Genomic DNA, 110008 nt, shown 5'->3' with positions numbered 1-110008 from the left:
ACGCCGACGACGCGTACTATACAACGCGCGTCGCAGTCGTGGGTACGTACTCCTCCTCGTCGTCGTCCATGGCGGGCCATCAGGCACGAGGGGGCGCACCGTCTGCACGCAGTTGCATGCGGACCCTTGCCGGCTGCGCGCGGCTCCCGTCCATCAATGTGTGCGTACGTCCGAATTGATCCCCGTCACAGGCTTTGGCGCTGCGGCCGGCCGGGTCGATGGGCACGGCGTTATAGGCCTGTGACCCTGTCGGGGTAGAGATCTCGAGACCTCGCGGCCTTCACCCGGCCGGCCGCGCGCATCGGCGCATTGCCCGCAGGACCACCACCCCGGCCGGGCGCCCGGCCGCGACCAGACCGGGCCGGGCATGCATGCAGCCATGCGCGCGGCAGGCTAGCTAGCTGACTAGCGTGTCCGTCCGGCCCGGCCGGGCGGCGGACTGTTCAATTAACCCAACCGCGCGCGTACGTACGTGTACGTGCACGGTGGCAGTACGGGATCGGCGGGGATCGACGCACCTGCATGCGTGCCGGAATGCGTGTACCGCACTGGTAGTCCTGCATGGGACCGGCGGTGTGCAGAGTGGGTCCCGCAAGACAGTGCGTACTACGTACGTACGCGCGCAGGGATGTGTACGCGTGTCACTGTATCTGCGTCTTTTGCAGGCGTTGTTGGTCGGTCGAAGATCAGATCTCGGTCTCTAGTAGCTAGGCTGTAGACGGTACGTATAGATCGAGGTACCGCACAGTTTGTGTGCTCGGTCGTCGCGCCCAACAGTGTGCCTGGGTTTCACAAATTAACATTTAACACACGCGTGCCGACGTGCCGTGACCATTGTATTCTAGGCCTCAGCCTATGTGCGTAGTACGTGCTGTTAGTTACAGGGCTTACAGGTTACAGCTACATGCTTCTACAGTTAGCTGTGGATACGTACGCACGCACACCAGGCAAGTACGTCACGTACTCACGCACGCAGTACGCACGCAGCAGCTGAGCTCCAGCTCCATGCCTCCAAGTTCGAGCCACAGGGGCCGGGGGCCGGCCGCGAGCTAACGGAGAACTCTATAAAAAAAAGTTAAACTAAACACGGCTGTAAAGTCAAGCTGCCGTACGTGCACATGCTCGCTTGCATGGAGCAGGCCGCCGCCCAGGCCACACCCCCAAATCTGTGCTCCGTGTAACACATCGACACGACAGGTTTACACGTTGCCCGGCCTGAGCGGCCTCCCTTTTTCTCGATGGAACACTGGCGTCTAACCGAGCTTGTCGGCCGGGGGGTAGGAATGATGGGTGCCACGACACGGAACGGGAGCCGATCGATCGCCGGTAATAATTCAGGTAGCTGCCTTTTTTTCCTTCTTCTCTCTCTATCGGAGGAATAATTCGGCTAGCTGCTTGGAGAGAGCAAGCCGCCGGCAGCGCCAGCACACATGCATGTACGTACGGCCCCTCCAGGTGCGGGCTCTGGCTCGCCCGATAGATGAGCGAGGTACGTGACCAAGCTGACGCGACGCGGTCGATGTGCGCGCCCTGGCCCAGAAGGCCGGCCCGGCCGGCGAGCTAGCTGGATCTCCCAGCGCCGCCGTACGGCCGGTCTGCTGACTTCTGCTGCCAACGGTGGTGGCGTGGTGCCTGGTGCCGACCAATCCCGATGCGCCCGGTCGGCGGCCAGCCATCGCGCGCGCGCGCGCGCTAGATCCAGTACGCTGGCGGGTCATGTAGCTCTGCCACCGCTCTGCCTCTGCGCTGCGCGCGCCTCGTCGTACGTTGCCGCTGGATCCGAGGCTTGCAGTATTGATCAGCACAGCTCCTCGATCGCGTGCGCGCCGGGGGGTTCAATTCGGGCACGGGTACTGGGGGCGGGCCAGGGCCTAGCTAGCTTGCGCGCGCGACCGCCCCGCCCGGCCGCGCGCGAGCTCCGATCCGGCCGCACCAGCGGCTGCCGATTGGCCGGAGAGGAGAGCGGCGGACGGAGGCGGAGGGTCCGTCGCTGCTGGGCAGAAATTCCGTGGGCCATGGGAGCTCATGCCCATGTCCGGGAGCCGATCGAGCTAGCTAGAGAGAGAACGGACGGCGTCCGCTGACGTACGCGGGGTGATAAGGCGCGGCCGGCGTGGCCGTCGCGCCATTGGCGCGCCTCCAGCCGCGCGCGCGGGGAACAGTTCCGGTTAACGTTTTGCTGTCGCGCGCGCGCGACTGTAGTGGGGGTGCAGCGCCGTCAGAGGCGCCATTGATTGTGCCATTCCTTCGGCAAACGTGATTGATGAGTCGGCGCCCCGGCCCTACGGTGCCGCTTTCGCGCCACTGTTGACCAACAGCGCCCCAAATCATCCCTCGTTCGCGTCCGCGCGGAAGAGACTGTAGGTGGGTGTGTGTGGGGGGGGGGGGGGGGGGGGGTACTGGTGTACTCGCTAGCGTTGCCTTTTCCGTGCACGAGTTTAAGGTAGGTAATCCGTCCCCGCGAAAAATCTTAGCGCTACAGTGATGCGGCTACTCCCATCCATCCATGTGCCGCCGGCCGGCCTCCAAACTCGCCGGCGACGAGCATATTCGTTATTACAACTGAATTTTGACGTCAGCTTTTTAATAGCGTGTGCTGTTGCTGAAAATAGAGTGATGACCGCGTAAGAGTAGCGAATCCACTGGTGCTATTTCTTGTAAAACTTAAGTTTCGCCAGACTAGTTATTAGATAGTCAAAAAGCGACAGAATTTGAATCAAGAGTAAATAAATGTGTGCCACTGGAAAGAAGCTTACGGAGTAACCACTCTTGGCTCCGCTGTGGCTTATATGCAAGTCTAAACATGTATGAAGATGGACAAGCTATTTGGCGGTGTGTTCCCCATCCTTGCTATTTTGAACGTTTTTCAGCGTGGTGAATTGTTATGCTGGAAACAAAAAAAAATGGAAGGAAATCTAGGCGTGGATCAAAAGTCAATAGAGGCCGAAACGAAACAACCGATTCTCCCGGCCCAACAATCCAACAGCCCCGCCGGAGAGGCCCAACAATCTGGCGGGCTGATTTCCTCCAGAGTTCGAACTCGAGCTCGTGGACGGGCGGGAGTGGAAGGACGCCAAGCTAGCTGCTGGCGCGGCTGCAATTTCCCCCAAAATGACCCAAAACCCCAGCAAAAAGCCCTGCCGTTTCCTCACGCCCGCCCGGCCGAATCCCTCGCCGGCCGCCGCCGCCGCCGCCGCCTCCTATGCCCTTCCGCCCCACGCGCCCGCGACGCTGCCCCCACGAACGCAAACTCACCTCCTTCCTAGCTGCCGTCGCCTCCCTCTCCGACCCCCTCAAACCGTCGCCATCGCTGCCCGCCGGCGCAGTGCCTGCAGCTCCCACCCCCACCGCTTACAACGCCCTCATGTCCGCCTACTCCCGCGCCGGCCGCCCCGACGAGGTCCTCCGCCTCTTCCGCTCCCTCCCCTTCCAGCCCACCGCCCCGCTCTTCACTACCCTCATCTCCTCCCTCGCGGACTCCGGCCGCCACCGCGCCGCGCGCGCCGCCTTTTCCTCCCTTCTCGTCTCCGGCCTCCCGCCCACGACCTCCGTCCTCACCGCGCTGCTCAAGGCCCACCGAACCGCCTCAGTTGAATCTGTGTACCACGTCTTCTCGGACTTCTTGGCCGCTATGGCCGCCGCGGGCTGCACCGCCGACGCCGCTGTGTACAACTGCCTCATTTCGGCGCTCTGTGACTTCCGGCGGGTCGATGAGGCCTCGGGCGTCCTTGACCTCATGCTAGACAACCACATCTGGCCCACTATTCGCTCCTACACCACGATCTTGCGCGGGTACTGTGAGCAAGGCAGGATTCTCGAGGCAGAGAGGTTAGTTGACACCATGATCGAAGTAGGGTGTCCGCCGGATGTCATCACATACAGCGTGCTCATAGAGGGGCTTTGTAGTGTAGGGGAATTCGGCAAGGTGGAAAGGGTTTTAGGAGAGAGTGAGGAGATGGGGTGGACGCCAAATTCTGTCACCTATACTATATACATGTCTGCCCTGTGCAGAATGGGATTCTCAGATGAGGCATTCCGTCAAGTAGATATTATGTGGAGCAGAGGAGTGTCCATGACAGTTGAGACAGTTAATATTCTCTTTGATTGCTTGTGCCGAGACTCGAGGTTTTCTGAAGCAGTGTGCTTGCTGGAATACAGCGGAGAGCTGGGCTGGGAGGTTGATGTGTTCTGCTATAACACACTGATGAGTAGGCTCTGCGAGGTTGGTGATTTTGCTAGGGTCTTGAAGCTATTGGTTGATCTTATAAAGAAGGGCATTGGGCCAGATATGTTCAGTTTTACTATTGCAATCCGGAGCCTCTGTGGGGCTGGGAAGTTTCAGGTGGCAAAGTACCTACTGGATAATGAGGCAATGGCATATGATGTTGTGGCATTCAATACTTTGATGCATGGATTATGCATGGTTGGGGATTTACATGGAGTGATAGAAATTTATGTGGACATGACCAGTAGGAATGTTATTCCAAATAACTTTACCATTGCTATGGTAATCGACAGTTTATGCAAACAGAAGAAGTTTCTTACAGCAATCAATTTTCTTCTTGAACCATCGATAGAATATTTGGTTCCTTGTCATGAATCTTTGGGCAAATGTTTGGTTCTTGATCTTGAATCTTCAAGAAAATGTTTGGTTCCAGATCATTTCGTTCGCCTGACTAATTGGTTGGTAAAAGCAAAAGGATTGGGATATGTACTGATCCTTCTCCGTAAGATACATTCTAAAGGTCTTGCATTAGATGTCTTCTTATTTAATTCACTGGTTAGGATATTTTGCTGGGAAGGTTACTGTAAGCATGAGAACTTTTATGAAGTTTCTTTTATACTTGACAGTATGCTGGAATGCCTCTCCAACCAGCAAACAACATAAGTCAGCCAGTGATGCAAGTAATGCAAAATCTAGTTTGCTGTCTCATCCTCCCTAAGCTATGCAACTAGCTGTCCATTGATAGATTGAACTACAAGGTCAGTTGGCACTGGTAATGACAAAGTTTCCTGTTGCTATGCTCTATTGGATCCTGTACATGATGCCAATTTGTTTAACTTTTCAGTCAAGGATCTGAGTTGTGGGTAGCAAACCACTTTATGGGACACGCAGGTTCAAGTAGTCGGAACAAGATTATTAAGATGGACATAGAGGTATACTCTTTTGCTTCTTATGGACAAAACAATTGCTGAATACATCATAATATTGTCATACTCTTTTGCTTTTGGTTGAAGAGATTTTTAATCATGTTGGTGTTATATGCTGTTGGAGATTAGTTTTCTCATGGTCACATTTGTACTGTACAGCATAGAGATTTTGGTATGCTCCCACTGCTCCTCTAACCTCTAACTGGCATTATGCTGTAAATTAGTTTCAATGTCAACTAAAAGGGTTCAGCGAGCCTCTTTGTTGTATTGATAATAATTAGAAGAGCTTGCGCTTGTGGCTACTCAACTATTTATTACTCTTCAGTCAGCAGTCAAGCATATTGCTTACCTGATCAATATATCTCATAATCCTTACCAAAAGACAAGAATATCTCAATTGGCTATGGTTGTGCTACTTTATTCTTCATCCAATTAATACTCCTAAGGAAACTGAAGATGCGATGTTCGTTACTGTAGAGTCATGATTCATGTTATGCTTATGATCCGTCTTCTACATGCTGTATTGCATATACTATGAAAAGTTTTGATGAATTTCATCATTCACCCTAGATCAAACTGAAGAGACAAACATAAAAAGAGTTGCACTGCCCTCAACGTGGGTACATTTTGTCGAATATTAATGTGGAGTATTGGATGAATGTAATGTCACCTCAACTTGCATTGGATGGAATTGAAGAACACATTTTCACCGATGGCATAATTTGTGCTGGACTGCTGGTTGATACGATGGTCAAATTGTCGAATACTGTTGGTACAAAATACAACCACATTGAAATGATTTTTTGAGTCTATATTTAATGCATGGAGTCAGCTTTTGCCGCAATACAATGGTGATAATGAGGCATGTGACAGGTCTATGGATACTTATGGAACATGGGAGTGATGGATCCAGTATTGTCAGAGATTTTCAAGGATCTTTACTGTACGAGTTATCAATGCCTCTTTGAAGATTAACTTCTGATTTCAGAGAAAAACAAGTTTGACACTTATTAAAAATTTTCACATGAATATGTTTTGGAGCATTGGGATACGGTCTAGCTGGATAGATGTGCTGCATCATCTTCTGTATGTGCTTCTTAACTTTTTCCATTTTTCTCATCACCATAATTTGTTAGGCTTATCGTTCTTTTTGTTTTGGGTCCAGCTGTTACATTAGAGGAAGAAATTAGTGGTCGCAAGGAGCAAGGTTATTGACTACCAGCTTGTTGAGAAGAAACTTTCATTAGTGGTAGGTGATTGATCAGTGGGTGCGTATATAGAAATCTACCATCTTTGTAGTTCTCTTACACTCGGAATTTATGGCTGCAAAATCTTATTGTCACCATTTAGGTTTCTAGTCACTGGTTGTGCAACTGTGTATATTCTTGAAAACTTTCCAATAGTTAATACTTCAGAAATAGGTTCTGGACGACTATTACAACGAATGTGTCATGATCTTGGAGTAATTACTAATTCTTGACCCTGTTTCAATTTTTAGGACCTGGGAAATCACCTCGTTTAGATGGTGCTGCATTCATTCTTTCAGAATTCAGAGGTGATGTGTGACCAAATAGTTTTCATGTATATACTAGCGACTTGTTTACTACTTGGATCAGGCTTGTCGTATCGACCGTTTGGTAGGTTTGATGGACTGAGTCAGCAAGGATAAATCATTAAACTGCTGGAATATGAAGCTCACGAGTCACGAGATTGACACTGTAACTTATACTGATGGATGCTTGAGTAAGTTGTAACAAGTACTGATGGATGCTGTATATTTGGAGTTATACACGAATAAAAAAAAATAGCATAACTACAGCAACGCATAGGACACAGGTTGATCTGCTTGTCTGGGTCTGCCTTACTGTAACCATCACCCCAAGCTAGGAAAGGATAATAAAGTTTGGGGTCATCATTCAATCTTTCATCATCGAAGGTAATTTGTCTATGAAACATATCGATCTGGAATTGTCTATGAAACTTCGCATATGTTTTTTTATCTAGCTTCATCGAAAGTAAATTGTGTTTGTGATGGTCATCCGAACATTTGTGCTATACTTAATAACTCCAAGTACATGCAACATCCTTCTCTATCCTTTTTGCAATCATCCTCTCCCTGACAGCACATGCATCCTCCCATCTCCCTGCATCAGCCAGCGACTTGGACATGAGCGTGTACATGCCCCCGCCGGCGTCCACTTCTCCGCCGAGAAACCGCTCCCAGAGCTGCTCACCTCCGACGCCGGCAACGCCTCTGGCTCGCCACTCACTTGCAGAGGCGTAATACACTCCAAGCACCTGCTGGTCGTATTCCACCGGCATCTGGCTTACAATTTCCTCGAACTTGTCAAGCCGCCCGGCTCGGCGGCACGCGTCGAGCGCGCACGTGTAGTGCTCTTTCCCCGGCGCGATCCCGTACACTCTTGTCATGGCGTCCAGGAACAGCAGCGCCTGGTCTGCCAGCCCGGCGTGGCAGCAAGCAGAGAGCAGCGCCAGGAACACCGCGCCGTCCGGCCGTACCCCGCGGCGCAGCATCAGCGAGAGCAGCAGCAGCGCCTCGCTGCACCGGCCGTTCATGGCCATGGCCATGGTGACGGTACCCCAGGATACCAGGTCTTTCTCCGGGAGCTCGCCGAACGCCCTGAACGCCATCCGGGCGTCCCCGCACTTGGCGTAGGCGTTGATCAACGCGTTGCCGACGACCTGCTCGCCGGCGAGGCCTCGCTTGAGCGCGTACGAGTGCAGCGCCTCGCCGCAGGCCAGCGAGCCCGTGCGCGCCACGGCGTGCAGGACGCTGACGACGGTGGCCTCGTTCGGCGCGGCCCCGCCGCCGCCGCCGTCCGAGAGCATCGCCCGGAACATCCCCACGGCGTCGTGGGGGCTGCCGCCCCTCGCGAGCCCCCACACCATCGCGGTCCAGGAGCGCACGTCCCGCTCCGGCATTCCGTCGAACAGGCGGCGCGCGCTGCCCAGCGCCCCGCACTTGGCGTACACGTCCAGCACGGCGTTGTCCACGATGAGGTTCGCGCCGGGCGCGCCCCCGCGGCGGAGCCAGAACCCGTGGACGGCCCGCCCCGCGCCGAGGCTCCGCAGGGCCGCGCACGCCGGGAGCACGCTCGCGAGCGTCAGCGCGTTCGGCGCCGCGTCCATCCGGGAGAACGCCGCGACCGCCTCCGCCGCGCGGCCGCTCCGCGCCAGCGCCGAGACGCGCTTCGTCCATGACACCACGTCCCCGCCGCGCGAGCGGATCATTCATCCCACCATCAAAATCGCTCGGACGCTCACCATACTGGGCTTCCCCTTACTTCTTTTTAGCGGAAAAAATATACTCCTCGGAGAACGGAGATATGAGTCCAATATTGATTGGCTCTGTGGTGTGCAAGGTTCTAGCCGTGGCCTGAGATCATATTGTTCAGAACTGAATTGTTCATTGAAAAAAGGAACACCACTATGTGCCCCGTGATCATGCATCTTACGGCACGTCTAGAAATTCTGTTTGCTTCTTAATGGACAAACATCGAGAGACGTGTTCTCTCTCCCAAGGTCTTGGACAAGCATAGCGGAACGGAACGATAGTACACACACAGTGCACAAGGAACCAATCAAAAAAGGGAAGTGGCACGCCACTATGCACTGTCGCTTCGGTGAAACACCACTGTGCACGCACGCCACATCACAGTTGTTCATGGTCACACACTGCAACGCATCACAAAAATCATGGTTACACACCCACGGACATGCCTCTTACGGTACGTACGTCTAGGAATTCCGGTTGCTCCTGTACGCGATCCTGGTAGGAAATCAGGCGAAATACGTGAAAGGGCAAAGCAGAAGAGAGACAGCGGCAGCTATGTACCAGGCAAAGCGCGCGCTAGCTTGCGGCGGAGCAGGTGGCCCTGCCGGCGGCGGCGACGATGCCGTTGCTCCTGTTGGGCCTCCTCCTGAGGAGCACGACGCACTGGGAGTCGTGGCGGTACGTGAGCCTGACCAGGCTCCCCACCACTCGGTACCGGGACCGCGCCCTGACCGTGATGGTGAGCGGCAGGCCGCGGCTGGACTCGAGCAGGTCCTGCATGCCGCGCCCCGCAGCGTACATGGGCTTCTCCTGCGCCGCCACGAAGAGCCTCACCGTCGAGGTGCCGCGCGGCCCGACGTCGTGCGACGACCCGCCGTCTCGCTGCAGCAGCTAATAAATCAGCCGGCTCTGTCACTGCGTGCGCGTGCACGTGCTCGATCAGCTATTCAGCTAGCTGATCGATGGAGACGAGGGGTGTGCGAGTGCGAGGCGTGCCTGCGAGGTTGCGAAGACGAAGCGGCCGAAGGACATCTCGAGCAGCGGCGGGCGGACGCGCAGGGTGAAGACCTTGGAGTGGTTCTCGACCACCATGTCGACGGAGGAGTTGCAGTTGAGGAAGCTGGTCTCGACGCCCGAGGCGTCCAGGCCTTCGCCCAGCGCAAACCGCTGGACCCTGCCGACCCTGAAGGACACCCCGGGGTGCCGCGGCCTAGTGGCCAGGACGAAGACGAGCAGCGCCAGCGCCGCGCTCGCCGCCACCCGCCACGCCACCTGGAACGCGATGCAGCAGCAGGGGGCCTCCGGGTCCAGCTTCACGTACCGCCACGCCCCGCTCCGCTGGGCCTCGCCGTCCGCGTCGTCGTCGCCGCGGACGCCGCCCGATGAGCGCCCCGACAGCACCCTCAGCACCTGCCGCCGTCGGCCGGGCTTCTTGTCGCCGGCGGGGAAGGAGCTGTTGGAGCCGCGGGAGGAGGAGTAGCGGGACAGGGTGAGTCGCGAGGCCTCCTCGTGGTCGTGGTCGTGGTCGCGGCCGTCGCGGGAGGGGCGGGCGTCGTCGGCGTCGTGGTGGAGGTTGGGGAACGGGGAGAGGATGAGCGCCATGGACTCGGACGCTGGGTGGCTGAGCGTGTGCGACGCCGCGGAGGGGCTCTGCACGTAGTAGTGCGCGCACGGAGGGGACGGGTGGAAGATCGGCAGCTCATGGTCGTCCGCGCCATTGGCCGCAGCTGCCATGGCGACACAGTTTTTTGTGTGTTGTCCGAGCTCCGCGTGCGGCTCCACTTGCTGCCAAGGCGCCTATTGGTTGTGGCGCTTGCCTTGCCATGCCAAACAAACTGCGATCGCTTATGTAGGAGCCAAAAGGGCCGTTTGGAACTCGTTGGCAATGATTCTATGCAGAACTACCCTTTCCTCTTTCATTTTCTTAATGAACGCTTGAACTTCGAACAGCACAATCGCACAAGTAAGGCGACGATGCTTAATTGAACGGTGGAGCTCCCTTCTTTTTCTCTAACAGTTAAAACAAGAAATGTGCAATGATTTCCAAAAGTCGTAGGCATAGTATAAACTTGTTGCAGCAGGGATAATTACAATGCTTTCAGAAAAACAGTTAAGATTACTTTCCACGGCTGACAGGCAGGATTTCATCGAGTAGCCCGGTTGGCATGGTGGCAAATGCCCATGATGCAACGCACTTGGCAGTGAAACGGGCCGGGCTAGGTGATGAGTACCCATACCGCGATTCATGGACCTCGCTCACCTTCTGCCCGGGGCTTTGCCCTCTGAATGCACGCTCGCCCTAATTATGATCGCCAAACCTCTTGCCTTCCACTTCGAGCAGGAATCATTAACGAGGAACGTGCCGGCGAGGCAGCCCCGAACAGTGGGTAACCAAGCATGTCAACCGATTTGCATGGATAATTTAACTGAAAAGGCATCAGATTAGCCTTCTTGGAATTAAACGCACATCTCCATTTGAATACTGCTCTACTCCACTCTGTCCGGCAAATCGATGGGGTTTGGTGGGTTCTCCGCTGCTATCTGCTCCGGAGATCTTTGCGCTTCTGGCAAGCCTGACGATTAGCAACGCGGATGACAAGCATGCCCCGGGCCGGCCGGCGCCACGCCATCATGCGTCATCATGGACGGCAACCGTGGTGCGTGTGCCCGGCGACGAGTGACTTAGATGGCAAGGCAGCAGGTGCAAGTGTGCGTGCAGAACAGATGATAGCTGAAGAGAGCAAGGCCTTTCACTTGCCTGTTGCCTCGTGAAGTCATGAGCCATCATCATCATCTTACATGATGATGAGTGATGAGGCGTCACAGCTGACACGAACCGGGCCTTCGCAATCACGGCGAAACGAGAATGGTTTAGCCCAAGCTCGAATTGGCCCATGAAACATCTTCGAATTTAGCCCAAGATGACACGAACCGGGCCTTCGCAACCACGGGCTAAAAACTCCTCAGCCCAGCCCAGCCTGCTCTCGCGCGTGGCTGACCCGACCCCTCCTTCCAGGACTCCGGCAACAACGAGGCGCCATCAGGGCAGTCTACTGCTGTCGCCAGTCCCAGATCCACCCATCCGCCCCCCGGCACCGCCGCGCGCACCATGGATCCGCCGCCGCGGCGGCTAGCCGCCCCGCTCCTCCTGCTCCTCCTGCTCATCGCCGCGTCCTCCCCCGCCGCGCGCGCGTGGAAGAAGGACGAGTTCCGCAACTGCAACCAGACGCCCTTCTGCAAGCGCGCGCGGACCCGCGCCCCGCACTCGCTCGACGCGCCGCTCTCCCTCGCCGCCGGCTCCCTCGCCGTCTCCCCCGACGGCTCCATCTCCGCCGAGCTCTCCCACCCGTCCCGCCCGCGGCCCCTCGTGCTCCGCCTCTCCGCGCTGCCCCCGCACGCGCTGCGGCTCCAGATCGACGAGGACTACTCCACCGCCACGCCGCCGAACCGCCGGTTCCACGTCCCCGACGTCCTCCTCCCGGACATCGAGGCCCGCACGCTCCACCTCCCCGAGCCCAAGACCGCCGGAGGCGTCTCCACCGTCGCGCTCTCCTCCGACCTCGACGTCGTCGTCAAGCACGATCCGTTCGAGCTGACCGTCCGCCGAGCTCGGTCGGGCGATCCCGTGCTCTCCTTCAACTCCCACGGCCTCTTCGACTTCGAGCCTCTGCGGGAGTCGAAGCCGGAGGACGAGACCTGGGAGGAGCACTTCCGGAGCCACACGGACAAGCGTCCCCGCGGCCCGCAGTCGATCACCTTCGACGTCTCCTTCTATGGCGCCGACTTCGTCTACGGTCTCCCGGAGCACGGCTCCACCTCGCTCGCCCTCCGTCCCACTCGCGGCCCGGGGGTCGAGGAGTCCGAGCCGTACCGCCTCTTCAACCTCGACGTGTTCGAGTACCTCCACGAATCGCCCTTCGGACTGTATGGCTCGATCCCCTTCATGATTGGGCACGGTGCTCGGGCGTCGTCAGGTTTCTTCTGGCTCAACGCTGCGGAGATGCAGATCGACGTGCTTGCCCAAGGTTGGGATGGGGCCGCAACCCTGGAGAATGGGCGGATCGACACTCTCTGGATGGCTGAGGCTGGTGTCATTGATGCTTTCTTCTTTGTTGGTTCTGAGCCGAAGGATGTGGTGAAGCAGTATGTAAGTGTGACAGGCACACCCTCGATGCCACAGCAGTTTGCTACAGCGTATCACCAATGCCGGTGGAACTACCGAGATGAGGCAGATGTTGATGGAGTGGATGCTGGTTTTGATGAGCATGATATTCCATATGATGTGCTCTGGCTCGACATTGAGCATACTGATGGGAAGCGCTATTTTACATGGGACCATTCAGCCTTCCCCAACCCGGAGGAGATGCAGCGGAAGATAGCAGATAAGGGAAGGAAGATGGTGACCATCGTGGATCCCCATATCAAGCGGGACAGCTCGTTCCATCTCCACCAGGAGGCAACGGAGAAGGGGTACTATGTGAAAGATGCTAATGGGAATGACTATGACGGGTGGTGCTGGCCTGGATCATCATCGTATCCTGACATGCTGAACCCTGAGATACGTGAGTGGTGGGCTGACAAGTTCTCCTATGAAAGCTACAAGGGATCAACTCCAACACTGTACATTTGGAATGATATGAATGAGCCATCCGTCTTCAATGGCCCTGAGGTATGTCATTGATATGTGATGCCCTTGCATTCTCTTGTGAGCTGTATTGCTTTAGTATGTAGAAAAACATGGAACTGGTGCATGGATCAATCTTGGTAAAATGTTTTTTCCCCCCTCAAATAGGTCACCATGCCTAGGGATGCGCTGCACTATGGAGATGTTGAACACCGAGAATTGCACAATGCATATGGGTACTACTTCCATATGGCTACTGCAGATGGGCTTCTCAAGCGAGGCGAGGGGAAAGACAGACCGTTCGTTTTGTCAAGGGCTTTCTTTGCTGGAACTCAACGATATGGTGCAGTTTGGACAGGCGACAACTCCGCGGACTGGGATCACCTCAAATCTTCTATTCCGATGGTTTTAACTCTTGGTCTTACTGGCTTGCCTTTCTCTGGTGGGTCAAGCTACCTTAAATCTTCATTTCAGCAATCCTGATGCTAGAAGCCTTACTAACATTTGAAGCTTCAACAGGTGCGGATGTTGGTGGATTCTTTGGAAATCCAGAACCTGACCTATTGGTGCGTTGGTACCAAGTAGGAGCCTTTTATCCTTTCTTTAGGGGTCACGCTCATCATGACACCAAGAGACGTGAGCCATGGTTATTCGGGTAATTCTTCAGATGCTGAAATTTGAAAAGTTGTTATCTTTGAAGTTCTGTAACTTATCTTCGACATGCCTGATATTAGAGGGGAAGAAATCACAGGATTTGACTTCACTCCTGCGATTTAGACTTTTTTAGATGTTAGGTTGTGAAACATAAAATTTCATTCTATGTGCTGTTGCAATACTAACACAATCTTCTTACTTAATTTAGAGAGCGAAGAACTGCCATCATAAGGGAGGCAATTCATGTGCGATATTCATTGTTGCCCTACTTCTACACGCTGTTCAGAGAGGCTAGTGTAACTGGAATTCCTGTCATGCGTCCTTTATGGTTAGAATTCCCTGATGACAAAGAAACATATAACAATGGTGAGGCGTTTATGGTGGGGCCAAGCCTTTTAGCTCAAGGAATATATGAAGAGGTAAGTAAAGGTACTATGTTTTTCATGGTTAATGTATAATTTGCTGGATAATAAAATAATTTATCTGGTATATGCTGACCTTCATGCAGGGACAGAAATCAGTGTCCGTCTACCTTCCTGGGAAGGAGTCATGGTATGACTTAAGGAATGGATCTCCATACAAGGGAAGCGTGTCACACAAGCTACAAGTTCTAGAAGATAGCATTCCCAGCTTCCAAAGGGGTGGCACAATTGTGCCAAGAAAGGATAGATTCAGGCGCAGTTCCACTCAGATGGTGAACGATCCATACACCCTGGTATGCTGTACATGTTTTCCTATGTTAAAAAGCACTTAATCAATTCAACACACATATTTTATTTTATTTAGTATAATCAGGTTTCTGTTGACTTGTTTATTTTACTGATGCGCAAATAGTTGCTAAATATAGACCCTGTGGCTGATATTTCTTGATAGTACTGTTTGTACTAGAGGCAAGTTGCATGTAAACCTTAGCAGATAGCTACCTTCCTGCAAGTTGTTCTGATGCTCAACTAATACATCAATTTCCAATGTTTAAAGTGCCAGATTCATTTGTCTGTTAGACAAGGGCACACGTGAATTCTTGCTTTGAAGTAGAACACTGATATATACATAAGTTCCTCAAATTGTATACCAGCTACGTATTTGACACTGTATGCCTGTTTGATTGAAGTAGCCACGCTACTGGTACAATCTAGTCTCAAGTATATCCAAAGAAACTAATTAACTTGTATTACATTGCATTGACCAGGTGATAGCCCTCAATAGCTCAAATGCTGCTGAAGGCGAACTTTATGTGGATGATGGGAAAAGTTATGATTACCAGCAAGGGGCATTCATCCATCGCCGCTTTGTATTTGCAGACAATAAGCTAACTTCATTGAATATTGCACCTGATAATTTGGGCAAGAAGAAATTTACAAGCGACTGTGTGGTTGAAAGAATTATAATCCTCGGCTTACGATCGGGAGCAAAGAAGGCTATTATTGAGCCTGGAAACCGAGAAGTGGAAATTGAATCAGGTCCGATTAGTTTAAGGAGTGGTTCTAGCCTGGTTGTGCCAACAATCCGGAGGCCCAATGTTCGCATTGTGGACGATTGGACGATAAGGATAGCTTAAGAGGTAGGCCATCTGGAGCCTGATGTCTCTCTTGGTCACTGTCAGGTTGCAAAATTAGGCGAAACCTATAGAAGTTTAGTTGTGGCCCAAGCAATGCCTGTGATACTGCAAATCAATACGCTTTTGTGGCCTCAAAATTGCTGCATGTAACTGGTACTCAAGCTGTTCCAACTGCCAATTTTGACATAAATCGAGACAGAAATTGCTGATGTATATTTGTAGCTTTGAGCCTTTGATACATTGCTATTTGAGTTTTTGATCTTGCAAAAGAGAGATACAATTCCCTGAGAACATTACAGTCGGATTGTTTTATCGTCAATGTTTCTTATCTGATACTATAATGTGACTGGCTACGCTGTTATATCATATTATTCATATAATTTTTGCAACATGTAAACAACTAGAACGATTTCATGTTGTTTCCACCTTTTCTATATTCTCAGATGTTGTTTGGAAGCAAATATACATGGACAGATCTTTCTGGACCTAGTAAAAATGACTATGATTGGGCAATACAGTGTATCTGTAGATTGGCCCTAAGTTCGCCAGATTCATTAGGCAGTAGGATTTGGAATTCCAGAACTTGGCGTGTTTGTGGTAGCAGTAGGATTTGGAATTTGAATTGTCTGGTTAACGCTTTCACCTGTACTGGAACTGAGAAGGAGCTCCACCTCTCTCTCGTCTCTCGCTGTTGTATTGCTCCTTTCACGTAACAAGAGAGTTACGTTGTTGCATGATCTCAAATAAGGATAACAGAAAACATATATCTTGCAATAAAAAAAGAGTGAAATTGCTAGAAAGACCAATGTACTCATGTAGTGTGATATATATAAAACTGTCATCACCGGCGTACTACAACATCATGAATCACAGGGGCAACGTAAACTCTCCCCACACGTCAACGATCAGGAAGCACCGGCTCCATCTACCTTCTATATCCGAAGCTCGAACACCAACACGACACATACTATACTGTGCTGATTTTACATGAGACGCGCATGCGCAGCCTATCTATCAGCAGCGTGCTGCGGATCATCTTTGAAGCCAACACATCATCAGCTCATCACTTCCGGAGAAATTTCCATGGTCCCCTCGCTGCCCCCATCCTGCAGATAAAAGCAGCAACATAGATGAGCCTGCATCCTAACGGCCAGAGCTAGCAGCTACTGAAGAAATGGAGGATAAGGCGGTAGTATCATACCTCCAGGTGCTAGCTATGGTCCTCAGGCTCATGTAGATCGTCAATGCGATCCATATACCAATGAATCCGTTATGCGCGGAAAGGTACACCAGGCACGGGATCGACACAGACGCAACGGCAACCTGAAGATTCTCATTGGGTTCAGAAGTTCCATTGATGAGAAGAGTTTCAGAGCTGAAACACGGCGTGGTGTTTTATCAGATGTGAAGAGAGTTTACCATGGAGTAAGCAGAGTATGTGTAGTCTGACGCTCCAAAGTTGATGCCATCGAACACGAAGGCCAGGGCATTGATCGTCTGCGTGCCGGCGACAAACTGAACCAAAAATAGCACTTTCTTTCAGTGTCTGAATCTTAAGAAATGCTCGCGGACGGAGCTCTGTTTTAACAGCCAGGCTTGGTTCTTACCGGGATGCCTTTGTGGATGACTTCGATCACGGGCAGGTCCTTGGTGAAAATGCCAGCTCCAAACCTCATTGCAAGTCCCAGCACAACAGTGAGAGCCATGCCCAGAACGATGCTCAGCTGCAAGGTGAAAAGGACCATTAGCATGAACCCAATTTGCAGTATACAAGGAAAAGGAATTGACAAGAATCTGGTAAACCCTACTACTCCCATAAATTTCGAATTACCTGAAGCACACGAGATGTTGCGGCTGCTACTTTCTTCTTATCATTTTTGGCAAACGCACTTGCAAGCACAGCCTGCAATCAGTCATTGACAAAACAGTTCAGTTCAGTTCAGTTGGTAATGGATTTCCTGTTCTGCAATTTCTCCGTGAGCCAGTCTAAACGATAACGAAACGGTGATCTGACCTGTCCTGCGACGGCCAATCCATCGGCAAGAAGAGACGTGGCGAGCCAGAGCTGGCAGCAGATTTGGAAACCAGCCATGATGGTTGGTCCATGGCGGGCAGCCAGCGACGCCGCCAGGGTGACACAGAACGTCACGGCCACAACCCTTGCAAGCAATAGGAATCCTGAAACAGAAAGAAAATTCAGAGTCCTGTTTCGAGGATCCGTTAGAGTTGTTATCTTCTTTCAAGATTCCAACGGTATCTCACCACATCCAAGAAATCGCCCAAATTTCAGGGATTTAATGCTAGGAGGGATAACGTCAACTTGCTGGACGAGCCGGCACAGCAGTATCAATGTTATCAGGTACCTGCAATAAGGAGAAAGAGGTCAGGGTAAGCTTATCATCGAAATACAGAAGCAGTTGCTTTTCTCTGGGGAAAAACAAGAAGTTGTCCGAAACGTACTGAGAAGCAACATGAGCAACAGCTGCGCCGGTGACACCCATATGGCAAACAAACATCAAAATCGGGTCTAGTATGATGTTCGCCGCATCCCCAACCACTGAAAAGAAAAGGTTACTAGGTTAGCTACGATATATTTGAAGCAGGCAGTGGCTCTACACTGTAGAGCTCAACTTCGAAAAGAAAAATTGCATTTTAAGCTTGCTACTGTGAATTTTGTCGGATGAATGAACAATTCCTCAGTTTCATTGGTACTGCAGGTGAGGGACACTGTTCTTTCTTCTTACCAGTAGCATATAACGGTGTCTTTGTGTCCTTGAAACCCCGGAAAACCCCTTGCATGGCCAGGGACAGTAGAACAGCAGGTGCACCAAGTGATCTTATTGTTAGGTAGCGAACTGCAGGCCCTTGCATTGGCGAACCCTGAATAGCACACCAGAAACAAAACAAAAGTATTATGATGCATGAAACTACACTGCCAAATTGAGGTTGAGCAGAAAAAGGTAACATAATAGCACTCACAGATTTCACACCCATGATGCTTAGTACAAATTTCGCTGAAAAAACCAGGAATATGGCCTGAAGCAGCCCAAGAATTGAACCAACTATTAGCGCTGACGTGACTGAAGGTATGTACTTCTTCTTGCTCCCATGGTTAGAGAGATCTGTACACTCTGTGGGGATACATGAGTTGACACATGCTGCCATATCAGGACCTGGAAACATAGCTTGACATTAGACCTATGCAAAGGCGGAATAAGTTACGACTCAAAACCATAAAAAGTATTATTTGCCAAGAACTAGCAGGTACCAGCTACAGGCAAATTGTTGGTTTCTGAATCCACATGGGAAGCTTTCTCCAGGTCCTGGCTGCTGTTTTCTTCGATAACTTTACTAATGATAGCATCTTCCTCCGCGACAAATGATGTTGTTACGCTAACAAGAGGGTAGATGCAGACTTTTGAGACTTGGTTAAATATGGCAATTGAGACACCAACAGCAGCAATCTCCACCGAACCTGATCATCAATCGATTGTACACGGGTTAATTTGAAATTATCGGCTATAGAATTTCTGAAAAAGGTTAATTTTGTGCTTCCACTTATGTTTGCAGGCTAACTTAAATTTTCGGTGGCAAACCAAGGTTGCCGATCTGACAAACTAAAAGAGTATAAAAGTGCAAAAGTGGAAAAAATGGTGAAATAAGTTACTTGGTGCAATTTTGACAAAAAAGGAAACGATAACCTTCTTATATCAAGGAAAGAACAAAACAGAAATGATTCTGTTGGCGTGCACATGACCTGGTCCTATCTGAGGTAACCAATCGTAATGAGGAAATGGCAGCACACGTGGAGGAAGATTCAGAAAGGACGCTATTGTGATATATAGGTACAACGACATATGCTTGCCGACGGAGTTCTAAATGCGAAAAGAAAAGGACAGTTACCTGAAGGCTCCTGATGAAAGAATGTGTACAGTTGCCTATCTAGATGAAGCTTAAGGAAGAAAGGACAGAAGTGGAATGCTGTGGAATCAATAATAGGTCTAGGTGAGGACCTTCCAGTCAGAGATCTCACCAACAATGACGAAAACAGAAAATGACCCGGTGAGCGTCATTAGTAAACATGAGACGTTCGAGAGCACACACACGTCTTGGAAGCTTTTAGGATGTACTCATTCAATTAGCCGGCTACATACAGCACTGAAAGGGACATTGCAGCATGAATGCTGAAGTTTGTTACTTTGCCAAAATGACAAAGATGGAAAGAAGTGGCGAATATTCACAGGAACTGCAAGGCTGACATCGAAAAATGAAGTGAGCTAAGCTAACGAACGTCGATCCGTTCACAGGAACTGCAGGACTGACATGTGAACAGGAAGGAAACGAGTAGGCAATGAGCCTGATTGTGGAACGCGGTGATCATCAAGCGCAGCCATAGCAATGCGCAGATGAATGATGAATCTTCGTAGATGGGAAGGTGTTGAGTTGGAAGGTTAGTTACCTAAACGGCCGATGAACGCCGTGTCGACCAGGGAGGCGAGCGGATCGGCCGCCAGAGCCAGCGACGCGGGCACCGCAATGCGGAGCACCTCGGATCCGAGCTCGTCGAGCTTGAAGACGCTCCTGCGGCAAATAGGTTCCAACCGAATCAGGCCTTCAGGCATCAGCTCAAGGATGATCGATCGATCAGCGCACGAGTCCCCGAAGAAACGCACCTGATGTTCATGATGAACAGATGGAGCCCCGTCTTCCTGGGCCCGCACGGCAATGCCGGCTCCGGCGGCAGGTCCTCCGCCTCCTTGTCCTCCTCGGCGCCGCCGTTCGTCGTCACCGCCGCCGCGGCGGGGATCGCCACGTGCTTCTCGGCAGGCACGCTCGTCGCAGAAGCGGCGGCAGCGGCAGCGGCAGCAGCGGCGCCGTTGTCCTCCATGCTCCGACCGGCCAGTATGGTGGCTCGACGCTCCTTGCTCGAGTCCGATCGAGCAGTTAGCGGAAGCGAGCGAGGGAGAGACGTCGCAGCAGGGTAGCGGAGGACGCTCCCGTACTTATACACCTCGCGCCGCGCGTGCCGTGCCGTGCCGCGCTTGCTTTCACTTATCAGGAGGCGATCACCCGATCAGCTGCCACAGGGAAAAAGGCGAGGCGGATGTCAGGCGCGTTCTCGTCTCTGACAGCACAGCACAGTAGCATCGGTTACAGCACCCCGTCCAGCGAGCGCCGCCGAAACAGAAAGGGCGAACGTGACGTGCGCCACGCAGCGTGCAGTGGATGAAGGCACGGTGGTCACCTGGGGTGGGGGGTCACGCTGTCGAGCCGAGGCCTCGAGCGTGCCGGTAGCTAGCTACGCTAGGCGAGAACGGACGCGACCCGAGGCGGGGCTGCGCGGCAGGGGAGGCGCCTGGCGCCGGCGGGCGGGGCTGGCCGGCACCGGCATGTGCGGGGGTGTGGGCTGCGGGATGCTGTGGGAATCGACGGCCGCTATTAGGTTGCGTGCCTGCCTGCGGTGCAATTGGCGCTTGACGGTTGGCCGCGGCGGCGTCGCTGCTGCTGCACCCTGCGCTTCAGCATCCGCACTTGCCACTCCTACACACGCCGCCGTTAGAACTGCCCGCTCTCGAGGCCTCGCCTTGTGTTGTGTCATGATCATGATACGTACCGGCGAGGGCAGCGGCGGGTGCGCCGGTCTCGATGGCCTCTGCTGGACTCCGGTGCCCAGCCCAAGTGGCAAACGCCTGCTAACAAAACAAGCCCTTCTCTGTCCTCAACCCTGTTTTCTCGTACGGGGAGCGGGAAGCGCCTGCCCAGCCTGAATCGCATGCAGGGAGCGTGGAAGGTGGAACTGCGGGCTACCACTCCGAGGCCATCTGCAGGCGCCGGCCGGCGGCGCCTGATGGTGATCAGGCAGCCGCCGCCTGCGCAGCCACAAATCCGGCGGCGGCTCTTCGGCGACCGGATAGAGATTCGGATCAACGGCACGGCAGCCGGACATGGGCAACAGTAGGCGCTAGGCAGGCAAGGATTTGCGGCGACACTTTTGACCAGGTGGCAGGGCGTAGGATGGCTGGGTGGATTGGATTGGTGGTGGCTTAGGCCTTGTGCCCCTGTCGCCTGGATAAAAGCTCGTTCTGAAGATTCCTGCAGAGGGGGCCTCCGGATGTTTGGGCGCAAACTGAACGTTTCAGATCTGTTTCATGCCGTGTTTACAGTATACTACACAAGTAATTTTGCAGGGAAGAAACTGTATTGATTATATGTCAAAAAGTTATTAGCAATCTACAACGAAGATTTTCTTTTTCAAAATCCTTTCGTGGTCGCCTCGCCGGTTTGGTCTGTTACGGGACGGTTTTTTTGGCGGACTGTCCGCCAAAAAGATTCTGCGCTGAACAGAGTAGGGTGCGGAGGTTTTCGAGGTGCTTGCTATTTCCTTGAAAGTTCTAGTGGCGCTCGATCGGGTTCCCCTTTTTTTTTCGCTCCTTTTGGGAGCGACGAAAAGAGGCAAATCCTCTTGGTTTGCCCACTTGAAGTGGAGCTCTTCAATCGCTCACTCGTCCCGAGGAGAAAGATGAAAAGAGGACCATCGTTTCCTCAGTGCTGTTTAGTTTTTTTCCCCCTCCCCCAACTGACGAAACATAGTAGCACAAGCCACAAAGTAGCCAATGATCCCATGATAGATTGCTAGTCTATTCTCTGTCTGTGTAGTGTTACAGTACTAGTGTTTCTGTTAACTTTGCTAAGCAAACTAATAAAAAAAACCCAAAAAAGTCGCACGTAAACTATGTAATCCCCTCGCAAAGGAAAAGAAAAAAAAACAGCATCTAACTCCACTAACTATCATATTAGTGCCGGCATGATGTTAATCCACTAGCAATGTTTGGAGTAAGCACGGATGTAAATTATTGCAATGATAAGAAGGTTAGTGGTTAGCCCTTTCCCAATGTGACTGGCAGTGTTGTACTTTGCTAATATAGGCGGACATCAAAGTGGGATCATTTTTATATACGTGCCAGGCCAAAACAACAACAAAAAAAAAGATCATGAGTACGTTCCTAACATGCATGGTAAAACGTGGTTTTGGATATCTCCGTACAAGCAAGAGCAACACAGAAGGTATCGTAAAGAAGGTATCTAGATAAGCGTGCGTTGCGAGTATCTAAATTGCACTGTGTAATCTTAAAAAAAAAAGTAGAAAGTATCGTGCAATAATTCCACCCGAAGGGATAGTTTCCACTTGATGTATATATACTCCATTAAGCCTATATCAAAAGTGCAAGCATTGAGCACGCTTTAGTTTTTGTTCATGGGCGAGGATGTCTCGTCAAATAAGTTATGGCATCTAGGTCCCAAAAAATGAAGACATCCTAGAGCGAGGTTTGAGTGATTGGACAATATATAGATAAGTTTCGAGGAAATCCTTGAGCACGTCTACAACTAACTCTAGCTGTCCCGATCTCAATTATTTTGCACCTTGGTCTACGGAACATCGCGTATGATCTTTGGATAACTCTGGTCCGCCAAAAAACTGAGAAGAAAAAGGAGGCACTTGGTTCCTCTTCTTCTTTTCTTTTTTACTAGGGGCACACGCGTTAGTTAAAATGTTCATGGTTTTCCTAAAAAAATAAAAAAAAGATACACGCAAATAACGTTCAATAACAGTTAAAGAAGTCCTATAGACCTGCACCATATCTAAATTATTATATTTTTGTTCGAATGGATGTCCTCAGTTCCATAAATAACCAAAGATGCAAGGGCCCCATTTTGGAACAAATTAGTAGAACTGTGAGGTGCGATGGATATATTTTCGGATCACCAGTTTGGCATTTCGTACCTTTCCTCTGGCTTCACAAAGTGTGCTTCACGTTCAGTAGTGTGGTACTGTATAGAATAGGTTGATGCTATCAGGTTCATAGTCTGTATTTTCTCCCAAGCCACGTTCAACATTATTAGTAGCGAGACAAGGAAAGTACAGGAACCACCAAACCAGAATGAAAACTGTTTGGGTTTCAACATAGTGATCACATGTTATTCCCTCATGCCCTTCTTCTCCCAACGATCGAGCATGTCCCCAAAGATTCGATCACCAAAAGAAAGAAGCAAAATCTTGTTATGGAAATCCTTTTTTTGTAAGGTCAGATCAGGGGTGGCAACAATCTTTTGACTGTTTAGCCACTCTATCTGGAAGCAAAAGGAGAGGGAAAAAAAGAATGGCGATCACGGTTCCTATACCCAAGAAAAGCTCGCTAAAATAAACGTGCGCGCCGCGTCATAGCCAAGTTAAGCACCTTTAGGGAACTAATACCCTCTATCTATCTATCTAGACGCTTCGTGTCCGCCAGCTAGCTTTTCGATTGTGCGATCGAAACGAGCGCGAGCAAAAGGGGGCGAATGGCTTTCGCATAAAACAGAGAGCGAGCTATACTCGGTGACGTGCGCGTGTGCGGCGCGCCTAGCTAGCGCCCTACAGCCTGACCGCTGTTCTCTTCGACAAAGACAAGGCGTGCTTTAGGTTCGCGCCAGCCGTGCGTCTCCTGAAACTGAAATGCGGGCCACTTGCATGCTGATTCGTTGCCTCAGGCTAGTCGGCGTCGAGGCCCAGCAACATGGACAGGTCGAATGGAACCGAGATGAACATAGTGAAATGAAGCTCTTTTTTATAAAAATTTAGAGAGAAACCTATCTACCCCCCAACAGACAACGGCATGCATGCACCGAGCGGCGCAAGAGAGCCTGTTAACTCACGCCATCAACGTGCATGACTCCAGGATCAGGAGATCGATCAGTCAGTGAGCCGTAGTCGCAAGGAAACTTGCTTGGCGATGACCACATTTTTCCAGCGCCACGGACGAAAATGACGTCACCGCCAAAGCCGGCCTGGTCGCTAGCTAGCGTTCACATAACTGAAGAAACGGTACCGCACGACGCACGTGTAACGCCGCGCGACAGCGCGTGTGATCATGCCCTGTACGCGTGTGTACCTCGGGGCCCCGTACGCGCGCACGATCGGCCAAGGATCTCTTGCCGATTCCGGAGCGAAAACAGTAACGAACACGGCGGATCGATGCTCGGAGAGCCGCACGAGTCAGAAGCGGGAACGGGAGCCGAGATCGCGGTGGTGCGCACGTACCTCTGGCCTGGGGATCGGATTGGCTAGCAACCACGCGTTGCCCGGCCGGCGTGTGCCCACCGGACCCTCTGCTCGATCAGCTTCGTCCTCGCACTCGCACTCTTGACGTCGAGCTTCTGCTGCTGCTGCTGCTGGCTTGCTTTGCCGGGGCTGCCTGGTGGGCGGTATAAATAGGCGGCATGCAAGGGAAAAATCCAAGGCAAAGCGCCAAGGCGGAGGCGTGTGCGCGGGCCGGGCGGGTGCGCGTGTACTTGCCCGCGCGGTCGCGCGACGGCTCGAGGGCCCGGCGGATTCTCGGGCAGGCAGGCTCCCTCCCTCCCTGCCGCCGCAGTTGTTTGGCCACAGAATCGGATGGAGTCCAGGCCGGAGTCGCAATAGCGAGGGGGAGGGGCACGGGGAAAGAATGGCTTGTTTACTCGCGCGCCGCGTGGTCTCCACGAGCCCGGCGCTTGTCGCCGCCCGCACGCCGGATCCCGTGCCCCGGGCGGAGCAGCTAGCACCGTCCCGTCCCCGACGTGTCACCGCCGCATTGGGGGATCGCTGGCGGCGTGCCAATCGGAGCGCGGCAATGTGCATGTTCCGGTGTAGAAATGGAGGATAATATATCTCTCTCGAGCTAGTAGGGATTAGGGAAAGGCCTGCAATGGAAAGCCTGGCCCACTTATCTCAGCCCACGTCGCTCTCGGCCCCGCCCGCCGGTTTCGTCGCCTCCGGCGGGGCCTGGTGATTGGGCCTGCTAGTGGAGGGGAGGAGGAGCAGCACTAGAGGAACCACCCCGTGGGAATGTTAGGTCTCTCTACTACGGCCGGCCTTTTACGCGGGAGAGAGACGGCAGTGGCAGCGAGCCAGTGTGGTGCACGCGCCGGGGGTATTCTTTAATCCCCGGCGAGCCCGAGTTGGAGCACTGCGCCGCTTTGATAAGCTGATCTGGTGATTACCTTTTCGGCCTGAATGGCTCCGTGTGTTCCTGACTTCCTGTCACTTTAGGCGGGGGCGGCACCATTCGTGCTGCCGGCCCAGTTGAACGGCAGGCAGCTCCCTCCCAACCTCACACACTAGCTAGCCATGCAAATATACAATTACAGCTAGAGAAAGTTCTGTGTGCAATTGTGCATGGCCAAACTCCTAGCATTTTCGATCCAACTCCTGCATAAAACCTCTCTACTCTACACAAAGAAAATGCAAGTGCTCATATCAACTCTGCCCTTTTTGAAAGGGGTTGCAGACATGCCTTGCTTTATTGGCTAAGTGGGGGAATTCTCTTTCCAAGTTTCAGAGTGCTTCGATGCAGCGTTCCTGTTTGCAGTGAGATGGTTCAGTTTCTCGAGCTGGGCTTGTTTGCTGTTCCAATCACGCTGCGGACTGCCGGCCGGCAACGTACTCGATTGCTCTTTACACTTGCTAGTTCTTGGAACCCTAAAAAAGAGCGCGATGGGAGGTGACATCTAGCGCATGATCGGAGAAGGGGCGCCAGCAAGAGTTGGAAAAAGGACAGTGGTACGTGCACCTTTAGAGGTGATGAAAAAGCAATTCCATTGTCGTGTTATGTTGTTCAGGAATCGCTGTCACCTCTGCCAGTACGTACAGTAACCTCCTTTGCATCCCAGTCAAAAAAGTGATGGCCTCTTTTACGGAGGTGGATACTTTCATAGATGGCTGCGATTTTGCCGAAAGAAAGCATGCGAAAGGGCCCGGTGATAAGGGCGGCGGTGGATAGACAAAATCGTGCCCCTCCAGTGATGATTTCTCCTGTTTGTCTCGTGCACTTGCTGCCCCATTGAGCTTGAGCCCGAGGAAGCCTTTTATGGCGACGCGTGTGTTCGTGGAAGGGCCAAAGAGGAAGCTGCTGAGCCTTTGGCCAATGGAGTTTACCGTGGACGACGACGTCACGACGATCGGCGTTAACTGTCGCCGCACGTATGCCGCGGTGCCGCCCCGCCATGGCTTGCTTCTAGTACAGCAGATGCAAGCGTCGAATGAATCTGTGCATCTACCTGCTCCTCCGCAAGCGATCCTGTTTATGTGGGCCATTCTGAAAAGGAGATGTGAGATATTACAGCCTGAATATTAGTGCAAATGGGCCAGCAGTTTTCCTTGATGGGTTACACATGGGCCGCCAAGACAGGAAAATTCTTTTTTTAGGGCAATTGATTATATTCCAAAATTCCTCCCAAAAAATATAGCAATTCCTAATATACGGCTGAAACATCATATATTTCAAAACAGATGGAGTAATCGCAAATCAGAGAAGAGCGTAATTGATTATATTCCAAAATTTCTCCCAAAAAATTTAGCAATTCCTAACATACAGCTGAAACAAAAACAACAACTGCACATCCAAACTGAGATTTTAGGGAAAGGTGGGACCCAGCAGACAAGCTCTTGGAGCCCACATGTCACTGGAACCAAAGTGTAACGAGGCCACTTCGGCTCTAGCGGCATCACAATTGCGCCACCCGGCACCCGCCTGTCAGTTGCAGAGCTCGCTAGCAACGCAAGAGTCATGCTCGGCAAGTTCGTTCCCTCCAAAGAACTGGGATGCTAATGCTCGTCCCTTCCTCCCCTCCATAATCGCTGGATTAATCTCTTCGCCTGAGTGCTCCTCCTTCACATGGGTCTAAAGAGGCTTCTTCTAGCCTCCATCGTTGCCATGTCGATCTCTCCTTGCATCCTGCTGCCGCTTGCCAGTTCGGAGGAAATCTTCCCAGAGGCTGAGGGCCCGACGGCGGAAAGTTCAGACGAGCTGTGGCTCAGGTCCGGGCCGCCGCCGAGGGTCGTCGACGTCGAAGACTACGGGGCGAGAGACAACGGCTGCGACGACACCGAGGTGATACCGACAGCTGCCCTCCTCTTGAATTGCTCGTCGCTGTGTGCGATCTTCTTGCGGCGCCAGGAGATTTGTTGTTCCGGCTGTTCTGATCGGTGCTGCAAGCGTTTCAGGCGTTTCTTGCGGCGTGGAGGGAGGCCTGCAACTCCTCCGATTACCGGTCCATGTTCCTCGTGCCCGAGGGGAAGAGATACCTCCTGATGCCCGTGAGCTTCCGTGGCCCCTGCAGAGCTATCTCGATCACTGCAATGGTGAGCTTGCTGCCTACTATATCAGTGCACAAATTGTTCAGCATTATCTGTGTTGTGAAATTGTGATGTCCATTGCTTCATTGCGGATGATTAGATAAAGGGGACGCTGGAGGCTCCGTCCAACCGATCGGTCTGGCTGGATCGCAACCTGCAGGAGTGGATCACGTTCGAGGGCATCGATCGCCTCCATGTCCTCGGCGGCGGGACGCTCAATGGGAACGGACAGCAGTGGTGGACCAACTCGTGCAAGCTCAACAGATCCATGGTAACCTTTTTTTTTCCAGAAAAAGAAGTCCTTCAACTTTCCATGTCTTCTCACTCAGTAATCTTTTTTATTTTGGGCATATATTTTATTTCCATCCATCAGCGATGCGTCACTGGCCCGACGGTACCTCCCTGCCCCTGCATTTTGCTCCTGAAGTAGTGTGCATCCGCGATGATCTGAGTTTTTCAGTTGGCGACCTGCCGCAGGCGATCTACTTCAGAAGATGCACGCACCTGGTCGTGGAGGACCTGGAGGTGAGGGACAGCATGCAGATGCACGTCGCGATCGCCTACTCCTGGGACGTGCTCGTGTCGAAGCTGTTCATCGCTGCGCCGGGATGGAGCCCCAACACTGACGGCATCCATGTATCCAACAGCAAGGAAGTGTCCATAAGCGACTGCACCATCAGCACAGGTACTATCCCATTCTGACGTCTAGTCGTCACAACATTATCCTTGCATATGTTCAAGAAACTGGTTACAGTAGAGATCATGGATTCTTCCTCTTAATAAAATATGCATATGTTCAAAAAGCTGGTTACAGTAGAGATCATGGATTCTTCCTTTTAATAAAATATATGCTCAGGAATGTTCGTGAAAAAATGTAGAGATCATGGATTCCTGTCATCCTGTGCAAAGGACAATGCAATAGGAAAACCTGGCTAACACTTCAGTACTTTGTGATCAGATTAAATATTGGTTAATTTTCTTGTTTTGCTTGTTGCTTCTGAGTTAGTGCAGGTGACGACTGTGTATCCATTGTGACTGGCTCAATGTTTGTACGGGTGACCGGCATATTTTGCGGACCGGGCCATGGAATAAGGTACACCCGTACATGACTCAAATAATATACTAGGATGGATGATCCTCATAGAAAAGCAAAAAGATTTAGATGATCACAATCCACTGAAATTTGAAATTTGCATGTGTTTCTGACGAATGCCACATCCAGTGCTAACAGTAGGCATTCCATGCTTCAAATTTGGCATTTGTAAGGACATTGAGACAAGCTGTGTGAAGGGTTCTGACTTCTGAATTTCTGGTGCTTTTCTTGGCGTTGTTTGCTGCTGCAGCATTGGTAGCCTAGGAGCAAACAACTCGTGGGCCCATGTCTCTGACGTGCTGGTGGAGAAGGCCACGCTGCTGGGCACAACCAACGGTGTGCGGATCAAAACTTGGCAGGTAATGCATGGCCTTCTCGCTGAGTGGCATGGAAACTTGGACGGTTCCAGCCTTTTTTTGAATTTTGAGGAAAAAGGACGCTCTCAAAAGGAGCAGTACAGCTCTACAACCTTCTGTTCCTCTGTTTTCACAATCCCCTGTTCCTTTGTTTCCCACTACAAGCCCTGTAGACTGTAGCCTGTCCAGTAGAACAGGGACTACGTATTATGTGTATTGGTACAATACAACAGCTTTCTCTGAGGATCACATAGTAAAGGTTCAAATCATCAATGTCATCGGAAAAAGAAGGTAGAAACAATGTAAGGGAAAAACAGAGAACGTTTGTGACGTCTAAGTAACTTGTCTTTTATATTTTTTTTTCATAGCACAAAACAATATGCATGCAGTCCTTCTTTGGATAATGGTATGCGTATTTCGATGAAAAATGTTATATTATGGTACTGGAGGGCAACGTATTTGTATAGAATAATGAATGAAGTCCTCCTGAAAGCAAGATATATAATTCTGCAAGCATACATTTGTTTTGTTGCGGTACATATTTTTATTTGGCGATGCTTCTCATGGTTTCATCATCAGGGTGGGCATGGCTATGCCGAAAGGATAACTTTTCAAGATATATCAATGCATAATGTTACCAACCCGGTAATTATTGACCAGAATTACTGCGACTCCAACAAACCCTGTCATGAACAGGTACTGACCCCCGCGATGGATCCAAATTTCTTTGCTACTTTAGATCTTCAGAAAACCAGCATTTATCTGACATCTGGCTGCTTTTTATACCATGCAGGGATCAGCTATTGCTGTGCGTAATATACATTACAGAAACATACATGGAACCAGTGCTTCAAAAGTTGCCATCAATTTTATTTGCAGCGAAGCTGTCCGTTGCGATGGAATACAGATGCAGGATATCTACTTGGTCGGAGAAGGAAGATACGCGACATGTTCTTATAGGAACGCCACAGTTGCGCAACTAGGGTACAACTTCCCTTTTTGCAGCGCGGAAATGTAAGTACCATAGGAGTAAGCACATGTTGTACATGTTTATTCATCTGGAGCATTTTAAGAAAACAGTAGGGGGGGGGGGGATGCATGATACGAATGTCATGCACGACGAAGGAAGAACTACTAGGATCCATTACAATCTTGCTCCCGAGGCCATGTAGAATCCAGAAGTCAGAAGGCACGCATCGCAACTCGGAGTACTCTGCAGCGGTGGATGACGAAGCTAGGATCTATCGTCCGATCCTACCCGCTCTCCGGGCTTGTCGTGGCAGGCGGCGTACGTACAACTTCAAATAAGGGCTTGAACGATCCCCTGCCTGGCTGCCTGGCTGGGCTGGCCGTATGCCCTGTCGCTGGCGTACAATTAACGGACCCCCTGCCTCGCTGCCCTGCGCGTGCAGGGCTGCTGCTGCAGCAGCCTTGCTGTTGCTGTCATATCCTCCCCATGGCCGGGTGGGCTGGCCGTGGCCGCCAATTCAAAACCGGCCGCGGCCTGCCTGCTGGCCGCCGCTGCTGCGCCACATGCGTCCAACTCCCAGACTTTGAGTGACTCCGACCAACCAACGAACCGGCCCCGTTCAGAGCCAGCCCCAGGCTAGGCGCCCCACATGTGTCACTGGGCGCGCGCACGCGGGTGGCGCAGGCGCAGCAACCCGAGGGAGACCGGAGGGAGGCCAGGGCCGTCCGCAGCCGCAGCCCCCGCGGTTTGAAACCGGCAAGTGTTGCGTTGGGCTCGCCGCGCGCCGAGACGACACGGCCCCGCATGTCACTCGCGGCGCAGGAAGCGGGGCCGGCGGAGCCCGAGGCCGAACGGGGTGACGTGCCTGCGCGGTTAGCAAAACAGGACGGGCGAACGGCCACGGTTAACCCGGCTCGAGCAAGCTAACCAACCGTGAGGGTTCTCGGGTTTAAAATTTGCGCGGGGTCCCACCCCCCCACGCCCGTGTAACCGCAGGCAAAGCCAGGCGCTGAGGCGCTGGCGCTGCCTTGCCAGGGGCTCTGGCGCTCTGCTCCTCCGTCCTCCTGCCGTGCCGCTGCATGGCGCGCAGGCGTCCTGCCGCGGGCCATGGGTCACGAGGCCCTGACCGCCGGCGCCACGTAGAGCGGTGCGGGGGAAGTTACTGCCGGCGGCGGCCGACCCGCGTGGCCGCGTGACATGGCGCGGCCCCGGCGCGGGGAGGCTCGTCGAGGACCGGCGGCCCGCGGCGTCGCCGTGCACGGTGCACGGACGGTAGCCGGGGTAGCCTTTCTGTTGTAGGCGTCGGGTCGTCGTCATCGCTTCCGTCACCGACGACCAGACCTCAGACTACGATGGGATTGCCGAATTGGGATGACTGGATGAGACGATGAGTGACGGGGCGCTGTACGGTGTACCGGCAGGCCTACCAGGGGGGTCTACTCATCTGCCGATCCACAGCTAGCTAGGTTCGCTGGGACTGGGAGGACGTTCCATCTCGGCCGGGGCACGGACAATGGTGAATGAATGCACAGTAGTAGTGGAGTGCGACGAAGCTACATGCTTTTGCATGGCGTGTGAGCTAGCTGCATATGTGATGCTGGCTTACACGAGACCGGAGGAGTAAATAAATGTCATTCTTGTTTGTACTCTGTTTATATTACTATCTCCGTTCTAAAATATAGTAACTTTTAGACTTGTTGAAATCAAACATTTTCATATTTGACCAACAATATCTTTAAAAGTAATTATTTGTAAATAGAAAAAGATTACATATTATGATAGTTGGTTTTATTATAAATATACTAATATTATTTTTATGTTGTTTATATTATTTTACTATCCATGCTCAAAGTTTAAAACGTTTGATTTTGAAAAAAACTCTAAAAGTAGTTATATTTTGGGACGGATGGAGTAGTAAATTATTGTTCTGCGCTGCATCTGTCTGCTAGCAAGAAACTTGAGCCTATTAAGGTGTGCTAGCAAGAAAGTTGAGGCCATCTGAGCACTAATAGAATTTAACTTTTACGCTGGTGCTTAATGGTGGAGCAATCTCCTCCCTTGAAGCACTCGTACATAAGCACATTGTAGATGCTCAATAGTACTATACAAGCTCTTGCCTTTCCTTTCCTGACTAAATTCTATAGCAAACAAGGGAATCGTTGCTAGTGTGGGTGACCCAATCTGACCGCAGAGTAACAGGATGCAAATTAAACTTCTTGCCCACTAAACAATGGTTTATGGAGAATCTTATATTAACAATTTAACATGCCCAAGTTGGTCGTACTTGTTTTCTGCTAAAAAAAACTACTGTCCATTCTCTTTGGAATACGGTGCCATCAACTCATCATAGGAAGCCGGCGTGCGTTGGTTCTCAATCGTCGAATCAAACAACACAACCTGGTGCAACACAAGATGCCCCCATGAACAGTACGGCAGAAAAAATTGCAAGAACGCGAGAACGCTTGGCTCGAAGATTTTAAATGGGCACGCAAAAAAAAAGGAAGATTTTAAATGGGACCGACTTCCAACTGTTCCCATGACGCACCGTCAGCGTCGCCACGAAACTGATGCGACGCTGGAACAGAGAAAGCAATACTTTCTGAGCACAGACCGGAGACGTGTTTCAAAATGGTAAAGATGCTGCACTGCACGGTTGGCTGGCTGCTTTCCTCGTAGCATGGGCCTCCTCTCGCAGTCGCCGTCGCGCCTGCGCCGCAACGCCCCCAGTCTATCACTGCATCCGCTTGTCCGCGCTCGATGCCCATCCCATCACCCGGCAGTCATTGCGCAATCGTTTGGTTTGCCTGCGTTGCTGCCGAATCGGAGGGCGTGGGGCAATCCGGTCATTTTCGCCGCGAAGATCCTTTCAAATCGTGGCTTTTCACGGAAAACGAGGAGCACCGCCACCCTTGGGCGCTTGTCGTGCACGCGGCCTTTTATCCCCCGACGCCTTCCCCCTCCGACCAACACCTTCCACGGACCCGCGGCACCAAAAGCACCCGACCGTTGCCGCCTCACCCCGAGGAAAAAGAGACGCGAACCCACCACACCACCGTCGGCATCCATCCGCGCACGCTTCGCCGGCGGCCACACTCTCTCTCTGTCCCCCCCGTTCGGTTCGGTTCGAAGGGCCGGGGGCCATCCCGATCCGTCCTGCCCGGAGCGGCATCCATGTCCGCGCGGCGGGCGGCCAAGGGCCAGCACGCGGCGGCGACGCCGAGGATCATCAACCTCAACCTGGCGAGGAGGTCGGGCGGCGGCGGGAGGCCCGGCCGGGGCGCGGGGCGCGCGCAGCACCGCCCGGCGCCGGCGCCTCCGGTCAACCTCGGCGCGCTGTTCGAGATGGAGCGGCGCGTGCGCGGGCTGGAGTCCGCGCCGGCGTCGCCGCCGCAGTGCTCCCGGGCGCCGGCACGGTCGCAGGAGGACGACGGGGAGCAGGAGGAGAAGTGGCGGTTCCAGGCGGAGATCCTCCGCGCCGAGTGCAACTTCCTCCGGATGGAGCGGGAGGTCGCGCTCCGCAAGCTCGACCGCCACCGCGGCCAGATGGAGGCCACGCTCAAGTCCGCCGTCGAGACGCTCGTTTCGGTAATGCAAAACAGGCATCTTTCAACAAACTAATCATCGACCTCAAAGTCACTGCATTTGTACGTTGCACTCGCACCGGTCTGATGATGCTCGTGTGGGCGGGCGCAACGACAGGGGAGGAAGAAGATCGACGGGAAGGGCGACGTCGGCGTGGCGGCGGCGCTGGACGAGGGGATCGAGGACCTGGAGGAGATGATGGAGGAGCTGCGGGTGGAGAAGGAGAGCGGGAGGAGGGCGATGAGCGGGACACGGGAGCTGCAGCGGAGCCACGGCCGGAACTTCGATCGGCAGGCGTCCTCGCTCCGCCGCCGCCTCGAGAAGATGCCGCCGGCCGACCCCGAGCCCTGCGTCAAGGACATCCGCGAGATCGCCCTGCCCGTCGCCGCGCCGCCGGCGGCGGCGGCGGCGGCGGGGCACAGCGACGACGATGACCGCGTCCACAGCGCCAACACCTCCGATGTAATGCATCGATCCGGATATTAATCCTTAAATTAAACCGTGCTGCTGCTGCATCGCCGTTTCAATCTCTCTCTCTCTATCGATTGCTAAACATGCATTGTGTGCTCTGCATATATACTGAAGGTGGAAATGCTGAGGATGAAGATGGAGGGGATGTCGAAGGGCATGCGCGAGCGGATGGCGGAGTACAGCCGGCGCCTGGAAGCCGTGGCCTCCGGCGACACCGCCGGCTGCCAGTCCAGGAAATGCGGCAGCCGGCACAGCCGAAAGGCGAGCGCGGGCAGCCAGAGGAGCTGGAGCGGGGGCAGCACCGCGAGCAACGGCAACGCGCCGTCGGTCCTCGACGCCGCCCCGCACGGCCGCGGCCGCCACGCCGTGGCGGCGGAGAATCGTCATCAGCAGCGGCAGCACAAGGTAGTACAATTCAAACCTCGCCCCCCCCCTCCAATCACTGTTCATAACCCCGCAGCTCAGTTCGCGGGTTACTCAAACCACGTTCGTTCGCTCGTCCATTACTCCGGCTTCGATATTCCTCGCTTCCTCGGTAAGCATGATTAGCAGCGAGCGATTCGCGGTTAGCCTTGGGCGCCCGGATGTCGTTGACCTGGGAGCACTGCTGGTCAGCGACGCCCACTCCACTTGACGCCATTACCGATCCAACCACGATTAGGCCGGGGTTTTGTCTCATCCGAGGGTGAGCGTGGATTGAGCAACACGAGTTTTGAAATCGCCTACAGGCTACAGCACCGGATGGCAGGTCGTCGCTGTGGCGTGGGGATCACTCGCACAGGGCTCTGCAACTGGGTGTGTAGGGATATGAGTAATTGGCCGATGATCCTCTGGGGCCACACGGATCTATGGATTGGCACGATGCTATCGGCACCTATCTTGGGTTGATACTAATCCTACTATGCTGCTGGTGAGAATCGCTGTTCTCCTTTCGCTGCGGGTGGGACCATCTGCGAGAACCTTTGGCACGTTTAGGCTTTTCATTATCTTTGCTTCACCTCGCTACTGCTCGTAGTGGAGTATATAGAGTTCAAAAGATAGCTTTAGCATGTGTTCCCCTGATTTGAACCGTCAATGATTGCGGGCTGGCCCAGCCCGTCAGCGACGCTGCTGCCTCCTCGGCGCAGGTGGTCCCGTGGTCCTGGGCCAAAGGGCTGGAGCTTTTCGTTAGTTCTGTTTGTTGTTACTGTTCATGCGAGAGGTGGGTCCGCTAGAGAGGCTTTGGTTGCACATCTTCAGATTGTTTTGTAATCGTGGCTGCTAATTTCTAGACCCGCATCTGAACTTGGCCACTGCATGTACGTGTCTTGTCTGCGTGGCATGGCTGCATCTCGTCCAACAAATGTGGTCACTTGGGTCTCAATGCCGTGCTCCGATTGTTCCGGGGATGAATGATTTGGCGCCGACGGGGACGTTTGAAGGCATGCGAAGGTTCATCTTGGCTGTCTCCAGCGATATCCTCCAAATCCCATCCTCTACATCCTTCATTTACAGAATTCTCTACAAGATTCTCTCCTCTATATCTCATTTCTCTCCAACAACGTTCTCTAAATCTCGTTCTCTATACATTAAACCCTATATTAGAAACGTATTTTGTTCCAAATTTTTGTACGTACGTATTTATCATACCTCAAACGCTATGGACATATTTTATTTTTATTTAATTCAGTGTTTGAAACGTAAAGAAAAAATAGAGAAGAGGAGAGAGAATCTCTATATATAGAGGAAACCTGTAGCGTTCTCTATTTTAGAGGACCATTTAGAGAACGCTGCTGGAGCAATAGAGAACGGAATCTTCCTCTAAATATAGAGTACAGGACGCTTTACAGGCGTCCGCTGGAGATAGCCTAGGGCTTCTATCCGGTTCCGGCTCCAGCAGGGCTTCTATCCGGTTCCGGCTCCAGCTTTTAACATTTTGTACGAGAAGCCGTACATTGTGTACAAGGAACAGTTTTTATGAAGTTGGAGTCGTTTTGGAATTGTGGTTCCTCCAAAATATCAGAGCAGCCCCCTCGGGAGGAGCCCAGCTAAACATGCTCTCATTATGCAAATTTGAAACTGCAAAGCAGGTGAACTCCATCCAAGACAAAACCAAGCACGTGCCGGAGCAGGAACGCAAGTACTACCCGCTTTGGTAAAGGCGTACACGTAGCTTTGAACCCACAAACCGGCACCCGACATATCGGGCCCAAGCATGACCTTAGCATAGGATATGCTACCCCCACAACGAGAAAAGCAAAGCCTTCCTTTTCCCGGCAAGCGCAATGGGTCTCGGCCAGGCTTAGGGACCAGGGCATGTGCTCGTCGAGTTGCTTTCGCATCGACTAGCTAGTTCGTGTATCAATTGGACCATGCCTGATCATCAGCTGATGCGCATATGCTTGCTCTGGGTGTGTAGACTGAAGCTGGTTGGGGTTCCAATTCTGAATGGCGATCCGGTACTGTGCATTCACAGGAAAGCCAGTTGAAGAGGCAACGCATTCAAATCTGAAGCAACTGGTACTAGGAGTAAGCTGTGTTATTGTAAGCTTCAGCTTGAAGGAATAGCAATGGTTTCAAATTTTGTCGACACATACTGGGTAAACTTTTATGGCGTTCTCCCATCTCTGCAACCTGCCTCTATGCGCAGCACAGAGATGTTTCTTGCATAGATTTGGTGTGCACTAAATCATTTGTCGCGTTCAGGCTAAATTCAAAGCATTGCGTATCTATTCAATGTGGCTCGCTGAAAGTTTAAGTAGTAACTGTTTCTTTTTCCCAACAGAGTATGGCTGAAGAGTGCAAACTGGTGAGCTCGGGTAGCTTCTGCGACTGCAGGGAGATTGTGTGGAAGATAATGGAGCAAGTAAAGGCAGAATCAGAGCAATGGACAGAGATGCAAGATATGTTGGAGCAGGTTAGGTTGGAGATGCAAGAGCTCCAGTCTTCCAGGGATACATGGCAGCATCGTGCCATGGCTTCTGACATAAGTCTGCGCTCCTTGAATTCTCAAGTAAGTGGATGTCCTAGCTTTGCTTATGCAGTAACAATTGAAGATTTGAAGTGATTCATGTCTAATGTCAATGCCGTGAAGTACTGTTTGTAGTTCTAAGTAACATAATTTTGAGTATTTTTCTGTGTTCTATCTGCATCATGTCAAAGCAGAGGCAGATGCTGCGTAGTGGAGGTTATGCTGAATGATGAAAGCACTTGGCACTTGTTCATTCCATTTTATATAGACATGCGTTTTTTTTCCTTCAGACTTTGAACATGAAGTGGGGTACCCCATACTACTGTACATTAGGTCGCTTTATGAAAATCTATTTTTGGCACTGAAATTTTACTGCATTTGGTATCGTAGTTCTTACTCCTGAGTTATTGTTGAACTACTCTATTTGCTCTCCTTTTCCATTTAGCGTTATTAACAATTTACGGAATGCGAAATATGAATCTGGCCACCTACTTGTATACATTATTAACAGAAACTAATACAGTTGCAATTATTGAATCTACTTAAATGACTAATCTAGTGAACAAAACTGACATAATAGTACTCGTTTGTGTATTTCTATTACTGACAACAATATGTTGACCTGCACTGAAGACTGCTTAATTCTCTATTTTATAATAAGTTAACAACTGCATTTCTGTTAGTTTGTGACTGAAGTACTGAACACTGAATATTTCCAACACTGAGTACTTCAATATGCGTCTTAGTACTGCTTCATGCTTTTGTCAAGATCAGTCAGTGAGTGAGTCAATCTAATCGAAAATTTAAACATGTGTCAGATACTGGAGTGGAAAAATCGGGCACAAGTGTCAGAACAGCGCGTGGAAGAGCTGCAGATGAAGATTTCGGAGCTCCAGAGCAAGCTACACACGTTCAAAGCCCACTTCCCAACCCCAGCTGCTATTCCTAGCCAAGATCAATGGTCTGAAGCGTGCAAGATAGAGAACCCAAGAGCAAAGCCTCCGCACCAGCGGTCGCAGGAATGCGGCAAGGAGGAGAAGAAGCACGTCCTCATCTGCCGCGTGAAGCACTCCCCCAGCAGCGTGATCCCGAAGCGCTCCCCGTTCCAGGAGATCGGCAACATCACCTTGCCGCGGCAGCGGTGAGGACCGAGGAGGATGGGTGGTTTGGTGTCTGCTGAGACCTGAGTGGGTGATGGGCTGCTGCAGTGAAGCCGTGAAGGATTCGGGCGTGAGCGGAAGAGAAAACTCTTTCAGTTTGGCCTCCCCAGTAGCATCGATCAGCATCTAATAAATAATAATTCGTGACCCACTGATGAGTAACCAGGCCTGACTTCTCGTCAGGTCGGTAGTAATTAAGTAGCCAGTAGGTGAGCTGAGAGAGAGACGGAGTACAGTGCTGAGGAATAGGTCAGATATGTATTTAACGCTAATGCTTATTTTTTTGCTAGTACTACGTATATGCAATTTTGTTCCTGCTTCTGCCAACTTCCCAAGATCTGCTCATTGTGTTTTATGCCTGCAAGTTCATCGTGTTCATGGTACTATCAGCTACGAATGGTAAAATAGACATATGGACTGTCCAGTGGAATGACACAGGCAACAGTAACAGCTGGAGCTTTATTAGAGCTAAATATAGATTAAAATGCACCAGAGGTCCACGAACTTGTAAAGTGTGTCATTTAGATCTACGAACTCCGAAAGTGCATTTTTAGATCCATCAACTTGTAATTTGTGTCATTTACGTCCATAAACTTTGCAAACATAGGTCTATAAACTCTGAAAGTGCATTTTTAGATCCATAAATTTATAATTTATGTCATTTAGATCCATAAATTCCGAAAGTGCATTTTTAGGTCCATGAACTTCATCCATGAGCAGTCACGTGGCTATAAATGCGCCCACAAAGGTTGACCCGATATCGTTATCCATGAATATTCAACCTCCTCACCGAGAACCACTCTGGGTTGACCAAAATCTAACATGTCACGAGATTTTTCACCACACACCTGGCGCAACCATATCCGGCCATCCGCGCCACAGAGGACATAATATTCTCTACCAGGATACACATGTTGTTGAGTCTCTCTTTGATCTCCTCCACCTTTTTCAAGCCATCACCCCCTCCTCTACCCATATATAAGGTCATATGTGGATCTAAGTTTCATAATTTACCAATGGCATTCCGTAAGCATGGGTGAGGACCGAGGAGGATGGGTGGTTTGGTGGCTGCTGAGACCTGAGTGGGTGATGGGCCTGCTGCCGTGAAGCTGTGAAGAATTCAGGCGTGAGCGGAAGAGAGAACTCTTTCAGTTTGGCCTCCCGAGTAGCATCGATCAACATCTAATAAATACTAATAATCCATGACCCACTGATGAGTAACGAGGCCTGGACTTCTCGTCAGATCGGTAGTAATTAAGTAGCCAGTAGGTGACCTGAGATAGACGGAGTTAATTTGCCCTGAGGCCGCAGTACAGTGCCGAGGAATAGGTCTGATATGTATTTAACGCTAATGCTTCTTTTTTGCTAGTACTACGAATATGCAATTTTGTTCCTGTTTCTGCCAACTTCCCAAGATCTGCTCATTGTGTTCTATGGCTGCACGTTCATCTGTTCATGGTGCTATCAGCCTTGAAGGATAAAAAACCTGAAGTAGAAAAGTCCAGCTTCATTTCCGTGAAGTTTTTAGCAGGAAATGGGATTTTCTTTAATTTAATCCAGTAGAATCACGCAAGCAACAGTAACAGGTGCAGCTTTATTGGAGCAAAATATATTACAGCCTCCATATGCGTCTAAAAAAACAATCATAGGTACCGGTATAGACAACTATATACAGCATCAAGTTAGCGATTGATCATGGAGAGCCACGCGCAGTACGTGCAGACGAGCTTCTGGGAGATGTACACGTACACGGCGAAGGAGAAGCTCATCAGCGTGACGTCCTTCCAGTCGCCCTTCCGCTTGGGGCTCAGGCTCTCCCGCGCCGCCATGCCCGCCTTCACCACGTCGCCGCGCAGCCTCTCGGCCGTGGCAGCCCACCACGGGCCCTTCTTCCCTCCTCCTCCTCCCCCGCCTCCGCCGCGGGCCGGCGGCTGGCTTTGGCAGAGGAAGTAGGATCTCGGCCTGGGCACGGCGACGTCAGGTCGTGGCCCGCCGCCCCGCGAGGCATGTGGAGTGGAGTTGATGGTAAGCATGCCCAGGGAAGCCATGCATGGGCGATCGACCAGATCTAGCTTGTGGATTGGAGATGGCGTCTGTTGATCTTTCCAGGAAGAGTGGATAAGTAGCTGCAGACTATGAGAGGAGGAGAAGAAATGACAGTGACATGCGGGCATGTATAGTTGCAGGCTTGCAGCAGCAGAGCTGGCGGTTGGCCCAAGCAAGCAAATTTGAAACTTGGTCAGACATACGCAACATTGCGTCGTTAAGTTCTGTTTTTTTGTTCAGACGTCCTTGTTGTTTTCTGAAAGGTAAATCCAAAGCAAATAACTGGAAAACGATGGCACAAAAATATCAACACTTGTTTGGTGAACCGAGAATATCGATGTCAACAATCGCAAGAGTTTCGCAAAAAAAAAAAGAAACATCTGCAGGAGTGGTGGCCAGGTTGGAAGTTTTACCAACCTTATTGAGCGTGAACATGATTGGGCCGTCATTTCAAAACGGTAACCCAATGACTTTTCTCTGGCCCGTCAAGCAATGTTTGGGAGCCCATCCGAGACTTGGGGCGCCAGCAGAGCCCGACCCAACTACGGAACGAAACTACCTACACCGAGAGGAAGAAGATGAGTGCGGATGACGACATGACGGGCCCGCATGCGTGGAGGTCAAAAAGGTCCGAGCGAAACGCTGATCTGATTCCTCTTCTCTCCGACCTAGGGCAGCAGCGGTCAAAAAGCTGACCCACCCCTCCCCACCCTCCGACTCCTCCCACCCACGAGCCATCAACTCTCCTCCCAGCCGCATCCCACCACCACTCACCGGTCATCCACCACCAAACCCCCATCCGCACCTCGACCGCACCCACACCACCGCCTCCGCCTATCCCGCGCGGCCACGCTCCCGTCCTCCCGCCACGCGCCGCGCGGCCGCGGCCCCGAACCCGCGCCGCCTGTTCGGCCAGCCCGCGCCGGATCCCCCGCCCCGGCCCTGCGCTTTGCCAGTCCGCACCGGCTCTCACGTGGGGTGGACGGAGACTGCACATCTCCGCGACTCCACGTCTCCACCCCCACCTCATCTTCTCCCTACCGGGCCCCACGCTCGCTCGATGACGGCGGGCCCCGGCGAGCCGCACGCCCGAAGGTCAGTGGCACGCCGAGCGCTTGGCGCTGGGAAGGAGGAGCCGCGTGTCCCCGACCCTACCCACCGTCGGCGGTAGAAATCCCGGGGCATTTTTTTTTTGTTACCGCGGTGGGGCGGGTGGAAATCTCCGACCCGGGTCCAAATCCAGGCGACGGCCGTTGACTGCGAGGCAGTGGCCGGGAGCGAGCGAGAGGAGGAGTGACCCGGAAGCAAGCGGAGGCGGCTAGAGTCCTAGAGACGACGAGAGGGACGGCTGCGGATGCGGATGCGGGCGGGAGGGGTAGCCATCTCCCGCACGCCTTCCTCCGTGCGCGCTGCTCCTGGCTCTCCTTATCTCCCCTGAGCACCACACCCGCGGCCTGCACGGTGAATCCGAGGGCGGGGGTTCCGGCGGCGGCATGAAGCGGCAGAGGTCGTACGGCGACGACCTCGACGACGACCGGCGGAGGTTCTACGACCGCGGCCCCCCGCCGCCGCCACCGCCGCGGCGACCGCCGCGGGAGTACGACGGCGACAGCAGGTTCGATCGCCGGAAGGGGTTCGGCAGCGGCGGCTTCCACGACGGCCGGTACCGGGAGTACCCCTCGCCGCGGGAGTATGGAGGGGACCGGGCGATGCACCGGTCCGAGAGCTTCTCCGGGTTCCGTCGGGAGTTCCCCAAGGGTTTCCGGTCGGAGCGTGACCGATCGCGGCGGGACGGTGACGGCAGCTCGGCGTGGCGTCGCCCGGGAAGCGGTTGGAGGGACGCAGAGTGTTTTGACCAGTACAGGGCACCCGCCAGGCTGGGAGTGGCATCGCTGACTGCGCAGCCGCAGCGATCGCGGTCGCGGTCACGGTCGCCTAGTGTGCCGAGAAGGAGGTTTGAGGTCGAAAAGGCAGAAAAAATGAAGAAGCAGACGGCCGGCGTTAGTGAGATGGAGGAAGGGGAGGTCGCTCCAGATGCTGAGCCTAAGGTCCGACCTGCTGCTGTGGAGCATCGGAAGCAGGTTGAACCAAGCCGTGATAAGGAGAAGGCACTGGAGCGAGGGAAGGCGAAGAAGCTGGATCCTGAGGCCCCAGCGGATTTGGGAACTCAAGGTAAGGGAGCGGCTGGTGCAGCTGATCCTGACAATGCAGGGAAGGAGGAGGGCAGGAGAATCGGTGGTATGATGGCAAAAGCAGGAAAACCAATTGACAATGAGAAGTCTTCGGTGAAGGTTGAAAAGGAAGTCAGTGGAAGACATGAAGCGCAAGCGCAAGATGTGGCTACTAGTGACACAAGTAAATTTGGGCTAAGCACTTCAGACATTCAGCAGGAAGTGCTGCAGGAGGAAGTGAAGCAACAAGAAGAGACTAGTAATGCTGTTCATGTGGTTGAGCAGAGCACCTCCTATAGTAACTTGAAGGAGGCCATTCAGGAAGAAGCAACAACACGAGAAGAAAGTTTCAATGATTATGATGTCAGAAAGAGTGCTCCATCCAGTTTTAGTCAAGGGGCGCTTCAGGAGGAAGTGACGGTGTTATGCCAGACTGGCAGTGCTGCTGATGATGTTGGGAAGAGCACTTCACCCGTCAAGCGGCAAGAAGTGCTGCAGGAGGAGGCGCTGGCGTTAGACTGTACTGCCTGTGCTGTTCATGAGGTTGGGAATAGTGCTTCATCTGGTATGCCACAGAAGGTTATTCAGGAAGAAGTTATGCGGCATGATGGAACTGCCAGTGCTGTCGATAGAAACGAAACTGGCACTTCTTCTGATCTGCTGCGGGAGGCCAATGCAACGCAGGAAAGAATGGAAATACTGGATGAAACTGCCCATAATACCGATGCTTCGGAACCGGTCGGTTATTCTGTTATGCTGAAGGAAGCTATTCATGAAGGAGAGTCGACGGTGGTTGCAACTGACAATACCACTGGTGTAGCAGGACAAAGTAATTCATCTGATGTGGCGGAGGATGTGATGCACAAGAAAGCAGCTGCGCAAGAAGGAACCACGAATGCTGTTATTTCAATTGGTGAGAGCAAAACGTTCTCTGGGCTGCAGAGAGAGGAGATAGCTTCTCTACAGCTACAGGCTCCTGGAAGTAAGGAATTTGAAAAATTAACTGTGATTGGAGAGATGGATAAGCCAACAGAATATGTCGCATTTCAACCTGCAGAAGAGCAACTTGTGATGGATCAATGCGAAAAAAGAGGTGCGTCAAAGGAAACCATGATAGGAGAAAATGAGGTGGCTGTTCTGGATGAAAATGCCAGGAAACAAGGATTTGATATGGAGGCCAATGCTGATGGTGCTCATATGTTCCATAGATCTATGAAAGAACATGCTGGGGAGAGTAAGGAAGATGTTGCTGGTTCAAATCTGATGACAAGGGAGTCGATGGCTGAAGATAAAGGAAATGGCATAGCATTTGATGTCCTTAGTAAGAAGGTTAAAGTAGATTGTTCAAGTTCAGTGGGAAGAGGTCTCGACTCAGCATTGCTACTTGGCGTAGCACCAACAGAAACATTAAAATCTGCTTCAACTAGTTCTGTAAAGCAGGAAAAGGACACAATGAAGCTAGGGAAACTTGATCTTTCGTTGAGCTTGTCAGGTTGTTTACAGAATTCTGAATTTAAGTGTTCAATGCCCCAAACTGCTTCTCTAGTCCATCCAGCATGCTCTCAGCTGTTACCGTCATCATCTTTCCGCACAAATTCAGATGGTTTCACAGCTTCCATATCATTGACCAGTTCTCAAACACTTGGCCACAATCCTAGTTGTTCACTCACCCAACAGTCATTAGACAATTATGAGCATTCAGTAGGTAGCAAACCTTTCTTTATGGGAGTTGATCAGACGAGCAATTGCACAGGAAGGCAAGCTCAGCTGTCTAGTGAATCTACAGAGAAGGGGAGTGCTACCCCACTCCTTCAGAGAGTACTCCAAAATGACCATATGCCAGATACTAACACTTTGGCTGGGATAAAAGGACATAACAATGACCTCGTAAGGCATGCAAACATCCAAGGAGTTCTGTCGCCAACATATAGTCGTGTTTCTCACGATTCTGGATTGGAACATAATAGACATAGAAGGCAGCTTACAAGAGAGAGAAGTAGCAGAAGCCTTACAAGGGGTGAACGCCAGGAGGGAGAACAGCTTGTCATTAATGGTGCTGGTGTCATTGAGAGGATTATTTCCAAGGTTGTTTCAGAACCTTTGCATCTTACAGGAAGGATGCTTCAAGAGATGACAGAAAATTCTATAACATATTTGAGGGAGGCCATTTCTGATATCATAGTTGATCCAGGTAAAAGAGGACAAATAATTGCTTTGCAGGAGGCACTTAAGAAAAGATCTGACTTGAATAGTGATACGCTGCGAACGTGTCCACGGGTATTGATGGAGATACTTGTTGCTATAAGGACTGGGCTTCCATATTTTATAAAGAAAAGTAGCAGCATTGCTACATCTAATTTGGTTGACATTTTTCTCAACTTGAAATGTCGCAATCTCTCATGCCAAAGCATTCTGCCAGTGGATGACTGTGACTGTAAAGTTTGTCAAAGGAAGACTGGTTTCTGTAGTTCTTGCATGTGCATTGTCTGTTCAAAGTTTGACTCAGCATCTAATACTTGTAGTTGGGTTGGTTGTGATGTATGCCTTCATTGGTGCCACACGGATTGTGGCCTACGCCACTCTCTTATTCGAAAGGGGCAAAGTGCTTCAAGGGCATATGGCTCTACTGAGATGCAGTTTCACTGTGCTGCCTGTGGACATCCATCAGAGATGTTTGGTTTTGTGAAGGAAGTATTTCGAACATGTGCGCGGCATTGGAGGATGGAGACACTGATTAGAGAGCTACAGTATGTGAAAAGAATTTTTTCTGCAAGCGATGATGTAAGGGGTAAGAGGGTCAGGGACTTTGCAAAGCAAATGCTAGTTAAGTTGGAAAACAAGGGTTATCATCCCGAAGTTGTCAAATGTGTCATTGCGTTCTTCTCGGGTAAGCTACTTATCATAGTTATTATTGAAAAATAATAGCATCATATCCATGCTCGTTTAAGTTTCTTTCTTTGTTCAGTTATTATTGTGTCCCGTGCAATGATTTCTTCCCTGGGAGAAATTAGAGTAGTAATTGGGATACTTCATTTGTTGCTTGATCTACAATTCTACATAGCAAGAGTAACAGACCAGCTTGCAGGTTTCTATTTTATGTTATGTGAACCACTGAAAGGGGCATTATCCAGTTCATACTTCATAACACCTCTAGCAAGGGCTATAAAAGCTATTTGATGAGAGCCTTGGGCCAAAAGCTCCTGTTATCCATGCTCTAAGGACAATGATGTTGAAATATAAATAGACATGCTCTCATTTGTCAGCAAACAAAGTTATACTAACTCTTTCACTTTCCAATTTCAGATGATGATACTAACTTGGGCATCAATCCATCAGTACCTCTGAAAGGCATACCATGCAGCATTGCTGAAGCTATAGATGGGATTCCTAGTTCAAGTCGGAAGGCAGCATGGACACCGTTTACCTTAGAGGGACTTCCAGTTTTAGACAAAACAGCTGTTCTTTCTACCACAGGGAGCCCATCTCTGCATAGAAAATCTGGTGAAGCTGAGTTTGCGACAATTGATAATAAGGTTGTCATTGATGAGCTGGATAGCCTGATTAGGTTAAAGCAGGCTGAAGCTAATATGTACCAGGAACGTGCAAATGATGCACGTAACGAGGCTGACAATCTGAGACGTATTGTTATGGTAAAAAATGCACGAATCGAGGAAGATTATGCCACCCAAATTGCTGATCTTGACATAGACGGGTTACAAGAACGGCGCAAGCAAAAGATTGAAGAACTCCAAGTCATTGAAAGAACCCATCATGAATTTCTCAGCATGAAAACTAGGATGGTAGCTAGCATTAGGGAATTATTGTCAAAAATGGAGGCACTGAAACAAAATCGAAGCATATGAACTGAGGTTACTACTTATGGTTCGTTGCAGGAATCAAAGTTTGATCAGATTATGTAAGGAAGTCTGCACACATTGTTGTAGGTTTTTTCTTTTGTGTTTATTTCCGCTTGTTCTAGGACTAGCTTCTGTAAGATTATTCTTTTCCTGTACTACTGTGATAGATCCTTCACTTTTCGATCATTTCAGTCACATAGGGGAAATGATGAGCTGTAAACTCTAGATCTTCCTGTATATAATCTCAATAATTTTGCACATGTATTGTTTTCCCGTATGGTGTTCTTGTTTTCTGTGACCTGAGCTGCACAGGGGCATTACAATATTTTCTGCGACCTTAAGTACAGATGTGTTCTAGATTTTTAAACTTTGCTCGCAAAACTAATAGACCCTACCTATGGAGAGAGGAGACATGTACTTATTTAGAGCAGCAACGCTTGCTACTGTCTTTTTAATCCAGATTTGCTGCCATTTTGCACTTCAAAATGGTAGGCCCAAGTTGATTTGGAGGGTGATTATATTGGTATCAGATGGGATTACTTTGTATGAAGCTGCTGGTTTTCTCGCATCTGAGTTTGGGACTGCATGACTACATCACAGTGTTGATTGAAATGTGTGGGGATACTGATGTTTCTGGGTTTCTGCTGTTTCTAGGGCTTTCTTGCATGAGCACTGTTGTTTGCATATCTGCTCGATGGCATTCTTGCCGTCTTCCTTGAGAAACACATTATGATCCTGCCCTTCACTTGCGAATAATTTTTCGTTTCAAGACAAGAATCACTACGATGACAGGTCACCAATACGCTCACCATTACCTGCCTAGTCAATCTAGCTTCCAGAGTCCAGACATCCAGCGATGGATGAAATATGACGTACTGCAGAGGAAGGCACAGATTGCAGTGTTTGAAAATGCAAGTGACGTATGTCATGAAGATGTACACATCTGTGAATCCGGGTAGATTCGACGTTGATTTTTCTGTACGATTGGTTTATTGGTGTAGGCGTGTCTGATTAGCCTTTTTATCGTCCCTTCTGATGATTATTCGATTGTCAGGCTTCATGGAATAATTGATGCTTACTAGTACAAGAAGTAGCACAGGTCTACCGGACGAAGATTCACCTGTGAAATGGCACTGGAAAACAGAACATATATGCTTGCATGTGCAGGTCACAACTATGATAAATCTCACATCAGCAGCTACGCTAAAACAAAGGCCCTGACGAACTTGGCTTTGCTAACACGAAACGATATAGAAAATCAAAGATATCAACTCCGGCCGAAACACCCGCCCCATCGCATATAATAATCTTATAACCGAACCGTGCTCTCCCCCCTTTAAGTACATTGCCGGCAGTTGGATACACACTAGTCAAGTCTGAGCGAACTCTCTGAAGCATCGGCAGATGCATTGGAGTTAAACGGAGGCGCCATTGTTGGCGGTGATCTTGCCGTTGACGATGTGGTGGTCGTCGCCGTCCATGTAGCGCTTCCAGAACCAGTGCTGCTTCCAGACCCGCTCGGTCATCTCCTCGATGGGCACGTTCTTGGTCTCCGGCAGGAAGAAGAGCACGAAGAGCGACATGACGAGGACCCAGGCGGAGAAGAAGATGAAGATGGCGTACTTGAGGTGGCAGAGCATGGAGAGGAAGGCCTGCGCGATGACGAAGGTGAAGAGCAGGTTGACGCACACGGTGACGCTCTGCCCCGCCGACCGCGTCTCCAGCGGGAAGGTCTCGCTGGGGATGAGCCACCCGAGGGGGCCCCAGGACCAGGCGAAGGAGGAGACGAAGGTGCAGACCATGACCACCACCATGATGGCCCACCCGTGGCCCAGGTTGTCGGAGTGGTCGGTGACCTTGATGCCCAGCACCACGGCGATGGCCACCTGCGACAGGAACATCTGCACGCCGGCCTCCAGCAGCAGCATCCGCCGGCCCACGCGGTCCACCGAGTAGACGGACACCAGCGTGGACAGCACGTTGACGGCGCCCGTGATCACCGCCGAGTAGAGCGACGCGTCGTTCTTGAATCCCAGCGTGTTGAACAGCACCGGCGCGTAGAACATGATGGCGTTGATCCCCGTGAACTGCTGGAAGATCTGGAGGAGGACGGCGATGACGAGCTGGGGGCGGTTGCGGCGCTGGAGGAGGTTGCGGAAGGGGTGCTTGACCTCCTGCGCGATGCGGCTGGCCTCCACGATCTCGTTGAACTCGGGCTCCACATTGTCGGTGCCGCGGATCCTCTTGAGCACGGCCTTGCCCTCCTCCAGGCGGCCGCGCTCGATGAGGCTGTTGGGGGTGTCCGTCACGAAGAGCGCGCCCAGGGTGAGCAGCAAGGCCGGGATGCCGGCGAGCGACAGCGAGAGCCTCCATCCCCACGGGTGGATCCTGCACAGACAGAGACGCACGCGGTTCAGTGCCGGCACAGCGCAGGCATGGTGGCATGGTGCTGGGACGACGTACTTGGCGGTGCCGTAGTTGACGAGGTTGGCGAAGAGGATGCCGATGGTGACGTTGAGCTGGAACAGGATGTTGAGCCCACCGCGGATCCTCGTCGGCGCGATCTCAGACAGGAACAGGGGAACGGCCTGCACGGTAGGAACGGATCGATGATGCTCAGTTTGGGATGCAGAATACCACGAGTATTTTGACAGATGCAACTAATTTCTAGACAGCTTCTGAAAAGTAACATTATTATTCGCCAAATGCAGATATTGGGAGAGCTGGCTGAATGACAGACAGTGGCACACCAAAAATGCAAAGCAGAGACGACCTCATCGATAACATTGGGCCGAGATTTTAGGAAAATGCCTAGTGGGCCTAGTTTTTTTTAAAAAGAATACCCATACCCATTGGGTCGAGTTTTCTCAAAGGAAGTCGTCCATTGGGCTGATGTTCTCAATAAATGCTCATTGGGCCCTACGAAACTAAGTCGCTAATAGAGAAAAAAAACTATATTATCCACTTGGGATCAGCGAAGCCATCCAATGGAGACACACCAGCTATTCAATATTCAGTTGAGCCTAAAGTCCAATTTCTTTTAAAAAAACAAAATAAAAACTAGTCTAAAGTCTCAGAGTACTAAGACCAGCGACCATCCCATGTGAACATCTACTGACGGCGGAAAAGATTGTCAGAGCGGTTGGTGCACCCGTGCGTACATTCTGCATACACGTCCGACCGTAGCAGTTGAAGCGTTTGAACCTAAGCACGCATGCACTAATCTTTAACAACCTAAGCCTGCCTGCTTGCTGATCGTAGGCCTCCATCAAGCTCATTTGTTTTCCCTAAAAGCTGCTGAATAAACTGATCGCATGGACACTGCCCTAGTCTCGCCTGCCCTCACATAATTGCGCCGTGCGTGTCCTACATGCTGGCTTGGACCGGGAACACGCATGATTTGCAGTCCAGCCGCCGGCGATAGGCATCTCGCCGCTGCACTAATTTGCCAATGTTTAGTCCATGCGCGAATGCTCACCCGGCCCCGGTTCCGTTCTGAAGCTGCGGAGGACCTCAGGAATCTAGTGGTTGCGACTGCAGAGGTGGCCAAACCACATCTTCAGTTTAGAATCTTTGACTGACAGGAGCGGGAGCAGAAGAGTCCAGGCAGACTGTACTGGTTCAGGTCAAGTTTCCTAGCAAACAGCCAGTCAGGAAGATAGCAGGTAATTTCCTGCAGGTTACCCTGTGCATCGTGGTTCGTGGCCCGTGTGGTCTACAAGTAGAGTCAGCATGGCTATCGAGCTCAAAGTTGCAGATTCCTCCGTCGTTTCCGTTGATCGCAACTGGGACAGCCAAAGAGCAGAGCAGGCAGGTAGCAGCCACAAGAATTGCGCAAGGATTATGTAGTGGTAAAAGCAAAGCAAAAATTCTCCCACCGCAAGTGTTAATTTTTTTCAAGAAAAAACGAAGTAAAACCTATTTACAGCGACAGTCATGAGGCACACCTATCACCTTCTCATTGGTCCAAGTAGTTGCTTCAGCAATTGTGAACTGCAAGCAGCTGGGGACTCTTGAAAATTGAAAAGGTTATCACCCCGTTGCTGTCAACGGGAGGCGCCAAATGACCGTAACACACAGCAAGTCCTGCACTACGAGACCCGGCACCGTCACCGATGCCCAGGTGTCCGCCTGCTGGGGTATAGTAACGCTACTATACAAAGCGTGTACACAGTTTCTACGCGCTTGACCCCATAAAATACGGGCGGGCCCATGTTATAAAATACGGAGGCATCGAGCGTGTGTATTAAAAAAACACTTCGGGGAGCTCTGAACTGGCTAGGCCTTGACGTGGGCAAATTTATCGGGATGTGATCGACCAAGGACGGTGACTAAACTACGCGCACGTCCTCGTCATGGATGCAGAAAAAAAACGCCCCGCGCGTGCTAACAAATCCTGGACGAACCGGCCACCGGTTTGACCTGAAATGATGTATTCCTGCCGATACTTTTTGACTAGAGAATTATGCGTCTTCCATCGCACATCGCACATCGCACGTGACAGCGAAATTAAATTAAGGACGAAAAAAAAAAGAAACACCCGAGCAATAACGCAAACATGCAATGCAAATGCTAGCTGCTAGTGATTGCTGCATTCTTATTATCGTAGTACCTGGTTGGCGAAGCCGACGCCGCAGCCGAGCAGGATCCTGCCGACGATGAGCATGGCGAGGTTCTGGGCGGCGCCGTTGAAGACGACCCCGACGAGGAAGAAGACGCCGGCGATGAGCATGGTGAGGCGGCGCCCCAGGCGGCGGGTGGTGTAGGAGGCGAAGAAGGTGGCCGTCAGCCCCGCGAGGTAGAGCGACGACGTGAAGAGCTGCAGGCCCTGGTTGTCGTACTTGCAGTAGTTGCTGTCCTTGTCCTCGTGCTTCTTCCGCAGCACCGCCGGGAAGAACTTGCCCAGGAAGTCGTCCATCGACGTCACGCCGCCTATAACATTGATGTTTATATCCATGAAATTTTATGTCATTTCTCACAAAATACTATGTAACACGAGAGCGATCGATTATCATCGATCCTTTTTCCAAGTTCGTCGTCCTGGTGATGCAATTTTTTCAAAGACGCTAGCTTGTTGGTCATGGCTGCTCCTGCTGCTACTTGCTTGCCATGAACACGCTAGTTCAAGGTGTTTGACTAAAACAGCGACCAAAAAATCTACGATAAAAAAAATGCATGCTTGTGGCCTACTTATACTCTTGAAAAGGAGGCGACAGTACCTTTTGTGTTTTGTTTCACTGATGAGGTGGATGCTTTGCATCATACAATCTAGTACCACCGTTTGACCTTTGCAATACACTATTACTTTCATAATCATGAAAGATAATATATATAATTCTCTCTTTTGTTCTTGTGTGCATGTGCATACGACTTGGGGCATGTGCTACTGTGTATCTACTGTATGTACAGACGTCGGTTACACCAAATAATATCATCGGGTTTGTGCATTTAGTGACAATAAAAAAGACTTCGGATTTTCAACAGAAACCTAGGGAGTCCCAACATATATATGTCTTTCTTTGCTCAAGGTTTTCTTTGCGGTATCTGGAAAAAAAAAGAATTGTAGACCTAATAAGCAGCTCACGGTTTTCAGACACGAGTGGTTGATTATTATTTTTGGATAATTATCTTCCCTTTTAGCAACGATTTCTCGACCAGGAAAGAAAAAAGACCACAGAATTTTTTGGAAGGAAAGCTAGCTGTGTCTCATCAGGCTCCATCCATGGCTTACACATGCGTTGACTAGCCAGCCTGTCAAAGCAGATGGCTAGCTCACAGCACGATATTTTTTTTTCCATAGAAAAAATAGTGATGGGGATCCTCGCGGATTCTTATGTACTTGTTGTTTTGAGAGCAAGCTTGAAAGGGAAAAGGATTCAAAAATGGAGGCAACGCAAAGTTGGAATATTTTCGATTCTGCTGTTAATGGGACGCCTTAATGGATAGAGTAAACACTGTATTAACTCTCCTTGATGTTTGTTCTTACCCGTTTGTGTTCACAGGAATACAAACGAGCCTGCAAAACTCCATGGATTGCCATATCCAATTATCCATTGGAAGGAAACCCTTCTCCGGAGAGCAGATGCAACGAAGAGGGCATACCGATCGTCTAATACGAATTTCGCGTGATTCTCTAGAGCCAGCACGGGGGACACATGCGCGAGGAGATGGATGAGGTCGAGGAGCTCGCCGGGCGTACCTGAGATGCCGACGTCGTAGCCGAACATGAGACCGCCGGTGGCCGCCATGATGCAGGATATGATCACGATCGGCGTGATCTTGGCCTCGAACTCGACGCCGGACGGCGCCGACACCGAGAACCCTCCGGCCATCTTGGCTCCCCGAGGTGACCTCTGATGCTCCCCTCGAATGGAAGTATACTTGCAGGCGAAGTGTTCGTATCCACACAACCACTCGCTGATGAGGCCGGAGCGGAGGGAGATGACCACAAGGCTCCCAGACTCCCCGGTTTATATAGAGGGGGGAGCCCGGCTCCTCGGAGAAATTTCAAACGCATCCGACCGGCCGGATGCCGCCACGTCACCGCTGCGGGGAATCGTCCTGTGGGACCCACCGGAGTCCGGCTCACGGGCCCCCGGCTAGGCTAGTCAGCGACGGCTCCACGGCCCACGGGCCTGACTGCCGAGATTCTCAATCCAAAAGCGGCGGCCCCGTTGCTGCTGCGGCAGTGTGAGCATTAAGCACGGTGACTTTTCAAGGGAAAAAATGGCTTATCCATTCCAAACTCTCTTGATCTCGCAGCTCCCTTTTGGAAAACAGGAGAACGGTAGAAGTGGCAGTTTGGAAAAAATGGATAGGGCGCCGACCTTTTTGACAATTCTCCATGGGCCCACCCGTCGGCACCTAATTCCTGGTCTCTGAAACTGGGGGGGTGGCTCCAGCAGATTGCAACTGTCCTCGGCAGTGCTGCTCGATGGATTCATGTCATCATGTGAATGGAGGACCTTGACTTGAAGAGTGAACAAGGAAAATTATACCTCACGTGGGGATGGGTTCACATGAAAATTATACTCGCGGCGCAAGAGATGGGCTCCTGGTCGGCTGAGTTACCTTACTAGCGCTTTCCATCTTCTAGTAGAGTAGACATGTCACAGTCATGCATGGACGCCAGCGTTTTGGCAGAACTGAATACCTGTTTTCTGCTGTGGAAAATAGCCACATTTTCTTGCCCAGCCTTGTCATTTGTCAAGTGGTGCTAGTTATGGTTTTTGTTTTGTATTTGTTTTCAGATTATACATAGCTCGTGATTCTGTCAGGATTTTTCTTTAGACAATGGAACGAAGTAATTATCTTGAGCTCATCATCTGAAAATGCACACGTAGCCGTGTTCTCGCAGCTGGCACTTGATTAGAAAAAATAAGTATGTATCGGACACGCTTAATCCATGAGAAAGGAACACAAACAGCCGTGCAGACATGTGTGCCGACGACCGGTCACACCCTTCACGATACAAAGTTCAAATTGCCACGTTCTTTCATCCAGCCTCCCCGAAATATTTCTTTTCGCACGTTTCCTCAGAGTCAGCAGATCACATCGCTAGCCTGAACATTCAGAAACCAAATCCATGCCGTCCCCGTGATGCCTGATGCGGCCGCACGTCGCGAGAACTGTTTTTTTAAAAAAAAAAAAAAGTAGCGAGAACTGATTTGGCAACGTTGCGCACGCCAAAGATTTTATTATTATTCCCAGCGTTTGGGGGATGATGGTGCGAGCCCGCGGGCTTCGTTGGCTGATGGAATCCTCGCCGCCTCGCCGGTTGGATTGCCGGACGACGAGATCGATGCGCCGTTGCACGCAAGGGTGACCGTCGCCGCCGTGCCGGAGCACTGTCCAGCCCGCCGTCTGAACCCACACCCCTGAATAGACAACTACGTAACTGTCTGCGCGAACAAGGTATTCTGCGGAAATGCAGTCGCTGACGAGTGACACGGACACCTGGGCGCGCTAGCATCTCGCCACCTCGTGCCGGGAAAAGTCTCAGAATCCTACGCTGAATCTTGCAGGGTCAGCAGTTCCTTGCTGGGTGAAAAAAAAAAAACACCAGTGTCAGTATCACGTTCGAGTACGTCTGAGCAACGACGGCTTTCCGTGTTGGAATTTCCCAACGATTTTGTTCTGCGTTTCCCAACGACGGCTTTCCGGTCAGGTTGGGATTTGACTTGCCTGTTAACTGATGATAACAGAAACGCGCTATTATTCCTCACTCCCGACACGTCCATCTCGTCGACGGAGACCCCAGTAAACCTATTACCCACCGCGCGCACAGGTGCAAGCGCGGTGATGCTACGTCGTTTAATTTCTAAGCACAGCATGCGGGGGGATCGATTCACCAGCGCCGCAGCCAAAGTCCAGGTCGAATTGTGCTCGATGAGCAGCTAGCTAGCACGAGATTGCAGGGGGCGTTGAATTTCTGGGGCTTCTTGCAACCGCTACGGGCCGAGAGAACGAAGCAGGTGGCTCATCACGACACGACTCCTCCCGTGCCGTTTGTCAACGACGACGGTACGCAATGGGAGGCTGCAGAGTGGCGCGCGCGCGTCTAGAATGATTCGCTCTCGATTAGGACTTGGGAGCGGTCGCTCAGGGTGTTCAGCGGTCGATGATGCGTAAGCCCATGATCCTTACGCGCACCGATAGATGCCGCCGCGGCGTTCGTGTAGCTAGCCCGTGCGTGACAAGGCTGCCCATTGGCCGGCATGCGTGACCTGCGACGGAGAGGAATAATGGTAATGGGACGTGCATGCCGGCCACAACACTTAGCCTATCTCCAGCGGTGTACGGTAAAATCATCTGTTCTCTAAAACACGGGATTCTGTAGCACCCGTAACGCTCCAGCGCGACCCGCTATCGCGTGCGGTAAAATAGAGGAGGAGCGCTGCGTCCCGTACAGAGGAAGGCAGGAGCGGCGTCCTCCATCCCGGTCGCCCTCCAGCGCATCTCCACCAGCTCCTTCCGCACGCGCGCGGGAGGAAACTGCCGGCGCGGGAGGGGCGGCGGGCCGTGGGAGGTGTGGCGGGGCTGCGGGGCGCGGCAGGCGGCGCTGCGGGGCGGCGGGGCGCGGCAGGTGGCGCTGCGGGGAAACAGAGGTTCGAAGAAAGGATAGAAAAGTAAGATTGTGGAGTATAAAAGATGGAAATAGAGGATGTTGTTGGAGTTAAGTTTGGTATAGAGAATGAAGTTGATATGGAGGAATAAGGAAAGGGATGGAATTTGGAGGATATTGCTGGAGATAGTATTAGAGCAAACGATAGAGAAGACCCGGTACATGCGTGCTCGCCGTGGTGGAGTCACGGTCAGTGGCATCCCAACATCCCTGATCTAGCGGGGGGCACACATGTGTGGACGAGGACGGCACGTGCGGACCGACCTGAGGACCTCAAGCTGCTGGGCCCCGGGGATGAGGGACGGGGGAGCCGCGAAAAGAAAGAGAGCAAGATGGCCACTACGGGTAAGCTGCAGATTTGCTTAGGGCCTGTTCGGATCCAATGGAAAGAGAAAGAGAAAGTGCAAAACTTTTACTCTTTTGCACTTTTTTTGCACTTTTGAATCCAAACACCCTAAAGTGCAAAAGAGCAAATGCTACCGTAATTTTGCTAATTATGGATTAATTAGGCTTAATAGATTCGTCTCGTCATTTAGTCCTCATCTATGTAATTAGTTTTTTAATTAAACTATATTTAATACTTCTAATTAGCGTCCAAATATCTGATGTGACAGGAGCAAAAATTTTGCCATTTGCTCTTTTGCCATTTGCCCTTGGATCCGAACAGCACCTTAGTTGCTTTCGTCCATAGATTATTTTTTTAGTGGTTTTTTTAGTGGGTACTTTCGTCCATAGATGGGTTCGACTAAGTCCCTGTTGGTTTGTTCCAGAGGGCTAGAGTCCGTTGGATTTCAGATAGCTTGTCACATAAAAAAAATCTTACTATTTAGAAGCATTAAATAAAAATTATTTATATTTTTTTTATAGATAGGTGCTAATTCACGAGATGAATTTAATGAGCCTAATTAATCTATATTTTGCTACAATAACTATTTATGGATTAATATAACTCGTTAGATTTGTCTTGCGAATTAGACTAGGGGTTCTGCAACTAGTTTCGTGATTAGATTTTATTTAATATTTCTAAATAATAAATTTATTTTATATAATAGTTTAAAATTTAGCCCTGATACCAAACACGTCTTAAGTCGAATGAGGTGGGATCTCAGATGGGCCACCAGGCAGACCTCAGCTGGGCCTTCGGTAAGAAGAGATTGATTGGGCTGAACGGGAAAAAGAAATGGACCATAAAACAGGCTACAATTTTAGTGGACCGAGCTCGATAATAGCCCATGTTCGGGAAAAAAAAGTTTGAGCTTGTAGCGAGCGACTAGCGAGGCACCGAGCCCGAAGGCACGCGGAGCGGCCGAACGCGTTGTTGTTTACTCCCAGTCAATGCAATGCAAAGCATGAAAGCAATCCCTGCGCGCAGTGGATTCGCTATTTACTAGCCACATCAGCAAAAGGGATAGGGCAGCAAAGCAGAGCCGTCGGATGGGGGCGGAGGCTGGACCGTTGGACCGGTTCAACCAGCCTCCCGGAGCCATGGTGGCTGGCGGGCACCTTTGGTTCGGCACACGGTGGTAATCTCGAGTGCACGGTCCTTGGCAACGGGATGTGGCACGACTGACCTGTGCCAAGCACCGCACCGGCGCGTGCCATCCAGCGCACGATCCGAGCCGGCGGACCGATGTGACCGCAGCGCGGCGGAAGGGTACGTGGCGATCAAGAAAAAGCAGCGCAAATGCCAAGTGCGCAACTGCCTCCACGAAAACTCGAAACAAGCTGCAGCTCAGGCCTGCTGCGTTGCTCCATTCCATCCAGGATTCCAGGCCTCCAGCGCTTCGCTAGGCTGCAGCTGCTACCCACGCCAAACCCCAACCGCGACCACACCTCGCCGGCTCGCCCAACCACCGGTCTGCCCGCGTGCCTCCGACGCGACGAGATGACGTCGCCCCCCTCCTCGCCGCCGTCGTGGGTCATCCTGGGCAGCGTCGCGCGCGTCTGCGCCGCGGACGCCGACCTGCCGCCGGGCGCCGACCTCTCCCTCGCGCTGGCCCCGCCCCCGCGCGTCTCGCACCTCACCATCCCGCCGCGCTTCTTCCCGGACGCCCCCACCGCCCGCGACTTCCCCGTCGTCCTCGCCGCCGACCCCTCCGGCCTCCTCCTCCTCCACGCCAACCAGGGCCGCGCCACGGGGCCCCTGGTCATCGACCGCCCCGGCCTCCGCCAGTTCGGCTTGCACGAGTTCGTCGGCGGCTACTTCGTCCTCGACGCCGCCTCCGCCTCCGCGTTCGCCATCCCCGAGCCCGAGCTCATCTCAGAGCGGGCCTTCCTGGGCCTCCTCCTCCACCCCGGCGGCGGCCGCCGCTACGCGGTCGCCGAGCTCCAGCCTATCGTCGGCCGCGACCACGCCTACCTCTTCTGCTTCTCCTCCGACGTCGGCGAGTGGGTTCAGAAGGTGATCCCGAGGACGCTCCCGCACCGGCTGTGGGTCCCCGCCGCCGTGCTCGCGCACCACGGAAGGCTCTGGTGGGCCGACCTCTCCTTCGGGTTCATCACCTGCGATCCCTTCGCCGACGCGCCGGTCCTGGCGTTCGTCCCGCTCCCTCCGGGCAAGGCGCTCCGCCACAGGGAGGCTGCGGGAGTGCTCGACAGGTACCGTGTCGTGGGGCTTAGCGCCGGCAAGCTGCGCTTCGTCGACATGTACAGGAACCGTGATCGCCGCGGCGCTCTCCAGGTCAGCGTGTGGACGCTGCCTGATCCCGAGGCCACGGAATGGGCGCTCGAGCACGAGGCCAGCTTCCCCGACATCTGGGCCGATCGGAGCTACAAGGCCGCGGGTCTGCCTATGAAGATCCCCGTGCTCGCGCTCATCCACCCCAAGGACCCCGCCATCGTCTACTTCTTCCTCGAGGAGCACCTCTTCGGCGTCGACTTGCACGCCCGCAGCGTCGTCGAGTGCGAGGTGTACGAGATGGTCGCGCCTGACAGGGACCTCGTGGCCACCCGCTTCGTTCACGCCTGGGAGCTGCCGCGCGCTCTCTCCTCTTGCTCTGGTAAGGCAAAACCGTACCCTTGCATTTTTTTTACCCCACTATCTGACGTCTGTTGTTGAGCATGGTCATTGTGTTTGCTTGTAGTATGACTGTATGATCGTTGAACGATTCATTACAAGTTACTGTTGATTGCAATCACGTTACTAGTAAACTTGTGCATATTGCTTTCTGTGAATAAACTATACAGATCAATTGAGCTTAACACTGCGTGTATTGCTACTTGGTAGTTGCTAGTAGAGCAGTCCATGTGCACTTTTTTCGATGAACTAAATGCCTTTTGTATGTTCTTTTCAGACCGCCTATTTTACCTGGCTTGACCACCTAATGGTATGCTCTGGTTTCATGGTTTGTTCTGCTTTGGAAGTGGCAGAAACATATGGATGTTTCTTTTATTTTGGCCTGGGACATGTTTTTCTTGTTTGAGTTACTAAAAGATAAAATGATCAAGTTCTGAATCAATGGGGCCTGACAAGGTATATAGTATATGCTAATGTGCATCAATATGTGCAGTAGATAGCAAGAGAGACGCTTAAAGTTCGTCATAGGAAGATAAGTGCCACTGCTAATATTGTGCCTACTGTTTATAATTTCAATGCATATCATAAACATTTACTTGTTCTTCATCGTCATAAACTTCAGTGATGTGACTACTAGTGATTTATTACTACTTGATTACTAATTTCTTTCTCTCACATGCTCCGTACACTATACAGATCGCTATTTCTTTCTTTTCTCTTTTCCAAGTATATATTTGTTCCAGGCTGGGTCAATTTTTTGTCCTCAGTGCTTCTCCAAGTTTGTGCTTGTGTATCATGGATGTCAAAAAGTTTTACTGCAATACTGCTTGGACATCATTTTGCTTGAATTATGACGTGACATGTAGTTAGCAATTTGTACTGATGGTTACTTGATGCTAAATGGCATATCTTTGTTGGCAAATTACTCCTAAGATTCAGTTAGGATGTAGTTTGCATCGTGACATATCTACTTATTGTAAGCCTGGAAATTGGATCTACCGCTTCTTTTGCCACTCGTGTGTTCAGACTTCAGACTTGTTTACCGGCAAACAAGGTTCCTAGGGCTTGAAGTGCATTGTTCCTAGTGTTGTTGATATCTTATCTGCATGCTTGATGTAATTCTGTGTGGTTATAGACCACTTGCAGCTGTGCAAATTGCTTGATAATCAGTTTTTTATGGCTAGACAGAATAACTTCATAATGAAACTGCTTAACCAGTTGTACATAACCAGTTGTACTTATTTGGCTCAATTGAGAATTCATCTTGTGTGGCGTGCTTATACTGTCACAATATTCAGAAGGACTTGCATTTTTCTTTGCATTTAGTGTATGTTCGAATTATTGTTCTTGAAGTGTAATTTGGTACTATTTGTTTGTTTTACTCTGAACTTGAATCCCCTCATCCTTTGTTTATGCTATTGGCATAAAAGGGGGATGATATATATATACTCGAATCAGGACTCTTCTCTAATTATAGTTTTTTCAACAGAACCTAAGGACCAGGACGAAGAGAAGCTTTCACCAACATCACCACCACCCGATATGAAGACCAAGGAGTAGGAAGTAGGAACCATGTCTATCTTTTACCCAGGTGAGCTGAAATTTCTTACTTGGCTGGTTGCTAGAACTTTTGTCTCGCCCAACTCTGAAGATCCTATGTGACTTCGTATTTATTCAGGCAACGAAGAGGACTGTTACATATGGCACGTACAGGATGTGACGTTGACGGCCAGTTTGCAATGACGGGGGTCATTGTTAGATCAAAATTTTCGGCTCTTTTTTTTTGCCTTTTTCTCGCAGATGAAATTTGACAGTTTATCCTTTTTTTCCCCTCTTTGACTCTACTTGCTAGTACGTACATGAGCGCTTCATGTCATGATACTGTGGTAAAGCTATTTTTCAGGCGCCTTCATGCAAGAGCTCTCTTCAGAATTTGGCGATAGCTGTTTGTCTTGGTTCCTTGAGAATTTGGCAACAGATCGTCAGTGGTTGTCTGGCTTGGCCATCGTTATTTGCCTTCGCTGCTCGTTCAACGTTCATGTTTTGCCAGAAAATATTGCGTGGTATGCCTGCACGCTGACATTGTGTGGCCGGGTGATTCTATCAACGAGTGAGCGATCTCACCACCAGATCTGCTTGGGGGGAAGAAAGGCTGTGTATATCATTTGGGGAAAGGCTGTGTATATCAAGTGCTAATGTGCTTGCTATGCGACGACGAAGCCAATTTCAGCAGCATTTCATCGGCGATCTCCCCTTGCGCGGCGCGGAGTAGCTCGGCGGGGTAAAAGGCTGCCGCGAACCTGCTGCTGCCGCAGCTCTGCACGGAGACTGGCATCTCTGGCTCCGCCGCGCCTGCTCTGCTCCATAATCACCGGACCGGCAAAGCAAGCGCAAAAGCTAGTAACCACTACGCCTCGTCTCTGTGGGCTGTGGCGCCGTGGCGGTGCGGGTGTGGCCTCCACTCCACCATGGCCACGAGGCACGAGCAGTCTACTACTCCGGCGGTCAGGTCTGCACCTCGCGACAAAAGAGTAAAACCCACAGGTTCAAACTCCACCGATCGTACGAATGAGGCGAGCGATCAAATCCTCTCGCCTCGTTCGTCTCCTCTCGGAGGCTTGCAAACCAAACCCCCGATTAAACCCTAACACGGCCGATCTCACTTCACCACAAAGGCAGCCAAGTGATCGAGCCGCCCACCCTTTCCTGCTTGGCGAGTCCGGTCGGATGGCATCCCCGTCGCCGCTGCCGTGGGTCATCCTTGGCATGGCCCCGCGCGTATCCGCCGAGCTCCACCCCGTCCCCGACGTCTCCCTCGCGCTCGCCGCGCGCCACCCGGCTCACCGTCGCCCCCACCGTCTTCGCCGCCGACCCGGACCCGCAAGCCCGCATCGCCGACCCCTGCGTCCTCGCCGCGGACCCCTCCGGCCTCTTCCTCGTCCTCGCTCCGCCGTCCGTGTCCGAGCGCCCCCCCACGGAGGCGCGCGTCCACCGCGGCCCCGACGGCGTCGAGCGCACCATCCACGTCGGGCGCATCCCCACGCCGGCCTGCTTCGTCCTCGACGTGCCCTCCGCCGCCGCCTCCCGCGTCCCCGACCCGGACTTCCTCAACGCCTCCTGCGTCGGCGTCATCGCCGCGCCCGGCGGCCGCTGGTACATGGTCGTCGAGTTCCAGAACATCGTCGGCTGCGACGAGGCCACGCTGATCGGCTTCTCGTCCGAGACCGGCGAGTGGTTCGAGGTGGACGTCGCCAACCACCTGCCCGGCTGGATCTGGAGCTTCGACGACGTCATCTCCCACGACGGCAAGCTCTGGTGGGTCGACCTCGCCATGGGCCTCCTCGCCTGCGACCCCTTCGCTGACCAGCCAGACGTGGCCTACGTGCCGCTCCCGAAAGCAGGCGAACACGGCGGGGGCCGTCACGCTTGCAGCTACTGCTCCCAGAGAAAGCGCGCCTCCCGCCGCAGCGTGCAGGTCAGTAATGGCAAGTTCCGTTGTCTCGAGACAAGCTGTCCGCTCCAGCGCCAGGGCGGCGCACCAAAGTTCATCATGCACACGCTCGCTGATCCGGAGACAGCTCAGTTGACGCCCGAGTATTGTGTAAGCTTTGCCGAGATCTGGGCCGGCGAGAGCTACAAGGCGGCGGGGCTGCCGAAGAAGACGCCCATGGTCGCCTTCATCCACCCCAAGAACCCCGACGTCGTCTACTTCTTCGTGGAGGAGTACCTCTTCGCCGTCAACATGCACACCAAGAAGGTGGTGGAGGGCGAAGCCCACATGGTCGGCGCCTCCTCTTCGTCCCGTGTTCTCGCGTGGGAGCTGCCGCCCGCGCTAACTGCAGGTCTATAATGCAGCTTGACTTCTCCCCTGCCTGAACTGCTTCAATTTCAGGCTGATGATCGACTATTTGTATCCGTTATCTTAAAATCAAGGTGTCATTATTACAAGCTTACAGCACATGCGTGCTCCAATGCTTAATTTCATAGTTGGTAGGTCTGTGCTTGTCTGCTCGCTCAACATAGTTGCATAGAGCATTTATATGTCCAAACTCCCTCACTTTGCTAGTTTGGGAATTTTCAAGTTTCACATTTGAAGCTTCATTCATCTTTGTTTTGCACCCCTTTGGGCTTTATCATCTGGCATATTGTATACATGACTCTATCCATTCAGGCACTGCAGAATTGTGGTAGCTAGTAGCTTCTTGTGTATTTGCGTGTGTTATGCAAGTAATTTTGCTTTACTGTTTTGTTCGATTTAATTTGCACTGGCTCTGTGGCGTGTGGACTGCTACCTGGCTTGAACGGCTCCTGGTGTTATGTTTGGGCTAGTTTTGGTTTGGAGTGCTGTACTTTATCTGTATAATATAGTTTTTGCAACTGCTGTCCAAACTCTGTTCATGAGTTGAGTGCTTAACTGCCCAGTACATTTGTCCACAAGAACTGAATGTCTTTGAAACGTCAAGAGAAAGACATACTTCCTCCTTCCTTTTATATATAATGTTGGATAATTTATATAAAAGGAGGGAGTATTTTTACAACTGTCCTAACATGAAGACATATTTGGGTACATATATACAGCCCGCAGAGATGTTTTCTGGTTTGGCCATAAGAATTTTCTAAAACGAATACTACTATCTTGTTGTCCATTGCAAAGGATTTTACTTCCTGGAATATCTTGTTTCTCATTTGAGTAGCTTGCACAATGCTTATACCTGCTCATATGTAAGGTCATGTAGATGTTTGGCCATATGCTCATAACTTTAACATGAGCCGTTTATCATCTCATATAAAAATAGACTATTGTTGTGCAAGTCACTATATATGTATGGTGCTTGACTGCCGGACATGATTAAACTGTATACACTACTATATACCTGTGTTTTTTCCCGTCACATATTTTGAAGATTAAGTAGTGTAAAGGAGGCTAGCTATTTTTATCAAAATAAAATGGACTCTGTATTTTGAATCTTTTGACAAACATGTGGTATCTATATCTGATTTTAGGTTCCTCCGGGAGTCTCTGAAGATGAAGAAAGGGTCGGGTGGCGAGACGGCCACCTGATTGCAAGCAAATCTGCTAGCGTTCTCTTGCGTTGTCCAGGCCCAGAAGACAAGTTAGGAAGATGCTCTTATCACCGGTGGACATCGTTATGGTGTTCGTCTGCCTTTTTCAACCATGGAGATGATTCTCTTTCTAGAACTGTCACTAGTTTTCTGCGAAACATTTCAGTAGCTCCTGCTGACACAATGACCGATAGGCATGTTTGTGGATTCCTGTGTGCGGTGACCGGTAATGCCAATGCCCCTACGTTTCGTGAGTTATTTCTGGTTGCTACATCCTCCTCATGCAGACTTCAGTTAATCTTGGTTGAATGGTTGTGCATGCTTGAGGTTGATTACGGCTCGGTATATATCGGTGACTCCGTAGGCGCACCGTTCATGTCGCGTTTTATTTTGTTATAGTTTCCATTCTGCAATTTGGTGTCTGTTGCGACTTGTGAGAGTCATCCATCATACACATGGGCTCTTCCAAGTTTTTCCAGCAACCCAAGATACACAGACATGTATGCATAAATTGTTACAAGACATTCTCGCGCAATGCCTGCTTTGTACGGCACTCGACAAACTCTGAAAACTCGGAACACGCGCAACATTCATTCGACTACATGTAGGGGTGACACATTATTGTACAAGGATGACACCGATAGCTTCGTTCTGTAGACCGCCCAGCAACGCAAACAGTAGTCGCCCAAGGTCAGGGACCATGAGAGACCACGAGACAGTGAACATTGAGCAACCAGAGTACACACAACGCACTAGCTACTTACGGGGCCACGGTAAGCATCTCAAGGCTGCAGCATCTTGGGGAGAACAGCAAGGTCGAGTCTCTTGCCATACATCTTTGCCAGAGCCTGCCCACACCAACCATGACCATCATCCAGCGTCGGCATCCTCACCTCGATGAAGGGAGGAATGGCTGGCCCTTGAGGCTTGACGACTCCTGCAAACACTCTGAGGACATTGGAAGCGTCGATGTCCATGCACACACTGATCTCAACCGATCCCTTGGGCGCTGGTGGAATGCCAGTGATCTTGAAGTACCCTAACAGATGGTTGTCTTCAGCACGTTCCCCTTCTCCTTCATACACAGCGATGAGTGCTTCAGTCTGGTTGTCGTGTGTCGTTGTGAACAGCATGTCCCTCCTTGCTGGAACTGTTGTGTTCCTGGGAATAATTGCTGCAAAGTTATCACCATCTACGCGGATTCCCAGGTTCATAGGGGTCGCCTGAATTGTCAGAAGATCCAAGGTCCCTGAAGGATCAGTAACTCCCGAAGCGATGGCTCCTTCCAACGCAGCACCTGAAACAGCAGCTTCTAGGGCATCTATGTTCTTGTAAGAGATTTCCTTCTTGCACAAGCCCAGGACAAGGCTTCTGATTCTGGGGATCCTGGAACACCCTCCAACCAATATGACATCATTGATATCCTCTGGGACTAACTTTGCATCAAGCAAGCACTGGTTGATGATGTTCTCGCACTTCTCAAAAATCGCTCGATTAACTTGTTCGAACTCTGAATGGTCTAGCACTTTGGACAATTTCTGGCCATTCCCCAAATCTACATTAATCTCCACAGTCTCCTGGTTAGCCAGTCTGTGAATTGCATCCTGAGTTGCAATTCGCAGTAGACCCATCGACCTTATTCTATCCATTGTCTGACCAGCATATAAAATGTCAAAATTGGGAAGAACATGGCGCATTATATTCTGGAGGATATCCTCTCCACCAACAGTGCATCCTGATAATGCTCTTATTTGAGAAACACCTCCAGCGGTGGCGGCCACAGCTACATCACAGTACCCAGCACCCATGTTAAATATCAGGGCAATTTTCTCGATGCCACTTCCCATGTTGTCGTGCATAAGCTGCTGCTGCTGCTGAGCATACAGAAGTGCGACAGCAGTAGGCTCTGGCATCAACCTCAACACATGCAGCCCAGCAATTGCACAAGCTCTCTCAATCCTAGTCTGTTGAAAGCGACTGAATGCAACTGGAATGGTAAGCACAGCATTCCTCACCGGATGTTTAAGATGCATCTCTACCAAGGCCTTCAATTCAAGCAGAAAGATGGCAAGAACTTCTTCAGGGGTTGTAGATCGCCACATATTGTTCACCAGCGCTGCAATAAATGGTCTCACGCCAATACCCAATGTTTGTACAAGAAAAGGGAGGGTCTTGCTTGCTTGAACTACTTCATCCGTGTCCATTCGTCCAATCAGGCGTTTCATGTTGAATATGGCACTTCCTGACAAGATATCTCTTTCCTCATGTGCATTTTCCTGAGCTGCTCCTCCAGTAACTCCTGCTGAAAGATTGTCATCTTTGAACATGACATATGACCTCATCCCTTTCTGATTGCGGGTGTTTTTTAAGAGCTCAACTTGGTGGCCGTTCCAAACGGCAACACTGCATTTGGAAGTCCCAATGTCAATGCCGATAGCCACATCAGGAAATGATGGCTGTGATTTGTCTTCCCCCGTGGTTTCACTATCCGATGCCACAGTATACAGCTGTTCAGCCATCCTACAAAGCAATATTGCACCCGTTATACATTGTCATCAGACTTGTTCTTTAAAAGACAAGAAACTTTAAAATTATAAAACAAGTACTGGACAAGAGTAGGAACGAGCCAGTCTTTTAACATTTAACATTTAGAGTTAATTCCACAAACCTTCAACTATTTGTGCCTATATGTAAAGAAAACACAAATTTGGCGATCAATTTCATATAACTACAACCACTTTTCGGGTTGAATCAAGTAGTTCGTCTAGCAGTAGTGAGTTGAATCAAGTAGTTCTTCTAGCACTAGTGGTATCAGCCATTATATATTCAGATAGTAGATATGGGCAAACCCTGACAAATTGCGTGTCACTCCTCAATTAGAGGCTTACAAAGCTGTAAACATAAATACAGTGATACGCTGAATTACCACAAAAGGGAAGCGAGGCTTAGGAGGCAAAACGAGCACAATTATACGTACATGATCTGTGCAATTTCATGACTTTCTTCAGTCCCCCTTTCCCATTCCATGTTCAGTGCAAAACCTAGGTGACCCCTAGCGGTATTCAGCAAACGAACCGCACCATCTATCGCCCTATGCTACCGCGAGCTCCGCAAGTCCGCATAGAAGCACAGCATTAGTATCCTAGCAAGGGAACCTACTGGCGGTGCGGATTGCCGAATGCGAGCGTGCAGCATTGACTGCTAACACTGAAAGCATGCTGCACGCATCGCTACAACTAACGAGATCACAGTTCGAAGCAAGGAAGTACAGGTGAAGGGGGCGGGGAGATTACTTACTTGACCAGGCGACGGGGGGTCTCCGGGGCGGGGCTTTGCGACGCTTCTTCAGAGAAGAGAACAGCAGTGGCGGTGCGAGCGTGATCTGTGGGGGTGCGGAGTGGGGGGGAAGGGGGAGGAAGCAGGTAGAAGAAGAGGGAGATGCGGGGCGCCGGGGTGCATCTTCTGGAGACGACGAGAGACCGCGGGCACGCACGCGGCGCGCGCACGCCGACAGGCGTCGCCGCTGAGTCCGCCGAGGTCGGTCGGGTTCTTCCTGGAAGAGTCGGGAAGCGCGGGGGAGAGTGTACGCTTGTGTGGACTGAGCATGGCCTGATCGATCGCCGCGTAGCCGCCCGACCTGGGCCCTTGCTGCAACTGCGTGTGCCTGGTCTGTCTTAGATCTGGGCCCACTAAATGGGCCAATGAAACGTGATCTGTTGCATCGTTAGTTTATATGGGCCCAATCGAAGCTGGAAAAAAAATCTAAGCTCGCTAAGCCCAACCCAAGATGGCATACGGATTTGGGCCTGCCATCGATTTGCGCTCGGGCTGATGATGATTCAGTGCCATGAACTGTGTGACTGACTCTCTGTGAGTACTGTTTCCTTTCTCAGAACATGCAGCAAAGCCTCGCCGTGCAGTTTAAACATGTAAAAGATCCGACAAGTCGATGTTGCCACTGAGGACGAATCAGGCCAAAAATGATTGCCCTCACCTCTCCCCCTCCTCCGGTCTCCGGGGACCTGATTACAGTACACCACTTCAGCACCAAAGAATTGCTATCGTCTTCCCTCTTTGACAACTGAGCCATGAATCATTCCCAAATCCCAAGCCCCCCAAGTAGACAAGTTCAAACTCGGATACAGGTAGAGCGACCTGCACCGCACTGCGCATCGGCACGTCAGACGCTAGATCCGGAACCGGAACCCCCTCCTCCCACGCTCAACGCCAGCCGGCGCCAGTAATCACCGCGCCCCGTCGAAAAATCTCCCGAACACGAGCCCCATTTCCCGCGCGGGTGCCGGATCACGAGCAGCCGGCAGCCCAGCGGACACGGGGAGGTAGCGGCGGTCAGTTCAGCCAGCCAGTCGGCCACCGCGAGCACAGCATGGCTGCGCCCCTGTGCGCTGAAAACCCGCACGGCCGCGCATCGAGAGCGGCACGGCTGAGGCCTGAGGGGACGTGCGTGCATGGGGCACAGGAGCGAGTGGTAAGATTAGCGGCATGATTGGGCGGGCTGGACCCCGGCACGCAATCGCTGCGGGGCTAGTGGGTGGGAGATCGTCGATCGTGTCCGGCGAGAAGTGAGAACCCAGGAAAAAGAACACCCGCGGGACTTGCTCTCATCTCTGATCCTCTCTCTCTCTCTCTGTATCTGTCTCTACGTGCATCACTGGATTGTTTGAATCCAGCGGCCAGATCCATGCAAATAAAGTGCAACGACACAGGTGTGGAACAGGGCGATCCGTTGCGGCGCTGGTCGTCGCTCACCGCTCGCCGCGTGGACTTTTACGAGAGCAGTTCTGAGTTCTAGCTAGACAGATCGACCAGTGGTACCACCAGACCAGGCAGCAATTGTCCGTCGTCCAAGCAGTTTTTTTGTTTCAAATTTGAAACCCTGACTGCCGCCGATAACTCCCGGATACTGAGATACTGCTACCTCATACCTGGAGCTGGCTTGGCTTTGGCTATCATAAGCCAGCTGCCGCCGGGTGACGACCAATGGAGTGATCGAACGGACGGCCCTGCAGGAAGGAACAACGAACAAGACAAGGCCACACGCGACGCACGCTTGAGCGTGTCGCGCCGCGCGCTGCGCGTGCGTGTCACGGCTTGGGAGTTCGCAGCAGGTTCCCGCGCGTGGGGCCCCGAGACAGTGGCTGGGTGGCATCGACCATTAAGAACATGATGAGCGCGAGGCATGATTGTCAATGATGCCCGAATCCTTCCTTGCACGGCATGTTGAGCGATTCAAACGCGGTTGACCCCGGCCGGCACGATCCACAACCATACAATACTCGCGCTTTTGGATTTGTCCACTACTAATAGTATTCTAATGACTTGAGGGCGGTGGTTAAGCTATAGCTGCATCGCCACACTGCAGCTTTGCTTTGCGTGGTGAGAACTGGAGGGTCCTAGCAGTAGCTGTTCGTCGAGTAGGTGAGGTAGGGGGTGCAGACATGGGGGCCCGGCGCCCCGACATTCCGCGTGATCCGCGGTGGTCCGCCCCGTAAATCATTGCGCCCCCAGTGGCCTTTTCCGGAAACGAACGAGAGCGCTAGCTGCGACCGCTGCCGGAACCAACCTAATTTCTCAGTAGGGGCCCGAATCTGATCGCCCTCTCCCCTTGGTTGGTAGCACTGCAGCTCTAGGCTCCAGCGCGCCCACCCGCCTACCGCGTACGTGACCCGTCGCAACGAGTCCGCGTACAGTGCCTGTACTCACAGAGTTGGGAACATTCCTCCTAGCTACCGAGCACTGCGTGTGCAGCGGCTGTATGCGCTGTGAGCAGTAGTCGTCTTCGGATTTCGCGCGATCTGTCCAGATGAATTCCGTTTCTGTTTCTGACTCGAGAGGAACTGCATTTTTTTTAAAAAGGGCAGTATAAGAATTGCATTGCATCCGATGGGGGAAACTTTGCAGTAACTTTGAGAAATATTTAAAAAAAACTGAACTTTTGAGAAATACGACCAGTACGTGTGGAAGCTCTTGCATACACACGTCACCTCACCTGTCAGGTAATCCTATAGAAAATACGCGTACTACATTATATATAGGTCAATGACTGCCTGCAGGTGGCCGGGAATGGTGATTGTTTATTTGACAACTTCGACGCTGGGGTAGGTTTGCCTGAAACCGCGCGCATGCATACATGCACGAGCTCTCTCTGATCGCCCAGCTAGCTAGCTAGGGCGTAGCTAGTGGAGCTGCTGAGGCAGTCAGGCAGGGAGCTAGCCATTTGGACTGACCGAAACCTGCCGCTTGTTCTTGCATCATCTCATTGCCGACAAGGACCTGAGTACGCCTCGTTCAGCGTCGAGCTTCTCGGGGAGATGAACGGTAAGCTGGGAAATCGCAGTCAAGGTGCTTGCCCTGTTTGGCTCTGGCGTGGCGCTCGATCATGTGAGAGGGATGGTACATTCGTACCTCGCAAAATGGCAACCTTCAAATGGGAAATGCATGCCCTGCCTCGTACGAAGCCTGAGCCCAGCGGCTCGATCGAGTGCAGGCAGCAGAGCCATTGGAGTTCTCTCATCCCCATGACGGCCCGATGGAAGCAACACGGCCTTGGAGTACATACTGGTAGTCTGCTGCAACACACATGTCTTCTTCTTCTTTTTCTAATGAAAAAAATAGAGAACCAGTACAGGCACCATCATTCATATCTGCAGATTTTCTGTTGTTTCATGTACGAGCACCAACGTATCAAATTTTCAGAAATCTAAATATGGAATCATTTTTTTCTCTCAGATGATTTGTAAAATGAAGCTGTTCTGTTCATCATGGCTTCATGAAAAAAAATGAAATCGCGCGGAGAGAGCCGAGCCGAGCCGAACCCACCAAATCCATCAATCAATCGACCCATCCACCGATCGAGCAATCACGGGGCTCCACCATGGCCACCATGGTGGTGTCGCTGCAACGCAGGCAGGCAGGCAGGCAGGCGCGGGTAGAGCTAGTGGTAGGCAGGGGGCCAGGCCAACCGCTGCGGCGACGGGATGCGTCGACGCTGACGCGAACCCGCCGGACCTTGCGAGACTATCCCAAACAATGGAGGCAGCAGGCCCGGAGCCGAAACAAAACCAACCCCAATGGGCGACGCAGCCCCTCACCCTCAGCGCCAGCGCGCGCCTGCCCGGCCTATCCCCTCTCGCGTCCCCGTCTCCCCCGTCGCCTCATCGTCCTCGTCCTCGGCCCCGGGATTCCGCCGGGCGCAAGCCGACGCGGCGCTCGCCGCCAACTCGCCCGACCCGACCCCCGCGCGCGTCCCCTCCATGGGTCAACCAGCCCAACCAGGCCATGCGTTGCAACTTGCAAGTTTAGTTTGCATGCGTGCATGCATGCAACGCACGCTCGCCGGTGGAGTTCTCCTCTGTTTCCCGGCGTCGGGGACTGTAAAAGGCGGGCAGGCCCCACGGCGGCGGTGGCGGCGTCTGCCGACGGGGACCGGACGGCGTGCTCGGCCTCGGCTTGGGTTGTATGCTGCACGGGGATCTTTGGACTCGGGGGGTCGGGAGGAAAGCTGGAAAAGGGCGGTTAGGTAAGCTGCCAGCACTGTCGCGGCCGTGGCGGCCAGTTTTTTGCGGATAAAGGCCCGGGACGAGGTGCCGCTTTTGCTCGTCTCGCGCCTCACCGCCGGCAGTACTGTGTTTGGCTGCCGGCTTGCCCGCGAGGGCGCCGCACGCATACGTCAGTAGTGGGACTGAAGGAAGCTTTCCATTTCGAAATCTTGTCCGGGCTGGGCCAGGCCTGCGTGCCCAGTTAGGTCCAGTGCCGGCTCACGGGCTCCGATCCAACAACCTCAAGCCCAGCCCTATCCAGATCCAATCAAGGCATGGTAGAGCGCTAGAGGCGCCACTACCGGGAATCTTATTCGCCCACCGCGCCCGGATGTTTGAGATTCGTGCGAAAGCCTATGTTTCTTGGATCTTCTCCACCCCAACCCTAAGATAACTCCTCTCTCTGCCTTCTGCCCTCCCCCGTTCCCGCCGCCGCCCCCGCGCGCAACCGGCCGTGTGCTACCGCCGGCCCGGCACGCCGCACCTACACGGCCCTGCAGCGCGCAGCCGCCGCCGGCCCCGCTCGCCACATCTTCTTCCCCTACGCTGGAGAAGAAGATATGGCAATTGATTTTGAAAAAAATATTCTAGATTTTGATAAATATTTAATCTATGCTCTTAATATGTTAAAATAGTTGGTAAAAAATATTGAATCTACTATTTTTAAATGTTGATCGATTTTTCATAAAATGTTGAATTCAACTTTTTATATTATTGAATTTTGCTGAATTCAGATCTTTAATTTGGATTCCATACACTATTTTTATTGTTACTTAGCCTTAGCAGGTTTTATAGACGTATGCCTTATCCATCCTCCGAAAGGTATATAGGAGCCCCCGCCACTACCACCACTGTGGGTGGCGCTGCTGGGTGCCTGCGTGCAAATCTTGTACCCCTCTGTTGGTCGCCCACTAATCCACTATCTACCTGAGTACCTGAGCTGGTTTCATGTCCATCTGTCTCGTCGTGGACACGCATGCCCGATCGTGCAGGTGCAGCCTTGTGAACCACCAAAGCTCCAAAGCAATGGCTCGATCGATCCATCACTGAGGCACGCAACGAGGCTCTTCAAGCTTTTAAGCTTTGGTGGCAGCAAAGTAGCGAGCGAGACAATCATTGCAGCACGGGATCAACAATCAATCGGCAATCATTTGCGCGGCACGTACTAGTTGGCACTAATTTGAAGTTCAAACATTCCTATTGGATACAGTTACGCTGTACTTGTTAACGGCACACAAACGCCTAGACCTGCACTTGTTAATTCGTGCGAAACCGATTGCTGCATGCTAGCTAGCTTGCCCGAGTTTGCCATGGCCCATGGCTGATGCATGGCTCCCACATTTCTCCGTGACCCAGCATAAGCAACGGAGATTCGGGACGAAACAGCAGCAGACGGAGGGCCATGGTAGGTAGGTAGCTACGATGAGCTGCCGTGACAATGACCCAGACCTGCGTACGGGGCGATCGGAGTAGTCCATGGCGAAAAGGCGCAGCGGCGGTTGGTTGTGTGATGCAGTGATGTGTCATCGTGCATGGCGGCGAAAGCCACCGAGATGCCAAGGCAGCCCTGACACGGATCGCCGAGATCACATGATCGAGTGCAGGCCCAACGAAGACTTCTCCCATCGCCGTCAAGGCTATTACCTCTCGCTGTCCCCGGCCCGGCCTGTACGTCGAGATCACAAGCCTAGAGGGCCAGGCGTGCAAGCTAGCTACCAGTAGCTACGGTTGATGCTAATCCCGGACGAGAGCGGCGCTAATGGACACCCCTGATCACAGGTTGCCTGTTGCTCGCTTGGTGGTTAGCCACGGGGGAAACCCCACGTGCGAACAGCAGCGGCGCATGCATGCGTACGTCTCGCGATCGAGCTCGATCTCGACGCATGTCCGGCGTCGGCGCCGAGCCAGCCGCCATGCATGCGCGGGTGCCCGCTACCTTGCTGCGCGGCGAGCGCGACGCCCCAACCGACGGCTGGTCTCTTGCTATGCAGCGACGCATGCATGCAGTGCAAGGGCTTCCCTGCTTCTCTGCTTCGGCTATGCCGGTGACGACGTTTTGTTTCAGAGAATAACACCGCTAGTCGAAGCATCGTGACATGTGAACGACTGTAGAAGCCTGACCGCGCATGTCCGCTCCATTGGCATGCATGGTGTCTTTTTTTTTTTTGAAAATAAAAACTTTAGTAGCGACGGGCATGATGATAAAAATTGACAACTTTTATTGAGCGAATAAAAGTTTACAAGTCATGTGTAATTTATTAACTACGATCCATCTACTATAAGTTAGCTCTCCGTCCAACTAATGGATCAACTAACCTCCACCACCATTTAAACAGAAAATTGATGTTTAACTTCCTAAGGTTTTCACCCCTAAACCCTGTTTCTTCTTGCTCCTAAGGATTTCAGACCACTTTGTCAAGGTGATACGTTTTCTCTTGGAGCTACCACCTTGCCAAAAGAAATTTCTTATCACTTTGTCCATTCATGACATAACAGTTTTTAAAGTAAATATCAATGGCACTCTGATGACTACCACCTCGATCAACTCATTTGAAAGAACTGGTCTTTAATCAAGACATCATTTCAAAAAGATTAAGGAGTACTTTCAAGTTTCATGCCTTCCCAGCATCATCTTATCGATCCAATTGGCAGCCATTGAGTGGATATCCCATAAATTGAGATGGATTCATCATCTTGCCTCATCTAATCCCGTAAACTCATGATGGAATCATTGTATCCCATCATGAGTTGATGCTTGCTGGCTTTCGCATCATACACTAACCTACATAGCTCCATCTATTGCTTCTGCCACGTCTGCAACCATCATCTAATTGTTGGTAGCCCTATATCCTGACATTCATGCATTGACTATCCTGTGATGGGTAAGTTGCTTGGCTCCGGCTTTCCCGAGCATCTATACCAAGATTTCTTGAACCTAGTGACGTAGATGCATGTCATCATGTATTCATGTTTGGTTCTATGATGTATGGTTGGTTGGGTAGACATTCATGATTTTCAATGAACTGTGTGCCCATGTGGGCATTAGGTTGTAACGCGTCATCTTGGCTTGGTAGCAAAGCTCAACCACTACGTTCCATCGGGCATGGTCCTAAACGAATTGACCGGATTGGGAAAGATACTACACACACAGGGGCGGAGCTAGGATTGAAATGATCCTGGTGCACTCTCCATTACATAGAACAAAATTGATATATTTGCATGGTAAATATTGAGTAACCCACTAGAAATTTATTTTTCACCATTGGTGCATCACCAGGGAAAGCCAATGTGGCTTCGCCCCTGACTAGACAGCCAAATATATATGAAAATGTTGCATCCCGTGAGTGTGGATAGGGTGCTGATACAACTTACCAATCACATGGTATATGATTGGGTACTAAGTTTGGATGTTAACTTGGTATTTGAGTGTTAAAAGAAACATTCAATTGTTACACTGACGTCTCAATTTTTTTCCTAGTGATTTCTTAGTTTGAATCGGCCTACACACGGATTACTTGCTTGGAAACATGGATGCTGGTGGAAGAAAGGAAAACCGGCAAAAGTGGACGTCCAAAGTCCAAACTCCGTTGCCGTTTGCCTTTTGCCGTGTGCTCGTTCCCGTTGCCGTCAGCGCGCGGTCTCGGACGCCCCCGTTCAACCTGTGAGTTGAACGGCACCCCGCCCGGCTTATAATACTCTCTCCTCCTCTCGCTCGCTCGGTCACTCCCCTTTCCTCTCTCACTTCTCTCGCCACCCCACCACACCACTTCACAGTTCACAGTTCACACCACTCCCCTCTTCTACTCCCACCTCCCCTTCTTCCTTCCTCCTCGTGAGAGCTCCAGCGATGGCCATCGACAAGGTGGACGCCAAGGAGAGGGAGAAGATCGAGGCCGTCCGCAAGCTGCTGCGCAAGCAGGCGCCGCTGTCCGCCAAGCAGGTGACGGCCCGAGAACCAGCTAGCTTTGCTTCCTGTACATACATCTCTGCCTCCGTTCGTCTCCCCTAAGCTTGTTTCCTGGTCGGCCATGGCGGCGAGCAGGCGCAGTACTGCAACGACGCGTGCGTCGAGCGGTTCCTGCGGTCGCGGGGGGAGAGCGTGAAGAAGGCGGCGAAGCACCTGAGGACCGTCCTCTCATGGAGGGAGACCGTCGGAGCTGGTACGCTCAGCTCCCATTCGCCGGGAGCTCGCTCCCGCCTCGGCCCCTCTCCTCCTCCTTTCTTTTCGAAATCCGTGGTGGTTGCCTGGTTGGGACATGAACAAAAGGAAGCTGTCCATTAATGCCGCTCTGCTCTGCTCTGCTCGAGCAGCCGCCCGCCGTGGCCTGTTCTTGCAGCTGCCGATAGATACCTACGGCACAGTGCATTTCTAGTCAAGCTACTGTGCCGGCTGCGCAGAATTTATTGCGGTGCCTGCCGATTCGGTTCATTCCTGGAAGTGTTTTCGAAGTACAGTGCGCCAACAGGGCGATCCGTTTGGTGCTATTATGTCTGAATGATTGTTTGCTCGCTCGCTCGTGGAGCTGCTAACAACGGGCCTGCTTTCTCTGTGCGGAGCAGATCACATCATGGCCGACGAGTTCTCCGCCGAGCTCGCCGACGGCGTGGCCTTCGTCGCCGGCCACGACGACGACGGACGCCCTGTCGTGGTACGCATCACACGCAGATCTTGCTAAGTGCCAAGCGTCTGCGGTTTTGCTTCAGACAAACTTTTCTTCAAAAAAATTGCTTCGAACAACCTGATGGGCTCTGACTGGAATCTGTTTCTGTTCACGCAGGTGTTTCGAATCAAGCAGGACTACCCCAAGTTCCACTCCCAGAAATCGTAGGAGCTACTTGCCCGACATGCCCTTTCTTTCATCTCTTCCCCAGCTAGAGCTTCTCACACTTCGGTTTTGGTAGGTTCGTGCGCCTGCTGGTGTTCACGCTGGAGGTGGCCGTCGCGTGCATGTCCCGGTTCGTGGACCAGTTCGTCCTCCTCTTCGACGCAAGTAAGCTACCCGCTGACCCTCCTCACCCTCAGAACCGATACAAAAATACCCCGCGTGCTACGCTCCATTTCGATCTTGGTGGTATTTGTCCTCTGCTCCTCCAGAAAAACGAAGGAAAAAATTCCAGTCAGAGAACGAAGCAGCCAGTGCAGCACTGGCTCTTGCAAGAGCCCAGCCGCGGTGGTCTGGTACTCTGGTTAGTGGCGGTGCGGTACCGCCTCCGCCGGGCAGACGCGCACATGCGGCTGGCTGGCTCGGTGAAGCCTCTGCTCTGTGCTCTGTGCTCAGAGGGTCAGACCCCCCCACCGCACCAGCTGCTGCGTCGGCTCTGCGCCTGCGCTCGCTGTCCCCCCGCGGGCCGCGGCCTCGGGTCCGGTCGGCTCGGGTCGCGTTGCCATGCCCGCTGCCGCGGCGTGGCGTGGCCGTGGTCCCGGGCCTTGACCGAACGAGCGCTTTGGCACGGTGGCAGGCACGGCCGCCGCTTTTGGGGCGGCCGGGCCGTTCTCGCCGGCAGCAGCTCCGCTTCCCGCCGGTGCGGTTTGAACGAAACGAGTAGTAGGAGTAGGAAAAAATGATTGAGCTCGCCCCGGGAAAGTGCGGGCCGTGGCGTCCGCAGGGATTCAGGGAGGAAAAGGGTGTGGACTGTGGAGCGGAGTCGAGTGGGTGGGGTTGACTGGACGGCTGACTGACGAGACGATGCGAATCTCCTTTGCGGCGCAGGCTTTTTCCGCTCGGCGTCGGCGTTCCTCAACCTGCTCATGGGCACGCTCAAGATCGTCGCCGACTACTACCCCGGCCGCCTCCACCGCGCCTTCGTCATCGACCCGCCATCCCTCTTCTCCGTCCTCTGGAAGGTACGCGCCGCTGTGGTTGTCTCGCTGCGCTCTCGGCAATCGGCATTGGGTCAAGGAACGTAACAGTGGCATGCATGTTCGATTCTGCTGCATCCGTGTGCAGGGAGTGCGGCCGTTCGTGGAACTGGCGCCGGCGACGGCGGTGGTGTGCTCGCTGGACTTCGAGGACTCGCTGGAGGACGCCTCGTTCACGGCGTACCCGCGGACGGCGTCGCTGCGGTTCGAGCCGGCGGCGGCGGCGGCCGTCGTGGGGAAGGCCGGCGTCGGCTCGGCCTCGTCGCGGTTCTCCGTCACCCCCACCGACAACCCCGTCAAGCCGTGGTACCTCTCCACCATCCCGGCGTCCGTGGGCTCGCGCTCCGTGGTGCCCACCAGCAGCCCGTCGCTCGTCGGCGCGTCCCCGCTCTCCGCGCGCTCCTTCTCCTTCGCGTCCCCCGCCGCGCTGCGCTCCACGGCCGCCACGCCGCCGCCGTTCCCGCGCGGCGGCGGGGGCGGGCCGCTGACGCCGTCCGCCGCCGCCAAGGGCCAGAAGACCCCGCCGCCGGCGCCGCAGCAGTTCCCGCGGACGCCGCGCCCGTCGTTCCTGCAGTCGCCGTCCATGCTGTTCGCGTTCCGCAAGGACGGGCAGGCCAGCCGCGTGGAGCGCGAGCGCGAGTCCTTCCTCCCGTTCCTGCGCTTCTACCGCCGGCCCTACGACGAGATATCCTACCGCGCCAAGATGCGCCCGCCGCTCGGCGGCCTCATCTCCATCGTCGGCGAGAAGTTCAAGCAGAAGCCGGAGTTCAAGCAGAAGCCGGTGCAGCAGCCGCTACGCCGGCACGCCGGACTTCACCAGCAGCACCACCACCATTACCAACAGCAGCAGAGGATCTGATCTCGATCGGTGCTGCGTGGCGACCCGAGAATTTTCTCCATACAGCATAACTCCGATGCCATATTATGCTAAGTTAATCTTTTGCCAACTTTTTTCCCTCTCTCTAGTTCTTAGCGCCTATGATATTCTTGAATCCATGTATAATAACATCCCAAAAAATGTGAGTAAAATCAACCCCTTTCTGCACCAGATTCTTGCTGATCTCACTGTGATTGGCTGCTGTTCATCTCTCGGTTTGGTCAATTCAGCATGTGCTTGGCTCGAACCGAAATTTTAAAATACAAAAAAAAAACTTTGGACAGTAAAGTAGTATCATACGACGACAGCAAGGGCTTGGACTCGTTTCAAAGTTCAAACACGCGACAATGTCACACGACAGCACGAGTCCACGGCCTCCCAAACAGTTCAGCGCAGAAACCAACCGGCAAGGCTCCATGGCTCCATGCGTGATGATGCACGACCGAGTTAGGACGGGGCCCTCGCTCTGAGGTCACCTCCCGTTGAGAAATTTCAAACGCTGAGAGCGAGGAGGAAGAAAGTGACGTGGAGATCGAGTCACGACGGTTTTTTCCTTTCCGAGCTTTTGCCGTAACCCTGTCGGCCACTCCGTAGAACCCCCAAATCATCCGTTAAGCAGCAGGTAGTATTTCGTGGAGCCTACAAGCAATACGGTTCGACCACCTTTTGATTTTTCAACCTGTTTTTCTGTGTAAGTTGGTTTTGCTTTGAGGTCATCTGGGTTGACACTTTGTGCTTTCCTACGAGAGCTTACAAAAAACAAAGCTGGTCATGATGGAGATGATCACAAAACACATCATTTCCTTTGCTTTGCATCGATCCAAACTGAAATTTAAACTAGCAGTAGCAAACGTTGCCAGCCGGCGTGAGCAGCTAACCTCTTTTTTCCCCGGCCCTCGAGTTCTGGTAAAGCAAAGCCGTGCGAAAGCACAGGGGGTGCATGGGGTGCAATCCTGAATCCTCTTTCTGTGACCGCCGCTGCTAAAACAATTGATCGCCGGCGCCAGTGATGCGGTTGCTTTCGTTGATCCAGAGGCAGGATCTGCTCCGTGTGGGCCGGCCTGGATCCATCTTTGGTTTCGTCCGAGAAGGATCGCTGCGTGCTCCGTTTGGGCAAACTGGGGGGCAAAAAATTGGCTGGAACAGTCCCATCTTTTCACACGGTTCACATCTGCTTTGATTTGTTGCGGACTCCGTGCTGGAAATCCAAAGTATTGGGCGCCTGCTCTCTGGGTTTTTGTTGGATTTCGTGTGTGCAGTCTTACTAGATTTTACTGCTGCTGCTACATGTATCAGAGTGTGTAATATCTACATGGGCCGGTGTGTGTGAACTCATCTTTCCAGACATGGGAGCTATGCAATTGACTGCACTCGCACCGTTGGATATGTTGGTTTTGATCATTACTCTGGATAAATCAACCTTGATTGCTTCTAAAGGTTCTCAAAAGATGAAGAAGAGAGCATTGATCAACGATGTGATTGAACTCAATCTTGGTAACTATACTACACTGGTATAAAAATGAATGAAGCGAAAATAAGAACCGAAACGAAAGCGAATTTTGACTCTCCATGCCCTTCCTTTTCAAACCCATGCGTGTCGCATTTCTACGTTCCTTTTGAAGTACCTTTGTGTTGGTATAAACTTGTTAGTGATTCTTGCCTTGGTATATACTAGTAGTCGAGTTACACGTACATGCATGTGTGAGTATGCGACCTTCTGTATGTATGTTCTTGTACAAATATTTTATTCTGAAAGTGTATGGATCCAGGAGAATAACAAACTTTATGCTAGCTATTCTGGCTGCACGCATGCACGTACCGACGTGCTACGTAGGTAGGTGCACCGTGTACCTTTTGGCACGATCTCTCGTGGACAAACGGAAGGAGAGAAAATTGCAAGCCGGATGGGTAGATTCGTGAGTCGTCACGGGTGACGGGCCAGGCCAACCAGTCCCTTCGTACCTCACCAAGACACGACGCTACGACGGAATAGTATACCTGGCCACAGGCTTCGGACCGCAGGAACGGTCGGTCTGCCTCCCCCGCGCATCGGACGGAGAGGACGCACGCGCGCGCTGCAACGCCGGTGTCGCCACGGCAACCCCGCGGCACGGCACGCACGCTCAGGCCAGGGCCCGGAGGACACGCAAAAATAATGGTGTCGCCGCCCAGTCGCCCACGGATGCTGCCGGCCGCGCGCGCCGTGGCTCGCACGCCGTCGACGGCCGCCCGGCCCGTCGCCCAGCCGCCCTCCAGGCATCCCGGGCGCGGCCACGTACGCCCGCGCCACTCGGGTCGCGTTCTTTACCCGTCTCAAACTTGCCGCAAGGCACCGTTCGGTTCGCGACCCCGTTCGCGCGCGCGCCCCCCTCGTGCTCGTCTCGATCCCACAAAGTCCACGAGCCGCTTTTCCGTGGCGGCATCGGCCGGTGGCGCGTGCCGCGCGCGGGCGGTGTCCGTAGCCGGCGTCGCGGCCCCGCGGCATCCGGCTGCGCCCGCACGGCGCCCGCCCGGGGCCAAGCGGGAAGGCGCCAAGGCCACCGCGCCCTCCGATCCTCCCGGGCTCGGCCGACCGGTCCGTCTCCCGCGCACAGTTTTATGCCGACGGGCGCGCGCGTCGCGCCGAGCCCGGCGCGCATCGTTGTTTGGGACGCGCCTGGGCAGGGCGGGCGCGGCACGGCTTGGCGCCTGACGTCTTCCCGGGTGTCCGGTTCCCGTCGAGGCATTTCTTGCTAGGGCTGACCTTGGTATCGGCATCGCCGGGGCCTAAACAAAGTTACCGTCTTGTAAGCCGTATTGACGCTGCCTGTTCTCTTGTTCTTGTCTGCTTCTACCTTGCGAGAAGCTGCAGTTGTTCAGTGTCTAGGGACTGGGAACTCACTCCTCGCGAGGATCAGCCGGCCGGCTGCTGCGCAGGACGTCATATGCTGTCAGGCGATTGATTCTTGTGCAGCAAGAAGGCTGATCAAAACGAGTCTGGATCAGTGAATGAACATATTTGAATCAGTTAGCAACGGGATGTAGCACGAGTTTGAAGTTGAAACAAAAGGATTGAAGGGAAGAAGACGGTCAGGGCAGGTACGAGAGTGATCAGTGATCCAGGGGACACGGTGAAATGAATCCATGGCCAGATTTACCATCACAGGAAGAACGTTTGGTTGGTGACCCGGTGGAAGCAGACCAAATTTGAGTCAATACCAGTATACCATAATAGAGCTTGCCATTCGATTAAAGGCATTTCTAGTGCACGAATCCAAAAGCAGCACCATTTTTAGACCTTGTAGCTTTCCCTTTCAAAGGGGTTTTGCACATAGGCTTATAGCTACTGATAAGCACAGATACCATTGTTCAGGACATGCAGAAGTCAATGCAAGAATCTACTGGCAATTTTCTTCTTATTCCGATAGTAATAAGATTATTGTATACATCACTGAAGACAGTAAGGGTACTAAAATGTTTAGTCTTGAAATGGTCCAGGTCCAGAACAATGCACATCGTTTCCATGTCTCCGCACTATCTGCATATACCATGACATATCCTTTGGTCCTTTTTTTTCTGATGGAACTAAGCTGGTACTTGTTAAACTGAAGACTGAATTCCAATGATACCTGCAAGTTATTGACAGATGTACATGTAAGTCCTTGCAAAAAAGAAGGCAGATGTACATGTAAGTGCCATCGATCAGAGGGGTCATTTATGCAACCTAAAGCAACTTCTGTTATAGTACACGAATCTGTGGATGTACACTTCTAGTTTTAGAACTTTCTGTTAGACTTGCTTCAAAAAAAATTTGTAAGAAAAATGCCAGTCGCTTTCCTGCAGCTTGCAACAATACAGAAAGGCTTTGTCTTTACCACATCCAATTCTAGCTCCTGCATTTCCTGTTGACTTGCTGAGTTCATGGCCACCTTCAAAAATATCAATTGAACATAGTCAGAAGCAGTTAAGAAAATACGAAGATGCCTCACACTAGAACAATTATTAAGGAATCACGAGTTTGCTGATTATTGCAGAAAATGGGAAACAAGGATCAAAATACTTTGATGCTTGAAGTGCAGCAGAGCAATGGGCAGTTGAAAAGAGTATGAAGAAAACATGCAAAACCAGGTTAAAAAAAAGTGCACAAATGAGTGAAGAATTAGGTCAAAACATGGATTTTTTTTCCACTTGTAGCATCCAAATGATATCTGTGGCGATTGAACCTGTAACCAGTACTCATAAGAATTCAACATCCAATGTGTAACTATATGACAACTTTTTAAACAGTTATCACACTATGAATGTTTTTTCTTTAGCCAATGCTATCCCTGTATAAATACTGCTAATGAGCAATCAATGGAGAACAGAATCTCATGAAGCCTTATCTACAAAGCAGAAACAGAGATCAAAATATTGACGAATAGTTCTTGGTTTCAAGTGTTGCATGGCGTAGCAAATGGCATGGTAATGCTGCAACATGGTACTATCCTTGAAGCCACAACTGTCATGATTGAATGAAATAATACACTCTAATATCAACAAATGATATTGGTTTAATTGGCAGTAAAATCTCCATTGAGCAGGTGGCAAAGTCAGTTATTCTGTCTACATCCAACATTCAATAAAATATTTCCAGAAAGACGAGGCCCTATCTACATTAATGATGAACATGCAAGGTATAATAGGGGGCCTTCAATTTTCTAAGAGCTACAATATAATTGCAGTGGTAATACAAGCATACTTACCCCTCCCTAGATCATCAGGATCAGCATGAACAACAACTGCCCTTCCCAGTATGGAATGAGGCCCACTCAATGAAATCTTCAGAAAGAAGCAGAGACAGATTATCAGTAGATCAATATTCAAAATAACGGGCTCATATTTGCAGCCTTTGAGACAACCAAACCTGTAGGTCCCTTATGAACACTTCTGCAACTCCTGAAATAAGTATTTGAGGCATTATTAGGAGACAGGAAATATTTCATAAACATACATGTTCCTTAGAGATTAAAGGATCTTAGATTAGGCTTAGTACTAACCATCTTTGTTGGCTGCTATGTTTCCCAAGTCACCCACATGTCGTTCATCATCAAATGGTGCTCCATGGGGCTTATTGTGAGGGTTAAAATGGGGCCCTATGAAGCAAATAAATCTTTCAGAACAGCAATAAGAATGATGGATACCAGCGAAACTATAACATGTATTGTTGCGAGACACTAGGGAAAAATTGTACAGTAAAAAATATGTTTGCAATAAGCAACTCAATTTCCCTTGATCACGCAGGATCTTACAAAAGGATAAAACCCTTGTACTAGTAATGATGTAGCGTTTGACACCTAGCTGCACTATGGTTCCAGTAGACTAATACGAAGAGGGCAGTAGCTAGCAGTCTGATATTATAGTCATAACAAAAGGATGATGAAATACAGAAATAATGAAACTTATTCCATAGCAAACATTAAATTTCGCAATTCTCTGATTCACTACCAGTTTTGAATGCCCATTTGGCCATTTCATCAATAGCTGCTGAAGTAGTTTCATTCAATAGCAAAGGTGAAGTTAGCAACAGACCAGATGAAGGTTTAGTAAAACCTCTCCTAGACATAGGAATTTCTGCGGTAACATGTATATATACCTTTCCCCTTATCTAAAAGTGCATGTACATATACATAACCAGTATTTATGCACGACAAGCTTGCGTGACATCTGAACCTACCATATCGCTATATCTTCACTGTACAGCTGAACCGGTTCACGAAATCCCCAATTACACAGATTTTACACATCTTGAGGGCTACTTGAGTCGCTTAAAACGTTTCGAGTTTCGACACAGTTGTGATTCACTGGCACATCAAGCAGTATTCCCAATTCGACAGCACCCGTCACAAACCAAGCAACCACGAATCCATGACAGGCAACGAAGGCGACGCACCGGTGGAGTTGCAGCCGTTGGTGGTGTCGCCGAAGACGTGGATGTGGAATCCATGCATGCCCGGAGCCAGGCCCGTGACCTTGCCCCTCACCTCGGTGTACCCTAGCACAGACACGGGGAACAAACATCAGCAGCGAGAAGAGGTGAGCTAGGACTTCCGACGGACCCGCAGAGTTCGAGAGAGCGGTACCGGTGGTGGGGTCCTGGAAGAAGTGTAGGGCGCCGGAGACCGTGCTGTTGGCCCCGCCGCCGATGAGGGCAACCCCCTTGAGTCCGCCGGCTTTCCCTGCCATGTTTCTCCGTCCGCCGTGCCGGCACTGGTTCGGCTTCGTCGGCTCCTCTCTGCCGCTCTCTTTTTTCGCCGTTTTGTCCGACACAAATACACGATTCCATTCGGCCCATCAGATAAATGGATCTGGCCCATCTGGAGAGTAGACCACAGGCGAATTTTTTAAAAAAAAGGGTGAAAAAATTAAATTCGAAAAGGGGTGCCGATTTGAAAAATTTCAGAAAAGATACCTCCCGCCCAATTAATGGGCGGGAAGCGTGGGGCCGGACACCTCCCGCCCACCTAACGGGCGGGAGGTGTCTCTTCGAGAATAAGAAACTTTTCTTATTCGTGAAGAGGTCCCTCCCGCGGCGGCAAAGGCATGGCCTTTTTTTCTTATTTTTATTCAAATTTATGTTTTACAAACTATTTAAAATTTATATTTTTTTCAAATATAAGATTTATTCGCCATACTCTTTTGTATACATATATATTTTTTAAAAAAAATCGATAACAATATTACTCTGCTTCTCATTACTCATGCAGATCGATCTGATCCACTGCGCGGAGGTTGAAACTGCATCTCAGATCACGTTGTTTGACTGTGGAGTATGTGTACCGGAGGCACGGTATAAAGAGAGCTTTCGTCGGATTCATGACAACTTGACGCGAGCGTTACGTGCACTGACGATGTGGGGGCCTCCAGTTCATCTCATGCGTCCGCCCACGTGTACACAGCTGGCCCATCGACCTCTGCAACACCACACGCAGTGTCCAGCGGTACTGCCGCCAGTTCGAGTTGTAAGTCCTTTATAATTGCCATTTCGATCAACTTTAATTTACATGACTAATTTCGTTTGTTTTTATAGTCATGCATTCGACGGCAATGGGATTTTCTTCTGCAAGAATGGAGCCTCAGACGTTTGGCACCTATACTCTAGGAACGTCTCTCCCGTCGGGTTCGACACCAGCTGCTCCATATTCTCAGAGCTATACTCAGCATGCGTGGTCGATGGGAGCTTCTGCACACGGTGGTCTATTCGGTGTGTCGGACTGGGACGGCGGCTCCGTCAGTTTGTCGGAGTTGGAGGCCGGTGGCGCCGGGCCAGACATCATTGGTCCCTACCAGAAGTATGACGCTCCACCTCTACAGTCCTAGAATGACCTGTTCACGCTGGCACCTCCTCCGCCTCGTCCTCACCGTGCTCCAAATGCACTCACGTACTCGGAGGGGCACATGCGTCAACGGCCTAGGACTAGGGGGGAGGACCAAGAGAGCGCGAGGACCGGAACAGGCGGAGTAGATACTCCTGATTCGATGGACTCTATATATTTAAATTATTTTTTATCATACTATTTTATTTTCAATGGCTTGATGTATCGTACTATCGTAATATTTGGATTCTACGTTACAAAACGTTATCGTTTAACCATCTTCGTACGAGTTTTAGATACCGTAATCTTCTTCGTAAAATTGAACTAAAATTTTATATGTATATAAAAGAGTATGGTCAATAAATCTTGTATTTGAAAAAGTATGAATTTTAAATAGTTTGTAAAATATAAATTTGAAAAAAAATAAGAAAAAGAGCACATCCTGCCCGTTGGACAGGCGGGATGCCTTTGCCGCCACGGGAGGGATGGTTAAAATTTCAACTTTTCTTATTCACGAAGAGGCACCTCCCGCCGATTGGATGGGCGGGAGGTGTCCGGTCCCACGCCTTTCGTCCGTTGATCGGGCAGGAGGTACCCATTTTTTGAAATTTTCCAAATCGACACCCTTTTCGAATTTAATTTTTTTAATTTTCGAATTTAATTTTTTTTAAATTTTTTTTTTAAAATTCGACCACCGACAATGTCCACGACCCAGCCGGCCCATGGGAAACATGGATCGTGGGGCCTGCCGATCTCTCCTCTCTTGTCGACCAGCCCCTCCACTCCTCAACGCCGAGCTCCGGCCGGCCACCTCGCCTGCGCGGCTCCGCCTTCCGCCCTCCTCCTCCATTGCCATTCAGCTCGCGCGCCTCTCGTCTCCGAGAGGGAGGGAAGCAGACGATGCCGTCGGAGAGGTGGACCGCGCCGAATCGGCAGTTCGGCATGCTCCTCGCCGCCGTCTCCGTTCACCAGCAGGTCTGCATCTGCACGCTATCCTCTTTATTGGAACCCTACCCTTTTAATATTTTTGAACAACTACCCTACCCTTTTAGTCGGGGTGGAGCTCGAGTAGCTTATTTTCTTCTACTATATGACTCATTTATTCCTACAGCAAAAATCACCTCCGTTAGTTTCTACCACCATAAGTACTTGTCTGACGAATCGATCAGCCCCATCCAATGTTTCATGCAGTTAAAGTTCAGAAATCAGTTACTAGTACTATATCTATGAAGGCATTTGTAAAAGTAGTACGTCTTTGGTATTTTATTTAGTGATTCTGATCCCTGAACAAACATATTAGTACGTATGATCCAATATGGGGGGGTAGTATGGAATTCTTTTTGCATTGGTGGAGTTACTTTTTTGGCTGGTAAGTAATCTTACAGTTTCTCAAGAAGAACTGTGCATACCCGTTGATATAATGGGCATCTCATATACTCATACCATGTAGTCTGTCTCTTTGATAATATGTTCGGTGATCAAGGAACATAGCATCTTCTATGGTGTCCTCACCCATTGATCAGGAAATGCAGCATTTGCTATGGCATCCTCACGCATGGATCAAGAAATGCATTGCACATTGCACGTACTACACTTGTCCTTTTTTTTTAAGGTATCAACATGGTCTCTTATAAAGGTATTTGTATATTGGTGTTTCTAGTTATATTCTAGCAAAATTTATTGAGTTAGGTGGCATTGAAGTTTTTTATGACTAATCTACTAATATAATTTTCATGTGACATTTTAAGACTTATTTTGTTTTATATCAAACCATCATACCAGTTCAACCAATTTTACACTTCTACTCTGCCAACCATGAACAGGTGAAATGCAATAACGAACACGGAAAGAAATGGTAGGACAACAATGCCATCCAAGCACGCCTAGTTGACTGATACCAAAGGAAAGTAAGCATGCTTCCAGATCACATGACTCAATATTCAGCTTCCTCCTCATCATCTTCAATTTCAGCTCCAACTTCCTCATAATCCTTCTCCAGTGCTGCAAGATCCTCCCTTGCCTCCGAGAACTCCCCTTCTTCCATCCCTTCGCCGACATACCAATGAACAAATGCACGCTTCGCATACATGAGATCAAACTTGCGGTCAATACGGGAGAAGACCTCAGCCACGGCTGTGTTGTTGCTGATCATGCAGACTGCTCGTTGCACCTTGGCCAGGTCCCCTCCTGGGACTACAGTTGGTGGTTGGTAGTTTATCCCGCATTTGAATCCAGTAGGACACCTGTGCATGTGGAAACATAGAAAGATATGGTCATGTCTCGTGCAGCTCAGAAGATTACAATCTAATGTATCTGATTTAACAAGGTAAGAGTTGTGAGCATATACCAATCCACAAACTGCACTGCTCTCTTGGTCTTGATTGAATGGACAGCAGCATTCACATCCTTTGGCACAACGTCGCCACGATACATCAAACAGCATGCCATGTACTTACCATGCCTGGGATCACATTTTGCCATCACACTTGATGGTTCAAACACAGAATTTGTGATCTCAGGAACAGAGTGCTGTTCATGGTAAGCCTTCTCCACTGAGATAATCGGAGCATAAGAAGAGAGCATAAAGTGTATTCGAGGATAAGGCACAAGGTTGGTCTGGAACTCAGTTATGTCAACATTAATAGCTCCATCAAACCTCAGCGAGGTGGTCAGAGATGATATAACTTGAGATATGAGCCTGTTCAGATTGGTATATGTTGGGCGCTCAATGTCAAGGGACCTCTTGCATATGTCATAGATAGCTTCATTGTCAAGAAGCACAACGACATCAGTGTGTTCAATCAGGGAATGTGTGGAGAGCACGCTATTATAAGGCTCGACGACAGCAGTTGAAATCTGCAGCAGGAAATGGTTTCAGTACAGCATACTTGTACTTTACAATGACAGGTAAACCTCTGCAAGCTTATAGCTAGCTACATAAATAGTAATGTTGAGAATACCTTTTACTTGCTCTAGCCTCAAGGATACAGATTTATATCTTGTCCTATAAACTCTTATGTAGACAATAAAAAGAATGATTGTTCCCTGGGACAGGGCATAAAATTCTTATGGATATTCACTCTCATCTTTGCTCTGTTTAGAGATATACAGGCTCACATGAATACCAAGGTTATAATTAATATAGTAACACTCATGGAACCCATTGAGAAAATTAATTTTGTTTCAATCAATGATAAGTGAATGTAGGACAGGGAAGGATATCTGTCTGTAGGCAAGCTATGTCTTATTGCAACGACAATTGAACAAATAAAGAGTTCGGCTCACTGATAGAGGTAGCTCAACTGTAATGGCAGTTAACTTTATACTTTATTGGGGGCTCTTCCAGAAACTTGTCAAAAGCAACATACTAGTTGGAGAGAGAAGGAATATGTGAAAAACAACTAGACTAGCTTGCAAAAAAAAAGTATGACACATTACATATCTTGACTTCTCCTTTGAAGTTATTACTATAAGATATTTGATTAATCATCTTGGTTGAATTGAGATCTTTGTCATATAACAAAACTGATGACATGATGAAAATATTTTTGGTCACTGGTACTATGTTATATCCGTATTTTTGCCAAATCAAGGTTCATAATGACCACTGAAGTCATCTTTTTTCAATGTTACACACTGAATACTACAATTTTTTCTTGGGTGGTAAGTACTTGGCAATTTATTGGTGACTGCATAGATGCAAATATGATGACAAAATGATTCATATAGGAATGGTATGAAATTATCATAATAATACCTGCGGTGAAGGATAAATGGTGAATCCAAGCTTCGACTTCCTACCATAATCGACTGATAGACGCTCTAAAAGTAATGAACCAAGTCCAGAGCCAGTTCCACCACCAACAGCATTGAAAACTAGAAAGCCTTGAAGACCAGTGCAGTTGTCTGCCAATTTTCTTATCCGATCAAGGCAAAGATCTATTACTTCTCTTCCAACTGCAACAGAAAAATAACTTCAAAAGGCTCTCAGTCCCCAAACAGGATAGGTATTAATAAGAGCATCTGACAGTTTCCCAAGCATTGTTTTTGAAGTAAGATGCCCTAAGTTTTTTTTTTAAAAAAAGTGATGTTGCTTGTATAGTACGATAAGTAGTTCCAGCTTAGAATGACTGAATATTTAATTTATAGATCCTGTCCCGTGTAATATCCAACTTTTTGTGGGTTAGTTCAACCTGTCCCTTTCTAGATTTATTCAAATAAATAAGTATATAGTTTACCCAATTTATAAATGCGCCCAGAGTACTCCACAATTCAAGATAGCATTTCCAAACTCTAAGAGTTATTATACCCTGATCAATATAGCATTTTAAATTGCTGAAGAGATTTTCTTTTCCTCAGGAAATGGCTCAAGGTGAGGCACGGCATATCACACCTGTGTAATGTCCACGGGCGAAGTTGTTCGCAGCGTCTTCCTTGTGGGAGATGAGCTGCTCCGGATGGAAGAGCTGGCGGTATGTCCCGGTCTTCACCTCGTCGATAACTGTGGGCTCCAAGTCAACGAACAAGGCTCTCGGAACGTGCTTCCCCGCGCTCGTTTCACTGAAGAACGTGTTGAATGCATCCCTCGCAACCCCAACAGAGGTGTCACTGCAAGGCAACGGGCAAAAAACAGAGAAATTGAATACTGCAACAGGTGAGCTATGCATGCAAATCGGAGGCCAGTCACATGCTTATCCTCCCTGATGCTTGTTTCACAAAGAAGCTTCTTTTATATGCAGATAATTTTTTCCCGTCTTTTGATCGTGGCCCTTTTCTACTTTTTAAGCAAGTGGTTTTGGATGCAGGGGTGTCATCAACTCATAAAGAAAAGTTTCAGAGCATCCGACAAAGTTTCTCAAGCTTTTGCTTTGGGCTTTCATCCAGTAAAGATCGTCCTCAGGATTTATCTCTGAAAAATCCTTTTTGAGGCTAACACAGAAGGCAGCGCTATCTCAGATAAACAACCCGATGTGGAATCACTACGGAAAGATCAAATTCGACAGAATTTTCAAAGAAGGATGAGATGAATAAAGAGTCAGAAGTGCGAGAATTGGCTTAGAAGGGGGGCCTCACCTGGGCATGAGGCCATCAGGCTGGATACCATGCTCGAGGCAGTAGAGCTCCCAGCACGAATTCCCCACCTGGATGCCCGCCTGCCCGATATGGATGCTGATGATCTCCCTCATATCTCCGTCTCTCCGTCTCTCTGTGCCTCAGTTCTGCGGCCCTGGGAGCGCAGGAGCAGACACCTGCACGGGGAAGAAGCCTGCGAACCGAAAAGGCTTGCACCACTGCACACGGGGAAAGGGCGTGCCCCTGAGCAGACGGGAGAAAAAGAGGACAAGGCAGCGCAGCTGCGTCAAACCGGAACGTTCTTCAGAAAGCAGAAAGCGACCGATGGAGTGTTGCGACACTTCGCCCACGTCGGACGGAAAGCGACCCCTATGGACAAAGGTGGATTGGCTAGCAACAACGATTACTCCTAGAGGGGGGGGGGGGGGGGCTATGGGACTGCAGATGATGATGATCCACTCCAATCTGTCTGCTACCTTGGCTAGTGGCTGGGGAGTGATGGAGTTCAAGGCAACTTCATTTCTCTGGTTCCTGCAGGACTGTACACATGCCGCTGGCGAAACCTACGCTCTTCTTTTCATTGGGGCCTTGTGTAAAACCTAATAAATACTCTTTCGTGATCTGACATCTAATGTGGGAATTGAACTGCAGATCAGATCTTCTCGTGTCTGTTCCTCTCAGGACGCGGACCACGTCATCTGGTAAGATAAAAAATGACCGCACTTCGTTTCCACCATCCGTACCAAATCATGTGACACCATCATAAACAATAGGACACTGCCGCTGTGGATAATCTATGAAAGATGCGCGCCAGCCACGACCACGACACCAATGAGCACAACGGCGGCGCATGGTGATGAGCAACAGGGTCCGTCAATCTTTATGGTTACTGGTTGAGGCCCGGAGCCAACAGCCCAACGAGGGAATGTTTCTGCTCCTAATCGGCGCTCCAAATCTTCCGATATCTGACAGGACAACACGAGCATCATGCGGTTCTGAGTGTCGTTACCCTGGCTGGACGGTGAGGCGTGAACAGCAAGAGTACAAAACCCTGTGAAACTATCTTGTGTCGTTTTTGTTCTCTGCATCACAAATTCGTCTCCAGAGAGACGTCGGGAATACTTGCCAAAAAAAAATCGTAGACTTGTGAGTCCTAATTTCCCCCTACTTTATTCCAAGTCCATCAGTACATACAAATCATCAACATGAATATCAAGTACACGTGCAATGCAACTCATGGTATTATTGGACAAATCTACCGAAAATCTAACCATCGTTTTTTCTCTAAAAATAAAATCTAAACCAGCGTCAAGAACAGCAGCTATCTGAATCTACCAATGATTTTCTTTTCAGTTTCGTTTAACATGGGAGTTGGGAAGTTCTTAGTGCAGAGCTCATACACGAGCATATCTGAAACCAGGCCTGTCTGAAACGAGGACAGGCACGCTTCAAACGACGAGGATGAAAGCAAATATTGACATGGTAGATTGAGGATGCCTTGGTTTTATTCTGTTCTTGATTCGCCCAGTCATCCCTACCTCGATCCGAAGAACGATGCTGATGATTCTTCTTTCACCAAGTCCCAAATCTCTGCCTGCTCCTGTTTGTCCTCGTGCTGCCAATATTCAGTCCGTTGCAGGCAGCGAGCTTGCTCTTGCCAGTTGCCACCGCAAGCATCACTTCAGGCTGCTACGCTACTCCGAGAGGTGGCACATACGCGGGTGCAGCGGGCACCACAGCGGCTGGATCGGCTCGGCGCGGATACCGCGCGCCACCATTCGGTACCTCCACTCGTTGAGCCGGGCCGTGGCGTTGGCGTAGCGCTTCCTGCCGTTGGCGCCCTTGTTCCCGGACCAGAGCGTCTCGGCGGCGGCGGCGGCCCTGGGCCAGAGCCTGGCGTCCAGCACGACGGCGTCCGACTGCTCCGACCACAGCGCCACCTCGCCGCCGAGCACCCGCGTGGCCTCGTCCTCCGTCAGCCCGTGCAGGATGTCGTAGTCGTAGATGCGCTGCCACGTCTTGAAGGGCGCGCACCAGGACCCGCCCGTGCCGCCGGGGTCGTTGAACAGCGGCGTGCCCTCGCGCTCCTTATCCTGCACGTCGTACCGGCTGTCGTTGCCGACCCACCCACCGTGCCCGCAGTCCAGGTAGTAGTAGGACGCCGAGGAGACGATGGCGCGGTAGCCGGCGGCCACGATGCGCTTGGTGTTCTCCGCCCCGTTGTTCCAAGTCTGCAGCACGGTGGTGTCGCGGGGGAGCACCGTCTGCCCCACCGACACCTTGGGCCCCAGGAGGACGTCCTCCCAGTACACCACCGTGCGGTTCAGCTCGTGAACCAGGAACGGCCGCGTCGCGTTCACGAACAGCTCCAGCAGCCGGTCGTGGGAGCCGCCGTCCGCCAGGAAGCGCCGCACCACGGGGTCGTCCTCCCAGCACGCCGTGTTCACCTCGTCCGCGCCCCCATGGAGGTAGGGGTCCGGGAACAGGGCCGCCAGGTCGCGCAGCACGTCCTGCGCCACGCGGTACGTCTTGGGGTTCAGCGGGTTCAGCTGCCCCGTGCCGGGCTCCGCCGCCAGGGCCGGCTTCGCCGCCGGCGCCCAGAACTTGTCCGCGCAGGTCACGATCTCCGGGTACGCTCCCGCCCAGGACCCCGTGTGCCCTGAGGTGAAGAGTTCGCGTTCGAGGTAAAATGGAGTGGCCAATGCAGGATACGATTGATTGAGCAGCAGTTTGATTTGGACTTGTTAGTTCGTACTCACCGGGCATGTCGATCTCGGGGATGACGCGGATGCCGAAGGCCTCGGCGAAGCGGACGACACGGCGGACGTCCTGGTCCGTGTAGCGCATGGCGGGGGAGTAGGAACCGAAGTTGGCGAGATTGGGGACGGAGGGGAGGACGAGGGGGAACGACTGTGAGTCGGTGATGTGCCAGTGGAACACGTTGAGCTTATTGAAGGCCATGGCGCGGATGGTGCGTAGGATGTCGCGGACGGGGTAGTAGTTCCGGGCGGTGTCGAGGAGGATGCCGCGGTGGGTGAAGAGGGGGTGGTCGGAGATCTCGATGTCGCAGGGGACGATCGGCTGGCCGCCCGAGTCGGGGCCGCCGCCCGCCCAGGACAGCTGGGAGAAGGTCTCGAGGCCACGGATGGCGCCCCATATCGTGGCGGAGGAGATGTCGGCGGAGCCGGTGTTGGGGGGCACGGAGAGCGTGTAGGACTCGTCGACGCCGGGGCCGAGCGGGACCACGGGGTCGGCGACGGAGAGCGCGAGCAGGCGGATGGGGACGCGGGAGAGGGTGTAGTTGGCGGGGGGCACAATCGGCGCGTAGCGCTCGCTGCGGATGAGGCGGCTGTAGTAGGCGATGGCGTGGCGGAGCGACGGGTGCGACGGCGAGGCGCGGATGCTGAACGACGGGGCGAGCGGCGCGTACACCGCCGTCGGCCACGAGACGGTCACCGGCTTGGGCCACACCTGCACCTTCTGGGGCGGACGCGGCGGTGGCGGCTGCGAAGGCGGCAGCGCGCTGGAGGCGGGTGCGGCCGCTGGATGGACGAGCAGCAGGAGGAGGAGTAGATACGGCGATGCCGCCATCGCCGAGGTTTAGGAGGTTCACCGGTGGGGATCGACGCGTGCGTGGGAGCAGTGCAGAACTGCAGATCCAGTCAGTCAGTGGCTTTGACATTCTACAGTTTGTTTGTTAACCCCGTTCGGTATGAGTGGTTGGCGTTAATCCGCAGCACGAGGATCCGAGATTACCCTTCTGCGCTTTTCTTAAGGAGAAATATCCTTCTGGGTGTGCTATGACCATCCGCCACCGTCAAATGTGTAACTCGAGATTAGTGAAAAGCTAATATCTCGGTAGTAGATAGTGTTCATTTGCATCAAGTTTTAAGTACCAATATGTGATCCTAAGTATCATTTTTTTCCACCGTGACACGACGCATCTCCCAACCTGAGGTGTTTCAGCTTATTTTAGATTTTGAAGGCTCGATTTTAGAAAATCCAAAAATCGGATGACTCACAGAATCGAGAATCGAGCTGGGAGCTGAACAGTTCCAATCATCTAAGTTTTACATTAATTCTTTTTTTTTAAATATGAATGGTAAACAGCTAAGAGAGTATGGGGACAAATAAAATATAAAGTGGCATAGCCTTTAAGGCTCCATTTTAGAAAGAGAGAGACCAGCTAACCTATGGTATTATATACCGAGTTATCAGTTATGAGTATTGAGGGTGCCATAGCGTTAGAAAACTTTCGTGTTATAAATACGACGTAATAACGAACCTCTCATTTTTTAATATAAATTAATAATGCTTTCTCGTACTTACAAAGTGTCATTTCTTCCAAATAAAGAAATGAGGATCTGTAAATGAGCTCTAAGTGGTACGAGGTACAAGGTTATCAAATATTTCCAACAAATACTAACATAGAAAAATAAAAATATATATATCAACGTTAGAGTGCATAGAGGAATCCTGCCTGGCCCGCTATAGCCACGAGCCGGCGTTCTATTAGGTTCAGATCCGCCGGAGCCCACAACATCTAAGATATCAGATCTAACTTAGCCCAAAAGACTAGACTGGTGGGTGAGAGTTGTCCCACCTTATATGTTGAGCTCCCCACGTCAATTTTCGATGTGGGATGAAATCTAACAATCTCCCATGTCACACATTGGGCCCAACTCATCTCTCGGAAGACGTTCTACCAGGCTTCGGAGCTCCGGACTCTACAACTTCCTTTTTATTTCATATGCGGTATTATGCTTGTCATGATAAAATATAAGGTCCATGTACTTAGCTAAGATTCACATAAAATGATTGTACCATGTGTTGGAATTGATAACCATAATCCATTTACTTCATATTTTCTTTGAGTCTGTAACCGAAGTAAGTGTAATGGCTGAACGGTATGTTTGATCTGCTGGAATTTAGCGCGTGAAATACTCTCTCCCTCTCCCTCGATATCTCATCTTCATATTAAAAGGCTATGGAGCACTTGCGTATTACAAAAAATATAATTTGTTATTTAAGAAAAAGTCTATATAACTTCCAAACATATTGTGGGTCGATTACGTCGTCTATAAAATCAGATTTTTGACCTCCTAACCTATGCAAAACCATTTAAATAACCCTCTAAGGTGGTTTTCTAGGGTTTTATCTCGCTGACACGTTAAAGTGGATTGTGATGATGATGTGGATCCCTTACATGTGGAGCCCACGTGTCAATTTTTCATCTTCATCTTCTTCTTATATCAGTGGATTGGGAGCTCTAGGAAAACTAGAGCAGGTCTCTTGCCAGCGGCGAGGCGCACCTAGCTGTCACCATGCGGGGCGGCGAGGCTGAGCAGGATAGAGCGAGCGGCGAAATGGGTCAGTGCATAGTGCTCCAGGACGTAGGCGTCCATCTCCTGGCTGTGCACATCGAGCTTGGGTGTCGCTCAACCAGAGGAGATCCAAGGAAGGAGGAGGGGAAAGAGGAAATAATCAACAGCTCTTGGCCAGCGCGGTGCTCGCTCAGCCATGATTGCGATACGCAGGCGGAGGAGGGGCGCACGACGGGATGCGGTGGCGCGGGCAAAGGAGGGGCGCAAGATAGGGTGGCGCGGGCGGAGGAGGTGCGCACGACAGGATGCGGTGGCACCGATGGAGGAGGGAGCACTGTGGTGGTGCAGGCGGAGGAGGGGAGCACGATGAGCTGCAGTGGTGCGAACCAAGGAGGGGAGCACGATGAGCTGTAGTGGCGCAGGCGGAGGAGGGGCACATAACGGGTGCCGACGAGGGAGGGGATGATAGGTGACAGCGTATTACAGGGAAGAGAGAACAGACTAGGAGAGAGAAAGTGAGGGGTGAATACAGATAAAAATCTAACAATTAAGTTTAAATATCACGCTGCTATTTTTTACCTAAACTAATGTGCCAAGTTAGCAAAATCGGGTTGGAAAACCACTTTAGGGGGTTAGATAAATGGTTTTTTTAGTTTAGGGTGTAAAACTTGCGGTTTTGTAGGTAGAGGGATGAAGTGAACCACTAGATAAATGTGGGGGTTATATAAATTTTTTGTTGTTGTTTATACGATAGCAAAGAAGAAGCATGATTTGCATCAAAGATTTGACTTGTGCAATGGTGATTTCGACTTTTAGCGTGGAAAAACACATTTAGATTACGAATAGAGTGTTGTAGTGAATCTTCGTATTTAAGGAGCAAATTAGTGACTAATACTCCGTAATAAGCACTTCACCAACGCAGCGACCATATCCGTGCCAAATGGCTAAACACATCCAGATTCGGAAATTCCAGAACCCCGACGGCTTTGACCCCGGAGGCTGTGCCTAAACCCTCTTCCTCGTCGCCAGCGGCCCCGCGCTCCTGGCCTCGCCCTAATCCGGCCATGGTGGGCTCTGATCCGGACCTGAGCGGAGGCGCCCCGGACGTCTCCGAGCTATTCTGCCACTACAACTCCCTCTACTTCCACGATTCCCTGGGGTCCTGCGCAGTCTCCTGGGCGGAGGACCCACTGCCCGATCGGTGAGTGCCCCCACTCCTCGCTCTCGAGTTCGAGTGGCATACGGGTTCGACTTCCAGGGTACAGAATCGAGGGTTTGGATGCTGCACTGCTTCGTGGTTTCAATCTATTGCTTGTTTCATATCGCTTCTACCTAGATTTGATACATTACGATGAAATTGGTGGTGGTGGGGGGGGGGGGGGGTGGAACCTCGGCCCTCTGGAAGTACCAGACGGACTAGCCCCTGCAATCCTCCATCAACCTCTAGATCTTAGTCTCGTTTCTGGAGAAAACAGTCTAATCCCCCCCCCCCCCCCCCCCCCCCCGGTTCATTAGAATTACCATCAATTGATGATAACTAAATTTCAGTTTTGTGTGAGTTGGGGGTTGCGGTTCAGAGCTTAACTGCTGAATGGTGTACCCATTCTCTGCGCTGTAAACGATAACGGTCTTGGCTTTCAGTTAAGGCAGTGGGTTGATCCCCTTAAACTCTAAAAAAAAAATTTCATGATAACTAAATTTAGGCATCCAAGGGAAAGCTATGCCCTGAGCATAAGCAAGTGACACTATGCCTGCACATAGCCAAGGGCTGGAGCTCCCTTTCTAGCCTCTGAATATTCCATTTATTTGCTTATTCATTTACTGAATTTTGTTGCTGGAGTGCTGCCATGATGGACTAGGTCGATGCCTGGGTTCTTCCTTTCTTGACCAGAGGAAAGGGAAGATAGAGAAAATGCCTGGGTTTGTATGGATAAACAGGTGTAGGACCAAACCACTTCCGCACCGTGTGTATTACCAACACATCATGTCTTTCTTTATGGCCTGAATTTAGCTTTTGTGGTCGCATTCGTCATGGTGGTTTGATCGAAGCAATGTAAACTAAGATCAGACAGCTTTGAGCACCAAAACTATGTTTTTTTAAAAAAAATCTGGATCTTGATTACTTGGAAAAGATGATATAAGTAATAGATTTTGGCGGGTTAATTTTGTCCTGTTATGATATTGTAAAAATAAGTAATAAACTTTGGCGGGGTTTTTGTCCTGTTATGGTGTGGTGTCTTTGACAGCTTTGCAATTGAAGAATATCAGCATTGAATTCAGGAACCATCTGTGATAAACGGATTTGAAGTCTCATTGAATTTTCTTTTGATGGACGGTAATGCGTACTTTGTACTGCATTAACTACAGTGATCAGTGGGGTGATAAATGTCCGATTCGTTTGTGTCGAAAGATGTTAGTAGGATCATTAAATATTGGGTATTTCCCTTCTATCGCACTTTGAACATTTATAGCCTTTTCTTGCATGGTTGAGTAGGTGAAATTATGATGGATAACGTTTAAAGTTTCCTGCATTTGTTTCCAAGATGTTGCTGCATGGCCTGCCCCTCGGTCATTGCGTTGCAGCTGAAAACTTTCACTTACGGTACATCTTAAAGCCACCACATAAAATGCGGAACATTATCCAGACATAGGGTGAATGATCTTAGCATCAGGTTACTAACTTCGTACTTAATGGATTTCTGAAGCACGACATGTGTCATAGAATCATGGGTAATTGTATGTAGTCTACCACCCATAAAGTATGTGATTGAAGTATTTTTAGAAGAGTTTACCAGAAGATTAATGCATTATTTTTCGTTTTCTTAATTACCCTCCTGCAGTGATGTAAGCACGTGTGATTATTATCCTGGAGGTGGTGGCTGTATTATACTTCTTTCCAAATCCTTGTGCGAATGTCATGATGAATCTGATCTGAAGAATGCTTTGCTTCATGAGATGATTCACGCCTATATTTGCATCAAAGATAATAACAATAACCACAGGTACGTGTTTGACAGCTTGTATTTTTTTTTAAATATACTTCCGAGTTTCTAATTTCTTTTGATTCGTTTTGAAACTGTGAACAAGCAGTGACCATGGTGCAAAATTTCGGAAACTGATGAATTCAATCAATTTGAGCTCCGTAGCTGATCCCCATGTAAGTCGAAGTCATGCATCAGCTGTCAATTAGTCCTAACTTGCATATTTATTGTTAACACCATTAATTGACATTCAGCGACCAGTTGATGGCTACAGCATAACTTTGCTCCATGAAATCAGAAAGAAATATTATCACTATAAGGTAAGAATCAGGACTGCAACAAGTAAACTTTAACTTATATTTTTCACATTAACAGCTAGGAATTTTTACAGTGTCAAAGCTGTGGAGATTTGATCAAGTCAATCAAGTTGAGAGTTCCTTCTGGTGATGACTGCATCGAGAGAAAAGGTGTTGATGACCCATGTCAAAATTCTAAGTGTCACTGGCATAGGTATGGATATGCACTTCATTGCAATGATGGTGTTACTTGCCTACTAGTTAAAAATAGAGCTCATCTGATTGATCACAGAAATCTGAGATAATAGTGGATGTTTTCAGAAAAGATCAGTGTCTTGATTCTCTTGGGCTGGGTCCAATTTTTATTTCGCAATAGAATACAATGACAGACACGTGTTGGCACATGTTTGACATAGGCTTTATACATGCAATGGGGCAATTGTTGATAACATTTTAGTGGCACAAATAGTCAAGTTCAGATTGAATAGTTATCAAACCATTTTTTTTTAAGTCATGTATTCAAACAGGAATTGGATGGATCCTCGGAAAAAGAACATAGGGAGTTTGGATGTATAGTGGGCGTGGACATCTGAACTCAGTTGGATCTTAATACATCTGGAGTCATGATCTCTCCAAATTTTGTAATGGAAGAGAATCAACATGATTGAGCTTTGACACGTAATTAAATAAAGTGTTATCAGGATATGTATGGAGTTATTCGTTTTATTTTTTGAAAGACCGATGGAGTTATTGTTTTAGGATAATAGTTTCAGCTGTAGTTATAGTAATATATATCTTGATTTGGATAATATCAAGTCCGACAAATATATATGGATAATATTAAAAGTATAATAACTATTTGGATTGAACATCTTACCAAATAAGCATGTGTCAGGTTCATGCTCTGAATATTCTAGACTATCTGTATTAATGCATTTGGATGTTTGGCTTGCAGACACAAGCAGCGGTGCCCAGGTAGCTATTGTAGAGTTCAAGATTCATTACCTGGAGGTCCAAAAGGTAATTAACTTCAGACCTACCTGTTTAAATTATGGCAGCATATTATATTATAAAGTAGATTAGTTTCTTTCCACAAATGCTTGGAGATGACTCTTCAATGCAGAGTCTGCAAATCTAAAATTTTGAGTTCTAGCAGAGTTACTAAATGCTAATTGTTTCTGATAATCTCAGTGGAAGATGCACTCGACGAGGGCAAGGCTGAAGAAGCTGTCTGCAGAAGTTGGCACTTCACATATACATCAGACAAGGGCGGAAGAAGCAACAAAAATGAACGGGAAGATGCCTCTACTGAGTTCCTTCATGTTACTGATAATACAGTTGGCAGTTCACTGGATTCCTCCTCAAGAGACAGGTCTAACAAGAAAATCAAAATTTCAAAGGATGATTGCTGTGACCATCAAATTATAGAAACTGTTCATGAAGCACCAAAACGTCCAAGAACAGCTGTACTAGAGAACCAAGAGTACAGCAGACGGAAGAAAAGGAAACAAAGAAAGGTGGATGGTTATTCAGTAATAATTGAATGGCTGAATTACTATTGTTTTAGTGATTCGGATGAAGATGAGGTACCATTGATTAATAAGCGAACAGAAAGAAGAAGACGGCAAAAATTACATGACATGTCTATAGCCAGGTTATCCAGCAATGATGTTGTGTCTGTAAGCTCACCTTCTGATACAGTTGGTTCTTGCTTGCTAGATCCAGGGGACAACAGCAAACTTGAAATTGTGCCAGCTTCTGAGCCTGAAAAAAGATCCTGGCAAATTCATCCTGTGGGTAGCAACTTAGTTGCTGGAAATCAAGCTGGTCATGAATCTCTGTCTTCTCCATTGGATTCACCAATTAGAGGTGAAATTGTTGACATTTCAGATGGTTGAGTACAAGAGTTCCGTTTTAGCTCCTTATACTGAAGCCTGGCTTCAGGATTATCCAGTATAGTGGTTGTAAAGACCCTAGTTTCTTTTGTGCACCTTGCAACTGCTAGACAAGTAGACATGCGCAGACTGCTAAGCCGTCATGTGAGTACCTTTGTACATGAGCTGTTTTCCGTTCATTTATGCCTTTGTATATAAGTTTTGTTTCTTCATTTTGCATTCCACCGCCTTTTCCTGCTCAAATATTTCGTAGAGGTCAAAGCCATATCATATCCGTTTGGAACGCGGATTTTTCGTAAATTTCTCGCGTTCTGAATGGGCCAAGGCTATTTGAAAAGCAAGCCCAAAACAGAAGGGAGGGAGGCCCATCGTCTCCTTATTATCCCTCTCCCCCAAACTCAATTATCCGCTTCTATCCACACTCGCAAGTCGCAAGCCGCTCCAACGGCAGCCATGGCTTCCATCACCCTCCTTTCCCTCGCTCCCACCGCCACCTTCCTCCACATCCCGGCCTCCACCACCTCCACCTCCTCCTTCGTCGCCGCTTCCGGAATCCTCACCAGCCGCCGGGCAGCGCCCCGCGCCCTCCCGCTCCGAGCGCGCCCGCTGCGCCGCGTCACCGTCGTCTGCAGCGGCGCTGCTGCGGCAGCCGAGGCCTCGGATGCGGCGGCGCCCGCCGAGAAGTTTCGGCTCGACAACCTGGGACCGCAGAAGGGGTCCCGGCGGCGGCCCAAGCGTAAGGGGCGTGGTATCGCGGCGGGCCAGGGCGCGAGTTGCGGGTTCGGAATGCGTGGGCAGAAATCGCGCTCGGGGCCCGGCGTCCGGCGCGGGTTCGAGGGAGGGCAGATGCCGCTCTACCGCCGGATTCCCAAGCTACGCGGCATTGCCGGCGGTGAGGTTCTCTAGTTTAGGCCTGAAGCTTCCCTTAATCCGCTCAATTGAAGCAACTCTCTAGTACAGGCAAATACGTGCTCCACTTCGACATTGCTCATACTAAATTGGAGGCACATAATCCATTGGATTGCCTGATGCGAGTTGATTTTGTCGGAATGGCGGTAATTGAGAAGTTGTGTGATGCGAATTCCACCATGCCTTTTCAGGAATGCACATTGGGCTGCCTAAGTATGTGCCATTCAATTTAAAAGATATAGTGCGTGGTGGATTCAAAGATGGTGACGAGCTATCGCTGGAGACCCTGAAATCGCGGGGCTTGATCAATCCATCAGGCAGGGAAAGGAAGCTGCCACTGAAGGTATATATATATATGATGGTTACTCTTTTATTGCTTTCTTAAAACATGTTTTGTGGAATGGTATGGTATTTTTTATGTGAGTTGATGCGTCCCAAATTATGAGTACCTCTCTTCAAGATGACCTTGTTGTACCCACGATTTGAAGCAAAGAATCAAAGTGCTGGCGGAGTTTTATTTGTTTTTGTTGTTGGATTGAATGATCAGTGTTCTTTTTCTTTATTTCTTAAATGTTATTGTAACATTTCTGAGTTCACCTGTGATAATGGTAGATACCAAGTTTAGCCGCTTGAATTAGAAGTCATCTGTTAGGACTTGCAGTCCTGGTTCGATTTTTTTGCCTGTTTGTGTTAGATGAGGACCACTTGTAGTTGAATGGCTTTGTTGGTACAGTTTGGCAATACTCCCATCGGCTATTTAAAGGATCTACAGTGTATATCAAAAGTAACTATAGACTTTCTTTTTTTTTTTGAAATAAAGTAACTATAGACTTTCATATGATCATATATGCCCACATTAACCTGAACTAGTATCTGGACTTCCAGCAAACACATGATCTATAACATTACTCCAGTATTTTACCTGGTAACTATTGTGATATGATTTTGTTTGACATGCATGCCTACTTTTTGTTCACCTGTCTGTAGATTTTAGGAGATGGTGATGTCTCAATCAAGTTGAACATCAAGGCTGGAGCATTCTCAGCATCAGCTAAAGAGAAGCTCGAGGCAGCTGGTTGTAACCTGACTCTATTGCCTAAACGGAAGAAATGGCTTTCACAGAATTATCTGAAGAACCAAGCCCGTGCAGAAGAGTACTTTGCCAAGAAAAAAGGCGGTGCTGGTGAATCCGATGACACCTCTGCATAGAATTCCAATATGATGTACTCCTCTTCTTCCCTTTTCTTTAGCATATGCTTATTTCTCCCTTTTTGCTCTTAATTATTCATGTATCATGAATTTTGTATCTATGTGATATGCAATTATTTTATGTGCCCCTTCTTGTAAAATGTGAACATGGCAGTGTGGTACTATGCCCTGGTGCTTCTGGAGACCTTTTTCGAAGAAAGCCTGGAATCATATGTATAAAAGGAAACCCAAAGATCAGGCTGAATGTTCATCCAGTTCCAAAAAGAATCTGTAAAACCAGAATCCTTGACCTTTAGTTAGATTTCTAGATGCATGTGGCTTGATTCCATTAAGTCAACATGCATCTATCTGTCCATAAGAGCTAATGCTGATGCACCTTTCTCTTTGTTTCCATTCCATTTAGGGAGTTAGAATTCCGTTTAGTGAAAGAAATTGTATTATCTGATCCTAAATAAAAAGGAACACCATTTCAGCACCTTCATTTATACCTCGATGTAAACCTGTCCGCTTTCTTAATCCTGCATGTGCTCCTTTCATGATTTATGTCAAAGATAGACATGCATGATGTGATGATGCACCATTCATACAGAAATAGCCAGTTATTATACAATTCGTGTTTGAAGAAGCTACGGTAGGATGGTGCTTCTCGGTGTATAGATTTATTGAATTGCCTATTATTTGAGAATGTATAGCTAACAAGTCTCATGCAGTAGTAATTTTGTGTAGCACCTATGCACTACGTCACTATGATAGAGTCTACAACTGCCTTTGGTACTTCTTATTTGACTTAATCTAACAGTATGAATAGCCCGTCACACTAGAAAAAAATGAAGCCTTCCCTTGTTTAAAGCCTTCCCTTGTTTAAAGCTTCATGAAAATAGGGCTATTGATGAATTATAAACAGTATTGTAAAAAAAACGAGGCGGGAAGAGGCAGACAGCCTTCCCCGCTTTGCACTAAGAAGGAAGCAGGGCTCGAACCCGGGTCTGCTAGCTCCTAGCTGGGAGCGAGCTCCACTAGCCAGCAGCCCGCAAGAGCACCTACAGTTATAAACAGTATTGTAGCACAGCCACTCTTAGTTATTGGTGATTGTTCAAACTTTTAGGGATACTAAGTTGTGGTTCCGTGCCTTCGCCATTTGTTTTCATAGGATGTTATTGATATCTCTGCAACCAAAATACTGATCTATGATAGTGCTATATTTTGTTGAAAAATTATCCCCTTATCCTTTTTCCTTCTTGACACTGATAGTTATTTGGTTAATTGGTCTGTGCACTGCGGTTGTTTCATTTGCTTAAATAATTTGATGAAGTATCTCTCAGTTCTACTTCTACCCCATATCCTCCCTTGTTGCTCATCATTTCCTTTTAGGATTAATTATTTGTGCTGTCAAAGTCAACACTAGAAACCATCTAACTAATCTGCTCCGCTGATTTTCTGTGAAAATGTTGTGTCAACGCTTTGACCAGCACGGTATATATTTGATCTTTAACAGCTTAATACTACATTGACAAATTACTAATCATCTTTCCAATGCATTTGTTAAGCAGCTGAAGTCTAATACCACTGCAGTACTTTGAATATGCATGGCTGGACCCGTGGAGACACTTGAAGTTTTGTCAGAAGCATCCTGCTGAAATCTGAAGTCTGTATTGACTGACGGATGCTGTAGAAACGATACTAGAAAGAGAATACTGGCAATTTGCCGTGCATTTACAGGGCTATCATGATCTCGTGTTGAAATTAGACTGCTGAACCCATGCTTATCAAGTAAGGTTACTTTTGGAAATGCATGTGACAAATTGTTTCTTTCCTTGTCAATGCATCATGCCGGTTTGGTGTCAAACGAAAAATGTTTCATGCCACTGACGAGGAGATTCCCCAGCCAAAGGGACCATCTCCTTCTCATGAGCTTCGCGTGTGAGAAGGCAGGAGACGAATGCTCACTGCGGCCACGTCTAGCAAATTTTGTGGCAGAAAGTTAGCATCCGTTGCTTATGCTTGTCAACTCTTGCCCAGAATTTTTTTTAAGAAAAAACTGGGTCTCGCACTCTCTCTTTCTGTTGGGCAATCAAGCTACCTGCACAGTGATCGAGCTCACCATCATCCAGGTGTTGCTTATGCTTGTCCTTGCCAAACTTATCGCGCAATTGCGTGTGGCTCACAGAACCGAATTCAGTGCCGATCACGATGTCTCAAGCTCGAACCTGTGGCGGAGAAACGACGGATCGGTTTCTAGTTCTGCTTCACGAGTTCATCATAAATGGGGCGCGGGACCGTACAGGCGATCCGTCGCGGCCCCGTCACGGACTCACGCGGGCAAATGGCACAATCGAAAAGTACGTTACGCCGCTGAACCCAAACGTCAAGAGCGCAGTACTACCGCGCCGTGGATAGTGTACGTTCACCGTTGACAGCCGGGTCGTCTCCGTTGATGGGAACGTCTTCGAATTGGAATTCGGATGAGGTGGGAGGGAGGTGTTACTAGTGGTATGAACGATGAAGCGACGCGTTCACCGTTCGTTAACCGCTGCTGCTCCGGGGTCTACGAGCCAAAGTTAATGCCTGACAGCGCTGGTTCACTGATAGTAGTTGCCCACCGAACAGTGAACTGAGTAGCCATGTCAACCGACGATCCCGGCCTGGCCCGACACTTGCCCAGGTCTAGGCGCCACGCCACGCCCCACGCCCGGAGCAACCCGTGGCGCGTGCCCCCTGCCGAGCCGAGTGCCGGGAAAGGGGTCGCCTCGTCTCGCTCCGGTTGCCCGTCTCCCCTTGCCAACCTCCGCACGGCCGGACGGCCAGCCAGCCAGCCAGCGGCGGGAACAGCGACGTGCTCGCTGGTTTCGCCCCCGCCGCCTCATAACTCCCGCTCCCTTCCGCGCCAACCGAACAACCCCGGGCCGCGGCGCGGTGCCAGGCCGGAGAGGAAGAGGCCCCAACCAACACCAACCCGGCGCCAGCCAACGCATTTAACGCCTCCCAACCGCGACGGGGGCCGAGCGACCCAGGCAGCGCGAGTGCGAGCTAGCTGCCGAGTGCCGGCCGCGCGACGCAACACCACCCCCTGGCCCCCCTGCGCGCCCCCACCGTCTCTTTTGAGTATTATTTATTAAACGTGCTCGCTCTACGCCCGCGCGACGACCACCGGCGGCCGCGCCGTGGCCATGCAATCGGTGAGCCCTCCTCCTCGTCGTCGCCCTCGGCCTTCCTCCCACGCGATGGCCGGACGGCCGGCGGGCGGGCGGCCATTAACTGCGTCCCCAACCCCAACCACAGACACCGCACGGCTTGGTTGTCACCAGAACACAGCTGCCTGGCTCGCCTGCCAGCCCGTGCGCACCCACCCGCCGTGCGCCTCGCATTCAGGACCCGATCAGCTTCAGCCCGTCGATGGCAGCGCCCGGCGCGCGACATGGCATGGCATGGCCCTGATGGCCGCGCGCCCCGAGCGCGACGCGCTCCAGGCGGAACTGGCACTGGAGCTGCTCCTTGCCATGAATGCAGAGGAGCTCCGAGATGTTGTGAGGTGGAGCAGCAGCAGAGGTGCTGCCTCCTGTTCAAGGTAGCGCCTGCTCCGGGAAGGTTGTCGCCATGCCAACCGCGGTGCATTTAACTTGGGTTGGGGGTACCAAAAAAAGAGCCTGGACTTTTCTTAGTAGTGCAGCATATTTGGACAATAGAAGGGAGGCTCATGGGATACAAAAACATGTGCAATCATATCCAAGTCAGGAAGAGAAATCATTTCAATTATTAATCGTCTCATGCAAAATAAGGAGCATGGAGCCATAATTGTACAAAGGCATGTGCAATTTTGCTTCACACACTGGTCTTCCCCAAAAATAATAATAAAAAAGCTTCAGTATCAGCATGAAGAACAGCAACAGAAAAACTCTGACAAGCAGCAAGCTGAGCTGCGTGATCGACTTAATCAGCGTGCCGGTGCCAAGTGGTCCTAGTGAATACCTGTCTTTCTTTTTTTGTTGGTTAGACTAGAAATGGCTGGATCATGAGTAGCTCGTGTTCGCGCTTATAAACAACTGGTAAGCAAATGGCAGCAGCTAGCAACCGTTAGTCAGAGAATCTCCCAGCACCAGCTCCAAGTGTAATCTCAATGACACTCCAACGCATCACTTGATCCCAGTCAACATCACATCATAAACTATTCCTACAAGCAATTGACAGGAAGTTAACAAGCACAGATAAGGGCTCCAATAACTATCAGGAGAATGCAGGTATCCCTTTCACCAGTTACAGCATGGATTACAATTTACAAGTGCTCGGTTTCCTTCCCATCCAAGTCCAAATCGCCCAATCCTTGGCCTAGGCCAGTTTTTGACAGAATGCCCCACGCTAACATCCAATTTTCCAACAACAACTAATTTAATCTCCTGTGATGATCATTCCTTGTGTGACACATCCAGCGACCAAAGTATGGATTTTTACCCCCTTTTAATTGACAAAAAAAAGGAAGAGAAGAGAACAAAAAAAGCACAAAGCTCCAATTTTTTTAAGCGAAATGCTTCGCGGGACGTACAGGTACACCACGGCGGCGGCGGCGGCGGTCGAGCTCGCTCGTCGGTCACAGCTTGACGACCTCCGGGACGTCGACGGGGTAGCGGTCGATGCAGTCGTCCCAGGGCCCGTTGGTGGGTGTCTTGATGGTGCGGAGGCACTTCCAGACGGCGCTGTTGCACTTGAACCCGCTGCCGAAGCCGATCTGCCAGACGCGGTCACCTCGGTGCATGCGGCCCTTGGCCTCGATGTAGGCGAGCTCGTACCAGAGCGAGCTGCTGGACGTGTTGCCGAACCGGTGCAGCGTCATGCGGGACGCCTCCACGTGCCGCGCCGACAGCTGCAGGTTCTTCTGCAGCTCGTCGATCACGGCGCGGCCGCCGGCGTGGATGCAGAAGTGCTCGAACGCCAGCTTGAAGTCCGGGATGTAGGGCTTCCAGCTCTTGTTGATGAGCTTGCGCCCCACCAGCCGGAAGAAGAAGAGCAGCTGCTCCGACATGGGCAGCACCAGCGGGCCGATCGTCGTGATGTTGGACTTGAGCGCGTCGCCGGCGATGGCCATCAGCTCCTTGGAGAGCGAGATGCCCGAGTACCCCTGGTCATCCTCCTCCTGGTACACGCACCGGTACGCGCGGTCGTCGGCGCCCTTGTGCGTCCGCACCACGTGCACCAGCCGGTACTTGGCGCGGCGGGCCTCGCGGCGCCGGTTGGACAGCAGGATCGCCGCCGCGCCCATCCGGAAGAGGCAGTTGGGCAGCAGCATGTCGCGCCGGGTGCCCTGGTAGAAGTTGGGCGTGATGATCTCCGTGGACACCACGAGCGCGTTCGAGTTCGGGTGCACCTAACAATGATCCATCAGACAGACGATTAGTTCTGCAGTTCTGTTTGTTTTACTTATTATAATCCGAGTCAAGCTTTAGTACTACTGATCAGGATGAGGATCCGCTCGGAATTAAGTACAATTCGGTAAGTAGTAATTAATATGCATGATTACCTGGAGCATGTCGCGGGCGAGATCGATGGAGATGAGGCCGGCGCTGCATCCCATGCCGGAGAGGTTGAAGCTACGGATGTTGCTGCGGAGCTTGTACTTGTTGATGATCATGGCGGAGAGCGACGGCGTCGGGGAGAAGAGGCTGCAGTTGACGACGAGGATGTCGATGTCCTTGGGCTTGAGGCCCGTGCGGCGGACGAGGTCGTCGATGGCGGAGAAGATGACGAGCTGCGCCTCGGCGCGCGAGGCCTCCATGCTGGGGTTGGGCGGGATGTAGTGGTTGGCGGGCGGGAGGCACGTGTCCTCGCCGAGCCCCGAGCGCTCGAGGATCCTGGTCTGGAAGCGCACGCTCTTCTCGTCGTCGCTGATGAGGCGCGTGTGCTCCATGAAGGTGGCGAAGGGCACCCGGCAGCTGGCAGGGGGCTTGTAGCAGGCGTAGTCCACCAGGTACACGGGCCTGGGGCGCGACATGACGTAGACGGTGCCGACGAAGACGACGAGGAAGGCGGAGCAGAGGATGTGGACGAGGTCGAGCTCCAGCGACCGCCACAGCGAGAGCAGCTCGCCGGGGCCCAGGCGCCCCAGCTCCAGCGCGGTGGCAGCCATCACCGGCACCAGCAGCAGCGTCAGGAAGTGGTTCACCAGGTACTGGTACCCCAGCTTGACGTACTTGAGGTTCACCGACCCGGAGAACACGCCGCCCGCCGGCATGTCGCCCAGCCCGCTAGCTCTCTCGGCTCGCGCGGTGCGGCACGGCACTGCACTGCACTTCCCCTCCCTCTCCGTTCCGCTCTCCGCGGGGCAGCGCTGCAACAGCTTGCCGTGCGTCACGTCGCGTCGCGCGCAGTGGGGGGAGCCGGCGTCGCGGTGCGTTGTGTGGAGTAGCCGGGGGGCGGGTGGGGTTTGTTTGCGGAGGAGGTGGTGCCGTGGTGGGGTCTTAATATAGTGGGGGAGCCGGGACGCAGGCGAGGGGGGCGCCCGTAATTAATTCCGGGGCAGATGGGTAGTTTAAATGAGAGCCCGCTACCGCCACCAACCCGGTTGGCCACTGGGGGCAGGGGCCTGCCTGCCAGTGCCAGCCTCCTGCTCAGCTCCGGCGCTCGCACAGCCTGCGGGCACGCGCGCACGGGGTTTTCTGCTCGGGCATGGGTGAGCAATTTCGGGAAAACAGCGACCGCGGTGATGAGATGACCGGTGAACGCGTGACGAACTATAGCCCACGCGAGGATCGGTGTGTGACGAGGAGTTTGGGTCAGACGATCGGGTTGATCAGATCGTCATCCGGTGCAGCAGAAAACCGCAAGGGTAATGGGCTGGAAGGCACTACGGTTTCCGCGGTTTGCCGAGCCGCAACTTGGACCGGCAGTTAATGGCGATGTCGATCGGCCATTTGCCAACGGCCAAGGTACGCAGCCGTGTTGGTGCTAGCATTAGCAAGACTAATTTCTTTTTTTTGAAGACTTAGCAAGACCAATCTCGCACGAGTCCTTTCAGAGACAGACAGACAGACAGGCAAGCAGGCGCAGAGAGAGAGAGAGAGAGAGAGAGAGAGAGAGAGAGAGAGAGAGAGGCGTTGGCTGTGAACCGTGCCGTTCAAAAATGAGATCGTCAGAACTCATCAAAAGATGAAAGGGGGTAGCTACATTTCACAGAGAACGGTCGAATTTCATCAGACTGCAGGCACTCCATATGGACCATTATGTACAGTGTTCGCGGGGCTAGTTGTTGGCATCCTTACTTCGTGGTCATGCCGTTGCAATTCTAGTTTGAGCTGATGCATTGCAGACTGCTCGAGCTTGGGAGGTTTCGGTAAAGGAAAAGGCACGAGAGAAGCGAGGGAAATCGGTGAGCACGGCTCAGATAAAGTAATCTTTGCATCTCGTGCCAGT

General features: G+C 50.8%; 19 protein-coding genes and 1 pseudogene across 28 annotated transcripts; 10 read left to right on the top strand and 10 right to left on the bottom strand.

Annotated features, from left to right (window-relative positions):
* Window positions 1-3111: 3111 nt before the first annotated feature.
* Window positions 3112-6970, top strand: LOC112877246 (pentatricopeptide repeat-containing protein At1g09900-like). 6 transcript variants are annotated; one of them, XM_025941489.1, is made up of 6 exons: window positions 3112-4727; window positions 4852-4983; window positions 5070-5157; window positions 5722-6237; window positions 6317-6400; window positions 6650-6970. In XM_025941489.1, exons 1-2 carry the CDS (start codon window positions 3203-3205, stop codon window positions 4941-4943), a joined length of 1617 nt encoding a protein of 538 aa, XP_025797274.1. In that variant the 5' UTR covers window positions 3112-3202; the 3' UTR covers window positions 4944-4983; window positions 5070-5157; window positions 5722-6237; window positions 6317-6400; window positions 6650-6970. The 6 variants fall into 6 exon arrangements, with proteins under 6 accessions (XP_025797274.1, XP_025797273.1, XP_025797270.1 ...); XM_025941488.1 differs by having other exon boundaries at window positions 3112-4745; XM_025941485.1 differs by having other exon boundaries at window positions 3112-4983; window positions 5722-5923; window positions 6025-6237.
* A 90-nt stretch (window positions 6971-7060) lies between these two features.
* Window positions 7061-8509, bottom strand: LOC112877247 (pentatricopeptide repeat-containing protein At4g38010-like). The gene has a single exon (XM_025941490.1). The coding sequence runs from the start codon at window positions 8401-8403 to the stop codon at window positions 7210-7212; it is 1194 nt and encodes a 397-aa protein (XP_025797275.1). The 5' UTR covers window positions 8404-8509; the 3' UTR covers window positions 7061-7209.
* Window positions 8510-8559: 50 nt separating this feature from the next.
* Window positions 8560-10290, bottom strand: LOC112877248. Its single transcript, XM_025941491.1, has 2 exons — window positions 9008-10290; window positions 8560-8941 (listed from the first exon to the last, which is right to left on the bottom strand). Exon 1 carries the CDS (start codon window positions 10178-10180, stop codon window positions 9398-9400), a length of 783 nt encoding a protein of 260 aa, XP_025797276.1. The 5' UTR covers window positions 10181-10290; the 3' UTR covers window positions 8560-8941; window positions 9008-9397.
* A 1180-nt stretch (window positions 10291-11470) lies between these two features.
* Window positions 11471-15601, top strand: LOC112875411 (probable glucan 1,3-alpha-glucosidase). Its single transcript, XM_025939251.1, has 6 exons — window positions 11471-13115; window positions 13239-13512; window positions 13590-13725; window positions 13933-14143; window positions 14233-14439; window positions 14914-15601. The coding sequence occupies exons 1-6, from the start codon at window positions 11556-11558 to the stop codon at window positions 15280-15282; spliced, it is 2757 nt and encodes a 918-aa protein (XP_025795036.1). The 5' UTR covers window positions 11471-11555; the 3' UTR covers window positions 15283-15601.
* Window positions 15602-16072: 471 nt separating this feature from the next.
* On the bottom strand, window positions 16073-24529 carry LOC112877644 (protein DETOXIFICATION 42-like). Its single transcript, XM_025941992.1, has 14 exons — window positions 24362-24529; window positions 19956-20360; window positions 19742-19863; window positions 18551-18757; window positions 18262-18455; window positions 18027-18162; window positions 17743-17839; window positions 17545-17645; window positions 17297-17460; window positions 17114-17185; window positions 16890-17006; window positions 16702-16797; window positions 16484-16605; window positions 16073-16388 (listed from the first exon to the last, which is right to left on the bottom strand). Exons 2-14 carry the CDS (start codon window positions 20168-20170, stop codon window positions 16346-16348), a joined length of 1686 nt encoding a protein of 561 aa, XP_025797777.1. The 5' UTR covers window positions 20171-20360; window positions 24362-24529; the 3' UTR covers window positions 16073-16345.
* A 2443-nt stretch (window positions 24530-26972) lies between these two features.
* On the top strand, window positions 26973-29900 carry LOC112877441 (annotated as a pseudogene).
* Window positions 29901-33023: 3123 nt separating this feature from the next.
* LOC112877452 lies at window positions 33024-38341 on the top strand. Its single transcript, XM_025941764.1, has 5 exons — window positions 33024-33437; window positions 33552-33896; window positions 34020-34310; window positions 36670-36897; window positions 37674-38341. Exons 1-5 carry the CDS (start codon window positions 33024-33026, stop codon window positions 37998-38000), a joined length of 1605 nt encoding a protein of 534 aa, XP_025797549.1. The 3' UTR covers window positions 38001-38341.
* Window positions 38342-39589: 1248 nt separating this feature from the next.
* On the bottom strand, window positions 39590-40234 carry LOC112876189. The gene has a single exon (XM_025940244.1). The coding sequence runs from the start codon at window positions 40187-40189 to the stop codon at window positions 39698-39700; it is 492 nt and encodes a 163-aa protein (XP_025796029.1). The 5' UTR covers window positions 40190-40234; the 3' UTR covers window positions 39590-39697.
* Window positions 40235-41263: 1029 nt separating this feature from the next.
* LOC112875387 (protein OBERON 4-like) lies at window positions 41264-46362 on the top strand. Its single transcript, XM_025939221.1, has 2 exons — window positions 41264-45119; window positions 45536-46362. Exons 1-2 carry the CDS (start codon window positions 41555-41557, stop codon window positions 46093-46095), a joined length of 4125 nt encoding a protein of 1374 aa, XP_025795006.1. The 5' UTR covers window positions 41264-41554; the 3' UTR covers window positions 46096-46362.
* Window positions 46363-47217: 855 nt separating this feature from the next.
* Window positions 47218-52517, bottom strand: LOC112875388 (sugar transport protein MST4). The gene is made up of 4 exons (XM_025939222.1): window positions 52289-52517; window positions 50702-51021; window positions 48553-48677; window positions 47218-48477 (listed from the first exon to the last, which is right to left on the bottom strand). Exons 1-4 carry the CDS (start codon window positions 52419-52421, stop codon window positions 47505-47507), a joined length of 1551 nt encoding a protein of 516 aa, XP_025795007.1. The 5' UTR covers window positions 52422-52517; the 3' UTR covers window positions 47218-47504.
* A 4417-nt stretch (window positions 52518-56934) lies between these two features.
* On the top strand, window positions 56935-60153 carry LOC112876482. Its single transcript, XM_025940600.1, has 3 exons — window positions 56935-58212; window positions 59719-59820; window positions 59908-60153. Exons 1-2 carry the CDS (start codon window positions 57099-57101, stop codon window positions 59787-59789), a joined length of 1185 nt encoding a protein of 394 aa, XP_025796385.1. The 5' UTR covers window positions 56935-57098; the 3' UTR covers window positions 59790-59820; window positions 59908-60153.
* Window positions 60154-60697: 544 nt separating this feature from the next.
* On the top strand, window positions 60698-63666 carry LOC112873382. Its single transcript, XM_025936348.1, has 3 exons — window positions 60698-60738; window positions 61020-62071; window positions 63234-63666. The coding sequence occupies exons 1-3, from the start codon at window positions 60698-60700 to the stop codon at window positions 63251-63253; spliced, it is 1113 nt and encodes a 370-aa protein (XP_025792133.1). The 3' UTR covers window positions 63254-63666.
* A 187-nt stretch (window positions 63667-63853) lies between these two features.
* Window positions 63854-66854, bottom strand: LOC112878065 (heat shock 70 kDa protein 8). Its single transcript, XM_025942463.1, has 2 exons — window positions 66591-66854; window positions 63854-65813 (listed from the first exon to the last, which is right to left on the bottom strand). The coding sequence occupies exon 2, from the start codon at window positions 65810-65812 to the stop codon at window positions 64076-64078; it is 1737 nt and encodes a 578-aa protein (XP_025798248.1). The 5' UTR covers window position 65813; window positions 66591-66854; the 3' UTR covers window positions 63854-64075.
* Window positions 66855-74593: 7739 nt separating this feature from the next.
* LOC112876723 lies at window positions 74594-77760 on the top strand. The gene is made up of 7 exons (XM_025940891.1): window positions 74594-74792; window positions 74895-75012; window positions 75413-75501; window positions 75631-75677; window positions 75755-75843; window positions 76564-76697; window positions 76801-77760. The coding sequence occupies exons 1-7, from the start codon at window positions 74700-74702 to the stop codon at window positions 77569-77571; spliced, it is 1341 nt and encodes a 446-aa protein (XP_025796676.1). The 5' UTR covers window positions 74594-74699; the 3' UTR covers window positions 77572-77760.
* Window positions 77761-80957: 3197 nt separating this feature from the next.
* Window positions 80958-83886, bottom strand: LOC112874002 (superoxide dismutase [Cu-Zn] 2-like). Of its 2 annotated transcripts, none has more exons than XM_025937135.1 (7): window positions 83691-83886; window positions 83501-83602; window positions 82608-82703; window positions 82475-82506; window positions 82314-82389; window positions 81406-81497; window positions 80958-81197 (listed from the first exon to the last, which is right to left on the bottom strand). In XM_025937135.1, exons 1-7 carry the CDS (start codon window positions 83791-83793, stop codon window positions 80985-80987), a joined length of 714 nt encoding a protein of 237 aa, XP_025792920.1. In that variant the 5' UTR covers window positions 83794-83886; the 3' UTR covers window positions 80958-80984. The 2 variants fall into 2 exon arrangements, with proteins under 2 accessions (XP_025792920.1, XP_025792921.1); XM_025937136.1 differs by having other exon boundaries at window positions 81024-81197; window positions 81444-81497; window positions 83691-83870.
* Window positions 83887-86657: 2771 nt separating this feature from the next.
* Window positions 86658-90274, bottom strand: LOC112873999 (tubulin alpha-2 chain). Its single transcript, XM_025937129.1, has 5 exons — window positions 89997-90274; window positions 89317-89531; window positions 88681-88880; window positions 87271-87779; window positions 86658-87166 (listed from the first exon to the last, which is right to left on the bottom strand). The coding sequence occupies exons 1-5, from the start codon at window positions 90107-90109 to the stop codon at window positions 86857-86859; spliced, it is 1347 nt and encodes a 448-aa protein (XP_025792914.1). The 5' UTR covers window positions 90110-90274; the 3' UTR covers window positions 86658-86856.
* Window positions 90275-91483: 1209 nt separating this feature from the next.
* On the bottom strand, window positions 91484-93694 carry LOC112873998 (beta-hexosaminidase 2-like). The gene is made up of 2 exons (XM_025937128.1): window positions 92756-93694; window positions 91484-92655 (listed from the first exon to the last, which is right to left on the bottom strand). Exons 1-2 carry the CDS (start codon window positions 93585-93587, stop codon window positions 91691-91693), a joined length of 1797 nt encoding a protein of 598 aa, XP_025792913.1. The 5' UTR covers window positions 93588-93694; the 3' UTR covers window positions 91484-91690.
* A 2565-nt stretch (window positions 93695-96259) lies between these two features.
* Window positions 96260-100711, top strand: LOC112874000. The gene is made up of 7 exons (XM_025937130.1): window positions 96260-96521; window positions 98161-98322; window positions 98411-98477; window positions 98556-98621; window positions 98693-98811; window positions 99553-99617; window positions 99789-100711. Exons 1-7 carry the CDS (start codon window positions 96385-96387, stop codon window positions 100493-100495), a joined length of 1323 nt encoding a protein of 440 aa, XP_025792915.1. The 5' UTR covers window positions 96260-96384; the 3' UTR covers window positions 100496-100711.
* A 180-nt stretch (window positions 100712-100891) lies between these two features.
* LOC112874001 (50S ribosomal protein L15, chloroplastic) lies at window positions 100892-104353 on the top strand. 4 transcript variants are annotated; one of them, XM_025937132.1, is made up of 4 exons: window positions 100892-101384; window positions 101593-101744; window positions 102389-102624; window positions 104161-104353. In XM_025937132.1, the coding sequence occupies exons 1-3, from the start codon at window positions 100946-100948 to the stop codon at window positions 102608-102610; spliced, it is 813 nt and encodes a 270-aa protein (XP_025792917.1). In that variant the 5' UTR covers window positions 100892-100945; the 3' UTR covers window positions 102611-102624; window positions 104161-104353. The 4 variants fall into 4 exon arrangements, with proteins under 4 accessions (XP_025792917.1, XP_025792918.1, XP_025792919.1 ...); XM_025937133.1 differs by having other exon boundaries at window positions 104158-104353; XM_025937134.1 differs by lacking the exon at window positions 104161-104353 and adding an exon at window positions 102765-102854.
* Window positions 104354-106799: 2446 nt separating this feature from the next.
* Window positions 106800-109016, bottom strand: LOC112876268 (3-ketoacyl-CoA synthase 6-like). The gene is made up of 2 exons (XM_025940341.1): window positions 108120-109016; window positions 106800-107966 (listed from the first exon to the last, which is right to left on the bottom strand). Exons 1-2 carry the CDS (start codon window positions 108828-108830, stop codon window positions 107193-107195), a joined length of 1485 nt encoding a protein of 494 aa, XP_025796126.1. The 5' UTR covers window positions 108831-109016; the 3' UTR covers window positions 106800-107192.
* Between the last annotated feature and the right edge of the window lie 992 nt (window positions 109017-110008).

Source organism: Panicum hallii, chromosome 9 (assembly GCF_002211085.1).
Source record: "Panicum hallii strain FIL2 chromosome 9, PHallii_v3.1, whole genome shotgun sequence".
NCBI lineage: Eukaryota > Viridiplantae > Streptophyta > Magnoliopsida > Poales > Poaceae > Panicum > Panicum hallii.
This window is presented reverse-complemented; position numbering and strand designations above follow the sequence as displayed.

What these genes read in the sequence shown, in the direction of transcription:
- LOC112877452 (XM_025941764.1), top strand. Translation starts at nt 33,024, where the DNA reads ATGTCCGCGCGGCGGGCGGCCAAGGGCCAGCACGCGGCGGCGACGCCG. An exon ending in CCGTCGAGACGCTCGTTTCG is followed by an intron (nt 33,438 to 33,551) that starts GTAATGCAAAAC and finishes GCGCAACGACAG; the next exon opens with GGGAGGAAGAAGATCGACGG. An exon ending in ACAGCGCCAACACCTCCGAT is followed by an intron (nt 33,897 to 34,019) that starts GTAATGCATCGA and finishes TATATACTGAAG; the next exon opens with GTGGAAATGCTGAGGATGAA.
- LOC112875411 (XM_025939251.1), top strand. Translation starts at nt 11,556, where the DNA reads ATGGATCCGCCGCCGCGGCGGCTAGCCGCCCCGCTCCTCCTGCTCCTC. An exon ending in TACTGGCTTGCCTTTCTCTG is followed by an intron (nt 13,513 to 13,589) that starts GTGGGTCAAGCT and finishes AAGCTTCAACAG; the next exon opens with GTGCGGATGTTGGTGGATTC. An exon ending in CGTGAGCCATGGTTATTCGG is followed by an intron (nt 13,726 to 13,932) that starts GTAATTCTTCAG and finishes TACTTAATTTAG; the next exon opens with AGAGCGAAGAACTGCCATCA.
- LOC112876723 (XM_025940891.1), top strand. Translation starts at nt 74,700, where the DNA reads ATGGCCATCGACAAGGTGGACGCCAAGGAGAGGGAGAAGATCGAGGCC. An exon ending in GAGGGAGACCGTCGGAGCTG is followed by an intron (nt 75,013 to 75,412) that starts GTACGCTCAGCT and finishes TGTGCGGAGCAG; the next exon opens with ATCACATCATGGCCGACGAG. An exon ending in TCTTCTCCGTCCTCTGGAAG is followed by an intron (nt 76,698 to 76,800) that starts GTACGCGCCGCT and finishes ATCCGTGTGCAG; the next exon opens with GGAGTGCGGCCGTTCGTGGA.
- LOC112876268 (XM_025940341.1), bottom strand. Translation starts at nt 108,830, where the DNA reads ATGCCGGCGGGCGGCGTGTTCTCCGGGTCGGTGAACCTCAAGTACGTC. An exon ending in TCGCCCGCGACATGCTCCAG is followed by an intron (nt 107,967 to 108,119) that starts GTAATCATGCAT and finishes GATCATTGTTAG; the next exon opens with GTGCACCCGAACTCGAACGC.
- LOC112878065 (XM_025942463.1), bottom strand. Translation starts at nt 65,812, where the DNA reads ATGGCTGAACAGCTGTATACTGTGGCATCGGATAGTGAAACCACGGGG.
- LOC112875388 (XM_025939222.1), bottom strand. Translation starts at nt 52,421, where the DNA reads ATGGCCGGAGGGTTCTCGGTGTCGGCGCCGTCCGGCGTCGAGTTCGAG. An exon ending in CTACGACGTCGGCATCTCAG is followed by an intron (nt 51,022 to 52,288) that starts GTACGCCCGGCG and finishes TCAATGTTATAG; the next exon opens with GCGGCGTGACGTCGATGGAC. An exon ending in GCGTCGGCTTCGCCAACCAG is followed by an intron (nt 48,678 to 50,701) that starts GTACTACGATAA and finishes CCTACCGTGCAG; the next exon opens with GCCGTTCCCCTGTTCCTGTC.
- LOC112874002 (XM_025937135.1), bottom strand. Translation starts at nt 83,793, where the DNA reads ATGGCAGGGAAAGCCGGCGGACTCAAGGGGGTTGCCCTCATCGGCGGC. An exon ending in CAACGGCTGCAACTCCACCG is followed by an intron (nt 82,704 to 83,500) that starts GTGCGTCGCCTT and finishes TTTGCTTCATAG; the next exon opens with GGCCCCATTTTAACCCTCAC. An exon ending in CATAGCAGCCAACAAAGATG is followed by an intron (nt 82,507 to 82,607) that starts GTTAGTACTAAG and finishes TACTTATTTCAG; the next exon opens with GAGTTGCAGAAGTGTTCATA.
- LOC112874000 (XM_025937130.1), top strand. Translation starts at nt 96,385, where the DNA reads ATGGTGGGCTCTGATCCGGACCTGAGCGGAGGCGCCCCGGACGTCTCC. An exon ending in GATAATAACAATAACCACAG is followed by an intron (nt 98,323 to 98,410) that starts GTACGTGTTTGA and finishes GTGAACAAGCAG; the next exon opens with TGACCATGGTGCAAAATTTC. An exon ending in ATTACCTGGAGGTCCAAAAG is followed by an intron (nt 99,618 to 99,788) that starts GTAATTAACTTC and finishes TGATAATCTCAG; the next exon opens with TGGAAGATGCACTCGACGAG.
- LOC112876482 (XM_025940600.1), top strand. Translation starts at nt 57,099, where the DNA reads ATGACGTCGCCCCCCTCCTCGCCGCCGTCGTGGGTCATCCTGGGCAGC. An exon ending in CGCTCTCTCCTCTTGCTCTG is followed by an intron (nt 58,213 to 59,718) that starts GTAAGGCAAAAC and finishes TTTTTTCAACAG; the next exon opens with AACCTAAGGACCAGGACGAA.
- LOC112877246 (XM_025941486.1), top strand. Translation starts at nt 3,203, where the DNA reads ATGCCCTTCCGCCCCACGCGCCCGCGACGCTGCCCCCACGAACGCAAA.
- LOC112873999 (XM_025937129.1), bottom strand. Translation starts at nt 90,109, where the DNA reads ATGAGGGAGATCATCAGCATCCATATCGGGCAGGCGGGCATCCAGGTG. An exon ending in CGCCCGTGGACATTACACAG is followed by an intron (nt 88,881 to 89,316) that starts GTGTGATATGCC and finishes TTTCTGTTGCAG; the next exon opens with TTGGAAGAGAAGTAATAGAT. An exon ending in CCATTTATCCTTCACCGCAG is followed by an intron (nt 87,780 to 88,680) that starts GTATTATTATGA and finishes TTCCTGCTGCAG; the next exon opens with ATTTCAACTGCTGTCGTCGA.
- LOC112877248 (XM_025941491.1), bottom strand. Translation starts at nt 10,180, where the DNA reads ATGGCAGCTGCGGCCAATGGCGCGGACGACCATGAGCTGCCGATCTTC.
- LOC112874001 (XM_025937132.1), top strand. Translation starts at nt 100,946, where the DNA reads ATGGCTTCCATCACCCTCCTTTCCCTCGCTCCCACCGCCACCTTCCTC. An exon ending in GCTACGCGGCATTGCCGGCG is followed by an intron (nt 101,385 to 101,592) that starts GTGAGGTTCTCT and finishes ATGCCTTTTCAG; the next exon opens with GAATGCACATTGGGCTGCCT. An exon ending in AAAGGAAGCTGCCACTGAAG is followed by an intron (nt 101,745 to 102,388) that starts GTATATATATAT and finishes ACCTGTCTGTAG; the next exon opens with ATTTTAGGAGATGGTGATGT.
- LOC112875387 (XM_025939221.1), top strand. Translation starts at nt 41,555, where the DNA reads ATGAAGCGGCAGAGGTCGTACGGCGACGACCTCGACGACGACCGGCGG. An exon ending in TGTCATTGCGTTCTTCTCGG is followed by an intron (nt 45,120 to 45,535) that starts GTAAGCTACTTA and finishes TTCCAATTTCAG; the next exon opens with ATGATGATACTAACTTGGGC.
- LOC112873382 (XM_025936348.1), top strand. Translation starts at nt 60,698, where the DNA reads ATGGCCACGAGGCACGAGCAGTCTACTACTCCGGCGGTCAG. An exon ending in TCTACTACTCCGGCGGTCAG is followed by an intron (nt 60,739 to 61,019) that starts GTCTGCACCTCG and finishes GTATCCGCCGAG; the next exon opens with CTCCACCCCGTCCCCGACGT. An exon ending in GCCGCCCGCGCTAACTGCAG is followed by an intron (nt 62,072 to 63,233) that starts GTCTATAATGCA and finishes ATCTGATTTTAG; the next exon opens with GTTCCTCCGGGAGTCTCTGA.
- LOC112877247 (XM_025941490.1), bottom strand. Translation starts at nt 8,403, where the DNA reads ATGATCCGCTCGCGCGGCGGGGACGTGGTGTCATGGACGAAGCGCGTC.
- LOC112873998 (XM_025937128.1), bottom strand. Translation starts at nt 93,587, where the DNA reads ATGGCGGCATCGCCGTATCTACTCCTCCTCCTGCTGCTCGTCCATCCA. An exon ending in CCCCGAGATCGACATGCCCG is followed by an intron (nt 92,656 to 92,755) that starts GTGAGTACGAAC and finishes TCTTCACCTCAG; the next exon opens with GGCACACGGGGTCCTGGGCG.
- LOC112877644 (XM_025941992.1), bottom strand. Translation starts at nt 20,170, where the DNA reads ATGGAGGACAACGGCGCCGCTGCTGCCGCTGCCGCTGCCGCCGCTTCT. An exon ending in GACACCGTTATATGCTACTG is followed by an intron (nt 17,840 to 18,026) that starts GTAAGAAGAAAG and finishes TTTTCTTTTCAG; the next exon opens with TGGTTGGGGATGCGGCGAAC. An exon ending in CATACTCTGCTTACTCCATG is followed by an intron (nt 16,606 to 16,701) that starts GTAAACTCTCTT and finishes GAGAATCTTCAG; the next exon opens with GTTGCCGTTGCGTCTGTGTC.
- LOC112876189 (XM_025940244.1), bottom strand. Translation starts at nt 40,189, where the DNA reads ATGCCCGCATGTCACTGTCATTTCTTCTCCTCCTCTCATAGTCTGCAG.